Source organism: Diabrotica undecimpunctata, chromosome 5 (genome assembly GCF_040954645.1).
Source record: "Diabrotica undecimpunctata isolate CICGRU chromosome 5, icDiaUnde3, whole genome shotgun sequence".
Taxonomy (NCBI): Eukaryota; Metazoa; Arthropoda; class Insecta; order Coleoptera; family Chrysomelidae; genus Diabrotica; species Diabrotica undecimpunctata.
The window spans coordinates 122,241,704-122,385,882 of NC_092807.1; the positions used below are offsets into that span (position 1 = coordinate 122,241,704).

Genomic DNA, 144,179 nt, shown 5'->3' on the forward strand with positions numbered 1-144,179 from the left:
TTTTATGATTTAGAATCTGAAGCTGAGTCAAAAATTCCTTATCTGTGACATTAAGATCCATTATTCCCATAATCAGAGTTTCAGGTACTTTAATATCATCAATAAATTGACTAAGTTGCCCTCTAATTGCCTGACGGTTAGTCAGTTCTTGACTCATTGAAATAGATTTCTTTTGCAATGTTAATATTTCTGAACTTATACTTCCAAGATCATTTTGGAAGTCTAACAACATGTTTTCCATTCTTTCTAATATCTGGTCACAAGCGGATATCTGGTTATGTAAACTTGCTATATTCTCACTCTCTTTCATATAAACCTAAAATTAACATTTTCATTAAAACAAATCTAGAAAACTCAAAATACTGATTCATTTTATATTGTTGATGCTTCAATGGGAACTGCAAAGCCTTTCTTTAAAACAATAATAAATAAATATAGCACTAGATATAAACTAATTGGATCTGCCAATGTACATTTTGGATTGCAAAATTTTGTTGAAGGTAAAGGAAGTGACTTAAATAAAACTTTCTGTCATTACTAACTTTTAAATAATTTATATTTTCACTTATTTAAACAATTTTTTTTTTCGGAAGCCATTTATTGCTATAAACGGTTGTACTGCAGCCAGTTGGCCCATTTTACATCTTCCATTCATGTACCTAATCTCTAGGTCAGTTTTTAGTGTTAATGACTACGTACATAATCAGTATTGATAGCCGAGATACCGAGATCAAACCTGGACCTTTGAGCGTGATAAGCAAATGGCTGTGTTCACCAGAATTAATCCTATTACACTTGATATACTAAGCACTTATTCACCACTTGCTGATTTGGCAAATGACGATTTTTTCCAGTGATTGTCAGAAGACAAACACAAAATTTTAAATACAATTGTAAGCCATAAGACCAGTAGCCAACAATTAAAGAATAAGTAAAAAATACAGCAAAGTAACAATATATATTTATATATTTTAGGTAATTTCTAATAAATTGTGAATTTCTTCACATTCTATTATTTTATACAGCATATTGTTGTATTTATATTCAATTTCACTATATGCCTCCATTACAAATTAAAAAAATAATTGTTTTCAGCAGAGACCAAGCGATTCAGTGTAACAAAATCTATATAATTAATGAAATGGTGACTACTTTATCAGCTGCTGATAGTTAGTGAATGCCTTTCATAAAATAATCATAAGCCGCTTAGAAGCCACTTGCAAGCCCTGAGTTCCCGTGAATGCAGCCATTATCTAGCCAATGAGTTATATCCACTGCATATTGAAACTATTAATGGAAATAAGATAATGGTATGTACAGAAACAGATCAGATATTCTAGTTCAGATAAAAGTAGATAAAGCATGGCATGAGTTCAATATAAATATGTAGAATTATCAGAGCAACCTAGGTAGCTCAGAGGTAAGTCTATCCATCTTTGGTGCTGAATTTAAGAGAGTTTGATCTCCACTATAGAAATCAAAAACATTTGCTTAGGTCATCACTTCAAATGACCTGACAAACCACAAAGTCATAATTTGCCTAGTGTAGCTCCTTTATACTTAGTCACTTGGATGTGATGTTAAGCTGTAGGTCCCTTATTAGAGATGTGTAGTTCACCATCGAAATAGTTCAAATGAACGATTCTTTCAACTGAACTAATTGAACTAGTTCATTAATTTTCATAGAACTAGTTCACTGCGAACGATTTGCATTATAAATTGTGTCTCAACTTTTAAAGAAGAAAATAATGAATGAATGAGATCATATATTTATTATTTTGAGAATGGGATGGACTGACTAGTTTAAAAAAAGAAGTGTCGATTAGCCTCAGATAACAGATCATAATTCTTATGAACGTGACAATAACATAAACAGTCTTATCTTAATATCATAATGGTTCGGATCTTATGCCCATGCATTGGCGTGAACGTTGACATGCTGTGTTGTTTCTCGTATTGTAATTTTGAAATAACAATTTTAAGTTGTGGTTAAAATGATTGATGCATCTACATAAAATATAATTTTATGTAAAAGTGAGAATGAATATGTGTTATTTAATGTTCCTAGAAAATTCACTGATTTTTTTTGTAAGGTTCTTTTAGAAATAACCTAATATAGATACCTATGAGTTTAAATATACGTAAATATAAAAATAAATCATACTTATATTTAAAACGGTTAATAAAAAACAAATCTTAATAATTTTTTGCAAATAAAAAAAATGTTATGTGCAAAACATTTGAGAAATAAATTTAAAACATTTAAACCCAAACATACGATCGAAAGAAATGGTTCCGAACCCGAACTACTTGTACGGTAGTGAAAGAGTGAAAGACTGACTGAAAACCGAAGAAAACGCGCGGCCGGCGCCGAGCTTGTGTGATGATATGATAAGACGAGACATCTGGCAACCAGTTTGGTTAGGGTTGGATTTCGATTTCGGTCCTACAAATAGTTCTTTCGCGAACTAGTTCACTGAACTAGTTCATTTTTGTGAAATAGTTCTCTTGAACTAGTTCGTCTAAAAGAACTAATAAGCACACCTCTATCCCTTATATATGTGTACAGTACACTAAATAATACACAACACACATATTCGCTCCGTGCGTGACCATGGTAGGGGTACCTTGAAACAATGTCAGCATGAGTAGCAGCGAAATATGACAAAATTGGAATCATGGAATCTTTTTACGCATAAATTTTATCAAAAATGTGTGCAAATACATGTTGCGTATTTAATTGTGCTAATAATAGCAAAAATAGTAAGTGTAGTTTTTATATTTTCCCAAAGATTGCATATAAATTAGAGAAAAGAAAAAGATAGATCCGTGCTATTAATATGAAAAAGTAAATATCACATAATCTCATTTTTATGCAATTGAAATAGGAAATGTGCTAATAATAGCAAAAATAGTAAGTGTAGTTTTTATAGGTTCCCAAAGATTGCATATAAATTAGAGAAAAGAAAAAGATATATCTGTGCTATTAATATGAAAAAGTAAATATCACATAATCTCATTTTTATGCAATTGAAATAGGAAATATTTAAATAATTTACCTTAAATGATATTTTATAAGGCTTCAAGCTAACTGCAGAGTGCCTGATGACTTTAGCTTTTATATTATACCTTTAACTATTACCGTTTTTAACTGTGAAAAACTTAATTTGCCAGTACTAGATTTTTCCCTTTCTTTTCTGTTTGGGGTTAAAAAGATATATTATGATGAATTTTGAGAAACCCAGTTTTTAATACTACATTTATTTTGTACATAAACTGAAAAAATATAATTAAAAAGTTAATTATTAATAATTGTCAATTTCTCCTGTATTTAACAATGTCAAACATATGTCATATGTTTAACCTGAAAATTGGTAGGTACAAAACAGTCAGATGAAGGCGGTAGGTGTCGCGTCAGTCACGCAAGGAGCGAATATGCAGAGGACTTGTCTATGACTTGTCAAAGAAAAAGTGTCAAACAATAATGTTACACTCTTCCCAGTGTTATTTAAGCAATAGTCAGAAACCAGATATATTGCTTTAGACCAAATATGCAAAGATATTTCCATCAATAGTGAAATGAACACTAGTATAATGCTAATGGGAAGCAACTTAGTTGTTCATGGATAGAACTTAGTTTCTTCTTCTAAAAAACTAAGATGTCATAATAGAAAATATGTAATTTAGTTAATATAGTGAAGTCAAGTATTGGAGATAAGAACTAAAATAGCTTTCTGGATTTCTGAAAATGACAAAATTTAAATTAGATATCTTTCTAGTAATTTAACACTAAAAAAATAAACTATTAAAAACTGCTTAAAAATATAGTCAAGGTTTTTGAAAGTCATACTTAACTAAATTTAATTTAACAATGTTCAAAAACACTGAATTATTTGATTTAGAGTTCTGTAAAATAATAAGGTGGTATAAGCCATATAACTAATTCGCTATTTCATACACAGACATTTTCATGATCTGCGCAATAATACATAATGTTCAAACTCATCTTTCAATTCATTAGTTTATATTTTGCTAGTAATGTAACTGATCTAGTGATCTAATCCCATTTGACCTTCTGACTTCTTTAGGGAATCCCAGACACTCTTTAGCAATGTAAAATAAGCCAATTGGCTGCAATAGAACCAGTTTACAACAGAAAACCCCTTTAACAAAGGTTTTAGTTGATCTTTTATAACAATATTGTTTATACTTTTGGGTACAGCAAATCTTGTCATTAAAATTTAGAATATTTTGTTTTATCCACTTATTTTAGTTACATCACTTTTACTTTGTAGATAATAAAAAAAAATAGATTTTACAGGTTGTGAATATGAAAAGAACTACAGAAATAGTAGGACAAAACAACATAGTGTTCACCAACAGGAATGAAATAAACATAAATTGTTATTAATGAAAAATAAATGGACTTCAGTAGGAATTATCAAATTTGTAGTTCTAAAGTTAGGTTTTACTTTTTAAGACACAATGTAACATTTCTATCATTATAAATATAGTTTTACATTATGAAAAGGGCAAACCTTAACAGATTGGTCTTCTGTATTTCTAAGTTCATTTTCTATTTCTCTAGAGTAATGTCTCAAATCTGTGAATGTATTTAAAATTTCTTGAACCACTTTGTCGCTACTTGTAACTTCTTGACCGCTTCCTGCTACTTGAATGTATTCATTTTTTGTGACTAATTTCGGCCCTTCGCCAGTAATTGGATCAGTCATTATGTATGAAATATTGTGAAAATACTAGAGGATTTAATAAAATTTTGATAATTACAAAAACAAGTGATTTATGAATGTCAATGTCAAAATATGCAATTTAGGTCATGAATTATCTAAAGAAGTAGTTCAAATGTAAAAATGTAAGTAGTTTAAATGCAACACCTTTAAAATTTATCTTGGTGTAGTTGTTGAAGTTGAAGTAACAATAGTTACATTATCTTTCATATTTGTGTGATAATATTCAGAAATTAATAAATAAATACAATAAGTAATTATTTATCAAAAAAAATATTCAAGTGAAAAGTAACTGATTATCCGACATAACTCATTGAAGTCTCTGCAAAAAGAAGAATTCACAAATTTATGTTGGTACTCTGAAACATCAATAGGTGACCAACAAAATAAAACTGAAAAGTTACCAAGTTTCTTTTCTGATAAACTGTCATCCAAAATGGTAAGTTTTAAACAGAATTTTCAGTTATCTTTAAAAATAATTGTAATCCTGAGGTTTGAATTATTTTATTTTAAATTTTAAATTAATAGAGATTTAGTATTAATATGTTATAACAATATTTATCAAAAATATATACATAAATTCTAATAAACAATGTCAAGGTAACCTAACTTTTCTTTTTGTTTTAGTCTTTGGTAATACCAGAGAAGTTCCAACACATTCTTCGTATCTTAGGTACGAACATTGATGGTAAAAGGAAGGTACAATTCGCCCTTACAGCAATTAAGGGTGTAGGTAGACGGTATGCCAATATTGTACTCAAAAAGGCCGACGTAAACTTGGACAAACGTGCTGGAGAATGTTCCGAAGAAGAAGTAGAGAAAATTGTTACCATTATGTCCAACCCACGTCAATATAAAATTCCTGACTGGTTCTTAAATAGACAAAAAGATATCATTGATGGTAAATACAGTCAGGTAAGTCTTGTTTCTCATCGACTTAACATTTTTAAATATCAGTTATTTGGATCACAATATATAAGGAAATAATATATAATATAATAATAAAAGACACTATTATTGACTGGCTAAATGTTGGAAAGTATAGTATGTTTGTGGACTGTCTTTTGTTTGTCTTCCCTAGGATGAGAATGGGCTTGTCTACATGGTGCTTTGTAGTTTTTAACAAGGCAAACATCAGTTTCTGTAAGAATTCATTGCATTTTTTTTTTCTGAAATTGGATATTTTTCGTAGGTCTCTACCATTTCAAATGTTTTATTGATTGTTTTAAAATTGGTTCAGCAGTTTGAGAATATTACTTTAGAGATTCTAACATTAATGCTAAATCATAATAGTTGTGAAGGTTCCTGTAAATCTTGTTATAAATCAGGGAAGGTAAAACTCAGGCTTAACATTTTTAATAACTTCACTGTCAAATGAATCAAGTTTGATTTGAGGCTATAATATGCTATTTTAAAATTAAAATATGTTGAATGTGGTAGACTCCAGATAAGTTACATTGGCAGTGAATTTGTTAAACCATTCTTATGCATTTCATTGTTAAAAATATTTTAGCACATTTAAACGGCTGCCTTTATATGCTATATGAAAGCTGCTGGTAGCATGTGCAACATTAATGCAAATCTTCTGTCTTTTCTGAAGAAAACTTGAATATGTGGATTAGTCACTGCTTATGTGATATCTAAAAAGCAGTTCAAGTAACTTCCAGAGAAAATGTCTTGATTTGCAACAATTTTTTACATATACAAGATTAAAAATTATACATCTTTGCATACATATTAAAAAATTTGCTGTTAATGGTAATTATTGATAACCTTTATTTTTTTGCAGTTGACTTCTTCCAGTCTTGACTCCAAACTTCGTGAAGATTTGGAAAGGATGAAGAAAATCCGTGCCCACAGAGGTATGAGACATTACTGGGGTCTTAGAGTAAGAGGTCAACATACCAAAACTACTGGACGCCGTGGACGTACTGTTGGTGTATCTAAGAAGAAGTAAATGTAATATTTATAAGAGAAATATAATTTTTTTTTTCATTCCTTGGTTTTATTAATTTCCAAAAAAATTTCATTCATATAAATATTTAGCAAAGCATAAGCTAAGTTTGAATGTGAATGTTTCACTTTATTTTGTTTTTATTTAGTTATTACAGATATTAGTAATAAAAGTGTATGAATTTAAATTGAAAAGATCTTATTCATATAGAACAAAGAGAAAAAGAAAAAATTAAGTTATCATTAAGGTAGGATTTAAAATAGGGAGTTGGTAACTATTATTGTGTAAGTTAAACAAAAAAAGATTGTACATATAAAAAATTGAATTAAATATGCTATATATATTAACCTGCATGCTTCGTACAAATGTACATTATTTGTGAAATTATTAAGAATTCTTGGTAATTAAGGAATACACAAATTTAGTTTTCAAGTAGTATATTACTCTTAGCCACTGTACTAGTGGCATAGTAAGATTTTCTTGACCCCAAAATTATATCAGTTATTTGGCCATATACACCTCTACTTTGTAACACTACCCATTTTTAGCTCTGGTCATCCCATCAGAAATTCTTTGTTAATGAAATTGACAGATGTTTCTAGCTTTGCACAACCCTTTGAGGAAGAGGTAAAACTACCTAGGGAATAACTATATTCACAGATAATTATTATACCAGCGTTCAGCTGCCCCAAGTAGAAACACTATATCAATTTTTTTTCAAAATCACATCACATATATATTTGGATATATGGTGTTATTACCTACCATTTATGAAGGAACAAAAATAATAAAAATGAGTAGAACCACAATTTATGGTTATTATGAAACACTGCCAATTTTACCAAGTTAAAACACATATCCATAACATATAAACACTGTAAATACAGAATATACAGTGTTTTTATTTAGTTTTGGGATATACAGCAATTTACCATGGAAATAATAGAGTTTACATTTGCCAAAACTCAAGACTATTGATATCATCAAAATATATTTACGTTGTTTAGATTTGCCAAGACCTTTGGAAGTTGAAATCATCAAAAAAAAAAATTTAGGGGTTTGTTAGTTTGTGTTAGGTGAAGTATAAATTATAATTTATTGCATTATTTATTTAAAATAGACATTTAAATTTCTGCTGTTACTGATTAGTTTTCAAATATTAGTTAATACTAGACATGTGTCAAAATCAGAACAAGAACGGAGAGAATCATCCACAAAAAAATATGATACTCAAAGGTAAAAGATTTTTTATAGATATTAATGAAATTTTTATCTCATTGTTTTGGTTTTGTATTTTTTTTTTTTTGTTTTTATATAAAGCTGATAGCAATAATGGTTACCCTCAAGAGATTGATGAAATGTTTAGCCGTGATTTGGAGCTTTCATCTTCAGATGAGGATAGTGATGATAGCATTACCAACCTAACTCAAAGCCTGGAAACGTGACTGATCATTCAGATTTGACATTTGAAAGTATATCTACTGAATGCCAAGTCACTAAAAAAAAAGGAGACAAATGCTATAGAAAAAAATAGAGATAACAAAAATAAACATCCCATTTTCCTAGATGTACTGCGAAGTGCAAGAAGTCTTGTTCGGAATTCAGCGAAGAATGCCATGCAGATATTTGGAATGCATATTGGGACGCAGATTATACAACTCGAACGCTGTGGCTTGCAAAATGTGTTTCATTCAGACCTGTTTTGTGTAGAAGAGTTCCAGTAGCTGCTAATAATTATATAAGAAAAATGAAACGAGAGTATTTTATTTACGTAAAAAGGATAACACAGAATCTCTGCCAATATGTGAGCTATTTTTACTCAATACATTTGGTTATACCAGTGATTCGGTTATCAATGAATTATCATATGCTATCAAAAAGGAGCCGCTTGATGCATATGTAAAGGAAAAGCTGTGTTTTTTGAAATCCTGTGTTAGGTACTCTCTAATAAGAATAAAATTTTACTTTAATTTGTTAGACAACTATAAGATACCTGTCAAAAGACACATGATAATTTAGTAATTATATCTGTCTTACATTTAATTTTTACGTAATTACTTATGTGTTTAAATAAATAATTAAAATTTTTTTGGTACGCCTCTGCAAAATTGATAAATGGAATATGATTTCGTTGAAAAGTTATCGCAAAGAATATAGACGCTTATATTCTTTGGTTATCGTTAAGAGCTCCGTTAAGTGCGATGTTGCCAAGTAATCACCTTCAATTAAAAATTGTTTTAGGAAAATAGTAATCAATTTTTGAATTGGCGCTTACAGTGTTTCTACTTGGGACAGCTGTGCGCTATCCTTGTTGGCACTGTTCGGTCCAACAGAAAAATGAGTTGTCCTGAATGTGTCAACAAAAAAAAATGAAAAAAATTGATCTACAAAGTAATTTAGGTGTTGTAATGTTAAAATGATGTGAAAAAGGGGATGTCTTTATGATTTAGTACAAAGCACGGAGACGAAATGTTGAAAACGTTAACATAAAGGCAAAAAAATTGGAAGGGTGAAAATGATTGTTGATTACCATGATTCAAAATCTTTTACTGATCTCTAAGATGATAAGAAAGTGTATTCATATGTCGTGTGAAGGAGTTATTAGTGCTACAGAATTATTATTTGGTAGTGCCTAGGTAACTATATCAAAGTTCAAAAAGGAGTCTTTAAGTATATAACTAATGGGCAAAATTTCCAATAAAGAAAGTAATTTCAACAATAAAACCAAAGTCAGTCATGAGATTGAAAAAAAATATGTCTTTACTACGTTTGCATCACGAACGACTTGGGGCGGAAGGAAACTTAAAACAAGTGGCCTCGTTCTAATTTTTTTTTGTAAATGCAAAAAACATTGTAGGGTCGAAGGGGGAGGTCTGGGACAAGGAAGGACCTTTATATGTGAACTAGTTCTGTACTTTCTCACTCGATGTATTACTGGTTGTAGCATTTCCTATTCGTTTAGTGTTGGAGAAGCACACGTGTTAAAGAGAGAATATTATTGATTTTCATTTTTGAAAGGTAAGAATTTAACTTGTTTGTAAATTATTTTTTCTGATTATTATAATATTTCAAGGCAATATAGAAACCAATATAATTGTCCCAGATCTCCCCCGTTGTATTATTTTTAAGTTGATATTATTTAAATTCTTTTAACAGTATATTTTTGCTTTGTTATAGTGTAAGATGCCTCATAAGTGGAAGAAGAAAAATCCTGAGAGGACTGCTCCATTAATTAAAGTCTCGCATTGTGGAGACATTCAGCAGATTAAAGAAGGGAACAGCATAAGGCAGGTAGCAAAGACTTATAGTATTTCAAAATTGGCTCTTCAACGCCATTTGAAGAAATATGATGAAGCTCCCAACAAGGAATGCGTTGTTTTTTGTTCTAATTTGATATGTGGTATGATATTCTCCGAAGAGCAAGAATTGGCTCTAGTAGAATACATCCTGGCTGCAAGTAGAATGCATCATGGTTTAACATCAGTTCAGGTCAAAATTTTAGCGTGGCAATATGCAAGTGTCATGAAATGTAAAGTAGGCAATTCATGGAAAGTTAACCAAATGGCAGGATATGACTGGTTAAAAAGCTCCATGGAACGTCACAAAGAACTTTCGCTACGTTCTCCAGAAGCTACAAGTCTGGGAAGGGCAACAAGCTTCAACAAAACCAATGTTGATATGTTCCTAAATAACTTAAAAACTATCTATGAGAAGTATAATCTCACCCCAGACCGTATATTAAACTGTGACTAAACAGGAATACGTACAGTCAATATTCCACCCAAGGTTGTGGCTAAGCGTGGTGAAACGCAAATAGGACAAGTGACATCGGCTGAAAGGTTGGAGCAAATCACTGGCCTTTTTATAGTAAATGCAATATGAAACGCTTTACCACCTGTACTTGTGTTTTCCAGAATCAGATATAAGGAGTTTTTCTTAAATGGTGCTCCTCCAGGCAGCATTGCACTAACTAGCAAGACAGGTTGGATGTCAAGTGATCTTTTTAAACAGAGTCTAGAACACATAATTCATCACACAAAATGCACTAAGGAACAACCAATATTGTTAATTTTAGACAACCACGAGAGCTATCTGGGTTTAGAAGTGATAATGACAGCAAAAGAAAAAGGAGTTATACTTTTAATTTGATATTTAACATTGTAGTCACAGACTGCAGCCCCTCGATGTGTCTGTTTTTGCCCCATTTAAAAGTTAATATAACAGATTTGTAATGATAGGCTACTGAATCACCCAGGCAAAACCATATCTATCTACTGCATAGGTGATCTTGTGGGGCAAGCTTACCCTTTGACTGTAACGGAGAGGAACATTATTGTTAATTTTCGATAGACTGGCATCTACCTTTTCAACAGTGAGCCATTCACCGAAGCAGAATTTCTAATGTTTTCAGTAACTGACCGGCCTCCTCCATCTGCATAAACTCAGGGTCCTCAGCAGAACAACAATATCCTCAAATTGACCATACAGCTAGTTCACATAATTCCTCAAAAGATCCTTCTACATCTTTTAAAAAATTATCAACTTCTGAAGACTCTAACGTCATTCAAGAACTTATAATGCCAATGAAAATTATGATTACACCGGAGCAAATTCGACCATTTCCCAACGCTGCACAACGCAAAGAAGCTCGAAGAAGAACTAAGAGAGGCAGAAGTCGTATTTTAACTAGTAGATTAAAGAAAGCAGAGGACGAAAGATTACCTCTCGAGAGAGAAAGGAAGAAGTCTGGTAAATTATCTGTAGCCATCCGCAACATATCTAATAAGAAGAAAGTTTATGAAGATTCTGAGTCTTTGTCCGAGGAAGTACAAATTCCATATCAAGATACATATATGATGATCTAGAAATATCTCTGAGTTCTGAGGAGGATGAAATGGAAGAAATAGATTGGACTAATAGTTCTGTGAATCTTAAAACTGACGATTTTGTGCTTGTTAAATATTGTACTAAAAGTATGTTGTTTATTATGTTTAAAGAGTATTGAAGTGTGATTCATTTGATAAAGTTCAATTCATGCGTAAAAAAGGAGGAATCTGGAAATTTTATTTTCCGAATGTGGGGGACAATAGCGTTATTGAGAAACACGATATATTGGTTAAATTGCCTGCCCACTCTCATCAGGAGGTACGGAGAGAATAAAATCATTGTTTGTATTTCCGGTTAAATTGTCAAAATACAATGTACAATCAAGAAAAGTTTCTATTGTGTTGAAAAAAAAACATTTGTTACATCCTGTCCCGGACCTCCCTAGTAGTGTTCCACTCCTCCCAGTGGTATGGGTGGTATGGGGCATTTGCAGCTCCTCACACTATCCGTTATACTTCATTTTAAAGAATACTTATATCAGCTATTTTTTTTTAATTGAGTAGGCCAAAGAGCTATCTAACATATTCTAGTATTCTTATTTCACGTTGAGCAAATAAATAATTAAAAAATATATTAAAAAAGTGTCTCACACCTCTCATTCCTTTATTTTCTCGAAACATAATGCCATAATAATGTTTTATATTTTCTTATTACAATTATCTTTGTAATAAAAACCTTTATTTTTTCATAAAGTTTTATCTCTTTTACAAACCGTCTGACATCCGTCCAGCAATTGTTATTTTGCTATACAGGGTGGAGCACCGAAAACGAAACAGATGCATTTACTGGCAGATGATTCCTTAAAAAAAAAACGCTTGGACCCGTCGATTTTGTTATCGAGGGGGAAACAAAATTGGCATAAAATCACATTAACATTTGCAGCCCCCTAAGCGGGTGTGGCACCATCCCTAAAATCTTAAATGGAAAGGGGGGTCGAATGATCCATCATTTAAAAGGTCATTCAACTCCCTTTACAATGATGTAAAATTCATGTACTTCAATTCAGTAGTTTTGGAGATTTATTGATTTAAAGTTTAAATACATCATCGTAAGAGGAGATCAATACATAGCAGCAAAGTCGTTAAAAAATAAAGAATGAACTGACCTGTCAGCCGAGTAAATGTTGAAAATGACCACCATTACTTTCCATGCAATAATAAAGATTTTGCTGAAAACGTTGCCGGACATTTTGCAATATTTGAGGAGTAATTTGATGGCACTCATTCACAATTCTTTGTCGTAAATCTTCTAAGGATGTTGGCTGAGTAGCATAGATTTTGCTTTTTAAGTAACCCAACAAAAAGAAATCCAAAGGTGATAAATCTGACGATCTTGGGGGCCATTTAACGGCACCTCTTCTACCAATCCATTGACCTGGAAAGGTCTGATCTAAATAATGCCGAACTCTTAATGCGTAATGTGGTGGGGCACCATCCTGTTGGAACATCAACATATTCTCAACGTATCGACCATCATTCTGATTTTCAATTATATCTGTTAGCGCAGGATCTATGGCATTTTGCAGTAATTCCAAATACATTTCACCAGTCAAATTTCCAGGTAAGAAAAAAGGACCAACCATTTTTGTGGGATTCTGACATTATCTCGGACTCTGGGATTAGAGTCCGACCAATATCGACAATTATGACGATTTACTTCGCCATTTAAAAAAAAAAGGAACATTCGTCGGAAAAGCAAATGTTAAATAAAAATTGTTCATCGTTTGTAATTCGTTCACTCATAACTTCACAAAATTCTAATCGCTTATCAAAATCGTCTTCATTAAGTTCTTGTACAAGGTGAATTTTATACGGATGAAAATTATGGGCCTTTAGAATCCGTTGGATAGTACGTCGACTAACACCACACGAAGTTTGCAATTTGCGGGTACTTAATGTAGGATCTACAATAACTTGCCCTAAAACCCCCACTTCTGTTGCTTCGTTCCTTATAGGATTTTCAATATTACGTTTTTTATTGTCGACTGATCCAGTTTCCCGAAATTTAGCTACAAGTTCTAGAACATATTTTCGGTGCACATTATTGTTCTCATGTCGCTCATTAAAAATTTGTGCTGTTCTATTAGCGCACTGATTATTTCCGAAAAATATTTCAATAATTTCAACCCTTTCTGCCGTGGAATATACCATGGTTAATTTATGTATAAAGCAATAAATGATATTTTAACAACAAAGATTGGTCAAATCAATCGCAAACTAATGTACTATTTCCTATTTAAAATAAGTACGTGGCATTATCTACTTATCTTTCTTCAAGAAACAACTTTTTTTGTCACAAAGGACACTTCAATTGCTATTTTTATTATTAATAATCCATGGGCGTAGTAAATAAAAGCATTTACTTATCAAGAAAATGCTTTTACTCAAATTTCTTCTGAAAGAAGTACAAACTAATTTGATGTACCTATTAAAGTCTACTTTAAACTTTAAATCAATAAATCTCCAAAACTACTGAATTGAATACATGAATTTTACATCATTATAAAGGGAGTTGAAAGACCTTTCAAATAATGGATCATTCGACCCCCCTTTTCATTTAAGATTTTAGGGATGATGCCACCCCCGCTTAAGGGGCTGCAAATGTTAAAGTGATTTTATGCCAATTTTGTGTCCCCCTCGAAAACAAAATCGACGGGTCCGAGCGTTTTTTCAAAAAAGGAATGATCTGCCAGTAAATGACTCTGTTTCGTTTTCGGTGCGCCACACTGTATAGTCGAACCACTCTATCCAACTTACAATCATTTATAATGTTACGTGGGCTGCAGTTCATAACGGGGTTTCCTTAATACAAAACTGAAGTGTGGCATTAGAGTGATTCCTCACTGTCCCAAGAATACAGTCTAGTGAGGCATCACATTGATGCCAACCATGGCTGAACGTGTAATTACTATATTTTTTAGGATAAGGTTTGAATGGGAGAAACAAAATATAAACTAATAAAAATAATATATTACAAATAAATGTACAAATTCTTAGACTATTTTATAAACTTAAATAATATAATTTAAAAGAATAGTAATAGATAGTTCATGCCTATGACACCAAAATATTTACAACTTACTCTAATATGATATTCATTGTTTAACTTTAAAATGACCTCTAAAAGCATAGGTACATATTATTTATTTAATCGGTATTTAAAACATTAAAATTTTACATAAATTCTTTTACGTAATATTCAGTAACCAAAATATTTTTTTGTTTTTTAGAAGAAAAAATGTATAAATCAGAAAATATTTTGTCTTTTCATTTATAGTTTCGTTACATTCTAGTATATGCAAGCATTTACATGATTCCTTCTGGTAATACCCAGAGTGATTATGTCCATACTTAAATAACAAGCCTCTAATATATGTAAATATTATCTAGGTGCTAATGTTAAAATGTGGTTCATTTTTACAAGATCCATGGAAATTATGGGTTTGGCGAATCTTTCACAAGAGTACATATGTTTTTTGCAGCATTGTCTTCGGTAACTACGGTTATCTTATGTATTTAAGCTCTTAATTTTTTTTTTGCAGTGGAGATTAAAACCCGGATCTTTTTCACGCCAAGGAAGAATCCTGCTGGCTGTGTAACCACAGAGGCTACTTTAAGTATGTTACTGGTTTTTATTATCTATGAATGGAACATTTTAAAATACATGAACTAATGACTACCTTACTAGAGTAAAAAGATCTCTTTTTATAAATTATTTTCTAAAACAAGGCTAGCATTTTTGTCTATTGTAACAGTGTTCTAATCATACTTTCAATATATCTTATGTGTGATATATTTACTTTAAAAACCAATGAGTGCTAGATAATAATAGTAATCACATAATGCTGTTGGTTTATGAATGTATTTTTTTGAATACTAAAATCTTGATAATATTGATTAGGTATTTAATATCTTCATTCGTGTTTTGATCATGGAACGGCTATTCCGAACTGGTTGGTTTTTCTTTATTTGCTGATAGAAAATGCCGAATAAATAATGAAAAAAGACGTCTAAAGAAGAGTATCTATCGCGTGTATGACACCATTAGTTGCTGGTATATTTTGTGTAGTTAGAAGGTTGTTGTTCACTTTCACTTTACCTGAAACAAATTAATTGTAATTAATTAATTAACAATACAAAAAATTGTGACGATTAAACGAATATAACAAAAATATTGAACCTATAGGTTACAATTCACATTTACTTTTGTTCCTTCAATGTACTTTTTCCTTCAACTTTTTAAGTGGAATTTAGAAAGATTGGAAAAAGTACATTGAATAAACGTACCATCAGGACAGTCAGATATATTCCTTAGTAATAAGCATTTAGAAACATTAAAACCTACTCAGGTTAAGGCAAGCCAATTGTAGCCAGTAGACTGTTAACATAAGGGATTGTTCAAAAGACTTGAAAATATGTTGATTATCGTAGGTCTATGTTGTTGTACTTATTGTATCTTTACTATTGTTACGATAAATATGACTCATATTTAAGCTGTAAACATATTTTTCTAACAAGTATTTTTTAGTAGGTAAATATCCTCGGGTCACCTCCTATAAAAAAACCTGTCTAGCATCGATGGCATTCGAGAACGTTCAAGGGTCACCACGGCCGAATTCTAGGGAACTAAAGAAGAACGGTTAATAAATATATATAGAGGAATTTTCGTTGTAAGAGCTAGTCTGAAAAGAATAATTGGATCGAGTCGAGTTTGAATTCTAACGCGGAAATAAATTATATACATTAGAATAGTGTAAATAATGTAAAATAAATTAAGTGTAATCTTGTATATAAATTAAATAAAGACTCTAATCAACTAAGTGTTGAAAGAACATTTTATAATAAATAAAGATAATAAATTAGTTTTATAATAATAGTTCACTATCCAACTGTAGCCACACCTCTCAAAACTTCGATATTTTTATTTTGTTCTGTTTGAGAGTCCAGGACTTTACTCCATTTAATAGAGTTCTAAATATGTATCATCGCATAACCATAGCATGTTTGACTCGTTTAGAGAACAAGTTGTTTCATTTTAATAAATTTTTATTGTTTTAGTTTCTTCTTTCATTTTTTAGAGTTGCCAAATAGCAACCTTTTTCTGAGCGATCCTTTGCTTTAAAAATCTGAAAAAATTCGGGAACATACATTTTAATCCTCAAAAATCCTCTGATTTCTTCAGATTTTTTGGATCAAAATTAAAATCAGGAAAAATTTTTGAATTTTTCAAAAAAATTTTAGATTATGCAGGTAATTTTTGGCAAACTTTTGGAAATCGTCCGTCAATGGAACGTACCGCTACCACCCGGAATGAAATGCGTAACGCGCATTTATTGACTAAGTCAGGTCAGCTCAGTCAGTGGATTTAAGTATTTCATGAAAGATGGATCCAAAAATTATTATTGTTAGTTTGTTATGTGGGGAAGAGGAACAACAAAATAAACTTCAACAAAGGAAGCATAATAAATGAATGCATGAACTTTGTAAAAAGCGAAACACGGAAAAAGTGCTACTTTATTGCCTGATTTAATCGATCATGAAGACAAGGCTATAGCGGGAACGCATAGCGAAACGGAAATGGAACTGGGCAGGGCATGTAGGGAGAATGCATGACTCACGATGGAAGAGTAAAATTATAAATTAGAGGCCAAGAGCAGACAAACGTAGTAGAGGAAGACCACCTACACGCTGGGCAGACATCAGGCGTATCACCAAAAATTGCCAACAAAGAGCACAAAATCGTAAAGAATAAGGGAGTTTAAAGGAGGCCTATATCCAGCAGTAGACGTGATAAATGAAGGCTGGATGATGATGATGATGATGAAATGATGATAGCAGGATAAAATGGTAAAATCTGCACTCAGCTGGATTTTTATTTGGGTTTGGGCACTTATAATACATATTTAGAAACTAAAAACCCCTTTAGCCAAATTTTTACCTCCCTAGGTGGTTCTTGGGGTCCACTATCGCAAAAAATGAGTTTTTTTGAAAAAAACCTTTTTTTCCTTTTGATCTGAATAAATGAAAAAATCTGAAAAATTCACGAACATACATTTTAATGTCCAAAAACGCTCTGATTTTTTTCACATATTTTTGATCAAAATTAAATCAGAAAAAATATTCGAATTTTTCAAAAAATTTTTAGGTTATGTAGGGAATTTTTGCCAAACTTCCAAATAAATATTTTTTGGGTATTTTTCCGGTCTTTTGAATGGCGGGATTAGATATTTAATTTTCGCTTCGGAAAAAGTTTGAAATTCAAAAAAATAATCAATAAAAATATCAAAAAATATCATTTTTTGATATTTTTTCAAATGTTTTAAGCGCATAACCTCATTTAAATGTGACAAATAACAATTTTTGTTTTTTTCCAACCTTTATTCGAGTGTTAATTGTCATTTAAATATTTTCGGGCCCAAAAACACATTTATTTCAGATTTTTTGGATTAAAATTGAGCTTAGGAAAAATATTTGAATTTTTTAAAGAATTATTTTTCGTGTATTTTTCGTGTATATTTATATTATTATAATAAAAATCGTTTATAAAATAAAAATCCATTTACCTGATTGTTTACTAAAAGTAATTTGTCTGTCTTGCAAAAGGCTATCTTTAATCTGGTAGTACCTCATACCGTTTGTGTACAATGTGCCTGCTATGAGATGCCTTAGTACTAGTTCCCTTGCTAGAACTTTATCCGTTACCAATTTGCTGAGATCTTCTGCAGATAATCCAGCAAATGCTTTTTCTGTGGGCGCTAAGAGGGTAAATATTTTTGATCCTGAAATAAAAATATTATAATTTTAATTATTTTATATTCATTGATACAATTTTGATGACAGATTCAAACTTGGGTCTTGAAAGACTTATCTACAGACTCAATCTAGTATAAGATAATTGAACATAAAAATAAACAGTGATAAGACCAAAGTGGTGACCTTTTCTCGATCTCAGAATGTTCCTTTGCCTATACTTCTTCTTCTTCGTGAAACTCATCCTTTAAGGACATTGGCGATCATCATGGCCCATTTTACTCTGTCTGCAGCAGTTCTGAAGGGTTCTATTATTGTTCTAATTGTCCAGAATTCAACTCCATAAAAATACAGAGGAGGGAGAATACGTTTCATCTCAATATTCTAGCTTTAATTTTTCTTCCCAGCTTTTCACTGTATAATACTGCTTTCATCTTATTGAACGCTCTTCTGGCTATTTGCTTGTGCTTGTGCAATAGCCTGTGAAATTCTGGGGTTATTTGAATCGATGGTATGTTTGATTTATTTAGGTTTGTTAGGCTGATATTGGTATAAGGAAAAGGTAGTGTCCACAAAACCCAGATGATGACAAATCTTGTAGTCAGCGAATATATATGCGTAGGAACAAGATCCATAGACCAGGTAATGGCCTATAAATACCTAGGTCATGAGATCCGCATAGGAAAAGATAACCAAACCGTTGAGCTTCTCCGTCGTATAAGACTGACTTGGGCAGCCTTCGGCAAGCTGAACCATATTTTCAAATCGTCTGATATACCAATATGCCTTAAAAGAAAAACGTTTAATCAGTGTGTTTTGCCAGTGTTAACTTACGGTGCGGAAAAGTTGACCATAACAAGGAGAACAGTTCAAAAGATCTGTGTGTGTCAAAGGGCGATGGAGCTTGCTATGTTGGGCGTTTCACTACGAGACAAGATCCCAAATCGCCAGCTACGACAAAGAACAGGAGTGGCTGATGCAGTAGAGAGAGTAGCAACACTGAAATGGAACTGGGCAGATCACGTGGCTCGAATGACAGATAATAGATGGACAAAGCGGATACTGGAATGGAGACCAAGAGATGATGCCTACCGAAGCAGAGGTCGTCCACCAACACGTTGGACTGACGATCTAAAACGTTGTCATTGGAATTGGATGCAAGAGGCACAAGATCGAAATAGATGGAAAATTATGAGGGTGATCTATATCCAGCAGTGGATAAGCGAAGATTGAATGATGATGATGATGATGATGAAGTGTCCACAAAGTAGTGATTTTGATTGAAGAAATGTAAGTATTTGAAAATTTAAAATTTAAGTTGGATAAATAGATTCATACAGGATAGTAAAATGAACAGATTAATCGTTTTTTCCATTCGTGGTTTCTAATCGATCACAGAACACATTCTGAAGTATTGAGTTACTTTGATTTGATGAAATTGTAGTTGGCATAAGTAGGCTTAGATATTACCTCCTCTAAGAAAGTGGAAGTTCTCCAGTAGATGCTTTATATGGGGGTATATATGTTTACTTTTGTAAAAATTGTTTATCTCTATATTTTTCTTCTATATCTTTTTATCTTTATCTTTTTATCTTTATCTTTTATCTTTTTATCTTTATCTTCTTCTTTATCTTTTTATTATACTTTATCTTTTTTAATTTCGCAGCGTTTCTTGCTGGAATATTTCGACAAAGTTTCACTAACAACAAGGCGGCAGTTTCCTCCGACCTCTCCACTAATCTTAAAGCTACCTACAAAAAAAAATGATACAATGGTATTTTCACAACTTGACATTTTTTTAACCAAACTTTGAATAAACGAAGATTAATCCTTATTGAGATGGTCATCCTAAATGGGGTCATAAAATTGTTTCCAATATTTTTCCATAGCTGAGTAGTTCAAATTCTGAGGATGAGGTGAAGCATTGTCGATTAATATTACTGCCTTTCTTGGTAAACTTTTTGATTTCAAAAACGATTTGATATTGGAAACATACTGATCAGCAATTAATGAATTGAACAACTAAGAAATTTTTGGTGTCACTTAAACACAGTTCATATAAATAGACTAGACGAAAACAGGTAAGTCCAAGATTAAAGAACTCCTGAATCATCGATAAAAGATGAAGAGAAAAATTTGAATGAATAAGTAGCTACTAATTTGAGAAAACTCAGGCTGAAGTATTCGAGAAAATTGTCTTTTTATACAAACCTTGTAACATTTCGTCTAATCCTGATGCAAAAATAGCCCTCAAGAAACTAGTAAACCTTCGTTCTCTATCTGATTGAAGTGTTTGAACTATATCTCCTACTGGCAGTGGGAACATTACTCTATCTATAGCATGTGCAACTCCTTGTGGTATATCAATGTCCTGACTTTCTTCTTGAACTTTGGCTCCATTTATGGTTGTTATCTAAAACAATATTAGAAAAAAATCAATATTGTAATATATTAAGCCATGAAAAGCCTTAAAATAAATGAAGAGAAAATCAAAGTAACGACAACGATTCCGAACAGCAGAGGTAAAGATAGAAACACTAGTCAAAACTTGAGCGCGGAGAATTACAATTTCGATATCGTAAACAAATTCACTTTACTATTTTTATTAGAAATTAACCACAATCTTAGTTTAACTTAAGTTTATTTTGACATTTTGATTTCCCCTTCGGAAATCGTTCCCAAAATACAAATTAAACAAATTTTAACCAATAACCAAAAATATCGTGGTACTTTAACAAATACCCCAAATTAAAAACCCCTTTTATATTTTTTTAATTTAACACTGTCAGTCTAAATAAGGGGTAACGACGTGCATTCATATATATATTTTAATGCGAAACTTTTATCATTTTTCATATTTGTGTGTATGTTTGTGTATGCTTTGATTCCGGGAGTACCTGGAAGGCAGAGTTTATGCAAGACTAGAATTACTAGAATTCATAACAAAGATAACCTTATCAGGTTACATTGGATGTATATATTAGAATTGTACTGATATCCTTAGTTTTTTGAGAGCCTGAAGATGCTGTAAAGGTTTGTAAACAGTGAAACCGGTAGCCCATTCTCTCTTTTTTCAACTTTAATAAAATCTATTACGGATTATAAGTACTTATTTCCCTAACATTCATGAATATATGCTCACACCTGCAACCATCTCAACATTTAAACAAATTTTGTTTTTGTTCTTTGTTCTGATTTATTCATATTGACAATTCGGACATATATTATACATTTTAAAGTAGAGGAATTTGAAGGTGCGTTCCTGGAACGACTTTATTAGAACATAGTTCTAATAAAGTTCATTCGATTATATGGAATAAACTTTAACTTGAGAATACCTATCAGAAAAATCATGTCATGTTATTTGTCTTTAAAAAGACAACCACACTTGATCGTGACAGTAAAATTCTCTCGGTAGTAATTCCATTGTGAATGATGAGAAAAAACCAGGAAAAAAACCTCATAATACTATCCCGAAATGGTAAGTATTTAGTTTTACATTTAGTTTACTCTCAATATTAACATCAAACTGTGTATGTATTCTCGCTATGTCATCGATTTACTAATAGGTAGTGGTTAGATATTATGTTTTTATGGGATTAAGCCACACTTATTGGTTGTGATTGTGATGAAAATTATTTAATTCAAAATGTGATTCTCATCACAATCACAAGCAATAATTGTGGCTTAATCCCATAAAAACATAATATTTAACTTAAACATAGCATAAGAAAGTAGTTTCAGAACCTTACTAACCTCGTATTTTCTTTTTATTGATTTCTTCTTGTAATATTGGTAACCAGATCCTACTACATTCTGCAGAGGAATTTGCGATCCATTTGGTTTCATGTAACATGATAAGAGCAGCCGGTTTTTTTTTATTTTTTTCTTTTTACTATCGGTTTATTTCAAGAATATACATGACTAGGTCCATTAAATTCTATGTTCATTTTTGCCAATAATTTATCGCTCCCATTTAGACCCCGCCCATAATCTACCAAGACTGAGCAACGGTGCCTTCAAGCCTATTGTGTACAGGTTTTCTAAAACTAATTCTTTATAATCTAGATCACTAGGTACGGTACAGTGGGGTTAGCAGATAGCGCAAATGATCTCCAACTTATATTAAACAACTAGCCAGATAAGGTGACGATCTGGATTTGAAAATTAACAAGACTAGATCCAAGATAGCCATAAGCTGAAACCCACATTTGAAGACAACCAGACTTATCTAAGAGAAGCCAACTCTTCTTCTTCTTCTAGTGTCGACTCCACTAATGAAGGTTGACTATAACCATTGCAAATTCGTCTATCGTCCTTTTTCATTCGATTTTCATCATCATCATATAACGGGGGTCCTACGGCGATTGCCGCTTCCCGCATTTCAGCCTCCATCTTTTCCTATCTCTCCAATCTCCCTCTTCTAAGCCTCTAGATTGCATTGTTTTTGTAATTTCTCTTCTCCAGGAATTTGGTGGTCTTCCCCTTTTCCTTATTTCTGGCGGAACATACATTAAGGCTTTCTTTGGCCACCGCTCCTCCTCCATTCTCATCACGTGACCATACCATTGTAATTGCCTTCCTTGTATTCTATCTGAAAGAGTATCTCTAATTCCTGTACGGTTTCGTATTTCCTCATTCCTGATTCTTTCCATTCTCGATACTCGACATGACCTTCTAAGATAATCATTTCATTCGATTTTACTCTTCATAATCAGCTGCAACAAGTCATACTTCTCATTTCTAAGTAAGTGCCTCAAATATGCTGTCTTTCTCCTTTTAATGTAGGTCCAAAATTCCCTATCTCTTCTCATTCTGTGCAACACCATTTAGTTCGTAATATGATCGGTCCATGGTATTTTCAAAAATTTTCTAAAAAGCCACATCTCAAAAGCTTCCAGCTTTCTCATTATGTCAACACTAACTGTCCAAGTTGCAGCATCATCAAGAAGAATAGAGTGGATATAATATTTTATCTTACGATATTTTCTTCTTCTCTTTCTTCCTCTTTATAAGCAATTCTGCTTGTTCATTGGCGGATTAATATGGAAGGTTGTAACTCCATCTTTTGCGCGGTTGTCCGATACTTCTTCTACCGATTGGTGACTTATCTCTTGCTATTTTGACGACACGGGTCTCCTCCATTCTGCTTATGTAGTTATTCCATTCTTTTTTTTTTCTATTTTGTGTCCATTCATTTATATACTGTACGTTACATTTTCTTCTAGTTTCTTCACTTCTCACTCGATTTCTCAGCATATTTCCTATAATTCTTCTCAGTACTCTCATCTCTGCCGTTTTCAGTAGCCTTTGCATTGTGGCTGTATCGGGTCTTGTTTCTGAGGCATATGTTATTATTGGTCTTACCCTCGCTTTATAAATTCTTAACTTCATCTCAGTGTCAATGTGTCTGTTTCGCCATATAGTGTTATTAAGGCATTCTGTCAGTCTATTTGCTTTTTGTACTTGATCTCTCACTTCTTTGTCCAGGTCTTTTATTTCCATTATTTATTCAATACTGATGGCATCAATTTCTATTTTACATCTGTTTGGTTCTTTGCTGACTACTGTTTTAGTTTTCTGAGATGAGATTGTTATATTAAATTCTTTTGCTCTTATGTTAAATCTGTGGACCAGTCTTTGTAGAGTATCTTCATATTGGGCTATCAATATTGCGTCGTCTGCGTAACAGTATTTTTGAGTATTTTTATTTCTTTGTTTCCCATTCTGTATCCTCTTCCTTTGTTAACGCTTTTGATGATTTGATCCATGATAAAATTAAAGAACATGGGGCTCAATGAATCCTCTTTATAATTCCGCTGCCTAGTTCTATAGGTTCTGTAAGTTGTCCATCTATTCTGACTTGCATTTTGTTGTTTTGGTAGAAGTTTTCGATAGGTTTTATAATATTTAGGGAACTTCTCTATTATACAGAAGGTAGATTGCATCTTTGAGTCTTACTCTGTCAAACGCTTTCTTTAGGTCAATAAGACACAGAAATGCTGGTTTATTATACTCTAGTGATTTCTCAGTAATTTGCTTTATAACGAATATTGCATCTTCACGATTTTCCACTAAACTTATTCTGTGATATATTAGTACTTGTACAATTTTAGTTGTAAGTTTTAGCGTAGTATTTAACAAGTTTATACCTCTGTAGTTTTCTGGCTGTTTTTTATCTCCTTTTTTTAGGTAGAACAGTAGAATTAGTTCGTTCGTTCTCCATTCTTCTGGTATTTTATTGTGTTTAATAATTTTATTAATTAATGTTGTTATTTGTTCTGTCATTGCCATCTTCCGATATTTAATTTGCAAATTGAGTCTTTGGTTACTCAGAAATTTCCTCTTCAAAAAGGCTGCTCATGTTTGCTCTATTCTTGATCGAATTTCCGATTTTGGATTTAGGTTTTCAGTAACCCAAACTTCTAAGTACTTCGTTTTGTCCACTTGTTCAATATCTTCATTTTTTATCTGGATCCGTGTTATGACTTGACCCCTCGTACTGATAACTATGGTTTTTGTTTTATTAGTACTTATACAAGTACTTGTGTAAATAATTGTTCAGTGTATTAAATAGTAATGGCGAAAGTACACAGCCTTATCTCACACCCAATAGAAGCCAATCGAACAAGTTTATCTTAGAAATAAGAATACAGATAGAAATGGCAAGATCCACTTTCCTTAAAATGAAGATTTAACTAAGCAACCGTAGTTTCAAAATAACAATCAGGCTCAGATTTGGAGCCTGATAGAGGAGAATAGAAGCTTGGAACATTAAAATCGGTTTAGTAATCCGTCTTGAGATGTTTAGAACATGGATATACTATAAGAGTATTCTGGTTGGATCATGTCGCAAATAATGAAGTTTTAAGAAAAAGAAAAACAGTAAACTGTTAATATAAATAAAGATGAGAAAGTCCATATACTAGGACATCTTCTTCAAAACCAAAAATATGAGCTTCCAAAACAAATTATTGTACTGTGTTTATTAGTCTAATTTATTAACTTTATTTATTATAAAAATGTTCTAACACTTAGTTTATTTAAAGTCTTTATTTGTACAATATAACTAATTTATTTCACACTAATAATTATATAATTTATTTACATTTATTACAATACGCGCGTTACATTTTAAAAACTCGACGCGATATTATCTTCAGACTTAAAATCCAATTGGAATCTATGCATATTCATTACGTCTATTCCTAATATAACATCCTCTTCGATGTCAGCAACTATAACAGTATGGACGAACTTTTCTGCCCCAATTCCCAATTGTACCTGGATTTTTCCCTGAATGTTGGCATTTTCACCTGTAGCGGCCCGAAGTCGAAACCTCGTTGGTAACAGTTTCTTACGGCTGTTTATAACTGTCGGGCGTATAATGGTTCTGGTCGCTCCGGTATCCACCAACAACGTATGCCTTCTACCATTTATTTCTCCATCTACATATACACTATCTTCACGACATTTCAAAGAAGCTATTAGTATGAGAGGGTCTATGGAAAAGTTCCGGGTCGAAGCTGCTCCCCTAAGGCCGACCCGTTCTAGTTTTGAATATGAAATCGAGTTTAAAATTGTAAGCCGGAAATAAATATAAATAAATATTGTTAAATAAATTAGTGAATATCGTAATAAAGACTTTAATAAACCTGTAAGTGTTATAAATGTAGAACCTTTGAAATAAAATAAAGACAATAAATTAGATTAATAAAAATACTACATTATTATATGTAAAAGGAAAATAAATTAACTTCTGTTTTCAATGTTACATAAAATAATTTTTAGCAGTCTTCGTAATAATTGTTTTAGCGTTTTAGTTCAGCATTGATCTGCTAGACTTTTTTTATTTACTTTCTCTATTTCGTTACGTGTAACTATTTGTGAATATTCATCGTTCGTTGACAAAACAAGCATAGTATTACGACCCTCACAGCATCTAAATTACTTGAATAACTATTGTTTATTATTATAAAAGACTGTCGTTAAGTTAACAATGTAGGAACTAAAGACAATTATAAATTAAACAATTAACTTCAGGTATGTCTGGATATATGTGCGATAGAATTCTTATTTCCTTCCTTTATTTATTGCGTTATGTTAATCGTTTAAAACGTGTGTAAATGCAGATTACCAAATAACGTATCAATAAGTTCTATATCATATTATCTAATACATTTGTTATTTACAGGTGATCATCATATTTACAGGTAATGTGAGGTGATTAGGTTAGTCTTCTACTTCTTTTAAAATCGAGTAAGATACTGTACCTAAATATTTTAGATGTGTTTCCTTAGTTGACAGTGTCCACTCACTATTTCTGTGACAGTCTGTAGCTCTCTTGCTAAGATCCATTACGATAGACGAACTGCTACGAACGAGTATTGTTTGGGAAAGTATAAAGTATTTATTTTCATATTTTTACATTTAATATTTTTCTTTTACTGTACTATAATGCGATTTAATTTAATTGTATATTCTAACGACTTTGCTTTAAAATATATTGTTTTCGGTTATTTCGTAAAATCGCATTGTTAAACGGGCTAGCTCATTCATTTTGTTTTAAGTTGAGAATTTGACTTTTTCTTTTGTATTTTGTGTCACAAATATAGAAACTGATGTAAAGTATCATATTACCGTGACAATTAACTTAACTTATCTCCATTCAAAATCGCAATACAATAGAGTGATTTATTGGTATGCCCTCTTGCTACCGACCACCTCGAAGCGTGGCCAGAGGGTGGTTTCTGACGATCTCAAGACGACACTTACACTTCACCGAGACAGCGAACAGTAAGCACGGGACGTCCCTTCTTTTGTACCTCGGATGGCGTCGCGACGGTCAACTCTACACGTGGGCTACGAATACATCAATATACCAAAGGGTAAGTCTACATTCTTTGTACAAACAACAATAAGAAGTAAAGCTAGTTAATTATCGTAATTTATTCACAATTAATATTTGCTATTTTTTGCTAATGTATTTACAGTCAAAATATTGCATTTTTTCTCCATTATTATTTCTAATATCATTTAACCAGCGACCTCCAAGTTTTATACAAAACAAGTATTGTTTATGATTTTCTTTATATGAGTTTGCTACTAAAGAAATCTTCATTTGTTTTTATAGATAGTTCGCGTCCGTAGTAGAAATACTAAACGTCCACTCTGGGTAGCGCTAAATGAACCAGCACATACTGACAGTTAGATAATCATTAGGATCTTCTGATCAAACAACGCTTCCAACATAATATGACGAATAAAATAAACGGTCCTTGCATGGATCAATCGAACCTATAGTCTGAATCTACCACATATACGTAGAAGGTATAAGCTATGCTAAAAGCCAATTTTCATCTAAACTATTAAAAAATGACAACGTTAATTTAGTCGCTATACAGGAAACCCACTGCGAAACAAAGGAGTGACTACAGGAGCAAAATACTGAGCTATGAAATATTGGATGCAACTTGTCACCGATCATACGGTACAACCACATATGTCAAACAAGACATTGAAAATTCTTCCCTAATATCTACTCCCATTGATGATATCGTCAACAATTTTTATAAACCACCTGGCACATATTTTTTCTGCACAGAGATTAACTACATATTATTCAACAGTGGAGAAAATAAAAGACTATTTAGGGTAGTTTTTGTTAAAAAAGAAATTTGCCTGTCCTTTCATAAGCGCTTCATTACCTATTAAAAAAGAATTTTTTAAAATTAAGTTGTCCCAAAATACTTTTCGGGAAATGATAGAACAAGGTTTGAACTTGAATTTAGGTTCTTGGTGAATTTAAAAATAATGTTTTTTACTTCTATTTTTGAGCCTTGAAAATCGTAATTTTGCGTTTTTTTCAGTTTTAAATTGTTTATAACTCGAAATCGATCAAGGTATCTCATGAAAAAGATTATGTAAAAAAATCTCATGCGAATATTTTTCCGAACGAACCCGAGCTTTTCGCCTTGTCTAAAAGTTTAGTGTTATTGGTAGTGTAAACATTGATTTTTATTTCTCCATGTTTCGTCTGCGATTTCTCTGATACAATATTTAATTTCCTAGTTAGTAATCCAACACTATCAAATAGGCCAAATTTGTTTTTTTTTGCATGTCAACCTTTTTTTAGAGAGTTTCCTTATGATTAGTGTTGGCAATGACTATTCCAGATTTGTACTTCTCTACAGAGATGATTTCATATGGCTGATCTTTTAGCAATTTGTATTAAATAAATTTGAAATGATAAAGAATTAGTTATATAATTTTTTCTTTATTCCCAGAAAGCTGTTTTAAAAAGAAAAAAAAAGCTATTTTTTTTATTGTATACATACCTTTATATCATTCCATTCTTTATCGTGCATACTGTACTGATTTACACGTAACTGTGTACCTGCTAATGACACTCCGGTCATTTCGTCTTGCAGCGAACTGATTTTGAACGCCCCTGGTATAACATGATGTAACAAAAGCTGTAACAAGGTATTTTATAAAATATTATGTTATTTAAATGTTTTATTCTAAGCTAATGTGATTATGTATTGTAGTGTAATGTTTTACAAAATTAAAGAAATACCAAGACAAAAGTACCTATGTAAATACAAACGTAGGACATAGGTTACCTATCGAAAAAGTATCATTTCATAAATTCGAGGGACATACACATACATATATGTATGTGTATATTCATATAATTCATTTAATTAGATACAAAATACTGAGATAATGCCTAAGAATAAGAATTAATAAAAATGTAGAAAATATATTAGGAAAATAGCAAGTGGCTAGATTGAATACTAATTTTTTTATATAGCATCTTCTCATTTTCAGATATCACATTTTTAGAGTCTAACAGATATCAACAAAGTTTATTAACATTCTTGTTTATTTTCAAAAATCATACTCAAGTAGTGTTTATATATATATATCACAGTTTACAAGGAAGTTTGTCTAGTTTTTGGGAAACCAGAAGTTTAATAACCAGTTTAATAATTTTTCCCCACATAACTTTTAACAAATATTCGGCAGAATATTAGGAATCACGTTGATCTGATCTGACGCAATTTCACAAAATTGTATTCTTCTATGAAAATCATCGTCATAGAGCTCTTCAAGTATTTATAGGGATGAATTTTTGAATTTTTAGTGCTTTTCCTAGTCTACCTGTTTATATCTGTTTGTTGACAGCTCATTCTTAATGGACTACCTAAGTCTAACTTCACAATGGGCGGGGATTTTAAAAACTTTCCAAACATTTCTAATTTATGTGTATTTGTCCCGTAGGAAGTTGAAAAGACTAAAGATATTCATTTTCTCGTAGTTTAGGTTGTAATATAACATTCTGTGGAAACCTTTCTATCAAATTGCCATGAGTGTTTAAAAAAATGTTCTTTGAATGTTGTAATAGTTTTTGAGTTTATTTTTTAGATCTGGGCATGTAATGGCTATTAAACATGTGTTGAATATATACAGTATTACTGAATTTTTCAGTAATGACAACAAAACTACTATTAACTATTTAAACTAGGAGAAAACGTATATATTTAAGTGGTCTTTTAGAGGAAAAAACATGAGCACTTAAAAAAGAATATAACATTAATTTAAATATTTTTATTTTGAAATAACCCCGATAAAAACAACAACAAAATACCTTGAAATAAAGTAAAAAAATAAATAAAAATTTAATCAAACAATAACATAACCTTAAAATATGAACATTCATTGTAAATATAATACTTGATATTCTTACCTCACAAATTCACAAACAACAAATAATAACAATCGCACAGAATGAATGTTTATAACCAAAAGTCCATATTTATTCTTCAAACAATTAAAAAAATATATTTCCAACTTCTTATGGGACAAATACACACAAATTAGAAATGTTTGGAAAGGTTTTTAAAATCGTCGACCATTGTGACGTCAGGGCTTAGGTAGTCCAATGAAACGATTATCGGCGTAAAGCCATCTTAAATTTTACTGCGACATTGCCGGACTTAAAAACAATCAGTTAACTACCAGCAATGGAACCTGTGAAAAAACATTTTGGCGATGACAGCCTAGAAAAGAAAAATCGGAGAGAAATATTGTTATTAAAGGCTTAAAAATTAATATAGAGGATGCTAAAGAACCAAAAAGGAAATTATAAAAATTCATAAAACGGTTCCCGGGCGTCGAAACAAAAAAAAAACACAAAACAAAAAGGATAATGCAGAGCAAAGTAAAAGAGAAGCTGTTATGGGTATATGGGAAAGACATTTTAAGGAACTAATAAACGGACATATTACACAGGATTTGAGGACGTAATAATAGAAATATCTGGTGAAAAAGAGATTAAGAGTATAATGAGTCTCAAGATAAGACTGGGAAAATCGAAATATTTGCAGAAATACTATTAGAAATGGAAGTGAAATGCTTCAATAAAGGGTATATAACCTCATCAAGAGGATATGAGAAGATATAGATATACTGAGAAATTGGACTAAGGTTTTTATTATGGCCTACATACAAAAAGGGAGATATATTATCATGTTAAAACTACAAAAGTATCGCTCTGAGGGATACCTGTTATAAGATACACCGCCGCCAATTAGAAATATCTCGAGAACTAAAGGTAACTGAATCATGAAAATTGGAATGAAAGGGTTTTAAAGAGTGAAGTGAACTGTTTAATGAAAATATTTTCATATATTTCCTACTTCCAGTTATACTGGAAGTTGCTTACAACTTCGTTTTTATTTTTAATAGGACACCCTGTATATTTTTCAATTTTAGAAATATTCACGGTATTTTGAACATTTTATTAATAATTTATAATATAGACCCATTAATAATTTCTGGTAATACTTCCCTATACCTACAATGGTTTTTATATGAAAATTGAGACATTTGATTTGAATACATATGAATAGACACTTTTATAAATTAAATCACGCATTCTGGGGACAAAAATAAATTGATTGAATCCAACTTACCTTTGTACAAAAGAGTACACAAAAAAAGTTACAGCCCTTTGAAGTTATAAAATAAAAATTGTTTTTTTGCATTATCTCCTAAACTACTTGACATTTTGTAATAAAAATAGACACATTACTTTTTTGTTCTGAAAGCATTTTTCATATAAAAGAAACAACAAAATCTAAGCGTACAGAAAAAATTTAAGGGGGGTGTGCAGCCCTAAATCCCCCCAAACTTTTGAGTACGTTCAAATCCAATAAATTTTGTGGCATCATTAGTTTAACACATTATTTTTAAAATTTTTTTGCCTCATCACTTTTTTCAAAAAAGAGTTTTTATTGAGTTACGGCCCTTTTCATTAACTTTTAAAAAATTACGTGCAACTAAAGAAATGGCTTAAATGAATTAACAAGTACAAAAAATATCTATAACCTCTATAAATATGATATTACAATAAATGTTCAAAATGACCCCCATTTTCTTCAATATACATTCGGTATCGTTTTAATAAGGAAACCCGAATGAGCTGAAAAATCATATTTTTCTGACGAAATTGATTTCCAGCTTCAATTATTCTAACCCTCAATCGTTGTTCGTCCTCTATTGTTACAGAATACACTTTCTCTTTCATAAACCCCCAAAAGCAAAAGTCCATGGGGTTAAGACCTGGACTTCTGGGTGGCCAAGAAATAGGTGCGTCACGACCCCTTCCAATCCACCGACCAGGATACTGCCTGCAAAGGTATTCTCAGACTTCATTACTGTAATACGGTGGAGCACCATCTTGTAGAAACCACATATTTTGCCTTATTGCAATATTCATTTCTTCCAAATACTCTTGTAAATCGTTTGCCAAGAACTGCAAATAATTATCACCATTTAAATTGTTGGGAAGAAATACTGGGCCTATTAGATTGTTATCCACAATTCCTGCCCAAACATTAACTTTAAAAGTCCTTTGGTGATGAGTCGTTTTTTTGGCGTGAGGATTTTCGTCAGCCCAAATGTGCTCGTTATGATGGTTTGTTATTCCATTTCTACTGAAGGTAGCCTCGTCGGTAAACAAAATATTTCTAATGAAATTAACATTTCGAATGTTTTCCATTAATAACCAATCGCAAAATCCAATCCTTTTAGGATAATCTTCAACCAATAACTCTTGAACCGTTGTTAAGTGATAGGGTTTAAGAAGCTGATCCTTCAAACGCCTCCAAACCCTTACGTGAGGAACATTTAGTTAAGCAGCTAGGTATTACCCTTGCACTTGTTCCAGGGACTTCTTCAATGATTTCTAAAATGTCTTCATCAGTTGTATCCATTATTGGACGACCACTATTGCCAGCAACTTGCGGTTGGAATGTACCCGTTTCCCGTAAACGACTATCAATGGTGAGAAATAATCGTCTATCGAGTGTATTTCGATTGGGATATTTTACTGCATAACGCCTTGCGGCTGCTGCACTATTTCCTTGACATTCACCTACGATATTCCCGATAGTTTATTGAAGTCATAATTTAATTTAACAAAAAAGTTTTAAAAATAATGTGTTAAACTAATGATGCCACACAATTCATTTGATTTGAATGTACTCAAAAGTTTGGGAGGATTTAGGGCTGCACACCCCCCTTAAAATTTTTCTGTGCGCTTAGATTTTGTTGTTTCTTTTGTATGTTTTGTTTAGAACAAGAAAGTAACGTGTCCATTTTTATTACAATATGTCAAGTAGTGGAATGCGTGATTTAATTTATGACATACCTTTTTGAAACACCCTGTATAAAGTTCAATATTGTCAAATGTAATTTGAAAAAAAGTTTAAATTCCTAAGTAACTTATTAACTATATATAGTTTTATCGTTTACGGTGTAAAGTTGCCTTTTTTATTATACAGTGTGCTGTCAAAATTGGCACAAAACCGGCATCCTAAATTTTCGCCTAATTCCATTTTTTTTAATGAGAAACCCTGTACCTATGTGCTAGTGAGAAACATATTCTTCTCACCCTTATATTTAAAAATGAGAGAACGTCGAGAAGAGTCCAAAAATAAAAAAATATACAGGGTGTTTCATAAAAAAAAGAGAAGTTTGTTCCACTCCGTAAATATGGGTGGCCCTATACATTTGAAAATATTTTTAGAGGATGGTCCTATTTGCGTTCCAACTTTTACCTAAATATTTTTTTTCGTATCTCTTACGACGAATGACTAATGCCGAACCCTGTATATAAACGAAACGTTATACCAAACATTAAAATATGAAACGATGGAAAAGACAAAACTTTAAAAAGTTTCTATAGTAAAAATTGGAATCAAAAAATTACTAATGAAAAGATATAATCGTAACGAATATCAATAATTTCTTGCTTACCCCACTCAGTAGTCTTGGATTCTCCTTAAACTTCTCTTCGGCTTTTTCAGGTCCTCCAAGTTGAATTAATAAAGTCCTGAATGCTTTGTCTGTGGGTACGAATACTGTATAAGGGCCCGTTTCGTTTAAAATGGTATCCAAACCTGACTGTCTTAAAAATTTCGACATAGCAAACAAATTATTTTTCTTTAAAATTTCTGGTAGCTCAAATGAATGTTTTTGATTTTCCGGAGAGCTAAAGGTTTCTTGAATGGGAAATAGATTTATTGGAGAGACACTTTGTTGAACTGTGATTTCTGTAGGATTAGGTGTTAGTAAATTCTTATTGGGAGCTGATTGAACAGTGGAAGCTTGATTAAGTAGGTCGTTTGCCGAATTGTTCAAAATATGTGGAGTCCGCGTAGACTTTTTTTGTTCAGTTGTTGTGCTAGAAAGAAAATATGTGGCTGGAGTAGAAGAAGCTATTATTTTGGTTCCTATGTTAGTTTGTAAAGCGGGTACATCACTTTCCTCGTTTTCGTAAGTTTGAGTATGTTGGAAAAAATTTGGTTCTTCAGTGGCAAAAGAATTTGGTGTAATGGTAGCATAAACTGGTTTTAATGTGGGAGAATAATTTGTTTTTAAAGTGGTTGAAATAACTTCAGGTTTTTTGGTTGTTGTTTTTGTTGGTTGTTTTAGATTATCAGGTAATTTTATCTCGCCCCTTTTTATCTTGCTTAAAATAGCATCTACGTCAACTGTTTTGTCCTTATCATTGCCTTTAACTCCTTGAACTTTTAAAGTTCCGTCACTTTGTTCTTCTAAAAGAACAAATGTTACCTTTTTCTGGTTGGGTAAATTTTTACCTATACTTTCTAAACCTCCACTAGCACCTGTTTTTAATAGTTCAAAATTTGAGGAAGGCACGCTTTTAGTAAGTTCATCTAATATTTCTTTTGGAGGTTTTTCAGTTGTGGTAGTTGTTCTTGAAAAAACTAATTTTTCTAAATCACTGCCAGGTTCTACCTTAACACCATCTGGTACTGAACTAGGATCTGATGTCCTAATCAGCTCAACCTTTTGACCGTTAGGGAGCACTATTTCTTCTATTGGTGTAGGGGAACCTGAATTTGGATTTCTAGCTTTTATTAGTTGTGCTTTTTGTCCATCTGGTAAAGTAATCTCTTGAGAAATATCGCCGAAGCCTTTTGATATATTTGGTATAGAATTAGGATCAGTGGTCCTAAAAATTTTGACTTGATGGCCACTCGGTAAAGTTACTTCTTCATCACTTTTATTAACGGGATCATCAGCTCGAATGACTGTAACTTTTTTACCGTCTGGTAAAGTTATTTCTTCTTCTTTTCCTCTTGGAAGTTTAGTTTGATCATCGGCAGGTATTAGTTGAATTTTTTTACCATTAGCTAAAGATATTTCCCTGGAAGACAAAACTTTTCCACTTTCATCCTCGGAATTTCTACCTATAGCTAACCTAAGTTGCTCTAGTAGATCATCTTTACGTATCCTCTGCGATTTATATTCTTTTTGGAGTTGATCTAAATCATCCAGAGATTGAATGGTTTTTACTTTAGATTGGGGTAGAGCAGTTGGCAAAAAACTTACTCCTGGAAGTAATTTTTCTATTTTCTTCGTGGTAGTTGGTTTAGGAGTAGTAGTGGTGGTAGTCGTTGTGGGGTATTGAATGTAATATTGTTTAACTGCTTGTTCAAATAAATTAACTTCTTCTGGATAAACCAATCTTGGTGCTGTCAGAGATGAACGTGGTTCTGAGGAAGATGTTTTATATAGTCGCTGATACAATTGTTTCTTTTGATTTCTTTGTTTATCGATAAAATCTTGATGTTCTTCCTGCGCTTTTTTAAGTGCTTTTTCATATTGCTTTTCAACGAATTGGTTATGTTTTTCTATTATTAATTGTTTCTCTTTTAACTCCTTGATTCGCTGTTTGTTTTTTTCTGGATCAAGTTGCTTAATTTGCTGATCAATAACGTCCAATGGATCCGGTGTTGGTCTTGGTTGAACAAATTGCGGCCCAAATGAAATTAACTGCCTAGCTGGTAAAAAATTTGTTTGTGTGTGGTGCTGAACAATTTTAGGAGTATCCGTAGGTTGTTGATGTTGACTTGGAAATACAACTTGACTAGACGCTGTTTGAGCCGTTGGTGGTGATATTTGTTGGAAGGTTTGTTGTGGTGTTGGGACTACATTAGAAGGTATCGATTTTAGTAGGGGTAAAGTGTTTAAAAACTCATTTCGAGCAAAATTCTCTTGAGTATTCGTAGGTAGTGGACTTTGTGAAACGAGCTGTTGTTGATTTACAAAGGGTTGGAACCTTTGTGCTGTTTGAAGATTTTGGCTGCTTTGAAAGTGCTGAGGTTGAAAATTTTGTCTGTTCTGTGATAAATCAAATCTATGTTGGTGTTGTTGAATGTCACTAAGTATCTGCCCTTGTTGTTGAGGTGAAAGTCGACTGGTTCGGTCTGCGTTGGGTGCGAACTGCTGAAAATAAAGGTTAATTAGTTTATTAGATTCTAAGATGTTTCCTATTTTAATTATTATAATTAGATAGATAATATCACAGAATATATAACGATGTTAGCATTTTTCACTTTTATGGGAAAAATGAACAATGTATAACTTATTAAACGGATATTTGTGAGAAAATATATACAAGGTAATTGAAACACCGTATTTATAAATACTTTGAAATTATTTAAGGTTAAATGATAAAAAAGTAGTGTTTTGGTGATTATGTTTACTAATTATGAACATAACAATAAAAATAACTTTTACAATTGCTTAATTTCAGTGAAATAACAATAATAACAATTAACAAAGTTAGTATAAAATTTGAGATTAGTCAAAGTTACATGTATTATTGTCTAAATAGTTTTCAATGTAAGTAGACTCACCGGCACAACATTTTTAAAATTCTTCTTTTTATTTTAAGATTAAGATTTAGGCTTTTAAGGTTAAGATTAAAAATATCAACAAAATTAAACATATTCTCGATATTCTAAAAAAACCTCAACATATAAAAGTTATCATCTTATTCTTAATTCTATATACAACTATGTTGCGCACTTTCAATTAATTTCATTCTTACTTTAGGTACAAAAACGGCTGCATCTATTGTTGTTTTAATTTAAAACGGAAGAAGGTACATAACAGATTTGGGGTTTCACATACTACGGTAGAATGTGCATTTGCACTTTTTATATAGACATTATATATTGTGCATCATTGATCTTATCCTACAATTGCAGTAAGCTATATTTTTAGTAATTTTCGAAAAAATGAATTACCGTGAAGTAGTAAAATTTCTGATTAACAACTTCCTTTCTTATTACTGCTCCCAGGTTGCGGCTCTTTTTTCATATTTTTTTTTATATAATTCTCTGAGTTTTGTCTCTGGTTTTTGTTTCAAGGAACGGCCCTATTCCTATAAATCTAAAGCTTCCAATAGGGATCAATTACTATAGAAAGACATTACACCCAACTTGTTTTATTGTAGTATTTGTAATATTATTCTTGCTGCTATAAAAGAGTTTTTCACATTTAATTCCTCGACATTGTTTTGATATTAATATTTTTTGTTGAGTATAATAAATTTATGTACATGAACACACTGGGAAGCTTGAAATCCTTTTCTTCTTCTAATATATTATTTATCACGTTTACGGTTAGATTTAAAGGTAACATTATCTGGTGTTGTCGCCCTAATGTCGGGTGACGGTTTACTTAGAGGATCTAAGCGAGAGCGCCCACCAAACTGGCGTGACGTGTAACATGGCAGTGACATAGCATGAGTGACATAAACATAAAAAGGCTGGTGAAATTCAAAATATCGCCCTCTGAGCAGAATATGAACAAAACTCGTCCGCAACGTCAGTTTAGGGTACTCAATTATTGGAAAGAGATGCAAGGGCATAGTAGATTTAATGTATTTAAAGAATTAAAAAATTCCAGACTTGTGTTCGAACAGATACCTGGAAATTTCTTGATTAATGAGATAAAACGAATATTAAATTCTGGACTGTCTTCCATATTTAAATTGTTTAACAAACGCACATGCAAAATGCAAGTAACACGTGGCAAAAAGTAGAACAAGCTCTAAACGACGTGGCTTAGCAAGCTGCATGACGCCACTGTCACTGTCATTTTGGTGTGCGCTGAATCATTCGTTTGCATTGGATACATTTTAAGTAACATGCTAGACGTGCGCTACTTGCTAATTGTCACTTGTCACGCCAGTTTGGTGGGCGCTCTCCTTAAACTAAAACAATTTTTTGCATACCAGGCTTGCATCGCAATAAATCAAAAATAATTGTCGAAAACATTCTATTATATCATATTATAAATATGTGGGTTATGTTTTATCACTATAAATTATTAAAACAGAAATCCTTTTAATTTCTATAAATATTTTTACGTTGCAAACATAATGCAGATACTTGTATAACTTTAATTACCAAATCATTTCGTTCATTAATCATTTAATAATAAAAGTTCAATTTTTGAGGGACATGCGGGAAGTACCGCGGGACAAAGCGCCAGTCTCGTCCCGTGTCCCGTCCCGTATGCATCTTAACATTCCGTATATGTATTTAGCACCTAGGACTTTTCTATTGGTCCTTTGCGGCACGCGGTCATGTTTCAACCAATAGGCGGCGAGGTGCCAAACACTTATATGGCATGCTACTTTGATGCGCAATTCATATGCGGAATGTTAAATATTCGTAGACCAAAAAGACTACTTTTTATTAAAATATTTGTATTGTATGATTAAAGAAAACTAAAACAATGCAATAGGAAATAAAACAAAATATATTTAAATAAATTATAAAAATCTTTAAATGGTTAAAATGTAATATTTATGCGAAATTCAATGTATTTGGCCATGTTTAGCTGCATTTGTTTGATTTTCTGCAATGTAAGATTGTGACGCCTTTTTAATCTTTTTTTTAGAAAGTTTATCTTTAGGTGGTCGTCCAAATGGTAGTCTTTTTGACCCTCTAGTAACTCCCTACTTTCTTCGGCTGATTGAAGAATTAGGATAATCTTTCGTGCAATAATTTTAACGTTGATGAATACGTTCCAAATGTAACATTTTTATCTTTAGTTTATTAATAAAATCTGCAAAAGAAAATTCTTGTAGTTCAACTGTTTCATTTTTGTTTAAAATAATATATTCTCTAACATTATTTTCATCGATATTATCAATGTTATTAATATAATGTTCTGTAATACTTTTACTGGATCATGCAAGTCCGTTATAAAATCAGAAAGGTTGAACTTTTTAGCCAAGAGCTAATTTAGCTACGTCGTATCGATCTTCAGGATCGCTTTAACGTTGCAAAAAGATTTATTAAAAAATGCAAAAAGCACCCAATCTTCCAATTTCGCAGCTGTAAAATTCTGTTGCTATATCGACTTCGTAAAGCACACTATTATTTTGCTCACTCGAAACTTTGTATACATTTTTAGAAAATTTAATTATATCTTCCTGTGGTAAATATCTAATTTTTTCTAATTGCCTTTTAAAGAGTAATCTTGGAACTGCATCTCTACTATTTGCAAAGTTTCGAAGCCGTCTTCTATATCTATAATATTCTTCTGAGGCATTACAGCTAAAGTAATATTTGACTGATAACATAACACAATAACACAAATATTAACACCAAATATTTGACAGATAACATAATCTTCTACATCCTTTACAATAATGAAATTTGAATAAGGAAAGATGCTTCATCTTCTATTAAATTTCCCATTAAAGAAGGTGAGTTGAAAGCATAAACTGTAAACCACCTGTCTGTATTTATAATATTGGTGGGTAAAGTACATTGATAGAATATTAGTTTTTCAAGAGATCGGGAATATTTTTTGTATTTTTAGAACGTATCTCAGCTAATAAAATGTCGGTTATATTATTCTTATCCTCAAATGTTAACAGTGATTGATTTCCAATGAGCCGAAAACAAAAAATAACATTATGAAATTCCGTATAATAGCTCGGAATCACGCAGAAATTGTAACTTTTAGAAATCTTATGAAATAATAAGTAACAATTAATTTGTCTTAATGGCCCCTCACTGGGCAAAAGAAACGATTCCATAATCTAGCGTAATGAAAGCTAGATTTAAAAATGGCTTAAGCACGAACTTTCGTAACAACTAATGATGTTATTGTTTCGTTAATCATAGGTTTAAAAAAGAGTTTGTAAAAATCAATGAAATCTTTTATATTATATTAAATGACTTTTACTAAGTTCCGTTAAGGATTTGAATTGTTATTAAATCATTAGTTTACATTTAAGTGCTAATTTGACCTTAACAAGTTTCTTGATGATGCCTTGTGACTTATTTTGAATTGTAGTTTATTTGATATTTCACTCATATTTTTTGTTTAACGACTGCTCTCGGACAATTTGTAAACATCGCAAATAAAAAATTCGATTTTTCTTCTTCTTGTAGTATACAAAAATATGCAATCCAAAATAAGTTTTCTCAATGTAAGTAAATCATTAAGCTCCATATTCATACCGATACGATACGATAATTAAATAATATAACCAATTACTTAATGATATCGGGATGAAAATCCCATTAAAAAAAAATGTCCAGTCGTCAGAGAGTTGACCCCTAAAAATCATACGAACAAGCTGAGTTTTGCAGAGGGTATTAATATTGGAACCCCAAAAAGAAGATGCAAAAAAGTTTACCATTTTTACCCCCGGGCTTCCCTCTAAAACCCATCTCGCAGGGGGGTAAAAACGCAAAAAATCGATTTACTAAGAATTTATAAACCGTAGAAAAAAATGTTTCAAATAAAAAATGTAGCTGAAATAATTTTAAACAAAAATGTTTATAATATTTTTTTGTGTAGAATGAACCGTTCTCTTAGAAACAACGCTTGAAGCAGCTGTCGATTTTGCATGTCAGTTGCGCGCGTGAAATCAATGCTCAATATAATTTGTATCAGCTCGACGGAAAAAATTCGATATCTTTTGATCCAAATGTCCTATCGCCAAAAATTAAGAGGCATTTTAAAGACAAAGAGTTCAGCTTTCGTGTGCGATTTTTGTATTTTGCTGCAAATAAACTCAGATTATATACAGGTGTTAAATAAATAAATGTGGCGTGATTTTTGCAATTTTTTATAATTTTCACGAGATCAATACAATCTATTCCTTTTATTAACTGACCACTAGAATTTTTTATTACTAAAGCCTAACCTTTAAAACCTATAGCATGAAATTTTAGTTTTGAGTTTTGGCAACAAATGTGAGACATTTGAAATAGGCTTAAAAACGCTTGATTTAATGTTTCATACAACAAACAATCTAAAACATATAAAACTTTTTTTTTTCAATTACACTAGTACGTTTTTTAAAAGAACCAAACTTCTGCAATAAACTACATCCAAAACCGTCTTCTTAAATGCATTTCTCGTGACGTATGATTTTATTCCCATTTCCCAAATATTGTATTAAATATAATAAAATAATATTGTATTTTGCCGCAAATAAACTCAGATTTTATAAAGGTGTTAAATAAATTAACGTGGCGCGATTTTTGCCAATGTTTACAATTCTCGTGAGATCAATAAAATCGATCACTTTCAGTGACCAGTTGTACTAAAATTTCCATTTTTAGAGACCAGTCTTTTTAAAAACGTACTATTATAGTGTAATTGAAAAAAAAAGTTTTAAATGTTTTAGATCGTTTGTTGTGTGAAAGATTAAATTAAGCGTTTTTTAAGCATATTTCAAATGCCTCACATTTGTTGCCAAAACTCAAAACTAAAATTTCATGCTATAGGTTTTAATGGTTAGGCTCTAGTAATAAAAAATTCTAGTGGTATTGATCTCGTGAGAATCATAAAAAATGGCAAAAATTGCGCCGCATTTATTTATTTAACACCTGTATATAATTTGAGTTTATATAATTTGGTAAACTTTTTTGCTTTTTTTCTGAGATCCCAAAATTAATATGCTCGAAAAAATTTAGCTTGTTCGTAAGATTTTTAGACGTTCAGTGGCATTATCGTCTCTGACGAAGTACCTAGACTAGCGCGAAACTTCATACGTTATACTTTTATACTTTATGATTTCTATATTTTTAAAATTGAATAAAATAATTGTATTTTTTAATTATATTTTAAGCAAAATTATATTATACTCATATAATTCAAATAATTATTATGTTTGCACTTAACGCCACCTGTTGACGTATTAACAAAGCATACTTTGTCTGACAGACCTGTTAAATTTAAACGAAATATTAGAATATAATAACATATAAATAAGTATTATTTGATAGTAAATTTATTCATTATATAAACTAAATATGTTTAAAAATAATAATTTTATTTTTGGAATTATTTTAAACTGAGAAATGTGTTAAAAATTTAAACAGGTGATTCAATATTGTCAATAATCGGATGACAGTTAAAAATAAATTGTGAAATTAAAATCTTTTATTGAGAAATATGTTTCTAGTTTTTACTTCTCATTTAATAAGGTAAACGTGAGGGATATGACGCGGTCGGGGATATGACGCGTTTTCAATATCTTTCAAATTCTGCATGCTCGCGCGCGAAAGGTTTTGGGAAACGGTAGTAGGTACCCACCATTGCCACCAGGTGAAGCATGTCTAAGTTAGTGTATAGCGATCCGTCGTGGAGGAAGCTTTGGTGTTGTGTACACTTTTGCAGGTAAACACCATAAAAATTTTATCTTAGGAATTTCAAAGTTTTGTAATTTGTCTTTTTTTAATTTTTTGTTGCTTTAGTGTATTCCACGTTGTTGCGCATTCTTTAAACTTAAGAACATGACTTATTTAGACACATAGCCCTTCTTGTTTACTATTTGTGTTTTTTGCTTAAAATGGCGTCGAGTAGGGGATATGACGCGTTGTTGTTGTGGTGGATATGACGCGCGTCATATCCCCCACATAAATAAAACATTTTTAATATTTAATATAGGACTTATTTTTCTTTTGTAGATATGCCTAGCTACAAGTGTAAGAACATGTGGGGCTGCTAGACTGAAGATAATGGGGGCTGCTTTCAAAGATGTTGCAGGTGGCTCTCCAGTTAGGGGTGCAGCTAAAAAATATGATATACCGGAAAACAAGGGATTTCAACCTGGCTGAACAAATGGGCCGAGTTTCCTACGGCCATTTCAATGTAGAGAAACGCAAAACAGGAAGGGGGTGGCTTAACGCATTTCTCAAACGGAAGCCATCATTGGCGATTCGAAAGGCCCAAGGAGTGTCTATGACCCGCGCGGATGACATGGTAAAGGAAGAAGTGAATGATTATTTCAATTTGTTAAAAAAGACGTTAGAATCGTTAAACCTCTTGAACAAACCCGGAAATATTTACAATGTAGATGAGTCAGGTTTGCAATTGAGCAACCCTCCACATGAAGTTATAGCGGCCAAAGGCAGCAAGGCTGTTCAAGTGCGACAATCAAAAGAGCAAGGAGAGACAGTGACAGTTGTTGCCTGTAGTAATACAGAGGGAAGTTTTTTACCTCCCTACGTAGTGTTCAAAGGTGTATACAAGCAACAACTGTGGCTAGATAATATGCCTAACGATTCTGAAGTCGTGATGGGTGAAAAATTAGCCTACATAAATGAAGTCATCTTTAAAAATTGGCTGGAAAACCACTGTATTCCAAGGAAGGCAGCTGGTACATGCCTATCACTGCTCGACGGACAGGGATCTCACACTAACTCGCCGGACATATTAGAGATAGCGCTGGAAAATGATGTCTACTTTCTTTGTCTTCCCAGTAACACGACTCATTACTTACAGCCTCTCGACCGATCGTTTTTCAAACCGTTGAAGGCGTATTACCGAAGTGCAGCTATCGAATGGGGAAATGCAAATCCTGAAAAGAAGATAGAACCCAAGCACTTCGGCCAACTTCTACAGAAAGCCTGGTCACAAGTAATTCTTATTGTAGGATTTAGCTGGAATTTATGCTGTGAGTACCTGATAGTACTAGGTGTCATAAACACTAATCAACATGTTATTATCGGTATTACCGTTTAAAATCTGCCAAAAACCCGAATTGTGTGTCATATCCCCTACGTTTACCTTATCTGTATTTTGTTAGTTATTTTTCATGTAGTTTTTAATTTAAACCTGCTTAGAGTAAATATATGATGACTAGAAACAAATTGATCGAGAGTAGTAAATCAATGTGAAAAACCGCTATTTTATAACGCTAAACGACGCCATCTTAAGGCGCTAGTTCCGTGACGCTGACCTCAGCATTTTAGTTTAGAGAAAAAAGTAATACAACGCCAATATAGAAGCTTCGCTTCAAAAAACCTATTTTACAGTAGTCTATAAAATTGATTTTCTTCGCCTTTCTACTTTTTTACTTCTAATGACGATATAGGAAATAATTAATAAGTACATACTGTGATTTAATGCTAATCAGAAAAACAAACAAATGATTAATGACCAACAAGTCATGAAATGTTTATCACTCGATCCAAACGGTATAATTTTCAAATAAATAAATCAAGGAGTTCAATGATACATACATTCACATCACTTTCATTTTTATCCAAATATTTCACACGTGTAATGCTACTTATTTTTGCACCCAGATGCTAAAAGTGATAGTTCAACTAGAACTTTACAGAATCAAGTGAAGTGAAAGTATTTGCAGTAGGTATCAGGGGCTGATTAAGGTAACATTAAAAGTTTGTCATATGCGTATTACTTTCCTTTGTCATAGATATTTTGTTCCTCTTATTATTGATAAAGAGTTGTTCGATTTCTTTCGTGATGTATTAAGGGCAACAGTATATTTTCAGATTTGGAAAAATAAATAATGGATAGAACTTATCTATATATAAATAATGGTTATGAACTCATAAAAATACAAGATGACATTATTGTTAAGGTGGTTTACGTAGATCCTACTTAGAATCGTTCAAAAAGTAAAAAAAATTTAAAAGAAAAAAATCGTCCCGAAATTAGTTGCTTTTCCCTTCCCTTTAAAGACGATTCCAAAAGCTCTTTAGTGTTTGAATAATGTTTGAATATTATTAAGGCCTACAAGAAATATAGGAATCGGCGATTGTTGACTGTCGGTCTATCTTTTGTCGAGGTAAAGAAAAGTCCAGCGGAAACCAGGTAACAGCTCGAAGAGAACGCTCCCTGGCCAGATAGACATCGATCTTTGAAATAGGGAAAGACAGGTTGTCTTAAAGCTATTTCAGGTCATATCGAACTGACACAGCGTTCCACTAGACCACCGACGCTTAGGATTAAATAATAGCCCAGTTGGACTGAGAATTACTCATTGAAAAGCCCAGGTGGTGGTACGGAGTGAAGGGCCGTCGAAGAGTCAACACTCTGCCGACGTTCCTATACATCTCGAGGAGTGTGAACTTGGCCGCACGTTTAGGCGTGAAGGGCCGGCATCTCTGTGAGATTCAAGGCTTCCATCGTGATCAGAGTACTAGACAAATTATTCATGTAAGATACATATATCTTATTCACGTAAGAAAACTCGAACTGTTTAAAGTATTCTGTATTGCCGGTGGCATATTGCCTTCCATTTCTCGCCAAGTGAAAGCCGAGATCACATAAACTCCACGAACAAGTAGATGGAGGCGAAAAACCTTCGCTCCTCTTCCAGAGCGGCGGTCAGAAATCATCAAGAATCTCCGAATACTTCGGAGAACTGTCCGACCAGATGACAGGTACAGTTGCAAAGCAACAACACTGTTAAACACAAGATCCTTGTGAGACCAAATCACGGCCGACCATTTCAGTCGCTGTTGCAAGTCGTTTGAGGTATATTCAGTGAATAAGGTAAATATTGTTTTGGAAAGTTTTGGCGCACTTTTAATTACCAAAAATTGGTTAGTGCTTTAACCATTATATTATTTTAAAGAGGACATTACAAGCTACTGATTCATGGTGTAACACTTCACGTTACTTGATTTTAAAATAAAAAAATTATTATTTAAATTTTAGTTACGCGTTACTTAATTCTGGCCCCCAAAGTTTGCAAATCTAGGTCTCCGTTTTTTGTCTTGTAAAATTAAAATTGATATATAATATTTTGCAGATATATTGCCGAAAACCAAGACGTTGAGATCATGGTTCTCTTTGGACATGTCAAAAAAAAACTAGTCTCTCCTAAAAAACAATGGGCTTAAAAAAACCAGTAAAATGTATAAGCCGCCAAGAGTAACTCTGCAACTATTAGTTCATTATTGTTTAGCCATGGAAGTATCATTTTTGGCCTTACACGAACATATTTACGAAGAATGGCTGTACAATTAGCAGAAAGAAATCAAGTTCAGCACCCTTTTAACATGAAATGGCTTGGCATAAAATGGGCAAGCCTTTTTTAAAACGCCACAAAAAAAAGTTATTAGATCGAAAACCATCTGGATAGGTTTTCTAATCTTCTAGAAGAGGTTTATGACAAAGAAAAATTCACACCTAATAGAATTTTCACTGTAGATGAATGTGGTATATTTATCGTACAGTCAAAAACGTATATAGTAATTGGTTTGAGTGGAAAAAGGCAAGTTGCTATACTGACATCTACTGGGCGTGGATCTCTTATTGCATTGAATGTTGCCTGTGTGAATGCAACTGGAATCTTCGTTCCCCCTTTAGCCATTTTTTCAAGAAAGAATTTGGGTGACTCAAATTCTTTCTCTGTCTAAAAACTGACTCTCAAACTGAAAAAAGGAGCTCCACTGGGAACCATATTTGTGGCTCATCCCTCAGAATGGATACAAACAAATCTGTTTACAATGTGGTTCCAACACTTAATAGCTTTTGTAAAACCTTTGAAAAAGAATCCTGTCCTTCTCATCTTAAACCGAACATTTCAGTCACACTCAAAATATTGATGTAATAGATTTCACCAGACAAATCTATGTTTCAATTATATCAATCCCACCCCATCATCATACAAAATACAACCACTTGACAAGACATTCATGGGACCTCTAAAAGTCATGTACAGCAAAGAAATTGGACAATGGTTAAGACATAGTAACCGACCTGTTAGTGCTTATGATGTAAGGGAGCTTTTTGGTAGAGCCTACATTAAATGTCAGAAGGCTGAGATAGCTATAAAAGGCTTCAGAGTTACTGGAATTTTTCCAATTAACAGAAACATATTCACGGAATCTAATTACATTGTGAAGGCATGTAAGAATCAACAGAGTTTGCTCCAAATTCTATCATTCCTCAGGAACTAGACGAGCAAAGAGAGTTAACGCCCAGTGAAACTGAATTGGATGGTGTTATAGTTGACCTAGCTGTACCATCAACATCAAGAGCATCTGATTTAGTTGTTCCGCCAAAGTCATCTGAGTCCTGTCAAGCTAACCTGTCATCCTCAGAGAAACAAAACTCTACTCAGAGCCAACCTAAAGTTACAATTTTGTTTATTTAAATGATTAGTTAGTTATTAATTTTAAGTTTTTCTTAAAATTTTCTAATATTTTTGTTAGGGAACACATTAGGAAACATTAGGAAAACAATTTTCACGCTTACAAAACTTATAAAAAAATATAAATAAAATAGACACCTATGTAGAACATAGTATTAATTTTTTTTCAAATTTGATTTTTTTTAAATTCAAAAAACAAAGTGGGAGCCCGGCTTTAGGCAACTTCCTCTACTTCTATATACTATACCTAAAAATTTAAAATCTGTTTTATTGTTTTCGAGAAAAATTGATTTCATTTGTGACAGCCTGTAACAAAAATGCCTTTATAAGCACATCTGCCTAAAGTATCTAAAATAATTTAATATCTACCCTACGTTAAGAACTTACCTCGAAAATATCAAAAATTCGAATGGAAATGATTGTATGTAGAATAGAATATCCTACGGGTAAAAAAAGTTGAGGTTCTAATGGTACTTCAAGATAAGTAGAGGGCAGCTTTAATTGTAACATTGCTAAGCATGTCTTATTGTTGTAAGTATGAATAAATAGATGAATAATATATCAAAATTGCTGTGGATATTGTTGTAATTATGAATAAAAATAGTAAAGAGTTATCAATTTAACCCCGTTTTCTTTTTTTTTTCCGTTTTAATTTTCCTGTATGTGAAAAAGGTTTTAAAACTTAAGTTAGCAAACACGATGTGCAAAAAACCCTTTCTTACAAAACTAGTGTAAGTAGAAAGTGAACAAAATCAATAACAATTGAGTTTATTCTGTTTCAATTAATTGCTAAATGTTCAAGAAAAATTGTTAAACCCGTTTCTGCTGCGTAACCTGCAGCATCTGATGCTACGACCGATATGAAAATAGAGGCGTCTTTCTCGAAGGTAACGCGGCCTGCATACAACATCAGCCATGGAACAAGAACTAAAAGTGAATGTCGACCAACTGACTAATTGACCTGCAAACAAATTATTTCTTACTTAAGTAATCACATTGGTAATCGCACGCCTCGGGGAAATGAGAAAAAATTATTTTATATATTACATATAATAAACCATAATCTTAAATATTAAATGTTCGTCTATAAAAATTGTTATATGAATGCAGGTATTTCCTGAATGTGTGATTTGTGGAGAAGATAAAAGTAATAGGAAGTAATTTTAGTATTTGGAACATGAAGCTACAACTATCCAATCTACAAACACGCTAGTGTAGGTATAGAACGAAAGTTTAATTTAAATTTAATTAAAAAATATCCTGTTACTTTATATTAATAACATATTGTTTAATTTTTTTTTCAGTATCTACTCAGTTTTATGTCACGTCTCAGGTATAAACATTCTCGTCTATAATACAACAAGAAATTGAGAAGGGTGACGCATACATACCGTACAATCAGTCTGATGAGCCATGTACTGAAAATATTTCTGAAAATTATACACTCTAGAGTACACAGAAAACTGGAAATGGACATCAATAATACCCAGTTTGGATTCCGAAATGGACTTGGAACAAGAGAGGCGTTGTTTGCACTGAACGTTATGTCTCAAAGATGTCTTGACATAAATCAAGATGTATTAATGTGTTTCATAGATTACAACAAGGCCTTTGATAAAGTGCGGCATGATCACCTAATCAGACTCCTGACAGAAAAGAATTTAGATAAACGAGACATCCGACTAATAGCAAATATGTACTACAATCAGAAAGCAGTAGTGAGAGTAGAGAATAATACCACTGAAGAAATTGAAATAAAGCGAGGTGTGAGACAAGGGTGTATACTGTCACCAACCCTGTTTAATCTCTATTCCGAAGACGTAATGAATAGAACACTCTCTGAGCAATCCGTAGGTATTAAAATAAATGGTGTTAGATTAAACAATCTGAGATTTGCCGACGACACCGTTCTGATTGCAGAAACACTTGAAGAGCTACAGACATTGGTGAATAAGATAGCAGACTGCAGCGAAGAATATGGACTATCTTTGAACATAAAGAAAACTAAATTTATGGTAATATCGAAATCAACACAAAGTGTCCAAAATTTATATTTACACAATGAAATTATCGATCGAGTTAGCAAATACAAATATTTAGGCACTTTTATAAATGAAGACAACGATAGCTCAGCAGAAATCAAAATAAGAATAGAAAAAGCCAGATCCATATTCACTAAAATGAAGAGAGTGTTCTGCGGAAGAGATTTGAGCCTTGAAATGAAACTTCGCCTGATGCGATGTTACGTACTTTCTGTGCTGTTCTACGGAATGGAGTCATGGACGTTGAAAAAGATTGATACCAAAAAATTAGAGGCATTTGAACTGTGGATGTATCGCAGAATCCTGAGAATATCATGGACCGAGAGAGTCACAAATGTCGAGGTCTTGAGAAGAATGAATAAAGAAAAGGAAGTCATATTTACGATAAAAAAACGAACACTGCAATACTTTGGACACATTACAAGAGGCGAAAGATATGAACTGCTTCGAATAATTATGCAAGGGAAAATAGCAGGAAAAAGGTCCATAGGAAGAAGACGAAACTCCTGGCTAAAGAATCTACGGGAATGGTATAGCTGTAGCAGCAACAAATTGTTTCGGTCAGCAGTTTCGAAAATACGTATAGCCCTGATGATCGCCAACCTTCGGAACGAAGATGGCACTTAAAGAAGAAGATGCATACATGTAACAGAATCTACTAATGGTACGAGGTGCAAATTAAATTCGTCGTTTACTAATAAGAAAATCAAAAAATATGTTTCCATAGTTCTTTACAGTGAGCCAGCTGTAATAGCAGACGTATTGACGATGCGTTTTAGTAAATTAAAATTTGGTCAGCAAAATTATCTCTTTCAGTGAGGGCATCTTAATTGTATTGTCTATATCGAAAATTTGAATTTGTTTGAGAAATTTATTAAAAAATATATGTAAATAACCACGATAGTAAAAAATACCGATAGTTAGTGAAAACATATTCATTATAGTCATAAATAGGCTTGTTATGTATTTGAGAAAAATTAATAAATAGTTGAATAAATAATCCAACCCAGTTTCGCATAAAAAATATATTACAACGATAAAGATATGTACAACATTTAACTTTTTGTTTCCTTACAACTATTTACAACTTAGTGTATTATTCATTGGAATCCTGGAGATCCATCGAGTCCTCCAACTCATTAACATCGATCATTACTATTACAGGTTCAATAATATTTTCTATTATGCTATTCAACTTCCACATATTCTGTTCTATTTTCAATACACGAGAAATAGGGTTCTCCCAATTTGTGGGATGTATATGATCAATATTGGTATGTAACAGGAGCTAAATATCTCCAATTTTAAATGTTCCACATATTCCCTTATATAACCAAGCCCAAATTAGTTCAATTGTATTAAACTTGCTGTGGTAAAGTGAAATTCTCAAAACAGTATTACCATAAAGTCTAGCTATTGTATTAACATTTTATTGACAATATCTATCACGATGCTCCTTGATTTTTGTCATTACTCCTACTTTAACCATATCCTCTGTAAGTGGAATGTATTTTAATCGTGTAAAATACTCTTTGCTTTTGCATCAAGATTATAATGAGTGATATGAATGCTAAAATAAGCAAGGAACCGCAAGAAAACACCCACTGCACAATGAAACAAGCGAGAATTGGGAGTTTTTGATAAATTTTACCACCAGTAAAAACATGGTTATAAGTTTCCACATTCTTCCCACATAAAGACATGCTCAAAATAACATGGATTTTACCAGATGGAACCACAACCAATCAAATCAACCCTGTGCTGATAGACAAAAGGGCAGCCAGTAGTTTCTCGGATGTGAAAACACAACGAGGAGCATGCTGTGGATCAGACCATCTTTTACTCCAAACCAAATTTAGATGCAGAGTTAACAAAGAAAGAAACGAAAGACAACAAAGAAAAAACTCTACCTGGAAAAACTAAAGATTCAGGAATGTAAAGAGAAGTTCGAAAAAGAAATCGCAAATGAGTTAAGGACGCTAGAGCTGCACTCCATAGAGGGCAAATGGAATAATATAAAAACGGCAGTACTGACCGCGGCAGCGTCCACCCTGTCCACCCCGTCAATAGAGAAAAGAAATGAAGCACACAAAATGTATATAACAAGAAGAACACAGAAAAGACGAACATCATTTGAAATCGCAAGACGGAAAGCAGACAAGATATGTAGAAGTAAAAAAGAGCCTATGAAAATTGACAAAGAAAAAAAATGGAAGTAAATTTCAAAAACAACGAAATTAGAGGGGCTTACGAATACCAAAAAAGAAAAAAATGGGTATAAACGTCAAACAAGTCTATGTAAAGATGAAAGTGGGCAAATAATCAGTGACCAACAGAAAGTCACAAAATCCTGGAAGCATTATTTTCAGACCCTACTTGGTACACAAGTAGACATGGAAGATGAAATGGGTACCAACTACGTACAAGAGAATGAAGTAGAAGCTCTAACTATAGAGGAAGTTCTCGAAGCTATTAAGACTCAGAAAAGCAATAAAGCCCCGGGGGTTGACGATATACCAGCAGAATTGTATAAGGTAGGTGACGACTACCTAGCAAGTCACATCCACGTGCTCATCAAAGATATATGGCAAGAAGAGAAAACACCCGACGACTGGAAGAAAAGTATAGTATGCCCGATCTATAAAAAAGAAGACAAACTCCAGTGTAAAAACTGCCGTGGAATTTCTTTACTATGTATAGCATATAAAGTCCTCACGTATATTATAAATCAGCGGCTCCAACCACTAGCAGAAAATATTATTGGAGAGTATCAGACGGGCTTCCGATGGGGAAGATCGACACTGGATCAAATATTTACAGTGAAACAGATCTTGAATGAATCATGGGAACATGACATTGATGTTCACAATGTGTTTCTAGACTTCAAACAGGCATACGACTTAGTCAAAAGGAACAAACTCTACAATATATTGGCTAAATTGGCAATACCAGATAAGCTAATTAGACTCATTAAAGCCACAATGAATGAAACTCAGGCATGTGTACGAATACAAAACCACCGGACAGACTTTTCCAAATTTCGCATGGACCAAAGGCAGGGAGATGGGCTGGCCCCAATTTTGTTTAACCTGGCACTGGAGTATGCGATTCTTCAAATGCAAACTGGACGAGGAAACCTACTGACCAACCGAACGGTTTAACTGGCCACTTATGCCGATGATATTAATATTATGAGCAGAACATCAACAGGAGCACAGGAAACATACGCAGAGTTAAAAACGCAAATAAAAAGGCTAGGTCAGAAAAGAAAAAAATAATGATACAAACTAGAAGAAATATAGCCCAACAAACCATGATACATGAAGATGACATTGAAACAGTTCGAAAGTTTACATACCTTGGAGTAGAAATATGTGCAGACGGATCAGAAGATGGAGAAATACGGAAGAGAATAACGCAGTCAAACAGAGCTTATTTTGCACTCTCCCATATATTTTGGTCTAAAAATGTCCACCGAAATACAAAGACGAGAATCTATAAAACCTTAATTCGACCAATAGCATGCTATGGCAGTGAAGCATGGGTCCTGAAAGAAACTCCAAAAGCAAGCTTGACACATTCGAAAGGAAAGTACTGAGGAGAATACTAGGACCTGTGAGAGAAAACGGAATCTTCAGAAGTCGATACAACAACGAGCTTTATTAACTTTATAAGGAAGCACCACTGTCAGACTTCATTAGAATACAAAGATTACAATGGGCCTGACATGTGATAAGAATGGGAGAGCATAGGCTACATAGGGAAACATAGCGCTAAATGCTAGAATGCTGGGAAAGAGACCAGATAGAAGGCCAAGAAAGCGCCGGGAAGACACGGTAAATAACGACGCACAAGCCCTTTTAGGAGTCCGTGTATGGAGAAGATCAGCCACAGACAAGCAAGGGTGGAGGCAAAAAATAAAGCAGACCAAGGCTCAATTTGGGTTGTAGTGCCGTAGAAGAAGAAGAAGAGAAGAAAGATTAATAAATAGTTGATTAAATAATCCAACAATGAAAATTACTTTCTGATCTGTGATTTAAAATTATAGTTGTCGTAAATAGCCGTAAAAAAAATATAGTAAAATCATTGTTAACCGTTTTGCATAAAAAATATATTACAACGATAAAGATATTTACAACATTTAACTTTTTGGTTCCTTACAACTATTTACAACTTAGTGTATTATTCATCGGAATCTTGGGGATCCAGCGAAAGCTCTAACTCGTTAACATCGATCATTACTATTACAGGTTCAATAATATTTTCGATTATACCATTCAACTTCCACATATTCTGTTTTATTTTCAATACACGAGAAACAGGGTTCTCCCAATTTGTGGGATATATATGATCAATACTGGTTTTTAACAGGAGGTGAACATCTCCAATTTTAAATTTTACGTTCCTGCGGTCCACATATTCCCTTATTTAAGCCCAAATTAGTTCAATTGTATTCAACTTGCTGTGGTAAGGTGAAATTCTCAAAACAGTATTACCATAAAGTCTAGCTATTATATCGACATTTTATTGACAATATCTATCACGATGCTCCTTGATTTTTGTCATTAGTCCTGCTTTAACCATATCCACTGTAAGTGGAATGTATTTTGATCGTAGTCAGTCAATGACCAATTTTCCATCAGTATCCATTGCAATGCGTTTAATAAGGCTGTTGTGATAAGATGCAATATACAACATTATAATAGGGTTACTATTAACATGCTGGATAATGTTTTCGAAGCAGGTGGTCATGATAGTTCCCTCGCCTAACCGATAACAAAGTCTAATCGAGCATTTTTTACTGTTTTATCTTGCCAAACTTTGCCAACAGTATAGCCGTTTCCGCGGTTAGTACAATTAAGCCTAGAGCTAAGATTAATAGTATTCTACTACTTATACTATTAATATGTATAACAAAACTCGGAAAGATGCAGAAAATCCCAACTTGAGCTTTTCAGCTGTGCGTAGGGGAACGACGGGTGATAGCGAACAGCGGGTGATTGCGAACATCACAGAATACATGTGTACGTCATCTGTATCATTCCCTTGTAAACTTCATTTCGTGCTTCCTACTAGTCTGCACGTGGTGGCATAGATACACAGTTGCCCCGTATTTGTGGAATTTTTTACAGCGATTTATTTGTTTTTGGTGCTTGCACTACAATTTTAGCAATTCAGAAAATAAGGTATGTACCTAAACACTTGATGGTTTCATTTAAATTGTTAGCGTTAGTTAACTTACTATTATTTAACCTATAAAATTGTCCTATTACGGAGAAGTTAAATGCATTTATATTATGATTGTTTCGTTTCTTCACATTCATTTCCAAATCGGGTAATCACGAACAGATGTTCGCGATTACCCGCCAAGTGTTCGCGTTTACTCTTTTAATAATTTGGCTTAGATTCTTTACATTTTTCTTTTCTTTTGCTTATTTAACAATTTGTATCTTTTTCAGATGCCTTTTAAATGGAAACGAAGAACCAACAAATTTTCATGGACTGATGATCAAATGAAAGCTGTTCTAAAGGCAATTGAAGAAAGACGGTATGCCCTAAGGGAAGCTGCACGCCAATTTAATATACCTGTTACAACATTACAAAACAGAGTCTCTAGAGGCTTTTACAAAGGCAGGCTGGGTGCAAACACTCTCTTTTCAAATGAACAGGAAGAAGAAATGAGTCGTCATTTACTAACGTTATCTAAAATATTTTATGGATTAACCCCAATTCAGTTGCGAAAAGAGGCCTTCGCCTATGTAGAGAAATTAAACTTAAAACATAGTTTCAACAAAGAAAAACAAGAAGCAGGTAAAGACTGGTTATATGGATTCATGTCAAGGTATCCTGAGGTAAGTTTCCGCAAACCTGAAGCAACAAGTCTTAATCGCATTCAAGGTTTCAATAAGGATCAAGTCTCAAGGTTTTATGACAATTTGGGTAAGCTGTACGATGAGTACAAGTTTCCACCTACTCAAATATTTAATGTCGATGAGACTGGCATTACAAACGTAAATAGGCCTAATCGGATCATTGGACCTAGAGGCCAAAAACAAGTTGGAGCCGTTACAAGTGGAGAAAGTGGCAAGAACGTGACGGTATGCGGTTGTATGAGTGCCAGCGGATCTTTTACACCTCCACTATTCATTTTTCCAAGACTGAGAAGAAATCCTGCTTTAGAAAAGGATGGGCCTCCAGGTTCTTTGTACTCCTGTTCAAAAAGCGGTTGGATGAACGAAGAAGTGTTCCTGTTTTGGATTCAACATTTTGCGAAAACCAATAAACCTACAAGAGATGATCCCATTTTACTGGTGCTGTACAATCACTCCAGTCATTGCTCTATTGCAATTTATAATTTTTGCAAAGAAAATGGTATCATTATGCTGTCAATACCTCCACATACCTCGCATCGTCTGCAACCACTAGACGTTAGCTTTTTCTCATCAATGAGGTGAGCATATGACGTTGAATGTGATTCGTTTTTAAAATCTCAACCCTATGAGAAAATTGAAATGTGCCATATAAGCACTTTATTCTCAAAGGCGTATACTAGAGTTGCAAGCATAGACAAAGCTGCAAACGGTTTTGAGAAGACCGGAATTTTTCCATTCAACCGAAATACATTTAATGAAGAAGACTTTTACAGTTCAAACGATAATCAAACTTAACAAAATAATAGCCAAGAAGGACTTTCATAAACTATTCAAGAAGATTTACTGGAACCCCAACCAGGCCCTTCCAAAGAAAACCAGATATGTGAAAATACCGAAAATGTTTCATTTAGCGATATCTTGCCTTTACCGAAAGAAAAACAAAAGATATCTGTTCCGAAGAAGGGTGGAAGAAAAAAACAAAGATCCGAAATATTAACCTCAACGCCTTTGAAATTAGAACTCGAACAAAAGGAAATTAGAACTCGAACAAAAGGAGCTTAGAAGGAAACAAAAAATGGAAAAAGAAATTGAAAAACAAAAATTTTTAAAAAAGAAAAATAAAACTGCAAAGAGAAAAGTACTACAATCTTCAAGCGAAGACGAAGATTCGACATCATATAAAGATGATGAATCTGATGACAATGACGATATTAATACTGGCGATTGTAATGAAGGAGAATCTTGTTTAATTTGTGGTGAGTTCGGTAAAAGCGAACTTTGGTTCCGTTGCATTATATGTGGTGGATGGGTGCATAAATTATGCAGCGGCTCGGACACAACGGACAACTATAAATGTGATTTTTGTTAATAGGTAATACTGTTCGCCATTACCCTTCTCATGTTTATTATTACCCGACATTTCGGGTAACAGCGAACATTTCGTGAAATTTTTTAATTAAGTTTTTTATTATTAAAATTTTTATTTTTGATTATCCAATAACAAAAATTAATATACTGTTAGCCACTCTGTAGTGGTTTCCGAGTTTTCAACATTTTTATATTTCAAATAAACAATTATTTTCCGTAAGTGTTCGTAATTACCCGTCGTTCCCCTACCTATGTCCGACACTTACATATTTTTTTTTATATAAAAGAAGGATACATTATTCGCATTCTCTTATTACCCTATAGTCTATAGTATATATGAAGGAATGTATGAAAAAAGAGAATATATAAATTATGGATTAGGAGAAATAATTCATTATAAAAAAACTTAAAATTAAACGTTGTTACAGTATTGCCATTTTTACTTAAAACTCTGTTTAGAATTCATTTTATGACATTCATAATTAATAAAAATCGATAAAACTAAAGTACTAAGTTTAATCAACTTTGATTAAAAACATCCTTTCTAATCTCCTTGGTAATCACGAATTATTCCTTAACTACCGACTAGTATTTATAAGAAACAACCAACTACCATAACAACCTCGAAATGGAATAGTAGAACAATTTTTTGTAATTTCTTTGAAGTAATGGTCAGAGTAAATCATAATAAATCATCGTCTCTCAGTTTACGTGATTACAGGTAATTATACAGACTAGTATCAATTAGGAACAAAATGTTCCTTTTAAATACAATTTTATCAGTGATGAAGCTTGTTTCCATAATAATTGGATCGTAAATCGCCATAACTACCAATATTGGTTAGTGGAAAATCCGCACTGGTTAAGGCATTCTCGCTTTCAAACTAGGTATGGTATTAATGTTTGGTGTGGGTTATTTAATGGGCGTTTAATAGGTCCATATATTTTTTTGGAGATTATTTAAATGATGAGAAGTCAAAAATGGTCATTTTTAAATATTACTTAAATATCTGGATTTTTTGGATGATGAGCTATTTTTGTTACTGGAGAATATTCCTTTAGGCGAAACAAGCATGGCACCAATATAGTGTTGTGAATTTATTTAACTGCTATGTCTTTATTTAATTTATAATGTCTTTATTAAAAGGTTCTTATTATATTGTTCTTATTTTAATTTATTAAAAAGCACGATAATTTATATAAGTTTATTAACCACTAATAATACATAATTTATTTTATACGAACGCTACAATTAAAATCGCGGCGCGGGTCTTCAGATATTAACTAACTCCTTCAATGAAAAATCCGTTATTATATATGAAAACACAACTGGCCTAGAATTCAGGAGAATCCCTCTGATTTATACTAGAAGGTAAATCCGGGTCATCGTCTGACCGGTTGCTGGAAAGTTCCGTCTCAGGTAAATTTCTGCCAGCTAATCGAAGGATCTCGTAAAATCTAAAACATATACGTGAATAAACAAGATGTTTACAGGTTTTTAATATGACTCATATTTTTACGTAACATTGCCCCCCTCTTAAAAGATGGTTCCTCCTGGAACCTTTTCGGGACTGGAACTGGAACGGTATGCTGGTATCGGCAACTAGACCCTCTTTTACAACTTCCAGTTGTATAAAAATGACAAGGGACGGTTTTCTCTCCGCACCAGTAACTATGCGGATTGCAACAGACTAACACCTGGACTTCGGTGTCTTTAAAGATCTCCTCCACCATATTTCGGATAACCCTCCAATCTAATTGGCGGCACTCCAACTTTGGCATGACTAACTTTTGCACGTCGGACTCTAGTACGTGCTCTCTCAATTGAAGTAAGGCTTCCCATACATCTCGGTAGGTAGGTTGGTCACGGGCAGTGTCTTTTGTTACCAGGTAGAAAAGGTAACGTGATGCATCTTGGAGTTTCAAGGTTTTACCGGGAGCTGGCACCTGGCATTGAAGTTCTGCAACTCGACCAAACTTCCTTCGAAAGACGGATGCCAACCCTGGTGCATCTTTGATACTGGCCGGGATGGTAAGGGCCAGCGAGTAATCATCGGGGAACGCGAGTAGATCTTGCTTTTCTTCAGTAGTAATACCATGTCTTGCTTTACCGGTACCTCCATAGGCACCCATGAATTCCTCAAACGTGAGGTCAGACACATCTTGGACTTGGTTTACTTTCACTTCTTCATCTACGTCGTGGTCACCTTCGAAAGACGCCAGCCGATTATGGTGTGCTATCATCGGCTTTCCCCTCGGAATCTTGCTTATTCGGTAGATGACATCGTTGATCTTCTTCATAATTAAGTATGGGCCTTCCCAAAACTGCTGCAATTTGGGAGAACAACCTTTTCGCCTCTTGGGATTATAGAGCCAGACTTTGATTACCTTATTCTTAAAATCCAATTGGAATCCATGCATATTCATTACGTCCATTCCTAATGTAACATCCTCTTCAATGTCAGCAACTATAACAGTATGGACAAACTTTTCTGTTCCAATTCCCAATTGTACCTGGATTTCTCCATGAATGTTGGCATTTTCACCTGTAGCGGTCCGAAGTCGCAACCTCGTTGGTAACAGTTTCTTACGGCTGTTTATAACTGTCGGGCGTATAATGGTTCTGGTCGCGCCGGTATCCACCAACAACGTATGCTTTTTACCATTTATGTCTCCATCTACATATACACTATCTTCACGACATTTCAAAAAAGCTATTAGTATGAGAGGGTCTTTGGAAAAGTTCTGGATCGAAGCTGCCCCCCTAAGGCCGACCCGTTCTAGTTTTCCTGATGGTGAATTTCTTGATTTGCGTCGTACCTAGGGTGCTTACAGGAGCTTCGTACGAGTCCTATTTCGCTACAATTCCAGCATCTGATGGTCTTCGTTTTCTTGTATGTCATACTCTTAATCATATTAACGAGCTGGTCAAGTTTATCTTCATCTCCTTCCTCTTTTACAGTCCTAACTTTACTGTACCCTCCAGAGGCCTGCGTAGCTGACTCGTATTCGAGGGCGGCGGATAAGACATCAACCAGCGTCTTGTGACGAGCTAATCGTAGTGTTCTCTGCATTTCATGATCACGAAGACCATCAATAAACATTTGAACGGCCAATTTTTCCATCATGTTTTCGGGAGCTGTTGGATAAGCATATCGTACTAATCTGGCAATATCTACCTCATATTCTTGAAGAGCCTCATCTTTCTTCTGTCTACGATTTTTAAGCTGCGACTGATATACATGCTCCAAATGTTCGTGGCCATATCGCATATTTAACCTCTTCTTAAGTTGTTCGAAATCATCCGTCTCTTCTACGGCTATAGTCTGAAGCACATCTAAGGCATCTACTCGAAGAGCGATAGTCAGGTTTACAGCCTTTTCTTTTTCAGACCATCCATTCGCTCTTGCAGCTGATTCGAACTGTTTCATGTAGTTATTCCATGACGATTTTCCTTCGAAAGTTGGGACTTTAACATGAACAGAACCTCCACTTCCTTCAAATTTCGGTCGTGTTTCCAACTTACATTTCGTCTCGCCTTCTTTTGTCTCTACTGTAATTGGATTGTATCCTCTCTCTGCTGTCCCTGTTTCCTCCAGCTTCTTTTCCATCTCTTTCCATATCTTTTCTTCGAAGGCCAACATATCGGCAGCGTTCGGACTGTTATATGGGATTGTCATAAAGAAATCGTGTCGTAATAATAGCCGATGAAAAATATTTTACGATCTCACATTCTAAAATAAAAGGCAATAATTGATTTATTTCTCTAATATTGAAAACTGTCTAAACTAGAAACTTTTACCGAGAAAGCTTTACTTTGGTGCGAGTGTCTGAATGTTGAAGATTAACACTATACAGATCACGACATTGTTTTATTGACCATACAACACAATGAAAATCGCTGTGACATGTTATACGTTTCCACTTCTATATTCATTTCACAGTAGGTACGAATTGTCGTAATTGTTACATTGACATTAAAAATTTTAAACGAAGTTCTGAAAAAATAAACAAATAATTAATAAAAAATCGGTTGCCTGTAAAGTCGGTTTTACGGGCGAAGATTTTACGTGACAACGTCTTTTTCTCGGTAGAATATTTATTGATATGAATATTATTAAATTGCACAATAGGAACAAGGAATTGAATGAAAATAAGAATTGCACAAATTTTAACTATAGAAATATATTTTGTTTACTAAAACATTGTACATGTAAACTTAAACTTAACTAATTTCCAACGCGCCTAATTCTCTAGTGCTGCGCGCGCAGCGGACCGATCATGTTTGAGTGGGAGAGAGACGCAAGGCATTCGCCGGTCCGGCGGGCCTCTCTCTCGTTCGGTGACTCATCGTAACAGACGTGAGCGGGCGTTACACTTTTTCATGAGTGACTCCGAGCCACAACCTAATTTAAGACGTTGTCACGTCAAAAGCCTATTACGTTGTATACCGTCCAAGAAAACGTGCAACTTGTAACATGGTACTTTCAAGGCCATTCCATATGCGAAGTAATTGATTTATTTATTGTTGCCTTCGAAAATAGACTCTCACCAAGTGTTACAACAGTTAAAAATACCATTAAACATTTTCAAACTTCGGGATGTATAAACAGTTGTAAAAAGTGTCATAAAGATAATGAACCACGTGTTAGACCTGTCGACGAGGAGCGTCAAAACAGGGATATTGATATTTTTGCTTTTGTGGATGCTACTGAACCCTCGAATAGTGTACAAATTACTAGGGAAGTTAACGTGAATGCTCGAACTGTCCAGCGAGTTCTCAAAAGGAATGGGTATCACTGTTTTAAGATACAACCAACACAAAAACTGTTTCCGGAAGATAACTTTCCGGAAGGCGAATGGAGTTCTGTGAATTTATGTTAGATAAACAGAATGAAAATATACACTTTTTAAAAATATTTTATTTTCTGATGAATCTTAATTTTCATTACATAAAAAACACAATCCATCCGTTGCAAGGTATTATTCTCGGAAAAATAAGCACCTCAGTGTTTGCGAACGCAGCATCCGCAAAAGTTAAATGTTTGGACTGGGATGTTAGGCAACCATATTGTCGGTCCATTTTTTATCGATGGAAACCTAAACGGGCCCAAATATTTACAACTTTTACAGAATGAGATCGTTCCGGCAGTTCGACGCCTTCCCGTTAATTTTCAGGTGGTTTATTTCCAACAGGTGTTCGGCTCACAACTCTAGAGCAACTATTGACTTCCTTAATCAAACGTTTCCTGATCGACTGATAAGTACACGTGGTACAATTAAATGGCCCGCTAGATCCTGTAACTTAGCGCCTAACGATTTCTTTTTTTGGGGTTTTCTCAAAGAAAACATTTATAGGCATCAGTTTGAAAGGACCACAAATCTAGTCGAATTAAGGGCAAAAATACTTCATTTCTCTGCAAGCATTAAACCAGCCCTACTCCAAAATATGAGGAGAAATCTGTATGACAGATTTGGTTACTGTTTACCAAAAGGAGGTGAAATATTGGAGCCCTTAATTCATTAATCTGCTTTCCTAATTTTTATTTTTACGAATTTTTACGAAGTTTGTAGGTTCTTAATTAGGTAGTATTTTTTATGTTTAAGTTTGGAAGAATTTTATTATTTTTTTTTTAATTTAAAAGTACAAACGATTTTTATTCTGATTTTTTTCTTCTTTCTTGTCTTATTGTTATAAGCTTTGTCGATAAAATTTGTACAATTTCAGTGACAATAAAGCATATTACTTATTTACTTACTTATTTATTTTTATTACTATTAAGGCTAAAAATAACCAAAAAATTAGTTTTAGAGCATTATAATAAATATACTCTAGAGATGGGATTGCAATAAATCTTAATTCTTATGGTCAACAAAATAATGTCGTTATCTGTATATTACCCGAGTTCAAGAATAAGCTTTGAATACTGAGCTTTATACACAAAGATGTCTACCGACTATGTTTAATTTTATTTATATCCATCATTACAATATTTTAATCTGATCTCGCTTCGTAATGTTATGTCAGAGTTATGTTCACGAACATAACTCTGATGACATGTTATGTTTATGAACATGTTATGTTCTTCCAGTTCGTCCAAGAGAAGAGTTTTAACCATCATTGAGTTCAAAGATTTATGGAAATGGTTAAGAAGACAACAGTTAAGTTTACACATGTTTAGAAAAATTTGTGAAAACTACTTGAATACAGTCCTAAAGAAGATTAAATAAATTTGGATCAAATTTCTTTTCATTGTTTCATTGAGGTGCATGATCCGCTGTCGGTTATGTAGAATAGTTTGCCTATTGTCGAAAAGTGTAACATTGACCATTAATTTTTTAGTTTCAATAAAATATCGTTATTTTACTAGATAAATTAATTTTTTTCTTAAAATACTTCTCCTACTATAAATGTTGTTCCCTGAAAAGTCATCTAGCTATTATATTCAGTTATTTAGCAAAAAATATAAAAACTAAAACAAAGCTGTACATTTTTAATTCTCTCCGAAGGAAGCAAGGATCGGCAAATAAATCGCAGTAAACAAAACAAATTATTATCAACAAAAATAAACTATCTTATAAGAGCAGCACGAAAATCCAAACTAGAAAGAATTATAAATGAAGAGTTCCTATTACCGATACACACCAGAAACAACTGAATTTGGGACCGATATCTAAACAGAATGACTAAAGACTAAACGAATAATAAACGAATAATAAACTAGGAACCAACGAAAAGGAAAAACGGAGGAAGCCCAAGAGAAACCTTGCAACAAGGAAAAATCAAGGCTTAGTGAGAGTTACTCTCAGAGTGAGAGTAATCTGAGAGATTGACTAGATGAACAGAGATTCAGAAGTGTATTGTCTACAAAAAGAGAAATCAAACGATTTCTACTTGGCGAAACCGAATTCAAATTTTTACCACTGTGCCTTCTAAAACTTGCAAAGCAAACAGCTCGATAAATTACTCGGCAAGGGAATCTAAAATTGCTTTCCACATGCCGCTCATCATGGTCAAAATTCGTAGTGAATTCAGTTTCTAGTACTCCAAACTAAGTAAAGTAATAAAACATAATGACGGTATTAGATTTTTGTTTCAATACAGGGCAGCGACAAGCTGCCTATACGTATTTCGTCCTCTTTAGGTCTCTTCAGAGCGGTATAGCCACTGCTGTTGCATGTTATATTATCTACATTTTTTTTCACGAAGCTCATATTATGAGTCCTTAAATATATCATATATCAAGCTTTTAAAATATTTGATTTTTTATCAGTTATATGAACCCATATTCTTTACCGAGATTTGATTTTTATTGGCTTCATCCAGGTTTTAGTATACAAATTACATATACATAAATGGTATAAATCATGACATGGATGTTTAGTCTACAGGTTTGAATATGTTGATAATATAATGTGTTAATTATACAAATATTTAATTAAATAGAATTTTAAATGATTTCTTCCTCTGTTAATTTTGTTTTATTCATTAAATCAAACGGTAGATTTAAAGTAGAAAATTAGTAATGGGATATATATTATATTACCCATGAAACCTCCAATATATTTTAATGATCTCGATATACTTAACAGATATAATAAAAAAATATGAAAGTTCATCTGCACTTTTTGAATAAATAATAAGATAAACATGAAACTAAATGTATTAATTGAACAATTCACTCCTAGCACGGCCGGACTGGCCCGCCGGCCAACCCATTGCCTTCGTTAGCTTCTATCCATAAAAAAATTTAACGCTGAAAAATTTTTTTAACCTGTACCCAAAGGTAATGTAGCTACCGATTTCGCCGTTTGCTTGATTTATTGGTTCAATTGAGCATGGAATTTTTGCAATATACAACTCGTATCAGGTATCAGATAATCAAAGGCCAGTGCACATGGCTCGAAAATGGCACCTATGGATTTGTGTTAATAGCTTAGATGCGGCGCCCTGGAAGACAATTTTTATGATTCAGGCGCCTTTAGTTGACATTAACATTCGTTGTTTCTGTTGGCGAATAGATGATGCAAATTTTTTTATCAGTCAAGTCAGTCGGTATTTGAGTTTTGGCCTTGATCTTATGGAAATCGGGGACACAGATCGAGAGATTGCCCTGATAAAGCCAAGGAAACAAAATGTTTCAAATGCAACCAATTTGGACACATTTCTTCTCGATGCAAGGCTAAAGAAGATATAATATTTACTTCGACTTCTAGTCAGGTAAATCATTGATTGAATAACCCGTTGAATTTTACCGTTACTTAAAATTTTATGAGATTAGGTATATAGTATATAATACATTAGACCCTTGAGCGATACTGTGCATATGTTACTGTAAAATATATCAGCCTTGCATTCAATCAACGGGTAAATGTCATTGACGTGGTATACATAAACTCCATGACTTTAAAATTTGAAAAATATTATTACGTGCATTTTTTGATACAGGAAGTGACATAAGTGCAATGCGAAAATATATTTTTGAAAAACACTTTGACGACGTCCTTCTTATAAAGAATACAGTAGAGTTGAATGGATTAGAAGGTATTAAGGTTAAAACTTTAGATTGTTTTTACAAAATAGTGGAAATTTGAAGTTGGAAAAAAAAAGAATAAATTTGGCAAGAAATGCCTCTATAGTTCTTACACTCCAGCTGATCACCCTTTTTATACAACGGACGTATTATTCCCTTTAGCCACTCTTCTGGTACCAATTCATTCTGCCATAGAAGTACTATTAGTTTATGGATTGCTGCAAAAAGTTGATCACCACCTTTTGTATACATTTCCGAACAGATTTCATCAATCCTGGGGCTTTATTATCTTTGAGTTTTAGGATGGCATTTGACACTTCTTCTCTTGTTCTTCACTGTGTAGTTGACTTGCTTCAATATCGTTTATATTTAGATGTTCGCTGAAATGGTGTGCCCATCTGTTAAGAACTGAGTTTTTATCATGTAGAATTTCACCGTTAGTGTCTTTACAAATTTTTAATCGTGGTTTAAATTCTCGACGGCTATTATTTAGGGATTTGTAGTATTTCCTCGTTTCATTTTTATCGAATAAACTTTGTACCTCATTGAGAGTGTTCTGTTCGTATTCCCTCTTCTTACGTCGATGGATACGTTTTTTCTCTTTTCTAAAAGGTCTATGCTCTTCTTTTTTTCTCCGTGTACAACCTGCGTCGATGGTTTTTTAATATGCTGCGTTCTTTCTATTTGTGGCGATTTCACACTCATGATCAAATCAATGATTTCTTTTTTCTGACTTGGTTTTGCCCAATATTTCAACCGATTTCTGTAACACAATATCTCGTATATTTGCCCATAGTTGGTTAATGCCTTCTTCTTCTTCTGAGTTTTCTGTCCTTATTTGATTCTCTATTGGCTGTCTGTATACATTTGTAATGTCGGGATCTTTTAGTTTATTATTCTCGATTTTTTTCTCCTTTTTGAAATTGGATATTCTCTCTTTAAATCGTGCTTTAATTACATAGTGATCTAATTTTTGTAACTATTAAATAAAATAAGATGCATTAGCAATTAAAATTATAACCGTAAAACCTAATTAATGACTGTTACATTCGTTTCAAAGAAGTTAGTTAAGGCCGTTTTCATACTTTTTATGTGTTTATAGTTTAAGATCTTTTTTATATGTATATACTTTATAATATTTGATATGTTAAATATATTTTTAATACTGACATTTATAATTTTTTTTATTTTTATGATATTTGCGCTCCGTTTTTTGAATATTCCATTTCTGTTTTTGTTTTGGATTCAAAGATTTAAAAACAGTGGTGCCCTTTTTGGAAGAGTTAGTCTCTTTCCTGTTCTTTTTGTTGTTTTAAGTCCAACTTTCTTGTGTTTCTCACCTCTACTCGTATCAACCTGTATCAACGCCTCCGCCATAATCTACCAGGACTGAACATCATAATATATTGTAAGCCGAAGATAACTGAATTAAAATTGTATTGTAAATTATATAAAATTATATTATTGCAAATGTATGGTACATACATAATGTTCATAATGACTAATATATGTACCTATGATCTATTAAGCAAAAAATATTTCATTGTTTTGTTAGTTAATTATATTAAAAGTTTTCGATCGACTGAAACAAATACAAAGTTTAGATTAGTATCGTGTAGAGTTGGCGGGTTAGGTACATTAAATCTGGTGAAATTTTACCTTATCAAAACTCTAGTAAAGCAAAGCAGAACGAAGCAATTATATAGTTTCTTTCCATTGATTTTAATGCACAGTTGACAGCTCTGTAATTTATAGCCAGCTCCATGAAAAAATAATACATATATTGGATAAAGGTCGTGTGTTTAAATGGCGAGAAAGCGTATAAATCATCATACCTTGTATAAAATTACTATTGAAACCCATATAAAAACAATAGCTCTGGAAACTATCTTAAAAATGATTGGATTAAAGATAATATCAGGAAGAAATAACAATCTTAACCGAACGTTCAAATTAAAACTTTGAATGACTGTAATCAAATAAAACAAATTATTGTTAATTCAAGATTTTATTTGAGGTTAATAATATAGTTAGTTGATGGTTATATAACTGACTTTTATAATATCGAGAAATTTTTATATAATATTATGATACAGCGATATACAAAGAAAATATTAAGACTTCTCAGCAAAAGTAGGATTATAAGAAAACATTTTTTTTTAATTCTCGGTATTATTCATTTGCATAGCTGTTTCGTAAAATTTTATTAGCAAACCTCTTGTACTATAATTATAAAGCTGCATATTGTAGATGCCTATATTAAACAAAATAATTTAAAGTGGCATTGCACTATGAAAAAAAGTCTATGTAAAATATAGGGCATTTTCAAAGGAATCTAATTTAGTGAAATATTGGTGTGAGAGATTCAACATTAAGTTTTAAGACTAACTAATAATAACAACTTTAGAAACTATGCCGATAATTCTAATCGGTACGGGTGAGTCACAGGTAAGATAAACTTACCACTCAAGGGGGAGGGTCTTTTTGGTCAAACATATTGTACCAAAAATTGGTACCAGAAGCAGGGAAAATTTTTAATTTTCGAAAAACTTTTTTCCCATCTTCGGCAATTTGACACATTACGGCATTCATACACAAAGTTTCGGATCGGTATATAAATTTATATTTTTGGGAGTGAGAAGTCAAAAGAAGCGTTCTAACAGAACTTGGAATACCATTTTTACCCACAATATTTGTGGTTTACGAACACTGGGTAAGAGCAAAACTGTCTATTTATGGCCAGCCCTTTCACTTTCGTTGTTGGTCGGTAAATTAACAAAGTTTAAATAAATTTGCAAGCTGATTTATAGCACGTACTTACCCCACCAAACCTTCCAACATGACTAGGAACAGGTGCGCTCAGTGTCGTGGTAATTTTACTATGACGTCTTCTAACTAAGCACATAGCTAGAAGAACAGGGACCATGGAACTATTAGTAGTAGAAGGAAAGGTAAGGAAGGAAAGGTAGAGCAGTATCGCAGCCAATGGAGGCAGCAAGCCAATAATATTTAGTGTCACCACGCTCTGACAAGAGCTCAAGGAATGAGAAGAAGGTCTAACGAAGTTTGGTTAGAACACTAACACTTGTGGACAAAACTTACCTAAACCCTGATCTCGACAGGACACGCTTCATTGCGGTAGTTATCGAAATTATTTGACGATGATAGAATGATACAAGAAGAACCACAGAAGCAGGACAAAAAGACAGCAAAATCAGTAGGCCCAGATCAGATACCCACTAAGCTAATTAAATGCATTGACGAAGAAACACTGCATATACTTTTAGATCTGTTCAACAAAGTATATACAACAGGAGTAATACTCGAATATTGGCTGCTATCCACGTTTGTAACACTACCAAAGTCAGTACATGCGACAAAATGCTCCCAGTACAGCACAATTTCCTTAATAAGCCATACTCTTAAGATACTTCTCAAAATATTACATGGAAGACTATACAAAAAAATAGAAGAAGATATAGATGACACGCAGTTTGGATTCAGAGGAGGACTAGGAACAAGAGAGGCTCTGTTCGCTTTTAACGTTCTCGCGCAAAGACCACTAGATATGAACCAGGATATCTATGTCTGCTTTATAGAATATATAGGCTTTGGGCTAAAACTTTTAAAAGAAAAGAATGTGGATAGTCGAGATATACGGGTTATTGTCAATCTGTACTGGAATCAAAAGGCAAAGGTTAAAATCAAAAATGACAATACAGAAACTATAGAAATCAAAAGAGATGTTAGACAGGGTTGCGTGCTGCCCCTATTGTTATTCAATCTGTACAGCGAAGCTATTTTTTAGGAAGCAATATCAGAGAAACAACAGGGTATATCAATAAACGGAAAAATCTTGAACACCATAAGATTCGCAGACGACACCGCTGTTTTTGCAGACAGTCTAGAAGCACTACAACGCTTAGTAAATAGATTACATCAAGTTAGTATAAAATATGGACTACAAATGAACGTTAAGAAAGCCAAGTGCATGATTATTTCTAAGCAACATATAGTAGGTAGGCTAGATATCGAGTGAAAACAAGTAGAAAGAGTGAATATCTACAAATTTCTGGGAACCTGGGTAAATGAAAACAATGACCAAGGTAGAGAAATAAGGACATGCATTGAAATTGCAAGACAAGTATTTATAAAAATGAAAACAACGTTTGTTAATCGAGACCTTCCTCTGGAGCTGAGGATAAGAGCCTTAAGATGCTACGTGTTCTCGACTTTGTTGTATGGAATGGAAAGCTGGACACTAAAAGTGGATAATATAAAGAAGTTGGAATCATTTGAGATATGGTGCTGTAAAAGGATTTTGAAAATACCATGGACTTAACGAGTTACAAATGCAGAAGTATTAAGAAGGCTACAAAAGGATTACGAGGTCATAAAGCACATCAAAAGAAGAAATCTGGAATATTTAGGCCACATTACCAGAGGTACAAAATATGAGATATTAAGGCTTATAATTCAAGGTAAAATCAAGTGTAAAAGATCCATAGGAAGACAAAGAATTTCCTGGCTAAGAAACCTAAGAGAGTGGCAGCTCAGTAGATCTTTTCAGAGCAGCCGCCAATAAGGTACGGATAGCCAAACTCCGATAGGAGAAGGAACTACAATAAGAAGAAATATTTATCAATTTCATACTAATATGCGGTACCATCCGTGGTCTCTCTCTTTTTCACTAAATAAATTTTCTGTTCTTTGAGTTATATAGAAGTTTTGGGGAAACTGAAGTTGTAAAATGTATTAAATTAGCACGCCTTAAATGGATAGGACATGTAATTAGGCGAGATGAAGATGCAACGATCGGAAAAATTTTCGACCGAAGAGGACCAGTGGGAAGACGAGCCAGAGGAAGACCAAAACTTAGGTATCAAGAAAACATAGAGGATGATCTAAAATCCATCGGAATTAAAGCATGGAGAAGAGTTGCCAGAGACAGGGGATAATGGAAGATTGTTCTGAAGAAGGCTTTGGCTCCACTGATGATGATGATGATGATGAAATTTTCTGTTCCTCTCTGTGGAAGTGAAATAGCGAATAGCGCTATTACAAGAGCTGTCTGATTCTGGCGCAATCCTTAATTTGAACCCTCATCCTTTTATTAACCGATAAGAATTGGCGGCATAGTATCTAAAGTTGTTATTACATATTGTAGTATTGTTTTTTATGTTATTCATGTTGGGTCAAATGACCCCCTAAAAATGTCCCATGGGCTTGCAGTCTATTAATTGTTGACGTGTTAATTATATTTCTTATTCCTTTATTTATAATTGTTCTCTAACTAATATTTAGCATTAGTATTATTTATTCTGCACTTAATAATTTAAAAGAGAAAGTATTTAACAATGTCGTGTGTATCATTTCTTTTGCAGTTTTCTTTAAACATATAATTATAATTATGGCTTAGACAAAATACCACCGGCAACGAAATTAACAGATACTTGATTATTGAATAAATGATTAATATGATTATTAACTATACATAATTTTTGTTTTAAAAAAATTTGAATATATGGACATAATGTGATGATTACATAAGAATTTTGCACACCTTTTGGCGAAAGGTCAATGCGGTTTCGTTATTGGTGTTAATTCTTATATTAGAAAAGTTAGTTAATATGAAAATTAAAATATGACACTAATAATTGTCACTTTTAAATAAACACCTTCTTTGCTGGTTATGTTTTTATTTAAATATTTTTTGCATATAAAAATTAGCCTTACCATGGTTGTATTCACATATTTCTTTCAAAAGACAATTGGTTACATAATATTACATATTTGCATCTGCAATTATATTTGTCAATATATCTCTAACTTGTGAGAGAGTTATGATCAGTTGTTGTTAGAGATAAACCAAAGGATATTGTTTCGTCATCAACTTAAAAAAAACGTTTCGAATATGAGTTCATACATCACCAGTTGCTTGACCTAAAAGCGTAAAAATGTGAAATACATTATAGAAATAAATAAAATACAAATAGACAAATAAAATATAATTGCAACTTACAAATGTTGGAGCTAGAATAAGGATCTTAAAATACAGCAGAATAATACTTAAAATAACAACGAAAACGTCCCTTCTTTATAAGAAAAAAAAACACAAATGGAAAGAACGAAGTTAAAAATTTTAATATAAATTAAAGTTACAGATTAAATAACTCTTACGTTATTTGTATTCAATAGCGATGGTGACGGTGACTTTACTTGCCAGATACCTTATTTTGAGATTGGATTAGCATTTCTGTTGGTTCAAGAACAAAATAATTCTTTTGTGCTTTAACATCCGTATAGTTCACATATACATATGATGTGTTGAGTATATCCCTTTGTGATTTTTGCATTTTTTAGTAAGCTAATGTTAAATTCAAACCTATCAAGGTCTATTTACATCGCTTTTAAATACATAATATATAGACATATCATCATCATCATCATCCAGCCCCATTTTCACATCCATTGTTGGATATAGGCCTCCTCCAAACGTCTCCAGTTCTCTCTATCTCTAGCTGCTGCAGTCCAGTTTGTTTCTATTTTCTTTAGGTCGTCGGTCCATCGGGTGGGTGGTCTGCATCGACTTCGCTTGTCGGCTCTTGGTCTCCACTCCAATAATCTCTTCGTCCATCTTCCGTCTTCCATTCTAGCAACATGTCCAGCACACCTCCACTTTTGTTTATTGATTCGCAGTATAATATCGTCTACGCCAGTTCGTCGGCGTATCTCCTCATTTCTCACGCGATCTTTCAAGGTCAGGCCCAGCATTGATCTCTCCATTCGCCTTTGTGTTACCCTTAGTTTTTCGGCAGTAGCTTTCGTTAAAGTTAGGGTCTCTGCTCCGTAGGTCAAAACTGGTAAGATGCATTGGTTAAATGCTTTCATTTTCAAGTGAATTGGGGTATTTGTTTTAAAAATGTCTCTTATCTTTCCATATGCCGCCCATCCCAAGTAATTTTCTAGTATTTTTTTAATGGGAAACAAAACTTTAGATTGTAAACTAAATTAATCCAAGTAAATTAAAAATTTAGTGGTTAGGAATTGTACACATCAAGTGTGCTTGTATTTTTGTAGGTAAGTTCATAAACAAGGGAAAATTCGCATTCAGACATTCACTTTCCCAATAGATACACTAAAGCTACTTATTGTGTACATAGTGAACCAAAAAAAATATTAGTTTATGAAAGATTTGTGTAAATGTAGTAGTGAAGTTGTGTACATGAAGTATAGTTTAAAAAAATAATAAAATAATACAGTATGAACAGATATCTGTCTGGGGTGGGGGTCATAAAAGATATCTATAAAAATAGCACAATGACACAGAGTAAAGCTCGAAAAATCTGTCAGAAACACTTTTTGAAGCGAAGTTTGAATCATATGTTAAAGTTTTTATAATTCCTGTTTTAAAATAATTTCATATAAACACAATCATTATTTTTAAACATATTTAGTTTATATAATAATTAAATTTACTATTAAATGATATTTAATCATATTATACTATTAATATATTTACTTAAGGCTTGCCATAAGTAAACAGCGTATCCTTTGTTAATACGTTAAAAGGTTGCGTTAGGAGCACACATAATAATTTATTGAAATTGTTTAAAATATAAAATTAAATAAATAATAAAATTACTTTATTTAATTTTAAATATATTATTTAAATTTTAAAAATGCAGATAACATAGTATGAAGTTCTGCGCTGGTCTACAGTGTTGCCTACTGTTCCACTTTTTTTTTTCTAATATTTTAGTTTGTTATAGCAAAGGGAAAATATTGAAGCTAAGCTTCTATAATGGCAATTTATTACTTTTTCTCTATAGTAAAATGCTTCGCATATAGCAAAAAATTCTTCTACGTTTCACACTTTTTCGTTCAACTACCTTTCCTTGCATTATAAGCTGTGAGAACTCATATCTTATGGTTCTAGAGACGTAGTCAAGGAACAAAGAATACAAATTTCTCTTCTTTATAGTAAATATAGTTTCAGCTTTTTTAGTCTTTCCAAAACTCCCTGATTTATGACTCTATCCGTCGAGGTCACTTTATGATCGCGGTCTGTACACCCACATTTCAAAGGCCTCTTTAAGGGGTTCCTTATTAAATGTCCAGCCTTTTACACCATATAGAAGTATGCGAAACACATAACACCAAATTGAAGCATTGAATAGCATTGGCGAGAGAATACATTCCTGTCGTACTCCCTTCTGAATACTGATTTACTTTGAAAGGGAGCCTACGAGTTTTATTCTTGCCGTTTGCCCACAGTATGATCTTGACATGATCCCATTTAAAGTAAGCAAAATAGAAGATAATATATATTTAAAAAAATTATGTTATAAAAATAACCATGTCAAAGAGAAAGTATCACCAAAAGTAATCATAATATTTTTTGTAAATGCTAAAATAGATAGAAAAAATATGTGCAATATGTCCAAATGTGCAATAAATAATCTTCTTAACACATAATTAAATAAGGCAAAGGACCAAAGACATCTAACTTTATTTTGCCCACTTTGTATGTTGATTACGAAACAGTGCAATCGGTACAACAACTAATGACCTTTAGTGAAAGTAAAGATAGGGAAAGGTCACAACAACATATCGCAGAAGAAAACTTTAGTCTACAACCACCTACAAAACACTCATATCTCGTATCTTCACTTTCGAATCAAGTTCAAGAACACGTCAGTCAGTCTAAAAAGAGATGCAGATAAGAATGGTAACTCATCTTCATGAGATCGGAAGGTTAAGAACCGAACTTCGTGATTACCTCGGCGAAGAAAGTTATGTGTAATCAGCAAAACAAATTATCTCATTTTTTAAAGCACGTCTTGACAATATCGTAAAATTATAATCATCAAAATAAATTACGAAATAAGGAGTCACATTTCATGCAAATTAAATACCTACTTAAGATCCAGCCGGAAGTTAGTTAAATTTGATTAGTAACATTTCTTTTCTCAAGTATTAGCATACTGTTGATACTGTTGAACCGTAAAACTATATTGTAATTTTAATTAGATTTTATTTGCCGTCCCATCGCTTACGTGGCAATGTATGTCATTTACATTTATTTTATTTTTTTCAAAATCAAATCATATTCCTATTATATTTGAATATTTCTTTGGTAATTAACTACGTTAATCGTTAGAAGATCGGGAAGACGTTATCAAAATACAATTTTTAAACTTATTTATTGTCGAAAATATAAAACACCAAAAATGTATTTAGATTCGGGCAGTAGCTACGGGGTTTAGGGGTTAAACCCCCCACCCCCAGGGCATATAAAGTAAAAAATATATTAAGAATAGTAGGAAAATGTAATTTGTCTTTCACACACAATACAAAAAATCTAAAACGCTAATTGAATAATTAAATTACCACTTTAAATATGTAAAACACAATAATTATTGTATAAATACACAATAATTAATAATATTTTTCATTATATTTAAAAATAGATACCTAATATTAGGCTTATGAGAAAAGTAGATAAAACGAATCTGTTGCGAGTAGCATGCGCCTACAGAACTGTATCTACGGCGGCCTTGTGGACTATCGCGGGTTGTGTTCCTCTGCATGTGTTAGCAGTAGAAAAGAGACATCTCTATGAGAGAATAGAGCATTTGACAACAGCTATAAAAAAAGAAGAAAGAAAAAGATCAATGGAAATATGGCAAGAAGAGTGAAACAACCAGGAAGATGTTGCCCAGTGGACCAAGATGCTGATCCTGAGCCTAAGGAACTGGGTAGTTGTCTGTTTTAGGGCGTATCTTCATAGGTTCAGAAAGACAGATACAGATAAATACCTATACTGCGAGTGTGTTACTCACATACTACTGGAGTGTAATAGATGTACAGTGGAAAGAAACAGAATGTATAAAGAAATAGGTATGAACCCTGTGACTGTTAGAGAGATGATTGTGAAAATGACGGGAAGTACGGAGGAATGGAATAGTGTTCACAATTACATACGAGCAGTCATTGACAAGAAAGAAGAAGAAGAGAAACACCAACCCTGCCAACGACAGTGATAAGATCTAATTACTATTTTAATGGGAATAAGCCGCAATTCAAGGTTAAAATAAGTTTATTGACGTTTGAATCTTTGATCTTTGATCTTGCACTGATAACTTGTTTATACTTCAACAATTAATAGAAAAAAGAATAGCGGTTGGTACTGAAGTACATCTAGCCTTCATCGACTTAGAAAAGGCGTATGGTACAATTCCAAGACTTAAATTGTGGGAAGCTTTACAACAACTCGACATTAGTCCATACCTTTTAGGAATAATCACAGAAGTATACAGGGATAACACTACTTACCTAATAATCGAAAATGGACTATCAGAGCCAATAAAAGTAACTAAAGGACTAAAACAAGGATGCAGTATGTCACCCTTACTGTTTAATTTATATATTGAGGCAGCAAAATTGGATGAATGGGAATGGGAATCCCCATAGGACATGACGTACTGTTCTCCCTTAACTTTGCGGATGACCAAGTCGTCCTAGCTCAAGATTCTTATGATATAGAATTTATGATAAAGCACAAAGAATATGTAAAATGAAGGTTATAAGTCAGCATGAAGAAAACAGAATATTTAGTTATCAATTCAGATGCAAGGTTTGAAGTGTTGATAGACGAGGACGTGGAAATCAAACAAGTGGAAAAATTTATATATTTAGGTGCACTCATTGCTAAGTATGGCTTGGGAGAAACCGAAAATAAAAAACCGAATTAATCAAAGACGTAAAATTATAGGATGTCTGAACTCCTTATGGTGGGATCGCAACATTTTCAAAAGGAACAAAAAAGAATAGGCAAACCATGGTTAAACCAGTTCTTTGTTAGGCTCTGAAGTATGGACAATTAAGCAGACCTGAAGAGAAGATTGCTTTCAGTTGAAATGGATTATTTGAGAAAAGTGCTAGAATGTCAATGCAGGAAAGGAAGACCAACGAATCTATAAGAACTAACATGAATGCTACAGAAACGGTCATTGACAGAATAGAAAGAAGAGGTTCAAAATGGTTTCAAAAAACTTCACAAATGGAAGCCCTCTGGAAAAAGAAAAAGAGGTAGACCTCGACGCTCATGGAATGAAAGAATTAGAACAGCGATGAAATCGAGAGATTTGGAGGAGGAGCATGCCTTGGACTGGGAGGATTGGCGGAGGAGAACGGGAATACGGCGATAGCCGTCTCCAAAATGTATTGTGTTAACAAGTATGATTAACGTCAATAAACTTATTTTAACATTCAATTGTGGCTTATTCACATTAAAATAGTAGTTACTTTAAAATGCCACAAAAGATAAAGATAAGAGGGAGTGTGCCAAAAATGTTGCCAGCCTTACAGTGGCCACCTCACTTTCGGAGTACGGTACGTGCAACAGTCAACTGCGTAAGAGAGGGTGGTTTTAGTTGTTAGGCAGGATAATAGAATCGAATTCTAATGTGAAACAAGACCCAGGTAATGATTCAGAATATACTAGTGACGAACCAGTTAATGATGCTGATGAAAATGTTACTAATAATGGCGCAAACCAGGAAAATTAACGAGAAGCAACAGGATCGATATCGGTGATGAACCAGAGATGTTTAACGTTTCATTAATTGAAGGTTTAAAAGTTATTATTTCAAATGAGAGTAATGCAAGAGAGATATTTGAACTAATGTTTGATGACACCTTATTTAAAAAAAATTGCAAATGGATTAATCTACGTGCAATGTTAGTTATAAGCAATGTAATACCAAAGCATTCCACAATAAATAAGTGGAAACCAATTACCCCTGAAGAATTAATCTGCTTTCTTGCATTATGTATGCTGATGGGGAATATAAAAATGTCTAAAATGGAATTGGAGTACAAGTCCACTATATGTTCACCCTGTGTTTGGAAATATAATGTCAAGAAATAAGTTTAAACAAATTCTAGGGAGTATATGCTTTACCAAGAAAGATGATATAAAAACTTCTCGTTTACACAAAATTGAACAACTTGTGGAACATGGTTACCAAAACATACGCAAGGTTTGTATCCTGGAAGAAACCTTTCCCCAGATGAAGCTTTGCTACTTTGGTGTGGACGATTAATGTTCGCCAGTAGATTCCAAACAAAAGTGCGAAATACGGAATAATAATATAACAATAATAATGGCCATGTAATAGATGTAGTTACAAAACTAACGGAACGATATTTTGAAAAAGGTCACACATTTTATTTAGATAACTATTACAATAGTGTGCAGCTTATAGAATTTCTTCATCAAAACAAGACTCATGTACTAGCGACCTAGCGAACCTTGCGAAAAAAAAACGGAAATGGAACCCGTAGGTGGTAGTAAACTACAAATTATGCAAAGGTGAAAATATTAAAAAAAAAATTTGATGTTAAAGTGGGAAGATAAGTGTGATGTGCTTATGATAACGCCGCATGGATCTGCATCTGAGAATGTTACTAATAAACGGGGAAAAGAAAAAAAAACCAAGTGAGGAGGCCGACTATAATAGCAATATCTGTGGGAGAGGAGTGACCAAGTGCTCTCATATTAAACTACATCAGGAAAAACTATAAGATGGTACATAAAAGTATTTTTTTATTTTCTGGATCTATGCTTATGTAATTACATTATAAGGCTAAGAATAAAAAAATTACCTACTGACAATACAGGAAGCTAGTAATACTTGACTACCTCAAAATTTTATACAAATTAAGAAAAAGTTAGGCAAAATCCACAGTACGTTATCCAAAAAAAAAACAAAAAAATGAAGAAGGTTCCGAAATTGCTGCTCAAAAAAGTCAGAATTTCTTATTTGTGAAAACTGTAAAGTCAGAAATGGGCAAATTATTGGGCTCAGTGTGTTTTTTTCACATAATTATATATTTTAGAGTTGTTTGTGAACTTGTGCTTTTTTTGTTATTTCTAGTGTCTTATTCTTTACTTGTGTTTTTTTTTGTAAATTATATTTTAATTTACGTTTATATTAAAATCTCTTTTATTTATCACATATAAGACAAATGGTCTATAATATTTTCGGTTGCTATAGATCAACGTCTCGTATATAAGCCGGATCAAAAAATCTCTCAGGAACTTAATATTCATGTCCGGTTTTATATACATTACAAAAGGGAACGGTTTTTTCATATATTTGACATAACCTATACATGGTCTATAGGGACAAAACTTAAGCACCCCTTTAGTAGTGAATGTGTCAATGCAGTTACTGAAACACAGCAGAATTTACTACACACGCAAAGATATAGTAACGGAACAATAATTATTATAATCATTCTTGTTAGCATGTAAATTAGATTAAAAAATATAGATTTTTTAGTTTTGTGCGCTGCGTCTGTGTGTCAGTCTGTCGGTTAAATTATTAGTGCAACCAAAGCTAAAATAAATGCAGAAAAGTGATAAAGTGATGGCTTTTTTGGATTGAGCATTAAAGTTATGTGAAAAATAAATTTTGAGAGAAAATTAGAAAAAATCCTATCTTGCTTTCAGGGTTTCTGTTATGACTGACCATTAAATTCTTCAATATAATTTTGAAATATTACCATCCTCAATGAAAACAAGTTTAGAAGCTGTTGTGCAGTTTTTATTCTAAAATTCAAAAGAAATTTTCAAAATGTAAAAATCAAAAAAGGAATCATCAAATCATTTTAAGAGTCCAAAACACCAGCTCTAATAAAAAAGCTTATTAAGAAGAAAAAACCTGCTAACAAAAGTTCCAACAAAAAATAACATTGTTATTTATAAACAAGGAATTCCACAAAATAGAAGAAAAAAATAACAAAATACCACAAACAATCCTGAAATACTCACAAGAAGGCACACAAGGATAACAACAATGTCATATGTAAAGGGCTTATCAAAAAAATTAAAAAGGATAGGAAATAACTACATCACAACAACATTTAGAACAACCAATACACTCTAATATATATATATATATATATATATATATATATATATATATATATATATATATATATATATATATATATATATATATAACCAAAATCTAACAACACACAAGGGAGATCAAAGAACTGCATTTATAAAATACCATATAAATGCAACAATTTTTATGTGGGAGACACCGTAGACCACTAAGTGTCAGAATAAAGGAGCATGAAACAGACATCAAAAATAGAGACTTTAACATATCACTGATATGCAAATATGCCTGATATAATGAACACCGTGTACAGTGGAAAAATGCATCAGTAATCATGAAAGAAACAGACATGAAAAAGAGAAAAATCAAAGAAGCAGCTCTCATTTTACTCAATGAAGAAAAATGTGTAGCAAACTCATTAGCAGAATGTGACAGTCTTTACCAATACAAAAGAAGCTCTTTTGAAGTATTAAAAGAGCTTATCAAAAAATCTTTTTGGCAAGAAGTATCTTGCCAATACAAAAAGAAGAAGTCAACAACAAGAATATATCAACATTAGCGGATTAAGAAACTCTATAACACATAGCCTTCAATCATACACAATACATATGCAACACCCAATACATGAACGCTCACACACAAACGATTAAGGGACATACAAATTATGCAGAAACACAAAGAATAATCAGAATAAAAGTTCCATAGGGCAAAAAATCCACCCTCATATATTTCAGTCAAAACAAGGCTGTTGCCTATAACACCACAACTTCGGCGGTTATACACTCTTTCTAACAAAGTTCTTAAAAATTCTTTTTTGAAAACGATTTCCGGAGTAGAAATTGAACAGTCAAATTTTTTATCTCGCTTTAACGGCTTGCAACCCTAATTTTCAACCATGTTTTCTCATGCAACCTTATATCATCAAATTATCTTTAATTTGAAATAAAAAAAACATGCATATATTTCATGAGCAGCGTATTTTATTTACAAAATAAATTAACTATTATCAATATATTCTCCTAATTATAAATGTATGAAAAATGTGAGTTTGATTTTTTGACTAGCAAACTATTATCAATGTATTCTCCTAATTTTAAATGTGTGTAAAAATGTGAGTTTGATTGGACAATCAATTAAAACTCAATCCTTTATAAACAAAACATGTAATTTTTTGTAAAAAATTTAAATTTTCGTTCATTTAAATTGGGTTGGATGGAGAGACTCATCATTCAAGGAAAGATAGAAAGCCGAAGACCACAAGAAAGATCTCCAACGAGATTATTTAATTGATATGAAAAGACCTATTCATGACCCAACAGAAATAACCAGAGACAGAAATCTATAAAGACAAATCATGTACGATATCATCATCATCATCAGTGGCGTTACAGCTCTTTATGAGCCAAAGCCTTCTTCAGAACAATCCTCCATTCGCCCCTGTCTCTGACAACTCTTCTCCATGCTCTAATTCCGATATATTTCAAATCATTTTCTAGGTTGTCTTGTGGAACCTACATAAGTCTCGGTCTTCCTCTTCTTCGTTGTCCGATCGGCTCTCTTCGGTCAAAAACTTTTCTGACTATGGCATCTTCCTCTCGTCTGATTACATGACCTATCCATCTGAGGCGTGCTACCTTAATGAATTTTACAACGTCAGGTTCTCCAAATCTTCTATACAACTCAAAATTGCAACACCTGCGCCACAAACCTTGTTCTTTTATGCCTCCATATATTCGTCTTAGTATTTTTCGCTCAAAACGTTTGAGTAATTCTTGGTCATTCTGTGTTTTTTTTTTTTTTTTTGTGGCATTGACTTTCGTCATTCAGCCAGTCTCGAAAGGTTATAGTCATTCTGTGTTAGTGTCCAAGTTTCTGAACCATATGTTAGCACTGGTCTTATTAGTGTTTTGTATACAGTCAGTTTAATTTTTCTAGGCATTTTTAAGGCCATCTGTCTTTTTAAGCCATAGTAACACTTATTGGCGAGCACTATTCTTCTTTTATTCCCTTCACTGACGTTGTTATCTTTAGTTAGCAGCGACCCTAAGTATATGAAGGTGTCAACACCTTCCAGTTCTAGGTCATCAATTATTATTCGTGTAGGTGTCGGGTTGCTTGACCTAGTGCAACACATATATTTGTTCTTTTGAACATTTATATTTAGTCCCATTCTGTGTGCAGATGCTCTTAACGACCGAAATGCTTCAGTCAGAGATTCTGTGAACCTACCTATGATGTCTATGTCATCTGCGTATCCGACAATTTGTACTGATTTGTTAAAGATAGTACCATTCGTAGTAATCTGCGACTCTCGAATTATTTTTTCTAATGCCAGGTTAAATAAGAGACACGATAGTCCATCACCCTGTCTTAGTCCATTTTTGCAATGGAAGGATCTTGAGAGATCGTTTTGGATTTTTACCATGCTCTCTGCACCTGTGAGTGTAAGTTCAGTTAACCGGACAAGATCAAACGGAATGCGAAATTCTACCATAGCAAGTAGAAGTTTATTTCTATTAACGGAGTCGTATTCGGCTTTGAAGTCAACAAATATGTGGTGGGTGTCGACGCCGAACTCTAGGATTTTTTCAAGGATCTGCCTCACTGTAAATATCTGGTCCGTTGTTGATTTATTAGGACGGAAACCGCACTGATATCCTCCCACTATTTGTTCGGCGTAGGGGAGGAGTACAATATGTTGGACAACACTTTATATGCCATATTGAGTAGAGTGATGCCTCTATAATTATCACACACCATCATGTCTCCCTTTTTGTGTATAGGACACGTACGGATATGTACGATATCACGACGCGCATTACACTCCCTCCAGGGGGTCAAAACTGAAGAAAGAGAGGGAGAGAGAGAGAAAGAGAGAAATTGGATTATTAGTGAATATTATTCTGAAAAATCACATTATGAATAGTAACCATATTGAAGAAATTATTACAAAGACCTATTAGAGATTATGAGTCTACTACATAATAAATAAAAAACAGAACTTAAATAAAAATGATGGCAACATGAATATATACCGAAAGATTTCGTTTTCTCTTGTGGGAGCTTAAATTGTGGCAACTTACATAATCCTTTCTTTCAGTAACTTTTTATATACAAAGATTTGTAGAATGTTATTATATAATAGCGTGGCTTACATTGCTTTCAAATAAATAAAACAATAATAGAATTTCAAGTGGATCCTTTTACAAACTTATAAAAATTCATAGTAACAATAATCACAACAGATAGCATCAAAAGAAGATTATTATTAACTGAAAATCTATTAATATTAAGTGGCTCTCTCGGGTACAAAAGAAAAGATTTTATCTAATGAGAACTTCTTGTCTCAAATTATAAACCTTTGGGTATAGGTTTTTTTAACGTAATTTCGGTTCTATAGAAAACTATTATGTAACATTATTAACTTTCTATCGCTATACACTAGATACAATATAAGATAATTGTACAGTTTACATTTCTACAAGACCACCAATATAGTAATTCAATTAATTTCTTGAATTATTCATTAAGATAGAAATATGATAAAACAAAAATACGAATTAGAAATAAATGATAGTATAAGCCGACATAAAAGACAAATTAGGGATAAGTAGGATAGTTTTTTAAAAATCTTTACTGAGAAAACACAGTAAGAGTTAGAGGTGAAAATAGACTGTCAGAAAAAGTAAAAAATCTAAATCCGATCTAATAGATATAATTTGAGATGCCAGCCTTTTTGATTTTTGTTTTTTGATGAAGAAGTGGTATTCCTGTTAGTAAATCAAACAAACAATTACGCTCAACAATGTCTTGGAGAACCCAATATAAAGAGAAGTGTAAGAATTAAAAGCTGGGTACTGATAAAAATACATACCTTTTTAGGTATTCTTCTGTGGATGGGTTTAGTAGATATGCCCTCTCTGGCTCATTATTGGAAAAACACACAGTTATATAATAGCAAACTGACAGACTACATAGCCAGAAACCGATTTGAGTTTCCTTGACGAATCCTTGACGAATTGTCTGAGGGTTTCTGCAAACAGAGATGTTGCTTCGTGCCCATCTAAATTCGCTATGGCTGTAGGCGGGTGCTTAATGCTTCAGGGAATCTTTTTGGAACTAGGTATGTCTTATGCACACGAAACACTCAGCACTCTTATCTTTTACATATTTAAACTGGTAACAATGTTGGCAAATTATTGTCAAAGGTGGAAATAGTATTGTCATACTAAATTAAAAAATATTTTTAAATAGTTTTATATGTTCGAATGGATTTATTCGTACATTATTTTATTTTTGTTAAATTGCAACTACACTTAAAAATTCAGGTAACTATAGTTTTTTCTAACTACTTAAGAATGATGAGTATTCGAAATCTAATTTATAGTAGAGATTAATGGAAATACTTCTTCGTTTCGCAAAACTCTGACGGACCAAATTAGTCCATTGTTATTTAATAATAACAAAATAATGGTTTGTAAATTATATAAATACCTCCGTTAATAAATATTACAACTTTGTTAATAAAAAATGAACAGATACTTTAAAAAATATCAATAAAATACATCCTGTGCATACACGACTAAGATCTTTAAGAATATGTTCCTATATCGTAATCCATCAATTAGCGAGGCCTCTCTCCGATTGAGCGTTGTCAGTCGAATACATAAATACCCTTTATAATTATCAGGACTGCTGCCTCTTATGAATCTAAATAATTTAGCAGGAAAAATAAATTTAAACCAAAAGTTAAGATGGTCTTGAGTTTGAACACTATCGGGAATAAAAATTTTTCCATTAGAGAAAAAGGTTAGGACAAATTCTCATCTTATGTCATTGCAATAAAGCCAACTTTACATAGTAGCAAGGTGTTTAGGTACTCCACACAAACTTCATAAAAATACAAAGCCCATACTTAAAAATATTGATAAGAGTGGAAGAATTTTATATGAAAGTTATTTACACCTGTAAGTTACAATTACCAACGATAATTATAACATAAACAGAAATATTATTAATGTTTATTATCGCCAATTGTTTACGAGTTTCCTGTTTAACTGTTAAAAACGGCAATGAGTATTTTTATACTGCGCAATTAAGGAAAATCGGTGTTTAATTTTAGTTGCATAATCAAGTACATTTTACTTCCTTGTCGATTTTTTTGCCTTTTTTACAGGTCTGTTGTTTGTCTTTATTTCCATATGTTGATTCCAATCTGTTTTCCTGTTTTTAGTCCACTAAGATATTTTTTCACTTCAACCTTTATAGTTTTCCCTTGTTTTCGCAGTCTATATCATTATCGGCTTTATTGCTTTTTTATATACTCTACTTTTTGTTTACATTGTAAGGAGTTTGTTTCTCCTTAAAGATTACAAGACTAGTACCCATATGAAAATGAACAATAGCCTCCCTCAAGGAACCATCGGTGCTGACCCCCTTACTCTTTACACACCAAAGAAGTTCGGATATGCAAGCGACTGGGCGATTGTTGAGCAAGCCATAAAGAACTCGAGACTACCGAGAAAATATTAACAAACGACCTAGTTATCCTCAGAACATATTTTTGCCGCTGAAGACTGCACCCCAATGCCGTCAAGATGGAAGTATCGTGCATTCATTTAAACAAAAGACTGGTCAACTACCAATTAAAAATTAATTTTGAGGACAGGCTCCTCAGCCTCATTTTCACACCCAAAATATCTAGGTGTGACATTCGATATAACTCTAAACTTTAAAGAACATTTTACAAAGACGACTGCAAACACGAAATAATATTCTGCAAAAGTTATGCGGTACCACATGGAGTTCCTTAGCGGCTACACTTAGATCGACAGTGCTGTGTCGATCTAAGTGTGATAAGTGTGAAGGACTGGAACTCGTGTATCTTGTTGAGACGTACTGTGCACTGGTGTACCTCAATAGCCTGCACACTAAACGTATTGACGCCCAACCAGGCTTTGCCGCTTTGCGTACTATATAAGGTACCATCAAGGCCACGATAACGTACTGGCTACCAGCACTGCGCCACATAGCCCCTCACAGGCCCACCGAGAAAATACTTATGTCAGGAAGTATAAAAAAATTAACGCCGATCCTATGCTCCGCTACCACATTGGTATCGCCGGCAACGACGTAAGTAGGCTTCGCTCAAGAAACAACCCTTTAGGTAGACCATGCAAGAATTCTAATTGAAAGAACTTCAAAATAACCGGCAGTTGGCAGAAGAATGGGAGTAGAATGCACTGCCTGCCTCACGGAATATGCATGTATTATAAGCAAGCCAGAGGGTTTCGACTAACCAACACAAATCTAGGCGTCTGGGTCACACTGTGTTCAATAAGAACAAAGAGTGCAGGTGCTCCGACTAACTTTTAAGGAGCGGAAAAATACCGTCTCCAAATTGCGATTGTGGTGCTGTAAGACAAACGGTTAAACATCTAGCACAGGAATGACGTGGACCAAGATATAAAATTTTGAGATTCATAATACAGGGAAAGATTCAAGGAAGAAGATCTGTTGGCCAAAAGCAGAATTCTTGGTTGAAGAATCTACGTGATTAGTATCAATGCAGATCGATTTATTTGGTTAGAGCAGCAAGTTAAAAAAAGAAGGCCACCATGATTGCTAAACTCCGTAGCAAGACGGCAGTCTAAGAAGAAGAGGAGGAATGCTCGATCAGATCCTACAGTGGCAATTCTTCCAATTTCTTAGTTGTGACCAAAGAGTCAATTTAATATATTTGTCAATTAAATGTTTGCTTGTAAAAATTTATTTTTGTTATTTACATTTGTAATGTATTGTCCTCTTTGTTCATACACAAAATTCAAATGTGATGTAACCATACTCTAAATAAAAAATTCTCCACATAGTGTCATTTATTTAAAACTCCTACTACCTACTACTTTGTTCGCCTTATTCGTATGTTGTTTGCGTCCTTTGAAGTGGGTATAAAAATAGAACAAAATATTAGCAAAAATTTTTAAAATTATATTTTTAAAATAAAGCTAACCCAAAAGATAAAAGACTGAAATTTTAAAAACAAAATTGAACAAAAATATTCTTCACAATTTATAAAAAAAGAAAAAACATTGCAGATTTGACTGCTGAATATGCTACTCACTATCTTTTACGACCATCTTAGAATTCCTGTACTTTCTTATGTATACTTAGAATCACTGATCTTATGAACAGTCGTTTAAGTCTACCTGGTTAGGAATCAAGAAGGTTATACTGTCGATTGAGACAATCTCACAGATGTTCGAGCGGGTTTTAGTCTAGTGACGAGGGTCTATCAATCGGATGAATAGCTAATATGGCAATAGCTAATATTCTTCACTATTTATTGTTTGCAAAAATAAGTAGCTCCATGTGCGATCCTCTTAAGTCAGAATACAACAATCTGAATGCTACAAGGCAACTTCTCTTCCATTAACAAATAATTTATATCATTGTACTGTAGTCCAGCGCTGATGTTAAATACCCCCAGACTCTGCTGCTAAGTTAACATAGATGGCGTTTGTTTACTGAAGATGTCGAGCACGTGTTCTAGCTATAAGTCTTACCTCTCTATCTCTATTATTCTTTCTATTAGCGCCCCTTCTGCCCAATAATGAAAGGTGGCTGATTGGCTAGATGAGCGCATCCTCTTTGCATTCTTCAAATGAAATTTTCTCTAAATCATCCAGTCCTCTCCATTTGTAGCTATTCGCTATTATCTTTCCAACTCTATCCAATTATTTTATATTCTCATACTGTAGTTCTTCGCGAGTTATTATTTGGTCTTCGTCTTCTACTTCATGCGTCAGGTCGTTACTCAAATGCAATAGCTACATGGAATATAGAAAGTGTATGCAAGTAAAGCGGAAAGAAGAATTTGATTTACAATATAAGCAAATGCCAATTAAACGTATTTGTCCTCCAAGAGTCCAATCCTACAAGAGTTCAATAGTAGTAGGTACTAAATAGACTGAAGTGAGGAAAAGACCGTCGACCGCCGAAGTTTCTATTAGAGATTAAATCTACTAAATGATTTGACAAAATACGCTATAAAAATCGTATTAGATGACTGAAACTTCAAAGCTGAACAAGAAATCTTATAAAAATATGTGTTCGAAGGAAAAATTATATATAATAATAGACCAGGGCGGATCTGTGAAAAACGACTAAATTTGATCTATGACTTATCCTTCTTCTCAAATAGATCGAGATCATTAATAAAAAACTAAAATATTTAAAAATTACTAAAAATATCGATATTTTCCTACTTTCTTTGCGTATAACTTTAAAATTTTATACAATAATTTGAAAATTAAAAAAAAAATGAATTTTTAAAAAATCTTGAACAATCAAAAACTAGACCATATAGACGTTTGCCAATTGTTTTACTCATAAAAAAGCACTTAACCTATCTACGTACTTTATGGAATTGAAATCGGATTATTTGGATGGCCTCAGGAATGTTTTAAAATGATAAACAATTTATTGGCTTATCAACAAATAGAATATCTCGGTAACTATTAGCTTAAATTTAATTCGATCAAAGAAGACTCGGCAAGACGTTTCTTGTAAAAGAAACAAAGTTGAATTAGGTACGAGCAGTGGTTCTTGAGATACAGCCGGTTAAAGTTAACCGGCATTTGCGACGAAGTTATAAACAATAGGATGATAATCTTGAAGCATGTTTACAGTTTCCTTAATTATTCCTCTTAGAAAATTACTTTCACGCCACCTATGTCTATATACTTTGCTAGATGCCTTAAAAATAATCCATAAGCAATGAGCGATTTGTCATGCCTGTTCGCAACAACAAAATAGCTCACAATATGTTTCTTGCCCTTATTATCTTTCGTTAGTTAAATAGAAACCCTTCCTCTTAACAAAGAAGTTAGTTCCTATTGTCGAACAACCCAGCTTACTTTTTTTATCCCTAGCTGGTCTAAATATCAAAAATCGAGTTATTTTTCGTTGTGGTTCCTGTTGCATGCGGTTGTCTCTATCAAACGGCGGTAAGTGTAATTTCAATTCACGATTATCCATTTATCTTCATACAGTGCTGCCTACAGTAAATTTTTTCTTTTGTCGTACAGATGTACTCCAATACGATGACACTGAGTCAATTAGGTTTGTAAGGTATCTACATTAATTTGATGATTGATGTGCTGATTGAATCCACCGTGATTTGTTACCTTACTTAAATCATCTACGCTGCTTTAGAAGTCCCAATACACCTCTTAGTGCAACCTGTCAAGTGCCTTTATCGACAACCGTTCTATGAAAGAACGTTATTACCTGTAACTACCTGCCGCCGACTGTAAGTACAATATCGATTCTTCAAATTGTGAGTAGCCTATATTTTTATGATCCAACGATCATCTTTTCTCCAGTGCTCCCTCAATCGTTAGGAATTGATTTATGATTAAAGTTCAGTGCCTTTACTTTATTTATGGTTTGTTTATTTTGAGTCCAACCGAACGAACTATTAATAGCATAAATTTACGATATATATATATATATATATATATATATATATATATATATATATATATATATATATATATATATATATATACATTGCATGTATGATCGATCAGATTTGTTTTATATGTAGTTTATGTAGATCCAACTATAATATTCCTTGCCTTTGCCAGAAAATATTCGTTGTATTTAATAATAAATTGTGCAGTACCTAACTTATGCCTTGCTATTTAAGTGTTCAATAAAATTTTTATAGAGCCTTTACTTTAACGAAACCTCAATATAACCCTGTTGATGAACTATTTACCTTTTATTTTTTTATTATGTATATTTTTATTTCATGTGCATGGTGCACCTATCTCTTTCAGACATTGTTATTGATTGATATTACGATTTGATTTATATAAACAATGTACATATATGTAGCGAAATATTAAGTGTGTACCGCGTAACCATAATAACTTTTCTCTGACGGTTTATTTTATTCTCGCGTGATTATCCTAACCGTACCTTACCTTTCACGTTATCTTATTTTATATGTCGTAGGTTTTCCTGTTCCTTTAAAAATATGGTGTTACCCAATTATTTCCCTTCTCAAAATCTTATAACTTCTCTTCTCTTTATCTTCAGTACTCCACTAACTAATTCTTTGTATTTGAGCTGAAAAGAACCCCGACCAGACTGAAGCCTGAGCCTAGTGCCGTTCCCTGGGTAACCTCTACTCTGTCATTAAAGAGGGTACAAGCTTTAAACCATTACATTTTCCTTTCGGAGCACTTTCTTAATAAAGATTTTCATATCGTCAAGATATTTATAACATATATTATAATGATAAAAATTATAGACAGTGCGCGTGAAAAATACCAAAAAATTAGGTTGAAGAAATTTAAATTTCAAATGAATGCCACCTCTCACATCTACCGCAAAACAGATCCGCCCTGCTCTAGAAGTAATTTAGAGCGAAAATAAAATGTTAACTACGAATTGATTTTGCAATAGAGAACTATATAAAAATCATAAGCACTCACTTCGAAAGAATATATATTATAACACAACATGGATATCTCCGTTCAGCGGCAATACTGAACATCAAATAGACCATGTATTGATTAAAAGTAAACACGCTAACACTATTAAAAATATTAGAAACTATCGTGGAGTATACGGTAAATACACAATATTTTATGGTGGCTGCAGTTATAAAACAGGAAATGGAAAAAGTAAAGAAATTAGCAAAATACTGTTAAAAGATGTAAGTTAAGTTTAGTTAAGGATAATAAAATTCAGAAATATTAACATACACACCAGAGAAAATTATTAACCAAACAAGAAATTAAAAGACAAAAATTGATGTGATATAGAATTAAAAAAAAAACTTGCCATGAGCAATAACACTAGAATTGAAATAAATATGTCAAGCACTCCAAAAACGAGAAAATTCGAAGACGCAAACAGTTCTGTATACAAAAGATGGTCGCATGATTAATAAGGACATTCAAATTTATATCAAGAGAAAAAGGTTAAAAGTCGAAAAAATACTTGTTACCTACTCATAAAAGAAAGAAGAAGCTATGATAGGAGACGTCTCGGGAAAATTGGAAAGATGTACTGAGTATTTTGAGAATCTACCCGAAGCACTCCAAATCTTAACATAATTAGAACACGATACTTATAATGCACCGCAAAGAAAAGAACCGACTAATTAGGAAATAGAAGAAGTAATACAAAAGTTAAGATAATCACAGAAAAAAATTTTCATAAACGTAAACGTATTAAACAGTGGGGAACAAAAACCTACTATGTAAACGACTTGGCAACTTAATAAGACATTAGCACACGCAATCAAAAAGAATGAACAGCTCTAATAATAAGAAATAGGATTAGAATACGCATAAAAATAAAATAATTGCCGTATACTAAGGAATTCGGCAAAGATGTATCAATAAACAACTAATTTAACATATTTTTATTCAAGGTGGAAAATGGCTGAGATATTGAGCAAAACGGTTCTCCTTTAAAATCAAGATGGCCGACTGACGCAACGGGAAAATTCAGTTGCGATTTTAAATTTAAACTGCTATCGACGACCCCCCCCCCAAAGGTTAGAATAATAAAATTTATGGCAGTTTGCCTTGCAAGGTCAAAGGCTATCCCGACCGGACTGTCATAGATAAAAACAAACAAGATGTATCAAGGTTTATTGAAATCGACCAACTAAATCCAGATTAAAGTTTTGAGAAAAACTACGTTTTCAAAACTGGCGGACAGTTAATCTCCGGGTTTAGTCGGTCTATTTGAATAAACCACGATGCATTTTGTTTGTTTTATACATAATAATTTAACAAAAAAAAAAAAAAAAAATTTTTGTGACTGAAAAAAGTCAAATTTTTTTTTAAAATGTCACTTGGCTAAAATGAGTGTAACAACTGGCTCTACGTTGAAATATATGCTTAACACATCAGATGTTACTACGATTTTCAAAAAAAATCAGCAACTTAGATGGAAAGAGCAATGGAAACATTACTGTTCTACAAACCATAAAAGGTATACCTCTTTACAACCAACTCTACCTCAAACAACCTGGTTTCAGAATTTCAAAGCTCCTCGCAAATATATTACTACTATAAATCGAATACGCTTTGGACATGCATGCTACCCATGCCATTTATTTAAAATTAAAGTCATCGATGATGATAGTTGCAAACATTGCGGCAAGCTAGGTGACCTCGATCACATCTTCTTTGAATGTCCTAAATTTATTCAGCATTCAAACTCCCTGTATACAAAATTAACTAAATGCAATACATACGCTCCATATAATATACAGTCTTTGTTAGCCATAGGTTCTGTAACAATATATAATTTAATTATAGAATTTTTGTCAGACACATGCATAGCTTTATAAATCTGGTACTCGTTCATGAAAATTTTCATGAGCGTGTATAGGATTAGACTTGTACCCTTTGTTTATCCTATATGTAACAATACCTTATCCGTGGTCCAGTATTGTTTGTCTGTTAAAATAAATGTCTTGACGGACCCCTAGACGAGAAGCGAGTGTCCTTGTATTTTCCCTCGACGTTTTCTTCTATTAATTATTCGTCTATTTCGTTTTAGGGATATCGCTGTGCATTTGTCTGAGAGAAATAATCTGTACTTATCTGTGTATACTTTTTTAAGGAATATATTATAACCTTTCGAGACTGGCTGAATGACGAAAGTCAATGCCACAAAAAAAAAAAAAAAAAATTTTTTAAAATGTCTGTAATTTTCGTTTTTTTTTTAATTTTTTAATTTTTCAGGTAAAATATCTCGTAAGACCACTTTTTTTGTAAAACCCTTCTCGAATTTAATATTTCAGAATTGCCGTTTCAGATTTTAACTGTTCGCCATAGAGCAGTAATTTTTGGACGAAAAATTTTTGGCGTCATCTTTAAAAGACCAGAACAATGGGAAAAAATTTTGTAATCTTTAAAAGTTGTATATTAATATAAAAATATCGATTGCCATATATAATAGATAATATACAAAAATAAACATTTTGAAAATGTGCAATTTTTTGACATTCTAGACGGTAATACTCCCTATTTAATGATACGCAACATAAAATTTATATTTAATGTATGTAGGGAAATGTCTAGGTTCAAACTTGGGTATTTTTTTCTTTATTGGGTATTTTTTTATTTAGTATTTTCCTGAAATTGCTAAACAAACTGCTTGAACAACAGCAGTTTCCAACAATGTTGAAAGAAGCTAAGGTTGTCCTTATCCCGATAGATAGAGGTGAAGAGGAAGAGATACAATTTCGGCCAATTTGCCTTTTTAGTTCGATAGTTAAATTGTACGAACAGCTTGTAAAAGGCCGCCTTGAGCGAGAGCTAGAAGCAAAGCATGCGCTGAGAGACCGCCAATATGGTTTTAGGGCCAAAAGGTCTACCATAGATGCGGTCACAGAAGTAACATCTTTAGTTACGCAGGATACAATGAGATGGGTGGCTCTTATCCTGCTTGACGTCAAGAATGCCTTCAATGCGGCATCATGGGAAAAAATCATATCCAGGCTGAGAGAATTGGGCATTAGTGAGTACCTGGCCAATGTAATTGAGAGATACTTTACTGACAGGTCCATACGAGAAAAAGATACCATCATCAGTTTGTCGCAGGGTGTTCCGCAGGGTTCAGTACCAAGTCGGATCCTCTGTAATGTCCTGTACGACGGGGTCTTGAGGCTACAGATGCCAAGGGGATGCACTCTTGTAGCTTATGCCGATGATCTCGCATTGGTTGCGAAGGCGAGTCAGGAAACGGACATGGCTAATGCGGCTAACACAGCCCTGCGTCGCATTAGTAGGTAGATCAGAGAGAACGATCTACAGCTAGCGCCTTAGAAAACAGAGGTGTTAGTTATCAAAGGAAGCCGGGAAAAATCCTCTCTTCGCTTTATATTGGAAGGTGTGGAGGCTGCACCGGTTAAATCGATTAAGTATCTGGGAGTCTGGTTGTCGGAAGGACTAAGGTATGGAGTACACATCCAAAAGACTGTAGAGAAGGCGAACCGAAATCTGGAGGCATTGATACGGCCGATGCCAAACATTGGAGGCCCAGGTAGCACCAAAAGAAAGGTGTTAAATGAAGTTTTCCAGTCGGTGGTAACCTACGCTGTCCCCGTGTGGTGTAGCGTACTAAATACTGCGAAATACGCTAAGCTGATGGAGACTTCGCAAAGGCGAATGCTCCTCAGGGTATCTAGCGCATATAGAACAGTTTCAAATGAGGCTCTATATGTCATTGGAGCGGTGATACCGATCGTTTTGTTGTGCAAAGAGCGAGCGAAGGTGTATGCGAGGAGGATGAATGTAAATATAGATGAAAATGAGAGAGAAAGAACGATAGTAGAGTGGCAGAGAGAATGGGCAAATGACAGCGGAAAGGCAAGGTGGACGAAGGACCTTATTCCCGATCTGAGGCCGTGGTGGGAATGTAAGTTCAGGAAACTAAACTACTTCCTGACGCAGTTTCTGACAGGACATGGTAGTGTTACGATAATTATGGCGTTTAAAATTGTAAATATATTATGACTAATTCTTTTTTTGTTCTAGTCATTTCAGCGCTTGTTTACCTGCCGGCAGAAACCTCTAGACCTGAATTATGACGAGTGACCCTCGACTCGAAATCTCCAGGCAGGCCGGATAAAAACCAGTCTGGGATCTTCGATGATAAACCACCGCATTCTCGAATAACTGTTTTATATTTAAAGAGGAATTTTGTTGGAGAGAGAACAGTTAATTTTGAAGATCGCGCCGCGTAAATTAAAATGTAACGCCCGTATTATCAATTGTATAATTGTTCGTGTAATATAAATTAGTAATAAAGACTTTAATAAATTTGTAAGTGTTATAAATAGAACCTTTAATAAATAAATGAAAACAATAAATTAGAAGAATTAATAAAAACATATCAGTAGTTTTGGCAACTTCACAAATAGAATAGGCAAATCTGCCTCAGCAGACTGTACTGTTTGTGGGGTACCGGTCGCTCTCGCCCACATTTTTAACTGCCAGAAATGAGAGGGGAAATTTCGAGAGGCGAATGGGTTTCGGGCTGGATAAAAGAAACGTTATAAACATAATGTTGAGAGGAGAGAAAGAAAGAAAGAATTTTAGTTGTTCATTATTGAGTGGCAAGACCACCTCTTTGGAACGGTGGTTAAGGTTTTAGCCGGAACATGGTTAATCCGGTACTACCCTGGCCTAGTATCCTACTCGGTCAAAAGATGCCAGGGTGTCTTGTTTCGTGACGTAGATGTCCAAAAAAGATTTCCCCCACCGTTGCCTGTCAGAATTCAGTGGATACCTTCTTAGGCTCTTACTGGAATCTGGCAATACGGCAATTAAAAACAAAAAAAACTTGATTATGGCGCATTAAAAGAAGGGGTCTAGGAGACCTGTGTGATGTACAATATACAATAATGTTTAAACAATATTACAAAGTAAACTCCACAAAACTGTTTTACTTTCATTTCAACTTTCCGGGCAAAAAATTAAAAGATTGCTTTACTTAGGACGCTTTGTTAATTTGGATTTCTAAATTTAAAAAAAACTTCTACAGTTTGTCAAAGTGTAGTTGTATTGTTATTAGATGGTATATATTGTACACTGGGACGCCTATCAGAAGGAATACTACTAAAACGTTAAAAGAAAAAGAAATTTTGTTTAAAATAGAAATATATTTATGTGTTATTTGGTTTGACAATATTTATTGCATACTATCTAATTGTTATAGATAGGGACTGTACAATTTTCTATGAGTTAATTTCTCAAATTTAGCTACGTAAAGAAAGTATTCGTTTTCACTCGGTAAGTCTACTCCCTAATTTGTAATGTACGATATTGTCACGTTTAGTTTGCTATTCTTAATCAAATCACACGGGTATATTCACTAACTTTCTATTTATACCAAAATGAAAGGGGTAATACTTAATACAATACTAATAATAAATTATGGCAATATAATATATGCATATAAGATATTAATTATTGTTTATATTACAGATATTATGCAAATATATTATACATATACTCGTATTATACATTAATCCACAACCATATAAAAAATACCGATCAGACGCAAACTAGATATGGATAAACTAATAATTCAAGACAAAATTAAATTGAAGTCCTACAATAGCACATCTTAAGTGATGAAACAACAGCGTTGAGAAAACAAACCACAACACATGCAAAATATATAAAAGGCATAATGTGAGACCAAACCAGGGGGAAAGCACATCAGAATCTTACTAACAAATCAAATAGTCACTATTATTGCATACACAAACATCCATTAATCTTCCATACATAGTTGGCTAATTCCTAGTCTGTTATTACAAGATTAACCCTTAGCTGGTGACAAGAGATCTTTCTCTCCTCCAAGAGACTCCTTAAATTCTATATTAGGGTCAATTTTATATACGAAATCAATTTTTTTTCTATTAAATATTGAGACAAAGACCTTCCTTTTATATATTTGTTTATTGAAAGTTCTACACAACAAATTAAACCTTCCCTCAAAATGGAAAAAATGGGACAAGAGAAAAATATATTAAAAAAAACAACCTAATTAAAATTGAGATATTTTACATATAAACATGTCATATGATGATTACAAAACATTAATACCTTAGTTCTAAAGATCAATTATTTTTAACTTAAAAGGCGATTTTTTCTTGTAAAGTAAAAACAGCAGAAAATACCAAGATAGAAGAAATGGCCGCTAAAATTAACGATTATTCTTATATTCGCAACTCTGGAGGCAATATTTACGAGAACACTGAAACAAATTGGTTTATTTCACTTCTTACATAAGTAAGAGGCTTTCCTTCGTCTCTAAGACGGACAACTATAACAATATTTTCGAACTTCCAACTTAGATTCTTCGATTTCCGTCTGAATATCTTCCATCTTTAGGATCCTAGAAACAATACTTCTTGTTCTCTAACAATAATTCTCTTGGAATATTTGTTTGTAGTCTCCTGAGCATGTGTTCTTCTACCAATACTCAAGCCAAAGCCTTTATGCAATTGAATCTGATTTGATAATTTCCCATAATAGAAGAATATATAATATATGAATTCACAGTACATATATCTACAACCTTATAAAAGATTACCGTGAGCCACCTTCGAGTTCAGCGACTACTTGAATAGTTGGCGGTTTTTTCATCCAGTGTATTCACACCCCCTTTTATAAGATTGTACCATGATATAATTTCTCGCTTATTAGTGTCTTCGTCCATAAACAGATTTATTTTTCTTTTGAGTGTAAGACAACAATGTCAGATGTTTCGTAAAACCGTATAAGCTTTTACCCACGTCTCTTCTTTATTGGGTAAAAATAGTAGTGTAATTTCTCCTTTTATCTTTTTAGGGTTCCAACAATATTTAAACTCATTATCAAGTAAGTGATTAGCCAGTTCTACCGAACTATAGCGGTTATCAGCTGTTACATGTCTTTTAGAAATATACAGTGGCTTAGAAAGTCTGATGACTACTTGAGTTAGAATAGATTTGACTCTTTTTCATTTTGTTCAATTTGTTTAGCAAATTTTAGAAAACACAGTGGTAAAAATTTGAATTCGGTTTCGCTAGGTAGAAATCGTTTGATTTCTCTTTTTGTTAGAATATATTTGTTTCGTTCCTGATCAGAAAAGCCGTAGCCATGAGTTTGTTTTCCGTATATGTAAGCATTGAACGAGTATGAAGTACGAACATCTGTCCAACACCAAATTTTCAAACCAGACTTAGCCGGTTTCTTTGGCATATAAATTTTAAAAGCGCACTTATCCCGGAATATTACTCACATTTCATCTACGCATGCAGAAGTACCAACGATGCAGAGCTTTTAAGCATTTTATACAAGTAAGTTAAAAAATTCGTTTATGGCAGGATAAATCTCTTTTCTTTCTACTCTGTTCGCTGAATTATCAAATTTTATAGCAACTAACAATACTAAGAACCTATTTTCAGAAAAAACTGATAGGAATGCTCGCAATTCAGTTAGATCATTGTCTGAAAGCTCGGTTCGGCTAAAACGTTTATATATTGCTCTGATATTTGTCAGTTTTTGATTTGTATTCTCGATAAATAATTGGTACATTTCCAATGAAAACATGTTTTCAAAAGCAGCGAGACTACTATTATTTTCTAGCAGTGTGTTTGCCATAGGTATTTTGGTAGAGGTAGGCGTACGAGTCTAGTTGTACACTTTCGAGTCGCTTCAATTTTAGACCATTTAAATCTGTTTTTTTTCCATAGTAATAATTACATTTTCTCTCACTCTCTTTCAAACCACTGATGCAACTTGGTTCTTGGTCAGGTGCATATTGATCAGAAGTCTCTGCTCAATTGGTTTTTTTTATTTCTATATTTTATCGTTTTTACTAAGTCTATTTCATTGTCTGAATCATGTTCACTTGTTAGAGCAAAAGTTTGGTCCACCTTTTCATCACTACTTTCACTATTTAACTCCTATTGCGTTGATACCAACGCAAGCATGTTTTCTCGAAATCTAATTTCAAAACGTTACGAGATCTACTTATCTTTAAATTTCAATTTTGTAACACCAATGGTGACATGAAGTCTATGGTGTATATTTTAAATTTGAACGAGAGTAACTACTCGGTATGTGAGAACTACCTAAAAGCTAGGAAGATACACAAAGTAATTGGACTGAAAAGTATAAGTGTAGAGAGAAATGACGGTGTAAGTGGAGCGAGGAGTGTGGAAGACTCCGTGTCACCAGTTAAGGGCTAAAACTAAATCATGGGAGTTTTTCTGTTCATTTATATAAAATTAAAATTATAGAGTTACCTAACTGTTCTTGTGATATTAAGACGTTGGCAGATCTGTCATATATTATTTGAATGCCCAAAATATAATCTTGAAAGAATCTTTTTTATGTCCTCAATAATTCAACTAAACTTGCTTCAAAAATCTAATGTTTTGACCCTGGTCTCTTGTTTTGATCTTTACGTCGTGGAAGTTTTGAAGTAAAACCAAAATGTGAATTGTGATGCGAATTTGTATCATTATGTGATAATTAGCGTTTAATGAAAAAATTAAACAGAGGTTTAATACAGGTTTAAACAGGTTAAATAGAGAAATTAAAAGAGCATGTAGGGATGATAAAAATAGAGAGACATGCAAACCGGTATGAATCCCATGAGCTATATAACAAAGTCCGATATATCCAGGGAATTTAAACTAATCACACAAACAATAATGGATCAAGACGAACATATTATAAATGACGAGAAAGGGATTACGGAGGTATGGAGAAAATATTGTCAAAGTCTATATGCAGATGATCGCCAGAATGCAAATCACGACGAGTTCACTGCATAGAGAGAACCAAACATTTAAAGTCAGAGGTCGAAAAAGCAATCGAAAAGTTAAAAAATAGAAAATCTGGCGCAGACCAGATAACCGCAGAAGTTTTAAAAAAGACTGGAGATGTTGGAGGAAATGTTATGCATATGATCTGCAAAAATATTTGGGAAACCGGAGAGTCAGACTGGACAATATCCACTTTCATCCCTAAATTCAAAAAGAACTCCGCTAGATTGCAGCAACTACAGAACGGTAACCCTAATATCCCAGGCAAGCAGGGTTCTACTTCATGTAATACATGAAAGACTAAAAGCTTTTCTATTGCCTCAGATATCAGAAGGACAAGTGGGATTTGTCCCAGGAAAAGGCTTAAGAGAACACATCCTTAATGTCAGGCAGCTAATCGAAAAAACTCATGAATTCAATACTCCTGTGTTTTGTGGATTACACAAAGGCCTTCGATAAAGTCAAATTGCAGCAGCTATGGTCCATACTAGCGGAAATGGGAACACCCCACCACTTAATTCAACTAATTAGAAGTCTATATGAAAATAATATATATAATATATATATATATATATATATATATATATATATATATATATATATATATATGAAAGTGCACAGTAAAAATAAACAACACCCATTCCGATCATTTCAAAACAGAGGCAGGTGTCAGGCAGAGATGCATAATCTCGCCAACTCCGTTTAATATCTACAGCGAACACATTATGCGAAAGGTACTAGATAGATGGAAGGGTGTAATATCAGTAGGAGGTCAAAAAATCAGTAACTTGAGATATGCTGATGACACTTTAATAATCGCAGCAAATCAAGAAGAAATGTAAAACATAATGAGATGTCTGGAGGAGAAAAGCAAAACGTATGGACTAAAGCTAAATGGAAGTAAGACAAAGATGATGATAGTAGACACAGCTCGGAATAATCTTCTACACATTAAAGAAATTGGGGGCTTTGAAGTAGTAAATAGTTTCATATACCTGGGGTCCCTAATAACAAATTACGAAGGGTGTGACAGAGAGATACCTAGAAGGTTGACTATTGTTAGAACAGCTATGATTAAACTGGTAAAAATTTGGAAAAATTCCACCATAACAATACACACAAAACTAAGGCTGGTAAGGGCACTCATTTTCCCATAGCCACATATGCATCCGAAACGTGAACCTTAAAGAAAGCGGATAAAAATAAACTAGACGATTTTGCAATGTGGGTATACCACCGTATGTTAAGAATATCCTGCATTGATCATCGCACTAACGTATCGATATTAGAACAACTTAAAGTAAAGGATAGATTGCTTAAACAATTACAACAGAGATATTTGCAGTATTTTGGACACATTGCTAGAAGAACAGGTACGATGGAATATCTGATAGTCTAGGGTAGAGTTGAAGGAAAGAGACCTAGGGGAAGATCTCCAAGCCGTTGGGTAGATCAAACAAAAATATTGATTAACCAAGGGTTACATGAAGCCGAACAACTGGCCCAGGACAGGAAAGGATGGAGGGAAATTGTGAAAAAACTGTAAAGGCCTAATGGTGTCACCACATCCCAAAAGGGATTAGGACTAAGGAGGAGGAGTGGCAAATAGACTTCTGTCTAATGTGATTATACATACACATACACACATCAACAACTATACAAATATGAGAGACAAGGAAAATAGATGAGACAAATAAACCAAGCAAATATATCTATTTTTCACAACTATTAATACGAATTATGTTAGTGGTTTTATGTTGAGGTGATCTGTATACCACGTACTTCCATTTACCTATAAATTGAATCAATTATCGTTTGGGCCATCGGCAAAAATCGAAAGTGAAGATGTTACTGTAAAACATTCTCGAAGATGCTCTCTTAAGTAGAATTTCTTGTTTAACTACGGCACGCACAATGCCGGTGCTCATGTCTACCTACTTTCGATGCTGGATAGAAAGTAAAAATAAAATTCACTTTAATTATTTGACAGAATAATTAGAATACATTAAATTACGACATTGAAGTTATTAAGAATGATTAAATTCATAGGTACCGACGTAATAATACAACCGCATTTATGTGTAAATCTTTTATGAATGTTATTTATTGTTAAGGCTTTTAATGCTCATTTGCTCTTCATATACTTTCCCATACATGTTATGTAATGAGAAAAATTCCTATTTAGTTTATCGGAATGCTTGTGTCGAAATTAAATAACCTGTCTATACTTGTAAGACGAACAAATGCAGCGCATTTACACTTCGGTTGACTAAATTTTCGATTATAGTCGATGCTGATTTAGTACCTTAAACAGCCGATGTGCAATTGCATGCGAGAGTTTTGCAATGGTTATGCAGTTAAACATAACTTTATTTACTCATAAATACTTAATAAGCTTGAATCTTATATATATATATATATATATATATATATATATATATATATATATATATATATATATATATGTATGTATATATGTATATATGTATGTATATATATATATATATATATATATATATATATATATATATATATATGTATGTATATGTATATATGTATGTATATATATGACCATAGATCATAATTCGGCTATTGGTTATCAGAATCAAGATATTAGCAACAAAAAATGAATAAAATAACCACACAGACAAAGGAAAATACGAACATCAAATATAGACACCGTAGATTAATACTGGGTCAATTTAAGAAAAAATGTTGATGATATTGCAGCCAAGGAAACACTAGGAAAAGAACAAGTAAAAAGGCAAAAACACTTAATAAAAAACCCAGATTCAGACAGGAGGAAAACAAAAATGTAGAAAGAAAAACGAGAAGCACATTTAAGATTTTATAACCGCTTCTTCTAGGAATGTAATGGAATAGTGATGCGCAACATTATAGCCTATTCAGATGTCAACCTCACCTGCTCATATGATGATCTAGATTACGGAAATCTGCCTTCTATTGTGGATTCAACATTGAAACATTTTTTCGAACTAATTGGTTCGGTTCATATCGTTCATAATCACTTTCACGATCCAATTCTCGATTGAAGGTGTCCCTCAATTCACGATTTGTCGATGGCATTCCTAACTTAACTAATAAACTGATGCACATAATAAAATACATGTCTTCGATCAAAAGAAAAACCTGATTATGTAGCTTATTCCACGTCTATATTGGGATTTCTTGAATTGACATGAATTCGATGTAAAATACCATCTGATGTGTCATCCTAGTGCTTTACATCCTTTGTACAGCTTGTACTGTATATCTTTATAAACAAAAAGTTATACAAAGGTTATAATTTAAACAAAAACAATAATATGCTGTTATTTGGTAACAATGTTTGAAACTTCATTATGGTTGAACTAAAATAAATAAATATTTTGAGATAATTAACTTTTTTATTATAAATAATTGATGGATTCGACCGTTACTTGATGGAAATTCATTTTATGTAACAATAAAACACTGAAAAATTGTGTTTTTAAAACTTTCACAACATTTATTTTAAACTCTTATTACTACAGCTGTTTCGGCTGATTGCCTTTCTCAAGTGATCTATTTTTGGCATGCGTTTACACTTTATAGTCTCTAATGAAATAAGTTGAGGAGGGGAGAACTGTTTGTCTCAAGTTGGTCATTCAGAACTATATCTGTGTTGATTTCCATAGATTGTAACAAAGATAGCTTAAGGCCTTTATTTTGAATGTGAAGAATTTGAGAAAGGCAATCAGCCGAAACAGCTGTAGTGATAAGAGTTGAAAATAAATTTTGTGGAAGTTTTGAAAACAAAGTTTTCAGTGTTTTATTGTCACATTTTTTATTTTAGCTATCTTGTGTTTATTTCAAACATTTAAGAGTTTATTGTTAAAATGTTTAAATTATTATATTAACAATTTTATTTGAAAACAAAAAAATTATATTTTATATAAATAATTAACTGTTTTATATGTATACATAGATAACAATAACAATAATTGTTCATGCTCATTTGTTTAATCATAAATGATGATCTTTCATTAACAGTAAAAAAGGTGCCCAGATTTCCAATTAAATATAATGGTAAAAATAAAATTTATTATGGAAATGAGAGAAATAACAAGAGCAATAAGAAAAGATCAAAATAATTTTCAATAGCACTGAATACTAAAATTTTCTTTCTGGAATGCTGGAAAAACAAATAATAAAACAAAATATTGCAACCAAAAGATAGTGGTTTAAATAAAATGAAAGGATTGAAGTTGCTACCAACAACTAACATTGCAAAAATGAATATGTTCAGGAAATTAGGGTATCACAAGGAAAAGCGTCAGTTAAACTTGACACCATAGAGGATAAAACGTACATCATGAAAAACCAGAACAAGTTAAGAAGAGCTCAGTCTTTAATTAAAGGTAATCTAATAAAATCTGACGCCTGCTGACTAATGCACTCTCAACAGTCACCAACTGGCACTATAGTAAATAATGAAAGTACGTCGAAACTCATTACTTAATTATGGAAAATAGTATGAGACTTATTGATCAGTTAATTAAATTTCTACAAAATATTTATGACGAAAAAGATCAGTATAGGCCTAGACATTCCAATTAATTCCAAAAGATACGAGGCGTAAATATATTTTTACCTAACTATCCGATTAGGTGTCGCCTGTTTATTCATTTTTCAATTTTTTTATATTTACATTAAGGGGCTCAGATAAATCACTAAGTTCTAAAGTTCTTCTGGGCCATTTCTTGTCTTCTTGTCCATTTTCTGGCCATGAGTTAAAACGAAATGCTGTCAGGTACGATAGTACACCTATATATGCTTAGACAACAATTTTCTATCTGTGCCATACATCCCACGCGCATGATAGCCTTATATCTAGGGATTGGTGAGCGCAGTAAAAATATCACCGTACGATAAGCAAGTTGTGATGCGACTATTTGATGATTTACTGATTGAGCATGAACATGAAGATTCTCAGATGAAGATCACGACAATATTAAGAAAACAATTAATATATTGCGCGAGTTTTACAAAGAAGACACCCGTGAAGAATTGATAGAGGAAATTTTTCATTTGAAAGCGATCTACAAGGATAACATTGGTGAATTGCAACTTTTTCCAATGGATTTTCTAAATAAAATTAAACATCTTAAATTGAAATCAATATTTCTTAACGTCGTTATTACGTTAAGAATATTTTGCATATTGCCGATAACAGTGGCAGAAGCGTAGAGATCCTTTGTTTTTATCACATAAAAATGCTACGAGACCTACAATGAAGCAGGATCGTTTAACTGGCCTATCAACTTAGTGCATTGAGGATGATGTGGCAATTTTTCCAAAATCAAAAAACTCGAAAAGCTATTGTAAAAATTTTTATTATTATAAATAGTACTTAAATATTTTACTTTTTTTCTCTTCACTTTCTGCCGGTGTCCGCTCTACACTTTTTACCAGGGCCCGCTCATCTCTCTCGGCTGCCCTGTCCCTATGTCATGGTCTTAGTTGATTCGCAGTGTTAATTTGCCACCTTCTGTCTGTGTATATTCCGTCCACATGACGTTTCGTATTAAGCATTGGGATACGGCATGAGAACTTCTCCACCCAGTCTATCCTGGGCAGAGTCCTACTCAGTCTAGAACTAACCTGCACAGACTCAAAAATGCACGGCCTATCAGTTAAACTGTAGCTGTTTAATCGGGCAACTATTATCGACTTCCCACTCGATCGATGAAAATACTTTTGTAATAATATTATTTTTTAACTGAACTTATATACTCTGCTGTATTAATAAAACTGTTCTTATAATAAATTTAAAATATTAATTTTACCAATTATTATTCTTTCTCTATATATAAATGGAAGATTTACCGATGAATCACCCTGTAATGTTTCAAATTACGAACTCTCTTATTTACTAAACGAATATAATTAGTAGGTACCTTAGAATGTCTTCTAGAATATGTCTTGTAATATTGCATGAGTGGTATTGTTCTTTTATTATTGTTTTGCGTCACGGACTATTTCTATGGATCTTTTCAGGCTGTTGGTTTTGAATTTTAATTACTTGCTTCTGCGATTATTTCGTCTGAATGTCTTAATTAATGCACTTGTATATTTTGGATGCTAGGTTTACAAAAGTGTGAAAAGATCCGGATAAGATTATTAATAATTTAATTAATGTCTTCACCTACATTCTTATTAGCTTATAATCGTCGAAGCACTTAATAACTTACCGTCAAGTTTATATAGATAGTTTTTTTTTTACTAATTTAGTTGCTCATAATCGTTAACAAACATAATCGTCATAAAATACTAACTTTGTAAATTTTGTTTAGAGTATTCCGCTTTTGAGTCGATATGTAGCCTTTAATAGATTGTCTCATTAGCATATTTTTTAATATTTTCTTCTATTTCGAAGTCCTTATCTAGTCCAGTCTATAGAGTTCTTGTCAACATTCCCACACTAGCATTGGGGCTTCTGAGAGCTCTCTTAACCGCTTGACTATCTCTGTATATACTGATTCGATTAAATTCAAAAGCCTGTAAGTTAATTTCGCTTGCAGAATGCGAGATTCCATAAATCTCTAATATAGAGGTAAGTCTTCCTAGTGGAATAGAAATGTTCCTTCATTCAAAAAGGTTCGTCAGTTCCGTATTTGGGTACAATATAGTCTAAAGTTATCATTCGTGTTGTATTCCTAATTGCATTTATAATGTTATCGTGTCCTAATCTAACGATTATTTATAACAATATACAGAGAAGGAAGATCGATTAAGGCTTCCATAGCCTGTAATTCCAAGGTAAACAAGTTTGTAAAATGTGCTTAATTTGTTTTTTGCTGTACCTGGTCTAACCATACCACTGATGCATATGTTATAGTTGCTAGAAGATGCTAAAATATTTGAATCTGTACCATTCATGTTTAGAAAATCAAACTCCTCTAATTTCTCCTGGAGGTTTATGTTAAGCTCTCCATTTGAAGTGCATTATATAACTACAGTCAGACCCTCTTGCATTTTATCTGTGACTATGCCATTAAATTTGCCGTGTGCTAAGATGAACTAGTCATTCGCATAGCTCAGAACATGATGCCTGTAGTTACTTAGTCTAGTTATCAATTCATTTATGATAAAACTTCACAAGAGGAACTGCAGTGGCTACTTATACAGACATTATATCCCCCAGTAATGTTGTGCACTTCACACGGTTTTTCTTTGTGAACAACTTTTGCGAATTGGTTTAGTTGGATTTTTGGAAAACGGTGTCTCTTATTTCAACGGGAATCACGATGCCGAATATTTTTAGATAACAAAATAGATTTTGATCTGTCATGTAAAAAAATGAAGCGATATGAGTTATAAAAAACAAATTTACAAAATTAAAATTAAAAAAATATATACTTATATGGAAACTAATTGGTGTTAAACTTTAATAAACATATCTGTGAATTAAACAGCATCTTATATGAAAAATATTATGGTCGTCATAGGACTCCGGCAAATGTGAAATATTTTCAATTTTTTTTTTGAAAACAATACTTTTAAAAAGAACCTTACTTTAAATAAAATACATGAATATTTTCAAATATACTGTAGTTGAATAGGAGATACACACAATACACATACCAATATTTTGAAGAGGAAGCATGAAGACATATAAAAAGTCTTATCGTTTGAAGTCGCGACGGTCGGGTCGACCCAACTGAATATTTGAGATCGTCTAGTTAAACATGTTTCTCTTTGGGAGTTTCTCTTTCAACTAAAAAAACAATGTCACCTTCGACCCGTTCCATATTGTCAAATTTCCAAATCCCAAAACCTGTAGAACCTCCTGATCCTAGATGTTGCTAGCCCCTTAGCTGTTGACCAAATTGACTTGTTGATCGCTGCTTTGCAGCTGTCCCGGATAAACAACTATCCTTCAGCCTCCACAATGCAACCCAAACTACCAACGGACAACCCAAGACAGATCACCTAAAACCTGAAACCAAAACCCAAACACATACCAATATACCCTCAAACACCACACAACCCACTAATACACCCTCGAATAAACTCAGATGGTATAAATATACAACCAATCACATTCCTCAAGAGAAGTCCAACAAACGAGACTTCTGCAAGATCATATCAATCGACAACTTCTACTAAGACAGATATAATCCATCAATGTCCTTCCTACTACACAGATCGCCTACCTTAAAACCCTATACATCACTAATCAGTAGAGCTCCAAAGAAGCTCCGTGACACTTAGAGATCTTCAACTGACAATTACACCTAAACATAAATAAACTAAAACCCCTACACCTCATCCCTCAATACCTACCTTACTGGTCGTCCTGAAAGGAGTGTCCAAACTACTCCGACAGCTACTTTAATAAAGCCTTTCAGGAGATGTATATAACCGTAGTTTGACTATGGCGGACTATATCCAATTCCAATACATCCTCCCCAAATACAACACTCAAATCCTTGCCCTCTCCGAAACTCTTGCCAAAACGACTCCCACTGAATGCTAACCCTTTCTTGTCAATGCCCAAGCACTGCGGCAAGTTATGTCAGAGTGTCCCGAAAAACAGTACAAATGCCCGACTTGCGTCCAAGGCCAGAAATCATCCGCATTCCCTATACCTCAACAACCTATATGTTCTAGCGGCGAGCCTTCAGCCTACTCGGCGAAATGGCTCCTCAGAAAGGAGACTCCTAAAACCCCCAAAGAAACCCATCCAATTATCACCGAAAAACATATCCTACGTTCCAAACTTTCCACAGATATAAAGACTCTAATGGAATTCACTACTCTTCTCCTTATCAACATTTTACCTCACCACCACCAGCTAATCCTGAATACTACCAACACCTTGCCCACAATGTTTTTTGGCCACTCAAGTACTCTCGTGGCACAAAACAGAAGGGCTTCCGTCACTTTCCTGTTCCAGTAATGGATAGCACAATAAGTGCAAGAAAGCATCCCTTCGTCAAACAGATCCTCTTTAAATACAACATCCAAATCCTTGCCCTCTCCGAAACCCTTAGCAAAAGTAACACTACCATCCCAGAATATGACATCTTAGCCCGTCCTCGCTGCTGGATATTTCGTAGTAATGGCATCCTTATCAAATATGGAGTCTCTTTCTCCCCACATTGTCCTTACCGATGAAGACTTCCTGGAAGTAGACGTGCACTTAAACAACAACACGACAGTGACAGTGGTCTCTTATTACAAACACCCTGAATAATCTCTTTCACATACGTTGCTTGAATACGTCTTCGGACTGAATAAGGTGATCATCCTCGAAAACTTTAACGCCAGGTATACACAACTTGGCAACACGACCATGAATCGTCATCTCATGTCATAATTTTTAATTGAGGCACTTTGCACTATTTCAATTGTTGCGCTTTTGGAACTATTCAAAAAATTCGTTCATGCTTTTAGTTTTAACATTTTTAATTTTTTATCAGTGTCTGGTTCTGGCAATTAATGTTTTTTTGTTTGCACATAATATCAAAAATATAGTATAACTATTATTATTGTATTTACATATTTTCTTCTTCTTCTTTTGGTGCCTATCCTCTGTGGATGTTGGCAATCACGTTGATCCGTACAACTTTGTTGACAGTTGCTCTTAATAGATGTATGGTGTCATTCCTGCCCACTGTCTGATGTTCTTCAACCACGATGTCCTTTTGCGCCCTTGAGATCTTTTGCCTTCTATCTGGCCTTGTCAAATTAGTTGAATTAGTTGATACTTCTCATTGCGCATCACATGCCCTAAGTATGTCATTTTTCTGATTTTCACGATACGCATAATTTCCAGATCTTTATTCATATGTTGGATCAAGGTATTGTTTGTAACATGATGGATATAGGAAATTCTGAGCATGCGGCAGTAGCACCACATTTCGAAGGCTTCTAATCGTTTGAATGTTGCCTCCGTCAAGGTCCAGGCTTCGACTCCATATAAAAGGGTAGAAAATACATAGCATCTCAAGACTCGTGTTCTTATATCAATTTTCAGGTGCATATTACAAAAAATCTTCCTGAGGCTATTGAAGACAGCTCTCGCCTTTTCTATACGACATCTTATTTCCTGTGAATGGTCCCATTCCTTATTTAGGCTGCATCCAGGGTATGTAATTTTGTCGATTATTTTCAAGGGTTCGTTATTAGCTGTGAATTGGTGCTGTATTACGTCGTTTTTACTTGCTACAAGAATTTTGGTCTTCTTACAGTTTAATTTCATGCCGTATCTGTCACAGGCTTCCACTACACGGTCTATTATTGTTTGCAGATCCTCCACATTATCAGCAATCAAAACCGTATCGTCCGCATATCTTAAACTGTTTATGATTTCACCATTGATTTTTATACCTTCTCTTAAACCATCAATAGCTTCACTGAACAGCATTTCCGAGTAAGTATTGAACAACGTCGGTGATAAGATGCAGCTCTGACGTACTCCCCGTTTTATCGTGAATTCTTGTGAGGTTTCGTTGACTACTCGTACAGTTGCTCTTTGCTGTAGTAAATCTTTGTCATCAATACTAGATTCTTTCAGTATCTGAAATAATTTTTAATGTTGCACCTTGTCAAATGCTTTTTCAAAGTCTATAAAGGATGCGTAGACTTCGAAATTTACGTCTCGAGCTCTTTGTATCAATACTTGTATGGAAGATAGGGCCTCTTGCGTTCCCAGCTCGCTTCGAAACCCAAACTGAACACTGCTAATGTTTTCTTCAAGTTTTCTATATATGCGAGAGTGAATATCAGAAAGAAGTATTTTGAGTGCATGGCTCATTAAGCTTATAATTCTTTAATCAGAGCATCTGGTGGCATTTGCCTTTTTGGGGAGAGGGATGAAGGTGGAAACTAGCCAATTTGTAGGAAATTCTGCAGTTTCATAGATTTTATTCAGTAGACTCGTTAGGAGTGTGAGTTGGTTGTTTTCAAATAGTTTCATTTTTTGGTATACTTTTAAAGTATACTCTAATTACTATAAGTATAATGAAAAAATGGCTAAGTCTACCCAATTTCGTCCAGAATACGCCCAAATTGTTCCTCTAGTTGATGGATTTCGTTTGACATATATCTTGATCTAAACTGACGACTATGTTTATGTTACTATAAGTAAATTTTAATTTTTTAAACAACCCTTGATAATATTTTCTTAAAATTGCAAACCAAAAAATAAAAATATCTACATTTAAACATATTTTTCATTTATTAAGTACATTATCTGATTATGCTATGCTGTTTACCAACCTAACCATCTGAAATAACTACATTTTTGATATTTAGAAACATATTTATTTACAACAAGAGTTATAGAATTGTTTCGTCTATATCAACTATTAGCTCTATCGCAGAATAGGGCTACAGTTAACTTTCATGAATTTGGCCAGTGAAACTGGATAAAATATTCGTACTTTATAATAAAAAAAAAGAAAACTATTGAATGTCAAAACTTTTCTAATTAAATTGTATTATTCACATTAAACATTGTAAAAATAATGGAAAACGTATATTAGCTTATAATGGTTAAAGCACGTAATGATTTAACGTCAAGTGTAGAGAATTATCCTACCTAGAAATATTTCTTTATTAAAAAGATTCAGTGTCAACTTGTCTAATTCATTTTTAATGTCACGTATTTTTTACAGTATAGTTACATCAGGCATACAATAAACAATGCAGTTACAAAAACTCTTCGTAATAGTATCTCATCTGTTGGGTCAAGTGTATAAAATTGAAAGAGGATTTTTTAAGAATATCTTTCTTTCTTTTTTAGTTGAATTATTATTTAGGCAGAGAAATACAATTTTTAATAAATCGTCATTCACAAAAGGTGGATTGAACAAAAGAAATATAAGCAATTTGTTATAATAAGAAATATTCAGTACTTTATTTAGGCAGAATGGAAGGAAAGAAATATGGAAAGATGTGCTACGACGCGACGCACGATTTAATTTTACCCATGAAATTATAGTACTACTATAGTACTACTTTACATCTATGCCTTCTAGTTGCTCCAGTGGGAACGGTTCACCATTTATCCATAATTTGTTGTATTTTAATGCGGCTGTGTGTCCTTCCTGGCGTACCATTTTCATGTGCTGAAGAAGATGCTTCCTTTCTTGTAGTATTTTCTTCGGGAAGTCCTCATTGATATAGATTTTAGTTTCTCTTAGGTTTTTAGCAGCCTTCAGAATTTCCATTCTCGTAGCTTCCTTTTTCATTTCTAATATGATGGGTCTGGGTACATTTTGGGGATCACCTTGTCTGCCTATTCTTCTCATCTCTACCAGTTCTTCATCTAGGTTTGTTTGTACGCCGATTTTTTTTATTATCTCCTTTATCTTATTTATCGTCTCTTGTTCGCTTTCTGTTTGGTTTTCTTCGACCCCCTGTATTACTATCATTTTTCTTCTAGCTTGTCTTTCCAGTATTTCGATTCTAACTTCTTGTTCTGTGATTTAAGTTCTCATTGCTTTGTTATCTGCCTTCAACTGTTCGTTTTCTTTATTTAATTTGTCCAGGTCTACTTGCATTTTATCTATTTTGCTTTCGATTCTTACATTTCTTTCGTCGATTTTCTCTAATTTTTCTAGTATCTGCTCCATTGTACCGCGGTAAAGGTGTCCGCCCAATCGACTTGCCGGAGCTTCAACCCTTCTCAGCACTTTGGAGTTATACTCAGATTTGGATTTTCGTAATAATGATTCGGCTTTAATGCAGAAATTTTTCAATAGCCGGCAACGTCGCTTTTATTTCAGACAACACTTCAGCTCTTATTTGTCTATTGTTTATTAATTGTTTAAAGAGGTTATTGTGCTTTTTGCAATGCTTACTCACTGATATCTGCTGAATTTTGACGAAATATTTTTATCGGAAGAACAGCCGTCGGTCTGTATTCACTGTAGTCTATTTGTATTAGTTTATTTTTCACTTTGTTACACTAAATTTATATGTTAATACGGAGCGTATTTTGACAGATAAAAAATAATACTGGACCCAAAACCGAGCCTTGAGGGACGCCAAACAACAGAGATTGTTTTTGAGAATCACACTGGTTGAAGTGAACATATTGATCACGATTTGATAGATATGAATCAATTAGTTGAATAGCATCACTATGAAAATTATAATAAGGAAGTTTTCTAAGCAGAATACTATGTGTGACACAATCGAAAGCCTTAGTAAGATCTAAAAACGATGCAAGAGTATCAAGATATTTTTCAAACCCTTCCAAAATATTGCTAGTGAAATGATAAATAGCTAAAGTTATTGTTTCATTTTTTCGGAATCCGTACTGGTTTATGGCAAACAGTTTATTAGATTCAAAATGTAGATTAATTAGATTTTTTAAAATTCGTTCATAAACTTTTGATAAGATGGGCAACAGAGAAATGGGTCGACAATTGTTATAATCATCAATAGAGCCTTTATTCTTAAACAGAGGTACTACCTTTGCAGTTTTGAAAGCTTGAGGATAAGTATTACAAGATATTGATTGGTTTATTAAAGTTGTTAGAGGTTAAACAATTATATTTTTAATTGTTTTAATAATTTTTGTGTTAAATCCATCAGGATCTTTGCTATTACTATTTTTTATTTCTGTAATAGCTAAGTCAACTTCACTAAAGTTTACTGGCTGAAAACTAAAACACGGGATATTTTCCTGTAGTATATACTTTAAATAGTCATCAAGAGTTAGCTGAGGAACCTCAAGTTCATTTATTACTCTCTCGGCAGTTGAGCAGAAGTGGCTATTAAAACTATCTGCATTGAGTTTAGAATTATCAGTGAAAACACAGGGTGCTTTATTATTTTTAAGCTTTTTAATGGCTTGTGTAACCTCTTTAGTGGTAGATGGTTTTTCGTTTGAGTTGAATAGATTCCAATCATTTCGATCTGCTACGGTGTTATCTGATTCTTCGATGTAATAGCCGTTGAATTTTACGTCGAAAAATTCAACCCATCCGTTCAAGTTTAAGGCCGTACACTTAGGATATTTCCTTCTCCATGCTTACAGATCCCTATTCTTGACTTAAACTCTTTACTCATTTTGTTTACATTTTTGCAGAACTTTCGAGTTTCGTTTTGATTTCTTACCCATTCTGTTTTCTAACTGCTTTTACTTGCCTTTTTTTCTTCTATGTAATCTTTTTTCTTCCCTTCTTAGGGTGCAGTATTCCTCCTTTGCTCTTCTTGTGCATCTAGCTAATTTTTGTTATCTATTGCTTTCTGGCACTCCTCGTCAAACCATTCTTTTTGTCTAACTGGTTTGGTTTTCCCCAATATTTTTGATGCCTTCTCAGTTATCGCATATTTACGTATATTTATATTACAGCTCCGAATAATACCTTATTGAGAAGTATAAAGTCCGTATCAGACGGTCAAATATTTGATCAAACTAGTTAGATCAAACAAGTTTGACCAAACCAAAAAATTGACAGCACATGACGTCACATCCTGAGTTTGATCAAATCCTCTAAAAATAGAGGATCTTCTATTTGTCAAGGTCAGTTTGATCAAACTTTAATTTTGATTGGTCGAAAAATATTTAAGACAAATGAAAATCAGCAGTTAGACATACGGTGATGAAATTCATTTTCTTTTCTTTCTATTTTGTTATAAAATAAAAATAAAATTTTAAAATATCCTGAAGGCTGGAATAAGTTTCTACATAATTGATTTATATCGAGAAAGAAGCTGTTTATAAATATAATGTCGAGCATCCACAGAAAAAAATCCTCCAGTCTTTTTATTTTGATTGTGGATAAAAAATTTTGAATCGTAATTAAAGCACAAGCAACTAATAAATATGCAAAAAAGACGATTAATTTCATTAATATACGTCAACTTGGTCAAATTTGAATGATGGTGTGATAGGTAGATTTTTAAAATTTGAACAAACTGTAATTATGACGTCATTACGTCAGTTTGCTCAAACTAGTTTGATCAAATATTTGACCGTCTGACACGGACTTAAGAAGATAAGGAATGAAAATGATTATATATGTATATATATATATATATATATATATATATATATATATATATATATATATATATATATACAATATATACAAAAACTACGATGACTCGCAAATATCATAAGTAAGGTCTACGGTATGGTATAAGGAAGACTATGCTTCGAGCGCGATTCAATATTTTAGGTCTAAAAACGTAAGAAATGTAATGTAAGTAAGTCTGATTATCTATGTATAATTTACGCGAATTGAGAACTATCAAGTGGAATTTCCATGGCACGCTATATAATAGTAATCAAAATTAGAATACAAACATTTAAAGCTAAATATCCCAATGACGTCGGTTATTTTGTTATAGTCGGTTCGCTGATCCCACTCTTATACTCCATTCGCTTAGCTCGGGCATATTTTGACAGATTCATTGTCGGAAACCTACAACACAACAATTCCTACTTCTCAGTATTAATAGCTTAAGTATCCTACTATTGCAGACTTCTTTCTTAAAAAAAAAGAAGAATTATTCTAAATAGTGGAAGTGTATACTAAACCCATCAAATTTTGGGTAGTATATATTTAAAAAATATATTTTAGCTGTTATAATTTAACATAACTATTTATTATATGGTGCAGATAAATAAATATTGATTGTCGGTAATTCGCAAAGTTCTATTTTATTTACTATTTAGTTTGTTTACTATTAATATTAGCTATGAGTACGTGTGCTTGGTTGTATAGTAATTTCCAGCCACTTTTAGTCTGTCAAAAAGTAACTAACTTCGCAAAAAAATAATTACTAAATTCACTAGATAGTTCGGACTGGGAATGGCGAACCGAGTATAACTGTAAATCCAGTCAACTAACGGCGCCATCTAGGAAAGAAATATGAACTACCATATTTCAATCATATTTTGTTCTTGAAACGATCGTTTAATTAATAATACTATATTAATTATATATGAATATAATTGATAATTAATTTTAATAATATTTTTAAGGTAAAATTTATTATAAAATAATTTAACTTTACGTTATTTAAGATTTAAAACCTGATTTCATTCATATTTTGTACTTGAAACGATACGTTTAATTAATAATACTGTATTAATTATATATTAATATAATTAACAATTAATTTTAATAATATTTTTAAGGTGAAATTTAATACAAAATAATTTAAAGAAATCTCAATGAATTAATTTTTTCGAAAATTGCTAAAAATATAGCTTACTGTAATTGTAACGTAAGAAGTAATGACGTATAATATATATTTATTATATGTCACTGGGAAAGATATACATACACTTACTATAAAAATAAAATGACGTTTGATAAACGTCAACGCTTTACCAAAATAAAATAAAATAACTAAATAAGATTAAATAAAATTAAATGAAGGTAAATAGAATTATGCAGAATTAAATAATTTTTTTACCGTTTTGTGGTGGGGATAGAATAGTTCGCCTCAATGATGAACGTATAGTTACATAAGATGTCATAGGGCACTATGCACAAAAATAGTTTAACTAAAAGACAAATTTTGATTTATTGACTTAAAGAAGGCCTCTGGCCGAGTACAAAATAAACAACTGAACGAATCCCAACATGCGGCATAGCAAATGAAAGGAGAGTATATAACGAATATAATCAGCTAGAGAAAATAAACACGGCGACTTAAAAAAAGTTCACTACACAGTATCTTCATTATAATTGAACGTATAGCGACATACGAGGTATCATAGAGCACTATAGATAAAAATAAATTAAGACAAATTTTGATTTATTGACTTACAGAAACTCTCAGGCTGAGGACAAAATAAACAACTTATCGAATCCTAACATGCGACATAGCAAATAAAAGGGGAAAATATAACGAATATATTTAGATAGAAAAAAAAAACAAAGAGACTACCAAAAGGGAACTACACATGGTCTTCGTTATTATTGAACGTATAGCGACATATCACATGACACTATGGATGATAATAGACAAATATGCAATTTTTGCATTTTAGTTATTATTTCCGAAACAGTCAAAGATAGGTATAGGACATTGTATTCAAAAAATGTCTAAAATGATCTGAAGAATCTAAAAATTAATTAACATACAGGGTGTTTACCTGTAGCCTATTTAAAATAAGCAAGTTGGTATTGCCCACCGTTATATGATACACACCGTATAAAAAGTTTTCGAATACTTCCTCATTTATTTATTAGCTAATTTATTCTATTTGGCTGACACACAGTATATATATATATATATATTTATATACATATACATATATATATATATATATATATATATATATATATATATATATATATATATATATATATATATTTACGCAGAAAGTTTTCATTAAGGGTCACTGAGAAAATCATTATTTTTCAAAATATTTTACAATTTTCACTATAGGTATAAATGGCATTGAAGTGGCATAAGTAATAGAGTGGTAGATGTACTCACGCAGTTTTAAATGTTTATATTGATAAATAAACAAATTATGAATTTTAAAGTTGAAAAGCTATCTGGACAAAAAACGGTCTAGAAAAACTTTTTTAGAATGTGTGAAAAGTTGCCAGGAGCACGAATATTGAAACTGCATTACAAGATTTTTAATAATCACGACCACGACGTTATTGAAAAAAACAAACAAGTTATAAACACATTAGAACAAGTTTCAAACACCATTTAAAATTTTGATTTATCAATGCATTTTTCGAAAAAATACATAAAAACAAAAAAAAAATGAGACATTAGAAAAGTCTAATTCTATCGGCAACAACCGAATTTTTGCAATTGAAAAAATAGTGACATTTTATTAACAAATTAAATATCTCATAAACTACTGAATATTTTTCTACCAACTTTTTTTGCTTTATATTGGTAACATAACGCAACTTTTACTGCAAAATAAAATATTTATGGTATTACTTATAATGCAAAGAATAATTTTCAAATCAAATTCAAAAGTCAAATTTAATTTACCAAGTCCTAAATGAAAGCGCTTCCTTTCAACTTTGCAGAAAAAAATCGTACACACCTACATAAAAATATGACACATGACACCTACATATTGCCACTACAGTTAAAAAGTAAAGTAAATTGGGTGCAAAATGATCAATTTTTCATTATTTAAACGATGATGAAGACAGGTATATAAATCATATACTTTTTTAAAAATATATTTTGTTTTCATTTAAACTTTGATATTAAATTTGTTTCAACCTGTACCGAATTATATTTTGATTTTATTTTATTTGATCAGGCTATTATTAAATATATAATAAGAATATATTCATTTAATATATTTTTAAAGACTTTAATAAATTTTAAAAATTTGAAATTTCAAAAAAATTAGTATTAAGTAAATCAGTTCTAAAAATTTTTAAAATCCCATATCTATATATATATATATATATATATATATATATATATATATATATATATATATATTTATATTTATATGTATATATATATATATATATATATATTTATATATATATATATATATGTATATGTATATATATATAAATATATATATATATAGTGTGAAAATAATTAATCTTAAATAATATCACATTTTTCCTAAACAATAGACAAATTTCACTATTTATTTTTTTTTGTTTCAAATTATATTGCAACCACCTTGTATATATTATTTCTCGCCTTTCATCACTTTCCGTGGAAGTCTCACAATACAAATCCTCAACTTTCTCCCGTGGTAATACTACCCGGTACTTACCGTGTGTGTTCCGACTATCTGCGCTTGAGAATATTCGAAAAGCGTGCACAAAAACAATAGGCACCACGATAAGTTCTTTGGATTTTTCATCCTCGCGTTCACTATACCGAACATCGTCAAAGATGGTACTAGAAGGCTGGCGGGTACCATTGGCGTCTTTTACAGTACTCCCTCTCGACGCCCGAAGAATCTTTGGAGATGTTACTTACTACCACTCTCTAGTTAGTTATGTGGCTTACGGCTATTTCATCTTGTATATTATATATTTGCCCTCAAGGATTTAAGAGAGATTTAATTTAACAGGTAGTGCTTATTTTCGCCAGCGAAAAGACCTCTACGAAGTGTATATTAAAAATAATAACATATGTACAAAGGTCGTAATATCAAGTAATTCGTATACAAAGTACCGTTCTTGATATCTATTAATCTCAATAAAGAACAAATTTTAAAGAAAGAATGTTAGAATCAGTTAGAATTACAAAAGGAAACAAATATTAAATACATTCATAAAACAAGTCTTTATTTATTTGATTTAATAATATTATATTGTACAAATCTCTTACAGACCAGGGCGGATTTGTTTTGAGGTGTATGTGAGAGGTGGCATTCGGATTTTTGCAAAAAAAGTTGTGTGATATCTTCAGTAATAATAATTGACATCCTCCCTCTCAAACAAAATTCGGAAAGGTAAAAGGAATTTATGGAGAGAGTTTTTAGCGAGGAGATTACAGATCCCGGCATGTTCTCAAATCCATAAAGTCCTGGCAAAGGATGGTGCTACAACGAAAGAAGTAGCTTTCCTAAAGAAAGCTAATAACAAATTTACGGACATCAAAGAGGAAAGTCTTAGAGAACTGATAAACACGCTTTTTCCGAGCTTAACAATTCTGGATGATGCAGATAGGCAAACCAATATAGACCAAAGGCTCACTAGGCCAAGGTCTACAGATTGGGAAATAGCCACCGCAATCACAAGACCAAACAGAATTAGATGGGTTATAAATAAGTTTCGGACATATATGTCTCCAGGGACAGATGGCATATATCCAATACTGTTGCATATGACATAATATTAACAAAAATTAATTGCATTGTAAGTTGCCAGCCGCCGCACTATATCTTAAAGCAGAACTATTAAAACCTATGAAGGTGAAAAAGTCATGTTTTTAAAATTTTTCTTAAGTTATTCATGCCCGATTATGTAGTAAGTGTGCAAAGAATATTGGAAAATCTTAAATCGAGTTCAGAAATGTATTGGAATACGGAAAGCTCTGTTCGTACTGCAGGTGATGATTCAGAGATGTAGAGACGTTAATTGTGACGTATATACTTGTTATTTGAACTACTCAAAAGCAAATGTGCAATTACATATATATGAGGATATAAGAGTAATAATCAATTTATATTGGAGACAAAGGGAGAAAGTACGAGTGATGATAATATACCCGTTCAATTTAAATCCAGAAGTAGTGCGTCATGGTTGTGTGCTCTCTCCATTGCTGTTCAATCTATACTCAGAACAGGCTTTAAGAAAATGCTAGAAGATTTTACAAAGGAAATCAGTGAGGAAATAAAAGTGACACTATATTAATAACGGACAGCTTGTAAGGTTTACAATTCCTTATCGATAAAATCGTGACAATGAGTGAAGAATATAGATTAAAATTAAACATTAAGAAGAAAAATATGGTCATAAGTAATGAGGGAGCCTTGTAACTGGCTACCTACATAAGAGGGTTGGAAATCTTTGGATTCCAAGCCTTACTTCAAAGGACTTGTGAATGGATGTATCTCCATAGGTTTGGTTCTTCAGTGACCGTTGAAGGATAAGGATTCTTAATATGAGCAAATATAGCTCCAGAGAAATAAAATCACTTTTGAGTTTATCGATTTATAATTAAATCTTTTTAGAGTAGAGAGGCTCAACACGGCCGTAGCTTACTATACAATATTAAAAATTCTTTCTTTATAACACGTAAAAGAAAACCGGTATGAGAAGATTGCCCGATTTCGGCGGAGAGAAATATTTAATACGTTAATTGAGAGTGTTTAAAAATTCAATGCCTCCGTGGCAATGTGTGAGCTCAATCTGAACTGATAAATCACTACTTGATGCGCGAAGATTACTCATATTTTATTTAGGTGTGAAAAAATATTTAAGAGGGTTAGACGACGCCAGTCAGTCGGGGTCGCGAACAAACTTGATGAAGTGACTATTTTACTTATTCTACACTAAGAAAAGTCTAAAGAATTACATTTTTATTTTATATTTTAAAACAATATGTTTATTTCTGGAACAAGTAAGTCTAAAAACTAACGTACGATACTATGGGCCAACAATCAGGCACTGCAATGAGTCTCAAAGTTCATTTATATCGGATGCAGGGAGAGTACTGTGCGTTGGGACACTTTTTAAAAAAAAGCGCATGTTAATATTTCTTTATTCAATAAATCAAATGTATATTTAGGCATAACTGTTTCCTATAGTATCTAGTACACATCCACAATTATTTAACTTATTATTTTTATTATGAATACCTGAAAAATTATTTTTTTAACTTAGTTTTTTGTCCCAAGTTACAACACCATCCCTTACCTTGGGACACATAGGTATGTTATATAGGACGAGAGGGTAAAAACACAATAATTCAACACAAGTAGAAACAAATTATCTCTATTACGAAATTAGTCATTATAAGCTTAAAGCTTATAGGTCGGTAAGCGTGTAAGAGGAAGAAATGGGCCACCAATCACCAAAGACGAAATTGAGAATAAAAAATAGAACGGCCATGGGACCAGATGAAATACCTACAGAAATCTTAAGAATACTAACAAAAGATCATATGGGCACACTAATAGAATTATTTACTTACTTACTTAATCAGTAGACCCATTTGTACCCTTCGGTGTTGGGCCGTTTATAATACAATTCATTAAATTACAATATTTAACAGTCTTCTGAGGTGTCCTAGCTCTTAACGAACTTTCTTCATTCCTTCCTATTGGATGCCATCTGTGTTGCTTCCTGCCAAGTCTTACCCTTACTCTGCAGTATTTGCGAGATGTCACTGTTCCATTCTCTAATGGATCTTCCTCTTCTGTTCTTCCCTATTGGTTTGGCGTCCCACACTCTTTTTACTTGTCTATTATTGTCCATCCAGGTTAGATGTCCAAACCATGCCAATTTTTTCTCCTTGATTGAGTCGAGTATCGGTTTGATTTTGAGTCTTTCTCTTATTTCTTCATTTCTGATTCTATAGAATTATTTAATGACATTTATTATACGGGAGAGATTCCGAAAGAATGGTTAATATCTGAAAAGTTCTAGACGCACGTCTAGAACTTTTCAGAACGGCTGAAGATAGAGTCAAATGGGCCATGATGATCGTCAATGTCTTTAGGGATGGGGCACGTTAAGAAGAAGAAGAAGAAGCTTAAAGCCAACCTTACCTAACCTATTCCACATTATAGTTTGTAAAGTCTACGGTAAAAAGTATAAAGTTTGTTTGTCTAGTGGAGTGAAGTGGACTCAACACGGACTAGCGCAACTTACTCACAATCAATTTATTGTACTTATGACTACCAGTTTCGTACACTAAAAGTTGCTGTTTATCGTCAGCTCTCCGAAAAATAACTAAATGCTAAAATACAAATTTCTACTATTAGAATATTGTCAGTAAACTATAAAATATGTCAATATTGGGTGTGCATAGTTTTAAAGGTGCACAGTTTTAAATCGTATATAAATTGTACTTACATGCCGATACAAGGAATATAATTAAATATATGTAGAAGCATACTTATAGCTCAGTTAGGGTAGGCTGTTGTCTGCGGGTCATCGGCTTTACTGCATATCGACAAATGTAGAAATGTTCTAAAGGAGAACGTTGGTAAAACAACTAGAGAGAAGAGAAACCTATTGATATGAATTTTTCGTCAAAATTTTAGTGATGTTATATTTCTAAAAGTTATTTTTATTTATTGCAGAGATATATTTATAAATTTAATTTATAAATTGAATTAATTTTTAAAGTAAATAAACAATACACATTTGTAAATACATTTCTAAAATAAATAAATACAACTTTTAAAAATATAACATCACTAAAATTTGACTAACAATTCATATCAATAGGTTTTTCTTCTCTCTAGTTGTTTTCCTGTCTCTATATTGTACTCCTTTCTTGTCTGATTCTTTCGACAGCGTCTGTGGTCTTTGTTCTTCCTTTGGGATTCGGTCTCTCAGGGAGATACACAACATCTGGCGCTCCACAGCTCTCTGAGTCAACCGAATCTTGATTCTTTGTTGTACCTTTTTATGTTTCCTCTCCATCAGTGAGTACAAATTACACACACGGGTCAAAGATTTTCCTTTTAACGCATATGGGTAGGTGCGATTTACGCACATAGTTTAATTTACCAAACGTTGTCCAGGTTAATCATATGCGACGTGGGAGCTCAGATGACAGGTTATCTCTACCCAACCGAATTGCATTCCCTAAGTATTTATGCGACGCAGTCTGCTCAATATCTTTACCATCAACAGCAATATTACGATTTAGAGTCATTATTTTCGACTTGCTCATATTTATCTTTAATGTGACCTCCAAAAAAGCGTGATATAAAGGTATGCATAAATATAAACTGAAAAAGAAGAAGCGGAAGAGAGATTACTAATAATTTTCTAATCCGTCAATTAATCCCATATCATGTAAAATAGAAATACTTGTTAAAATAATAAGAAAAATCTAAATTATTGATTAAGACCTATAATTTAAAAAGAGCTTAAAAAGGATTGCTATAGGAATAACATAGCCAATTTGGCTTCTATTTGTGTACCCTTTACTTATTAATTAAGTACCAAAGTGACGAAACATTTTATGATTTTACACAATTTATTAACAATATATTTATTTCCTTATGACAATTTTAATAAAATGCAGATATAATAGGTCTTGAGCAACTTATCGATTATGAATAGACATATTATTAGTGGTTTATTGTTAGCCGAACACTGTTTTGCGGAAGAAGATCATTAACATTCTTATGGTTGCCACAGCATAATAAAAAAAATGTAATTTTTTCATTCGATAGTTTTCTTGTTCTTGTTTACAAAATCTGCTTAAAAAAGTAAAGCAGAAGTATTTTATTTATAGAATAAAAATATACACGGCGATAACGTTAGACAAACATATGATTATTCTCTTTTTTCTACTCTAAATATATATATATATATATATATATACATCTAGCGGTTAATGTAAGCTCCGTTCTAAAACGGTATTATACTAACTCCAGTAGAATATACACCCTGTATTTTATTATCTAAGTAGCGCTTTATGTAGACTCCGACCAACACGTAGGATTTAGTGGACTCCACAAAAGGATAAACCACTTTTGGGATCCGTATTTACGATATTGCATATACTTCTAAACTCCTGCGATGTTGCCAATAATTGTATTAGTAGTAGATTTTCAAATTTTACAGCAGATACATTCTGGAACTTGAAATTTATTTAAATATCCATCAATTTAATCATGGAGGAATTTAAGGACTATTTGGCTAATTTATGTAGTTAAATATAAATTGTTAACCGCCATATACCTTTATTTTACTTTTTAGTTTTAATAAGCAAGGCGGTAATTTATATTACTTTTATATATTTTCAAACATAAGAAAGTGTGTATTATAAACTTGGAAAAGCGAAAATTTCCGTTTTTATTAATTAGTATTTTTTATTAAAATGCATTGGCACTAAAACATTTAGTACATAAATGTACGTATATCAAATAGAGTAATCGTGTAACAGTTTCTGAAATTAGAAGCCCCTTCGGTAAGATTATAAAGTTTGTTACCACAAAAAGTCTACTAGCATGCACAGAGATGAGAGAGACCTACACAGAAGAAGATTTATTTTTAGCGAATGACAGGGCCATTTATGTAGCCAACCATTGGAAATACAAAATTTAAAGCTGTTGGTGTTCCGGACACGGAAAGTAAAGTAAGTACAAAAAGAGGTAAAAGTAAAATGAAAAAAAAAACTAAAATACTTATATAATATGTAGACCTGAAAGTGCGCCGGAGGGTTTGAAATAAGAATTTACCTAAGGAATGAAATAAGAATTTACCTAATATAAAACAGATCTGAAAGAGAATAAAAAACAGATCAAAGAATTAATAGAGATTAAGTACATCCTTAAGTAACATATCTCAAATCCGCCTGCAGTTTTTTTGGGTAGATCGAGTAGCTCGACAGAACTGTTGCCGGTTCCAAGCCCAAATAAAGGAGGAGGGGGTCTACAGCCAGTTTAGCACCCTACTGATAGACTTTAAAACCATACAGCTCATAGAAACAGAATTATGCCTCGGGACAGGAATGATTTCATTACGACGACTAACGGGAGAAAGAGGACAACGAATTTGTGGTAAACGAGAAATACACTTCGCATCGGTGCTTTGAACGTAAAGTCTCTACAAGAGAGCAGAAAATTACAAAAGAGCTTGTAGAAAAAAAAATATAGACATGTGTGCGTTAAAAGATACAAAGAAAAAAGGAAAAGGGTCAAATTATTATAGATGACCATCTCATGATTTACAGTGGTGTTGCCAAAGAAACCAGAGCCAAAGAAGGAGTCGCTCTGTTAGTACACAAAAATTTTTTACACCAAGTATAAAAATAGTAAGTGTAAAAATTATACTGGATGTTAAACCTCTGAATGTGGTAGCAATTCACTTCCAGAGAACAACAAAGATACCACCACAAGGAAAAACTTCTAGGAACACCTCCAGACTGTAATAAACGAGACCCCAAATGATAAATATATAATCATTATGGGTGATTTTAACGCCCGTGTTGGCAATGATTTAGTTCCAGCGATAAAACAGCGATATAACGAAAATATCAGAAATGAAAACGGAAACCTTCTAACGGACCTCTGCAGCAAAAATCAGATACGTAATAATAATACATTTTTCCCTCACAAAGAACAATACAAATACATTTTTGAAAACAGTAGAGGACAAAGATCTATTATAGACTATATTCTGTTGAATAGAGAGCACTAACATCAGCAGAAATAGGAAGCGATCACAAATTGGTATTGTGCCGAATGAAAACACATATATGTGATAACAAAACACCGAAATACACCACAAAGATAAAAGTCGAAAGCTTACAGGATGACTCGACAAGATACCTATTCCAGAAAAGAAGAACCGAAAAAAACAGAAATACATATATCACAGAAAGTGATGGAGTCGAAGAAAACTGAACAATACTTAAGTCTAATATCTTAGCCTCGGCCAAGAAAGTTCTCGGTAAAAGAAATATAAGTAAAGTGAAGGAAAAATGTAAAGGAAACAAAAAAGCTTACCTGAAATACATGTCAACCAAAACACAAGAGGCATAACATAATTACAAGACAATTAGAAACGAAACACATGCACTTATAAGAAAAATAAAAAATGGTCACTGGGAACGTTTTTCGAAAGAAATGGAACATAATTTTTCTCGTCTGCAAAAGGAAATATAGCGCTTCATCAGACGTCAAAGAACGAAGGTAAAGTAACAAATAGAACTAAAATACATAGAAAATGATACGTGAATTGACTACCTAAAGAAGCTATATACAGGAGAAGAACAAACGACGCTAGAACCGGAAACATCAGAAATTACAACATATAAAGAACTTAATATAAATGTACAGGAAGTTCGGAAAATACTTGAAAACCTGAGGAACAGAAAAGCAGCAGGTCAAGACGAGATACCAAACGAATACTGAAATATTGTGGAGCAGCAATGACAGAACAATTAACAATATTAATTAATAAAATTATAAAACACAATAAAATGCCGGAAGAATGGAGAAGGAGCGAACTAACTCTACTATATAAAAAAGGAGATAAAAACAGACAAAAACTACAGAGGTATAAACTTGTTAAATACTACGCTAAAACTTACAACTAAAATTTTACAAGTGCTAATTAATCACAATATAAGTTTAGCAGATGAACAACCGGGTTTTTTAAGTGGTAGATCGTGTACAGATACAAAATTCGTTATAAAGCAAATTACTGGGAAATCACTGAAGTATAATAGACTAGCATTTCTGTGTCTGATTGACCTAAAGAAAGCGTTTGACAGAGTAAGACTGAAAGATGTAATCCATCTTCTGTATAATAGAGAAGCTCTCCTAAATATTATAAAAACTATCAAAAACATCGACCAAAACAACAAAATTGAAGTCAGAATAGAGGGACAACTTACAGAACCTAGCAATAGAAATAGGCAGCAGAATAAACCAAGGGGATTCGTTGAGATTGAGCCCCATGCTCTTTAATTTGATCATGGATCAAATCATCAAAAGCGTTAACAAACGAAGAGGATACAGAATGGGAAACAAAGAAATTAAAATACTCCGTTACGCAGATAACGCAATATTAATAGCCCAAGATGAAGATAGTCTGCAAAGATTTGTCCACAAATTTAACATAAGAGCAAAAGAATTTAATATGACAATCTCATCTCAGAAAACTAAAACAATAGTAGTCAGCAAAGGACCACAGATGTAAAATAGAAATTGATGGCATTAGCAGAAACAAGACCCGACACAGCCACAACGCAAAGAATAATGGACGCGGCAGAGATGAGAGTACTGAGAAGAATTACAGGAAATACTCTGAGAAATCGAAAAGAAAATGTAACGTATAGTGTATAAATGAATGGATACAAAATAGAAAAAAGAATGGAATAACCACATAGGTAATGGAAATAAAATACCTGGCATTATGAATTTATTATGACAATTTCATTTCAGAAAACTAAAACAATAGTAGTCAGCAAAGAACTAACTAGATGTAAAATAAAAATTGATGGCACCAGTATTGAACAAATAATGAAAATAATATACTTGAACTTTATTTTACTGTCGTTTTGAAATTTTAAACTTTCTAGTGGGTATCTTTATGTCTTTATTACCAATTGTTATTAACATGCGTTTACACAACGTTATAACGTTGTGTATTATAAAAGTATTCTATTTCTTTTTATCGTAGTAAGTCATTACTCAGACAAAATATTTTGGTGTCTTATGGTATTGGTAACTTGATTCTGTAATAAAATTCATGGCAGACGACAAGCGGTTTCATAACCACTAAACATATCTATTTCTTTATTGTTTCCGTATATATTATGTTTACAGTTATGATATTATGTTCGGTCTAATTGTTTTAAAAACTGTGTCGCTTGTATAAGCTTTAACTTTAATAATAATTTTATAGACCTTAATCATTTAGAAGTAAATGTATAGGTATATAATTTTTTTTCTGTCACTTGGTTTAAATATAGTTCTTATTATATATATGAGCAGAAAATAACACTTATTTCAGTTCATACGATTTGCGGTAATTTATTTAATGTTAATTCTGGAATTTCACGTTTATACTCAGTTTCCGTTGTTCCGCTTATTTATCTGAGAGATGTTACTTTTTTTTTCATGTTATTATTTCTCTTTATAAGCAATTTTACTTGTTCATTGGTGGAATAATACCTCTATGGAAGGTTATCACTTCATTTTTTGCGCGATCGTCCGATACTTCTTCTGCCGATTCGTGACTTATCTCTTCCAATTTTGACGTCACGGGTCTCCTCCATTCTGCTTATGTGATTATTCCATTCTTTTTTTCTATTTTGTGTAAATTCATTTATACACTTTACGTTACATTTTCTTCTAATGTCTTCACTTCTCTTTTGATTTCTCAGCGTATTTCCTATAATTGTTCTCAGTACTCTCATCTCTGCCGTTTCCATTATTCTTTGCGTTGTGGCTGTGCCGGGTCTTGTTTCTGAAGCATATGTCATTATTTGTCTTACACTGGCTTTAAAAATTGATATCATCTCAGTGGTAATGTGTCTGTTTAGCCATATAGTGTTATTAAGGCATCCTGCCAGTCAATTTGCTTTTAGTACTTGATCTCTCATTTGTTTGTAGTAGTCATATATAGTAGTCAGTAACGAGAAAACCAAATAAATGTTCATTAACAGACAAAAGAGACGATGTAGTAGGGCATATAACTTATCAATAGATCCCTATAATTTTGAAAGATAGGAGCGTTTTAGATATCGCAGATAATGTTTTCACATAAGAGATCAAAGGGAAAATTCAGGTAGCAAACTAATATATGTATAACCCTCATAACAATTTTAAATCCAGAAGTCTAACACGAACTAATAAAATGAGGATATATAAAACAATGTAAGTAAAACTCAGGTATTAATTAGATCAGGATTGCTAGGAAAACCCCCAGAAGTGTTTTACGACCGGGAACTAATGCTAAGGTCAAACAGGTATAAAGATTGCAACGTCGTACAGGAAACTAAATCTCAACGCCAAAGTTATTGTTTTGCACTCTGTATTGATTGGTGATTCATAAGATTCATATATTTCTCTAAGAATTCTTCTTTCTGCGACGCTCAATCGGCTCTTATTTTGTTTTTTCATTGTCCGTGTTTCACTTACATACGTAGATTCTTATTTTTGGTACTGCGGGATGTATTTTTGGATTTAATTTTTCTGCTTAAAACGTAGCAATTACCAACTTGTATTCTGTTGTTATTCTCTTTTGTAGTGTTTTTATTAAAAGTGCTCTTAAATCCCAAATATTTAGACCGATGAACCATTTCAAGTTGTACTAGTCTATTGAAATATTATGTCCTATCCTGTTTCGTAGTGCTCTTCTTATGATAGCCATATATTTTTTTGTCATCGTTGACTTGAAGGACCCTTCTTTGCGCTTTTTCCTATTAAATGTCTTAATGGTTTTTTCTTACTAATAATTATACTTGCTACTATATTTAACTCATCGTCGAAAGTCTGTATAATGTAAGGACCTTGCTTATTAAACTGAGATTTTCTGTATTTACTTTGCGGGTGATGCTCTCCAACACGATGGTAAACACGATTGGAGACACGGCATCTTCCTGTTTGAGGTCACTGTACATTTGAAAGTAAGTTGACAGTTAATTTCCTTAGGTATGCCTAGTTCTGCCATACAATTACATAACTAGTGTAATGTTTTTTTTATTCCTAATATTTTTTATTATGTATATAATTCTGAATATTTGATCAATGGTTCATTCAGTTTTTCTAATTTCATACTAATCTTACCTAATTTCACATTTGTGGTTGCTGTCTGTCAAAGAAAACACCATTTTCCAGAGCTGATGCTATGATTTATATTTGTTGTTAAAATTACTTTGCTGCTGTATCGAGTACCGTTTACTGGTATATGAATTTGGTTACGAATTTATCTTGTGTGCTGAACTCTATTAAATTTTTTACCGCGAATTGAAAAGAATGTTTTAACCTTTATTTGTAACATTTTTATCGTTAACGTTCAGTGAAATATTTTACGTTTATCTAAATAAGTATTTACTATATTGTATAATGATTGTACATGTTTCCTGTTTGAGATCAATGTACATTTGAAAATAAGTCGATAATTTTCCTTGAAATATTACTTTACTTGTACGTTACTCCTTGTTAAATTAATTATTTTCTTAGGTAAGCCTAGTTATGCCATAGTATTCCATAGTTTTATTCTTATTATTATATCATGTGTTTGTTCAAAATCTATAAATAACTAGTTTAATGTTTTTTTTTTGTATTCCCAACATTTCTCATTAACTGCCTAATTGTGAATAATTGATCAATGATTTATTAAGTTTTTTCTAATTCCACACTAATAGTCTCCTATTTGATAGTTCACCTATTCACTCAATCGTTATAGGTTTATTAGAAAAAAATCTGTATATCCTAATAATTAATATATAGCTTATACCGCTATAGTTTGTGCAGTACATTTTATCATCCCCTTTGTGTATGGGTATGCTTTTCAGCAAGTTGGTACTTGCTCTTACTTTTAAATTGACAGGTTAGCTGTTTAACTGCCTATACTGAACTTTCTTCTTCATGTTGCAAATATATATAAAAATTAATAAAAACCACTCTGACATACCGTTGACTGAAATATTGTAGACCCTATATTATTCAATCAATGGAAATACTAAGATTACACGGGGGGAATATTATGAGTTATTTCTGGTTTCGTCATAATTTACACTAGTAAGTAAGTAAGTTCGTGTAACCTTCTGGCTAAGGTCTAGTGTTAGGGTTTTCAGGTCGCGCAAGCGCCCCTAACATGACTTAACGACTACTTTCGTAGCCGGGACCGACGGCTTTACGTACCCTCCGAAGCACGGTGGCAGCGCAGTTAAATTAGAAATTGAAAATTTTGTCGGTGCCAGGATTCGAACCCGGGCCCTCCAGCTTGTTAAGCCAGTAACACAGCCACTGAGCTACGGCTGCCACATAATTTACACTGAAAATACTAACAAGAGAGTGCTCTCACTTCCACATGTTAAAATTGATATATAGTACCAACAGATGCTAGTTATATACCATCAGTACTAATAAAATGGAAACTATTAAATTAATGTCAATTTCATTTAATCAAACGTACTAACCTTAAACATGGTCATTTAAGGAAACACCTCAAAAATATTGACAAAAAATTAAAAATAGCTTAAGCGTTATACAAGTAACAGAGCAGCAAAGCTCCAGCATGAGAATATTGCCTCGTACTTTTATATAGCAATTTGTTCTCACAATTTTATGGTTTTTCGAAAAATGAACTCCGATTAGAAGATTAAAACGTCAAACAAAATGTAAAAACCTATTCATATTTTGTGATACAAAATCTTCAATTTCGATATTGAATATTCTTAATAAATGTATAATCTAATATTTAAGCCTGTTTATGTTTTACAGACTTGGAAAACACTAAACAGACAAATATTTATTCCTTTATGTACTAGGTTCTAAAAAAAGTGTACTCAAAACAAATAAATATTATCTACCAAGTGTTTTATTCCAGTTTCATATGAAAGCACCAGATATTAGATATGTATTATAAATTTCGTCATAGGTGCAAATTTGAGATAAAAACCAAATGATAGAGCATATAGTGAAATATAAATATCTTAGAATAGCTGTATCGAGCGAGGATAAGGTTATTGATGAGGAAAAAAAGACCTATCGCTGAGGAAGTGAAAAAGTAATTGGCAAACGCAAATGAAATATGCATTACAATCTATCATGATACACATATATTCGTACTGCAGAAACAAGACAATTAATAAACACGTTAAGGGAATCTTAATAATAAGCAAAATTTAACTTTTAATACACAGAAGAAATAATGATATACAGAAGAAACACAAATTAAAAAACGTTATCCACTTATTGTACGCAAGAGAGATACCTCTAGGAAAAATCAAAACGACCGAAAATATATACCAAAATAACACAATAAAAGTAAAAGCAGAAGAAGAACCAACCGACCCTAATAAAGCTGACAATGGGATAAGACAGGGATATTTCCTGAGTCCTCTATTGTTCAACCTGATTATGGATGAAATAATAAAAAAGTAAGAACTAAAAAAAGATACCAAATGGAAGAAAAACAAATTAAAATTGCTGTGCAAACGACGCAATACTACTCTTTCAAAATGAAGATGATTTACAACGTGTGCTGCACCAATTTCATATAACTGCCAGAAAATTTAACATGTTAATTTCCCCAAAAGAGACAAAATTCATGGTTACAACAGCAAATTTACTAAGATGTTAATTAGAGCTGAAAGGTCAGATAATAGAACAAGTGATGGAGTTTAAATATCTAGCCATCACATTATCTAGCTACGGAAAGCTCGAAACTGAAGTGGAAGATCCAGTTAATAGAGCAAACAGAGCCGCAGGCTGACTAAATGAAACAATATGAAGCAATAAAACTATCGGGAAAGAAACGAAAGGCAGAATTTACAAAACAGTCATCAGACCAATGACATACACGGCAGAAACAAGACCTGACACAGAGAGAACAAAAAGGATGTTAGAAACAGCAGAGATGAAAACACTTAGAAAAATTGATGGTAAGACACTATGGGACAGAGCTAGAAGTACAGATATACGACGTAGATGCAAGATGGAGAAGATCAAGAACTGGTTAAGAAATAGAAGAGTAGAATGGAACGATCATATAAGCCGAATGACAACAAATAGAGTAGTAAAGACGGCAAGAGACGGTCAACCCGTAGGAAGACGATCAGTAGGAAGATCACGAAAACGATGGAACGGCAACTTACTGGAGGCACATTGAAAAGTGAAAGTCATGTCTATATAAATAGAAGAAGAAGAAGAAGAAGATACACAGGATAAACATTAAAATTGCTGCAAGAAAGATAAAATAAATCAGTCATATTAATGTAGAATAGCAGAGGACAGAGTGTTTAGAGAAAATAATGAATCAGTCATATTAATGTAGAATAGTAGAGGACAGAGTATTTGCCATAGCTTTGGACAAGTGCCCAATTAAAAAAAGAACACAGGTCGTTCAAAAAAGACGGAACTCTAAAAAGAAAATAGAATAGATTTAAAAAAATAAAAGCATAAACATGTCTTTTCCTACTTTTTTAATATTGAAAATACGTAAATAGAACATTGAATTAAAATGTAATCTTTGATAATCTGTGATAAACCCATCGCCTGAACAGTGGCACCGATATATGTAGTTGAAATTGTTTACACTTATTTTAACTGTTTATTTTGTTATTATCTAGATATGAGTTGCGACCGATATCACAAACTTATTTATTTTTCACAAAGAGGCTCTTTAATATCTAAAATTATTACTATACAAATCTGATTCGAAATATCGTCAAAAAGTAATACACGGCATGTAAAATTTAAATTTTTAATAAAAAGTAAAAGATTAGGCATTACTTATGGGATTCAAAGAACGCGCGTTAAGGAAGATTGAAGTACTAATAAGATCACCGCAATCGGGCATACCCCGGGTAATAATTAATTAATTAATCGGCTAATTCTTCAGTCACCCCTTTAAAATGATTTTGTCAAATTGGTCCTTGTTAGAACCAACTGTTCTAATAACATATGTCTATAACTGTTAAGGGTATATCTAGAGATCAAGAAACTTTACTTTACTTAAACTTATCAGACATATGAGCTAAACACGAATGTAACTTATCTCTAGTGCAGGAAACACATATAGGGCCTAACCTAGGGTATTTCGTATATAGCTGATCGCTGAAAACCACATCATAGATATAGACATGCTATTTCTGTCGCAAAAGAAGCAAAGAATAACTTAAAGTAAGAAAGGACAAAACCAGTCAGCCGAGAGAACCTTTTAACGATGTTGAGCTTGGATCCACCATCTACATATTTAATGAAAAATAATACAACTACCGACATTGAGGATCTGAGTACAAAGCTTATTACGAAACCTGGACCAAAAACACTCTACAATGGCTTATCCGCATGATGAACAACTGTATTCAAATTATGGAGATAGCCAAAATTTAGAGACAAGCCAAAGTTGTTACCTTGCTTAAACCTGGCAAAAAAAAGACGGGTACGAAAAATATCCGGTATCAGGGGTGGTATTTTTCAATCTAAATGCCGCTTACGACACCTTAAATTACAGAATATTTCTCCAAAAACTATATGATATCCCCTTAGATAACAAGCTCACTTACATTGTCTGCGTATGCCAACATAAGAGAATATTTTTTGTATCACTCACTGGTAAGAGTAGCAGATGAAGAACGGTCTCGCTTGGGGTAGCATAAAGGCACCTACACTGTATAACATTTACACAAACAAACGATCCATACCGGTAGATACTAGGACTTCTATTATATAGACGAGACACCTATTATTGCACAATAAAAATAAACTATGAATCAATTTTCAGCCAAAACCCCTGAAAAACTCGTGGGTGCTCCTTCAATTTCCTCAACATAGACGTTTTCACAAAACTGAACATCCAATCTTGTCATAAAATCATTGAACTGTAGACTTTCTATAAATTCCTTGAAAATAGTTTGTATCACACCGGGTCAGTCATAGATATTGTTTAAAACTAAAAGGTAAATTGAGGACCAGAAATAATATTCTTCGCAAGCTTGTCAGCTAAAAATGAGGCGCACGTCCTTCCGCCCTTAAAACATAGACGCTTGTACTATATGCTTCTGCTGCCGAATATACCTTGTTAGACAAATTAACCATTCTTTCTTTTTGTGCACAATACTACCCATTTTAACACAAAAATATCTATTGTAGCACTTAACCATATTTATTTTGAGATAACCTTCTATCGAGATATCACATGTAGTACACAAATAAGACCAGAACTAAAATATTAAAAAAGCTTTATACAATATATCGCAGAAGATTGAATAAAATAAATGTAGTTTTTATTAATCAGATGCTTACATAAAATGTACAAAGACACTCATGTAAACAAAATATATTACGAAATTTCTGTAATTAAAAAAAAACATCAAGTTCGGCATTGAACTAATAAAATTATATTAAATGAAAAAACAACATCTTTAAAAATACAGAAAAAATAAAATTTTCTATGCAAGCGAACATTCCATTCAATAATAAGCCCAAATCCTTTTGTATCTTCATACCTGTTTTTTAAAGAACCAGTTACATTTTAGTACATAGTTATACCAGGTAATATAATATCCTCTGTTACACAGTGTTATGCGTATGACATTCCACTGTCTACAAACAGTAGATAAAAATAAGGAGCCCATATAAACCGTTCAGGGTATATGTTGAAAATATACGGTATAATCGCACAGTTGCCAAACTCTCAGAGCTTAGTTAAACCGATAAACGTATGGTTCAAATATACAATGAAGAAGATCTGAACGACCCCTATAATATATACACGTGAACTAAGCGATATACATTTATGATACAGGGGTATTTACGGGCTCCAAAAAATTTTTATAAATTATTAAACTCTACATGCTGATGAATCGACTGAACCAATATTACGGAATTGTCAAGTGAGCTCCGTATATCGGTATCCACTTGACCACGGAGCTCAATTAAACCTGAATTTTAACATGGGCGGAGTTCACTTAATGCCGTAGATATATATATATATATATATATATATATATATATATATATATATATATATATATATATATATATATATATATATATATATATATACTTTTTCTTTTGTTTTCATAATAAAATAAAAGCATTCGCAATAGTTTTTTTTTTACTTATTCTTTTAATATTTTCTTTACTATTATTATTTAACGTTTTCCTATACAATACAACCTCGTTAATCCGGAACTCGTTCATCCGGATGTCCGGATTATGTGGATCAATCCGGAATGAAATAATAATAAAAAAAATTTGATAATTGTATGTATGTATGAAATGGATCAGCTCTGGCGAACTCAATACAGACAATGGACGAATTTAGGTTCGTTCCAAGACGCCACATTTGTACGATCCCATGAACCGTTACGAAATCGAGTGGACTGTTTTAATGCACAGAATCGAACTTAAACGGTTTTATTTCGATCCAGAATCGATTACCGGAACTTAACCCTCTTGGAACGTGTTTGTGTATCATTTCAAGTTCGAGTTGCGCCGGAGCCATTTTTACTAGGAGTGCCACGAGGATCTGTTGATATTGATTTACAGCTGTGCTTTATTAAAATTTAAATTTAAATTTTTAAACAAAATAAAAAGAATAATGGATTTAAATAATGGTAAGTGAATATCATATAAGGTAATTTTACTAATTGGGTCATCATATTACAAAACAAACTGCAACTTATCTTAGTTATTTTCTACTAATAAATTAAACTTTGTTGCAATGTACATTAGATGCAATTAATTTATTCGCGTGTTTTATTAAACTCACGGTAAACTCATCTTTATATCCAAATAATTTTTCAAAATTATAACAGAAATATTTTAGATTTAAAATTATTTTGGAGTGTGAGACATTATGCTGTCTAATCTGGATGTTATACAGAAAACTCGCACAAGCCGAGAAATGAATCAATTTATTGAAACGATGCAGGGACATCATCCCACATGGTTTGAGTTTACCATCTTAAATCAATGTATGATGGCTTATTCACAACATTCTCTATAAAATTATATAAAAATACTGTACACATTTTAATGTTTTGCTTATTTTTATTGCAGAACTTCAGTCCTACCTCATTCTACAGACCCCTACAGCGACAGTAGAATATAAATGGAGTGAGAATGCCTCTAAACTACTCATAGATTTATATAAAAAGTATAGAAACCGAGTAGGCACTGTGGAAATTAGAAGCGTGAAAATGCTTTGGGTGATAATAGCCCAAGAATTAAAAAAAACATAATGTTCATGTTACTCCCAACAATTGCATAAATAGATAGATAGATAGATAGATGAGGGTTTTGGAGAGAAATTATAAAAAGTTTGTCGATGACCAAAACCAAACAGGCCGCAAGCGGAAATACTTAGAGTATAAGGAGGAAATGGATGGAGTTTTTACAGACAGAGTAAATATTCGCCCAGAAATTGTTCTTCATAACGAAGAGACTGACCATGATCTGGTGGAAGATAATGGAGTACAGGAAGCGTCTACCAGCCTCATCCCAGAGGAAGCATCTACCAGCCAGATGCCACAGACCACAGCACCAAAATTAAATAAAAAAAAAGTCCTATCGGTAGAAGGGGAAAAGGTATTGCTAGGATGAGGCTGATTCGTGAAAAATTTTATGAAGAACGACTTAACCTGGAGAGAGAAAAGACTGCGGAGATGAAGAGAAGAACAAATTTGTCTCATCAAATCGCCAAGGAGCGAAATCAACTTTTAAAAGATATGTGCCAGAATTGTAAGTGTTGTATAGTTAAGAGAAGTGAATTCCATGAGAATTTATTATAAACAGTTGTAGTTTTAGTTATTTACTTTTTAGTATTCAATTTTTTGCTATTAATTTTTAAGTTAAGTTTGTATGTAGGATAGAATATAAATTTTTGTAAATAATGTGTATTTTGTAAATATTAAGTATATAATATAGTTTGTATTAGCTAGTAGGTCTTCTTCTTCAAGTGCCATCTCCGCGGCGGAGGTCGGCAATCATCATAGCTATTCGAACTTTTGAGACGGCTGCTCTGAAAAGTTCATTTGATGTACATCCGTACCACTCTCTCAGGTTGCGCAGCCATGACATTCTACGCCTCCCTATGCTTCTCTTTCCTTGGATCTTTCCCTGCATAATCAGTTGGAGCAAGGTGTATTTCTCTCCACGTGTAATATGTCCGACATATTCTAATTTTCTTGTTTTTATTAAATTTAAAATTTCCATTTTTTTGTTCATCCTTCCCAGAACCTCTTTGTTTGTAACGTGTTCTGTCCATGATATTTTCAGAATTCTTCTGTACACCCACAGCTCAAATGATTCCAGTTTTTTCATTGATGTCGCATTCAAGGTCCAAGATTCCATTCCATAAAATAAAGTCGAAAAAACATAGCACCTCGCCAACCTAACTCCTAGTTCCAGTTTTAAATCCCTGGTACATAGAACTTTTCTCATTTTGTTGAAATTTGCTCTAGCCTTTTCTATTCTTATTTTTATTTCCTGATTGTAATCATTTGTGGAGTTAATCATTTTTCCCAGGTATGCATATTTGTCCACTTGTTCGACGTTGGTTTCGTTTATTAGAAGATTCTCGTTATTTCTTTGAGTTTTCGATATTCTCATAAATTTCGTCTTCTTGACATTCATTGTTAGACCATACTCTTTTCCATACTTTGCTATTCTGGTCACCAGTCTCTGAAGATGTTCAATGTTTTCGGCTAAGATCACAGTGTCGTCCGCATATCTAATGTTGTTAATGGGAACTCCATTTACCTTTATTCCAGCTGTTTCACCCTCAAAGCTAGTAGGTAGGATAGTATAATAAATTTATGTAAATAAGGTTTGTTTTTCCATAAAATAATAAATATTTTATTTTGTCTTAAATTCACATTCTTTCAGTAATGGGTTGTTTTCATTGATAAAAAACCTTGCTTTCTTTCGAGAGTTTCTTGTTCTCTCCGTCTTTTGTTAATATTAAAAACTGTTGTTCAGCTGACGTTAAAATGGTTCGCTACGGCAGATAGTGACCAACCTCTTCTAAATTCGTTAAAATTCTTGCTTTTAGTTCTTTGCTAGCATGTGGAGCCATTTTTTTGAGGTTGAACAGAATAAGTTATCTGACTAATTTTAAGATTTGGCAGTAAAAGTGAGATTATGTAAATAATAAGTATTTATCCTTTAAAATACACTGCTCACTATTCTACAAAATACGCTTTAAAAGTCGTATAAGTTTTTTTAGGAACCAGCTGTACATAATATATTCAAAGATACGGTATTAATATTTAATATTCAAATTAGCACTGTATAACAAATGCATGTAAAATTTGAGTAAATGCTAATAAAGACTCATACTAATTTCAAAAGAAAATAAAGAAGCCTTCTTATACGGCGAGTCGGTAATAAAAGTAAAATTAAAAAAAATATCTGCAAGATATTCAAATATACGAGTGATGATAGGTCATATACCTACTTTCGCTGAAAAGCCAAAGATGCGGTGAACAGTTTTCTCCTGTGAAATATACTCCGAGCCATTGTCTGAAGTACGATGACTAAACGAGTTTTACAAATTTGCATTTTAAAATGATTATATACGGTGTGAGAAGCAATTGCGTAATGAACTATATTCTTTATTCGTCATAATGAGTGTCATTCTGCAACTAGGTAAATCCGGTTATAAAATCCAATGCAAAGGAGAGGACAATTATTTCGGTAATAAAGTTCCGATTTAAAGTTTATTAATCGGACTCATAGGCGGACTAAATTTCTCCTGTGGGCTTTAATATATAAAAGATAGATTGTGCCTACTCATTTGTATGAAAAAAGTAGAGAATCGGATTCTGGTGTTAATTACAGTGGGGGAACCATGTATTTTTGGAAGAAAGAGAAAGTAACAAATCATATGACACCTTTTTAAATAAAAACACCATACAAAAATGCCGCTTAGAAACTTCAAAAATTGTCGAGACAAACGATCTAAAAGCAATCTTATGTCTTTGGAAACAAGAGCAGTTAAAGAACTGAAAGAACAAAATTAAAGGACTACTCAAAAAAATGCTTACAGGAAAGGAAAACGTAGTCCCATTAGCAGTGTTCTGAGTAAAACTAATCAAAGTGTCTAGGCTAGTTCTTATTTAAAAGTGGAAAATATTTTGGAGATATTAGTTGGACTTTTCGTCCAAAACAAAATTGTTTTCGTACCTCGCGTCATAGCAGATGGCACCTCTGTACGCAAACCACTTAAACTATTTTGGAGACATTAGCTATACACACTTTACACTACATGATTTATCATGTGATTTGTCATATGATTTGGTCACGAAGTCAAATTAACATGTTTACACTGTGTGATTTGTCATACGATTTTGTCATAAGCACTATCATGCGGCTCGTCATAGCTTGCCACAGGAGAATAGGACGGTACCAATTCCGCATGATAAAATCATATGATTTTCGGTAATAATACGGGTAACACCAACATATTTAAATATCGCGCCTTATTCTTATGTCAATTCAGCAACATTCCCTTACCGTGTCACCTCCGGGGAACAAATATGGGTCTAACCACCTTCTGATGTCCCCGGGTGCTCTGTAGAGGGCTTCGGAGTAAACGTCATGAGCTCCTCTACTTAAGTCCATTTTTGGGTTATGGACTCGGAAAATATTTACATCTTCGGTGTCTTTCCTTGAAAAAGGCAAGATATTTCTTACACAACAAATTCCTCGTCGAAAATGGTACATTAGGTTGTGGTCATCCGATGGCTTGTCTTGAGAAAGACAAGATATTTTCTTATATGACAAAGGATTGTCGAAATAAAAACACCAAGTTAAAGTTGAAAATAACTCTCAGCCACAGAGTATGGAAAATAGAACAGGAGCAGAGCCCCGAGAGCACTAAGCTCTCGGAGAGCCCGCGAGGAACTGACCTGGCTGACCTGAAAATCGCCAATATTTATATGTGCCGGTCGAGCGATAAATAGGGATTTCCAGGTCAAGAGCCAATGGGAAGATTTGAGGCAGGGCGATGCGCATCGAAATGCGCACTAGTCCACAGACTATGGCATTCGATGACATCCCCCCTACTCTGGAGACTCTGCGGCTGGGAAAAATATTTATTGAATAAAATACGAAAATGCATAAGAAAATAAATGTATAAAATTACAAAGTAAAGTAAAAGAATTGTCTATAAAACTCACACAACACTTATCTGGAACCTGGGGGCTGGATGTTACTGCATCTCCCTCTGTGGTAGGCACCATCCACGGTTGGTGTGCCATTTCTCTCAGCGGTTCGTCTTCTTCTCTGCAATCAGGTTCCCATCCACTTTATCCTGGGGTTTCGTATGCGAGTTTGCCCGGGCCTTTGTGGTATCGCCACATTTCGGTGAGGGCAGGCAGGGACTGTGGCTACTTCAGGATCTCCGTAGTTTCCGAGACTTCAAGCGTCGAAGAAGGCTGACTCGTTGAGACATCTGGTACACGGAAGGCATCAGGACTGCTACAGAGCTCGATGGCGGAGTGTCAGAGTATAGACACTCCGTGGCTCTCCCCATTGTTCTCTTGACTTCAACCCATGTTGAAGTCAATAGTGTGTTGCGTTCTGTAAAGCGAGCTGGGTCGCAGGTTCGGAATAATCCACGTTGTCGGGCGCCATGTCACCTCGGGGGAACAAATATGGGTCTAACCACCTTCTGATGTCCCCGGGTGCTCTGTAGAGGGCTTTGGAGTAAACGTCGTGAGCTCCTCTACTTAAGTCCATTTTCGGGTTATGGACTCGGAAAATATTTACATCTTCGGTGTCTTGCCTTGAAAAAGGCAAGATATTTCTTACACAACAAATTCCTCGTCGAAAATGGTACATTAGGTTGTGGTCTTCCGATGGCTTGTCTTAAGAAAGACAAGATATTTTCTTACATGACAAAGGATTAATTTATATTTAAATGGGAATAAGCCACAATTAAAGGTTAAAATACGTTTATTGACGTTTCAATTTCCACTTCGGAAATCGTTCTCAAAATACAAATATTAGTGTTTGTATTCAAACATTCACTAATGTTTGTATTTTGAGAACGATTTCCGAAGTGGAAATTGAAACGTCAATAAACGTATTTTAACCTTTAATTGTGTCTTATTCCCATTTAAATATAAATTAATTTAAAATGCCACAAGAAAATAGCTTCAGAACAATAATATGACAAAGGATTGTCGAAATAAAAACACCAAGTTAAAGTTGAAAATAACTCTCAGCCACAGAGTATGGAAAATAGAACAGGAGCAGAGCCCCGAGAGCACTAAGCTCTCGGAGAGTCCGCGAGGAACTGACCTGGCTGACCTGAAAATCGTCAATATTTATATGTGCCGGTCGAGCGATAAATAGGGATTTCCAGGTCAAGAGCCAATGGGAAAATTTGAGGCGGGGCGATGCGCATCGAAATGCGCACTAGTCCACAGACTATGGCATTCGATAGTTTAGTGTTTTATAGTCTTCTTAGTCATAATTTTAGTTTAGTTTCTTTATTAACTAATTTAATTTGGTATAATATCAACAATAAATTTGATATACTCTGTCCACGATTTTTTCGTAAGAGCCACCTGCGAGCCCAAAGGCGTCTGATCTTTTTCTTCTTGGTGCTGTACGCTGTACGCAGTTGTTGCAGGCGTATTATTATTAAAAGTCGGGAAGCCAATGCAGTCAAAGATTTATTTTCCATTATAATGGTTTCAAAATCTAATAGTTGATATATATAAAACCTCACTCATTGTCACTAATATCATAAGTCATAACTTATCATACAGTGTAAACACGATTTTTTAAAACATCATAGAAACGAGGAATCATAACAAATCTCATATGATATTGTCCTATAATAAAATCATGTAGTGTAAAGTCTACTTTAGACTTTTCGGGTTTGAACCTGAAACAGCTCGAGCGTCTGACGAGGTGGAGATACCGAAATAACAGTTATATCACGATTCAGACACGAAAAGTTTACTAATGTGTGCTCCAATACCATAATATTTGGCTTTTATTATACACTCGCGATCATAAAATCCGGGTCATCTTGAAAATTTCAAGTTTCTTAAATATTTTTGCCTCTGGTGCAGTAATAACCTTTTTTTTGGCTAATGTATTTTTTATTTGTCATCAATGTTTGTTTTGAAAGAAAAAAAAATGGTTTTTTATTGTTTTGATTGAAAAAAAGAGAAAACAGATCAAATTGTTAATAAAACAGACATACAAAAACAAATGGAAAATACAGAACGTGGTAAAAAATCAGTGAAATTTCAATGACCAATATCGTGTATTGCCTCCCCTTGCTCTAATAACCTCTTGCAGACGACGGCGCATACTCTCAATTTTTCTCCGGATTACATGTTGTGATATGTTATTCCACTCTCTCACTAACAGATCCTTAAGCTCCTGTGCGTTGTTAGGAGGAGGTGTATGGGTTTGAATACGTTCTTTCAAATCGTCCCAGAGATGTTCGATGGGATTCAGGTCCGGAGACCTAGCTGGCCAGGGTACCCTCGTAATTCCAACTTCGTCCAAGTATTACATACTGATCCTGACAACGTGCGAGCGCACGTTGTCCTGTATAAAAACGGCGTTTTCTCCAAGCCCTGCCATATTGGGCATAACATGTTCTTCCGGAATCTCCGTAATGTACCTTCGTGCAGTTAGGGACCCATTTTCGATGAAGGGTAATTCTGTGTGGAAGTCGGAAGATATACCTCCCCAAGCCATGACCGAGTCTCCACCAAATGGCATTCTTGGAGCAATGCAAGCTTGTGCAATTCGTTCACCGGTTCTCCTCCAAACTCTTACACGTCCATCAGATCCAGTTAGGCAGAAACGGGATTCATCTGAGTTAACACTTTGCTACAATCGTTAATTCCCCAATGCGCGTATTGTCGAGCAAAAGCTAGTCGTGCAACTCGAGGCACCCGGCGAAGTTGCGGTCCTCTAGCCATTACCAGAGAAGATAGTCAAGAAGAACGAAGTCTTCTTCTGACTGTTGCAACACTAAAATTGCGATTTCGTACTTCCTCTAGACGATTTTGATGCATAACGGCAGTTAAGGTCCGGTTTCGTAAAGCCTGAAACACAAGGAAACGGTCATCTAGTGCCTTGGTCGTTCTTCTTCGTCCAGAGCCAGGTCGCCTGGTTAGCAAACTTGCCTCCTGAAAGCGTTGAAGCACTCGTTGAACCGTAGAAAGGCTTACGCCAACAGTTCTTGCGACTTGCCGTTGAGTGTGACCGTCTTCCACAAGTGCAACAATTTGTGTCGTTTCAACAACAGTCAAAGGCATTTTTTGTCAAAAAATAAACACTAATAATGGCACTAATAAACACTAATGGTGGCAATAATAAACGTTTGTCCGTGGAGTTACAGGTAGCGTTCATTTTGGGAAGTGCGCACTTTACCGCGAAATCGGCACTATTGGAATTCTTTGTTACAAAGGAAACCGCAATAATTCTCAGAAACATGCCTTAGTTTGTATTTGTGTTATTATTATTATTTACGATAAAGCTCGTTAAAAATGAAATATCGGTGATTTTCAAGGTGTATATATATATCATATGTTTTTGAAGTCACTCAATAGTCTTCAAAAGTTTGCCGCTTTTGATCTAGTCACATAAGATATAGTTGCCGTCGCCGGTTTTTCCCGTACCAACGATAGAATATGAACTACCTAAGCTCTGACCTCACAATAGGCGGGGATTGTAAAAACCTTTCGTTGGAAATATTGTTTTTTTTATTGTTTGAAAAATAAATAAGGACTTTATGGTTATGAACATTGATTTTGTGCGATTAGTATTATTTTTTGTTCGTGAATTTGTGAGGTAAGAATATCGAAGCATTAAAATATTTGCTATGAATGTTCATATTTTAAGGTTGTTATTGTTTGATTAAAAGTTTAATTATTTTTTTACTGTATTTCAAGTAATTTTGTTGTTGTTTTTATCGGGGTTATTTCAAAATTATTCAATAAATCATTGAATTTATTTACGAAGTTAAAAAACATTTAAATTAATGTTTTATTCTTTTTTGATTGCTAGTGATTTTATCCCCTAAAATACTAAATATATTCGTTTTCTCGTAGTTTACATAGTTAGTAGTAGTTTTGTAGTCATTACTGAAAAACTCAGTAATACTGGATATCTTCAACACATGTTTACTAGCCATTATATGCCCAGATTTAAAAAATAAACTCAAAAACTATTACAACATTTAAAAAAACACTTTTTTAAACACTCATTATGGCAATTTGATAGAAAGGTTTCCATACAATGTTATATTACAGCTTGAATCCATCCAGAAGTGGTTTTCTTCTTGTAGTGCATATCCGTTTCGGATATTGGCGACCATCAAGACAATCTGTATTTTGTAAATTGCGGTTCTGAAAAGATTTGTGGTTGTTGTGTTGAACCACGTACGTAGAGTTTTCAGCCAGGAAATTCTTCGCGGTCCCCATTTTGCTTCTACTTTTCCTTGAAGAATTAATTGCTGCAACCCATATATTTCGCTGTTCCTCATAATGTGAACGACGTATTCAATTTTGGCTGTTTTTATTGTGGTTAACAACTCTTTTCCTTTTTGCATTCTTAATAAAACGTACTGGTTAGTAACGTGGTCGGTATGGGATATGTTCAGGATTCTACGATAAAGCCACATTTCGAAAGCATCAATTTTATTACAGGTAGCGTCTGTGAGAGTCCACGACTCAACTCCGTACAACAGTATAGGAAAGATATAACATCGTAGTAACCTGATTTTTATGGGTACTGATAAATCGTGGCATTTGAATAGCTTAGCCATTTTTTGAAATTCAGATCTTGCTTTCTCTATCCTAGATTGTATTTCTAAAAAATGGTCTCAATTTTCATTGACGTTCGTACCAAGGTAGGTGTATATTTATACTTTTTCTATTGGTTAACCATCCACACTGATTCTTTCAATTTGCTGTTCCTTCTTAGAGATCATCACACATTTTGTTTTCTTAATGTTCAGTGAAAGACCATATCTCTGACTCACTTCTTTGATTCTATTTATTAACTCCTGGAGGGCTTCATAACTATCAGCGAATACCACCGTGTTATCCGTGTATCTGATGTTAATGGTACATTCTCCGTTAATTCGAATTCCGGCTTCAACATCTTGAAGTGGTAGATT

General features: G+C 33.1%; 3 protein-coding genes across 4 annotated transcripts in view; 1 reads left to right on the plus strand and 2 right to left on the minus strand.

The window, feature by feature from the left end:
* Positions 1-4,811, minus strand: part of Vps52 (vacuolar protein sorting 52) — a 16,866-nt gene extending 12,055 nt beyond the window's left edge. Inside the window, exons 1-2 of the mRNA XM_072532622.1 lie at positions 4,539-4,811; positions 1-316 (exon numbers count right to left, since the gene is read on the minus strand). The exon at positions 1-316 is cut by the window's left edge and continues 497 nt beyond it. Of these exons, the coding sequence (XP_072388723.1) occupies positions 1-316; positions 4,539-4,733 (511 nt within the window). The 5' untranslated portion in view covers positions 4,734-4,811. The remainder of the gene's footprint in view (positions 317-4,538) is intronic.
* A 219-nt stretch (positions 4,812-5,030) lies between these two features.
* Positions 5,031-6,743, plus strand: RpS18 (ribosomal protein S18). The gene is made up of 3 exons (XM_072532625.1): positions 5,031-5,187; positions 5,376-5,663; positions 6,538-6,743. The coding sequence occupies exons 1-3, from the start codon at positions 5,185-5,187 to the stop codon at positions 6,703-6,705; spliced, it is 459 nt and encodes a 152-aa protein (XP_072388726.1). The 5' UTR covers positions 5,031-5,184; the 3' UTR covers positions 6,706-6,743.
* Positions 6,744-14,538: 7,795 nt separating this feature from the next.
* On the minus strand, positions 14,539-117,152 carry LOC140441734 (uncharacterized). Of its 2 annotated transcripts, none has more exons than XM_072532626.1 (6): positions 116,963-117,152; positions 33,666-36,164; positions 28,676-28,813; positions 20,550-20,751; positions 18,152-18,367; positions 14,539-15,687 (listed from the first exon to the last, which is right to left on the minus strand). In XM_072532626.1, the coding sequence occupies exons 1-6, from the start codon at positions 117,110-117,112 to the stop codon at positions 15,599-15,601; spliced, it is 3,294 nt and encodes a 1,097-aa protein (XP_072388727.1). In that variant the 5' UTR covers positions 117,113-117,152; the 3' UTR covers positions 14,539-15,598. The 2 variants fall into 2 exon arrangements, with proteins under 2 accessions (XP_072388727.1, XP_072388728.1); XM_072532627.1 differs by having other exon boundaries at positions 33,666-36,161; positions 116,963-117,151.
* Positions 117,153-144,179: the final 27,027 nt, after the last annotated feature.

Coding starts and splice junctions, on each gene's coding strand:
- LOC140441734 (XM_072532626.1), bottom strand. CDS start 117,112: ATGGTACCCGCCAGCCTTCTAGTACCATCTTTGACGATGTTCGGTATA. Junction 18,368..20,549: donor ATTAGACGAAATGTTACAAG/GTTTGTATAAAA, acceptor TTTTTATTTCAG/GATCAAAAATATTTACCCTC. Junction 15,688..18,151: donor TACTTTTAGTAAACAATCAG/GTAAATGGATTT, acceptor AATTTGTTTCAG/GTAAAGTGAAAGTGAACAAC.
- RpS18 (XM_072532625.1), top strand. Junction 5,664..6,537: donor TTGATGGTAAATACAGTCAG/GTAAGTCTTGTT, acceptor ATTTTTTTGCAG/TTGACTTCTTCCAGTCTTGA.